Below are 110,655 nucleotides of genomic sequence, written 5' to 3'. Positions count from 1 at the left end.
CAGATGGTTTGTTACACAGAGCCGTCTGGGAATTTGTCCATGGACGCTGTTTGGAAAAGAGGAGGCACTTTGAAAAGATACTTGGCAGGTGATTCGACGAACCATCTGTCTGTCACAGTCTATCACAGGCTAACGTCAACCAGTCAGATCAACAGATCATACGATGTAGTAAGAGAGCAAAAGTCTTGCCAAAGCCAGTTGGGAGAACAGTGAAAACAACTTTTCCTTCGGTCGGGGCTGGTACTTGTTCTTCTTTCAATGAATAACTGCCCTTCAGTGTCATATAAGTGATGCAACTGCAGCATATATGCTGAGATCTTTAGGAGCCGCCATTGTTGTTTTCAAAGAACAGTCCCTTCTCTTGCTGTTGCCACATCTACTCTATGGCCGTAGCTGCCAGTAGCTCCTCACAGGACGCTGATTAGTCCAAAACAGCTGTGGTCTGGCCACAAACACTTAACTTCAAGCCTGGCCAGATGGACTGTCGGCCAACGCCATCTTGTGTGTGCTGCCTCGCAAGATAAGATGTTCTGCTTAAAACCACGAGAAGCATTCCAAAAGAACAAAAAAGTCTCTGGACAGAAGCCCGATGCGAAAGGCCAGAAGCCAGTGACGGGATAATAAAGCCAGTCCAGCCGGGAGAAAGACTGTCTGCCAGTTCAGAACGGCAACGTCATCAAACCTCTACTCTACTCTGTCCTGGACTGCCCTCTGGACACCACTGAGGATGTAGGTGAGAGGAGGATGTTAGCCAAGCTGACATCGATGGACAACCCCTCCCACCCCCTGCATGACACAGTGGGGGCCCTCAGCAGCTCCTTTAGTAACAGACTGCTGCATCCAGTGTGTAAGAAGGAACGCTGGTCCTTCATGACATCAGAATATTCAACTCCAGCATCACTTAACATAAGACTGTGTTGATGTTGTTTGACAAATTGCGCTCATATCCAAACATTTTGTGCAATATTACATATCATTTACTGTTTTGTATATTTTATTCCTCTGTGCAATAGTAGTAACACTATTTATTCTTATTTTTAATCTGAAGGCATCTTACATTGTTCTTTCCCACATCTATTGGGGCAATACACACTTTTTTTACATATTTATTATATGTTTTTTTCTCCATATTTTATTTTTCTTTTATATAGTCAAATTTCATTTTGCTTGTATAATATGTACATATATATAGTCTACTTCTTATTTTTATTTATTTTTTTTGAATGTTCTCTACCTCTGCTGCTATTTTTCTTGCCACTGCTATCATATGCTGTAATGCCCAAATATCCCTGGCTGGGGATAAATAAAGTTTTTATCTTATCTTATCTTGTCTTATCTTAACTTATCTTATCTTATCTTATGTTATCTTATCTTATCTTATCTCAAGATCATGGATGTCTGTGAAAAGAATCCTTTGCTTCAAGCCGCACAATATTCAGTATCAATAATTTTATATTAATGATGGCCCAAAGTACTGTGCTATGTACAGAATTATCCCCTCTGCTGTTCCCCTCAGCTCTGCAACGCATTTTTATCGTCTTTCAGCTAATTTTGTAGTTGGAAATCCACTGTCTGGGGTCAGTTAAGTGTTCCCAGCTACAGCAGGAAGTGTTTTCAGGCCACGGAAGATGGAGTTAGCAATTAGCTGATGAGCGTAGTGGAACATTTAGCAGCTAAAGCGTCACATAGTTCGTAGGTGGAGACCAACAAAGTACAAGCAGAGTGAACATTGGTATTTCATCACATGGCCAATAAAACATCATATGGTCCTTTAGCTTTAGTAATTAGTATTAGTAATTTTAAAAATGTAATATCCACTTCAATGTTGCTGTTCATTGTCACTTTAGCTTATCCTATAACTTTGAGCATTGCAGGTCCATTTATTGACATTTGTATCATACCCGACTTCACAGAATCCAATCACACACTTTGTTCATTTAAGTTACTTCGCTTTGGACAAATGATACGAAGCTGTACATATTGATTTATCAAATTTCTAACACATACTGAATACATTGAAGGCCTGCTTCATCTAATCCCACCCTGCCTTGCCTTGGCCCAAGAGATTCAGCAACGTTCAGTTAAATATAAATGAAGATTAGAATTTTGTCATTAATCATCATTAATCAGTAGTCTGAGGACAAACCAAGAAACCCAATGGCTTTCGGGATTTTGGAGGCAAATGAATACAAAGAGCTTTGTCATGTGTTGGGGATTTGGTGAATTGACATCCCTGCAGAGCACTTCACCGAAAGCCGACTTTAAACTTCCATCTAAAAGTCACAGCTTCCAGGATTAAAACTAATTTAACGCTATCCAGCAGACTGATATTGAACATGTTGCACTAAAAAGCAAATTCTGTTCCATAGAAATGCCTTGGGAAGCCTTGCAGTGACTCATTGATGAAGCTGAGGGAAGATTATTGGAGCTGGAGTTGATTTCTCAGCTGCAGCGAGCTGTGGCTGCTGCTCTGTATCATCGCAGCCCCTGAGCCTGGAACAGAAAACCAGAGCAGGAGCGTAAAGGAGGGGGAAGTCGCTGGAATCAGCGAGGCTTATTACCATTCATTAAGCACCTCGGCATTACTGCTTATGAAAATCGTTCCTTCGTGTCTTTTCCAGGGTGCTCGTGAGAGGGAGCTGCTCCGAAGATAAGCCACCAGGCTTTAGTGTGGAGACAGCAGATGGCAGTGTTGCTATCTGGATCCATGCAGTCAGAAGGCAGCGTCTGGGAGAGGGTATTGTTTTGACAGTAGCTCTGGGTATATGTGCCTCTGATCCGTGAGTGTGAAATTCGTGTGAACGCCTTCCTTTCCTCACTTTGGCTGCAAGATAGGGCTGCGACATGAGAACGTGCACATGGCATAATCCCAGTGTGAGGTTTTCATCAACATAGCGACACATGATAAGCGGGTATAGGAAATAGATGAATGGACAGTGAGAAAGCACTATAGGTATATGTGATGAGTCTAAATCATTTCAACTTTGGCTCTGAAAAATCCTCCTTTTTCCTCCGTTTCTTGAATCTTAAACTTGGTTTCTTGCTCTTTCTTACCAAAATGGTCCTTGGGAGTTATAGTTACCCCCCGCTCTCTATGTGGTGTATTGGTGTCCTCTGTAAGCCCATTATTTCCTACTGAAGATGGAAATCTGTTAAAAAGGGTTAGACATACAAAGATATCGTGTCATGCTTAAAGAAAAGCTTGGTATACCTACACGCCTTACTTTTCTTTCCCAGAACACCTGGGCGCTGTACTTATTTGCTAAACTACAGCACTCGAACAAGAGTGACTAGCGTATTTGCTGGAGACTATTTTCATCTTGAGAATATAACAAGAATGTGTATTTGTTGCACTGGTGAGCAGCCGGTTGGTGTATGTTAGATTGACTAAAACATAAATTGCATTGCCCATGTTCATGGTTACGAAGGACCGTGTCACCCAATGTAACAGTGTGACTTATTGATGTATTTTTAATAGTTTTTGGACAACAATGGGGTCTGTGACACAGAGGAATAAGCTCTCTCAGGCCGGTTTGGATGCACACACTGTAGTCGTCGCAGGCACTCGGTGTCCACAGGCTTGTGCCTTTGACTTGTTATCGCACAAGAAGTTTTCTAACATTGTCTCTCTATCTTTTGTATCGATGAGTTTAATTTTCATCCAAGCCTTGGGAGTGCCCTGATGGTCAGGCACCTATCATTGTCTCTCCAGATGTTGCCCAAAATAATTCCCCCCATCCTCTTTGTTTGGGCTCTATTTTTATGTGAATGTAGTGAAGACACCTGCACCTTGTTAAGACTTTTACACCTCACCTTCATTGCAGAAAGCACAGCTAATTTTAAATGTTTACACAGGCAGCTAACACATATGTGTGAATATAACAGCATTATCCACCTGTTTGGCAGGGTTGTCTGTCATATGCCCTGACAAGTCATATAACACGGTTATTGATAATCTGCCACCTCTGGTACTTTATGTGTTGCTGTGGTTCAAGTATGATATTTGAGTGAAAGAGCCTCCAGTACTAATGGATGTTTCCACCGGCATTCTACTGTAGTCTTCACTGATGCCACGCACCGTTGATCTGACCTGTTATTTTCATCCTGTCTGATTCCCAAAAGTGTTGCCAGTATTTTTCTCCAGAATTTATGAGCCTGGAGAGATGTGTGGGCTTACTACTGATATGTAAAAACAGGGCCAGCTACTGGGTCAGGCAACATAAACAAAATGTTGAATAGGAGCAAAGAGCAACCTTAACCTTAACCAGATATGGATTGCCTATAGGAAGATGAGCTGAAGCCAGCAGCCTTGAGATTCAAGCAACTTTCTTAGCTTTTCAATTTGACTACAAAAAAAAAGGTTGCGTTCCATATTCTGGCTTTTATTATCTCCGTGTCAAAACTTGCAACATCTATTTTCGCCAAATGATTTTTTTTTTCCCTTCTGAGCATCTGCTGCCAGTCCCTGGGTAAAAACATTTAAACCAAGGCCATAAATTAATTAGTGTTACAACACTTTTCTTTCTGTACTCGTCACTGTTGTTGACTCCCTGCCTGCTGTATAACAGCGAACATGTAGAGGCAAGAAAGGAACATGGTGCCCAAGTGGCTCTGCAGGATGTACAGTACATAGGAAGACTGGGCTAAACGTCGCTGGTTCTTTGTGCAGAACACCACCGCGTGTGCCATTTTCAAGCTGTAATTGTCCTCCAGCCTTCTGTGCCGTCTGTCACTGAGCTGCTTCAGTCAGTGCATTGCCACGCTTCTTTTGACACATGATAAAAGGTTCTCTGCACATCCTCCAGCAAAGTACGACTGAATCAGGTGCTTCTCAGCTGGAGGACGGCAGACGTCCAAGGGAAAAAAGGCACTGGAGCACACTGACTGATGTGCAGTTTTTAATTGTACAAACACACCAACTACTGTGTCGCAACATAACACAATGTGTCAGCTGGGTGTGTTCAAAGAAGACTGGGCTCAAGTGAAGACTTAATTCTTTCTTCTTCCACTTTTTCTCATGATTTTTCACAAGCGTTGACAGTTGAAGCAGAGAAAATGCGACCACATTAGTTGCACAGCAACAAATGATGCTTTACACGTACTCCATGTCCTGGATTCTTCTGCTAATTAATGTGCGTGATATAGGCTTGCAGGATAAATTTGCAATTGGTTCATGATAAGTCCGCAGAGGACGATAATGTGAATAGAAATTTCCTTCGTTATCTTGTGACTGGTACAAATGGTTGTATAGAAAATGGTGCTTCCACGCCATTTCCTTATCTTTGCCGTGCTTTCCCTTATTAAAGCATTGCGTCTCATACTTGTGGAGCATTAAGATCATGAGATGAATGACAACTATCCTTTTGTTTCGTCTTACAATTGTGCTGGTGTTTTTTTCATTCTTAATTCTTTTTCTTGGAGCACTTCAGCAAAGATATTCTGAGGGAGTCGCAAGTGACTGAAATGAGTAGGTACCCTTTGCATCAGCTCAAAGAACAAAGCAGTGAAAAGGAGTAGTGAGCCTCCTGATTGACAAGCAACAGCCGAGCCTTCCTTGGGGTTGTTAATGTTCCCCGGTGAGTGCTGGAATTATCTTGCTGGACCTACTGCCCTTTCACTAAGAATGAGAAGTCAAGTTTGGGAATTAGACAGCACAAGGACGTGCTTCATCTTGTTTAAGCTGCACGAGGGAAGAATTTTAGGTGAAATCTCATCCATCTGAATAACCAAGTTAGGCTGAATTTACTTAAAGTTTCATTCAATCTCGATTTAAACCAAAATGTAACAATAAAGTTTGGTAAAGGGGAAGGGATGACAGCTTCCCGGGGTAGGTTGGGGTGGAAAGTAGAGGCCTTCAAGCAGATGTGAAACCTGAAACTGGTGGCTGTGCAAAAGGAGTGAAAAAGAGGCTGATAACACACGGCATCTTGAGCCAGCAAACCCAGACACAATAAATAACCTGAATTCTACCTGAAGTCAGTCAACATTGTGACACTGTAAATAGACTTTTTTTGTTTGGAATTTTTCAAATTGTTACACGAGAGTACTGATACCACTGTGATGTCTGCACAGTATGAAGCTACATCCAGGAGACGATTATTGAGCTTAAGTTACCAAATGAGCTGTTTCGATCATCTTATCTAACTCTCAGAATAACCGGAAAATTTGAACGCCTCGAAAATTCTAAAAAACATCCTCAACACCCTCAAAGTGTTAACGCGAGATGGGAGATGGAAACACCTTTGGTGAATAAGTTCTGATGTAGTGAACATATAGCTCACATGGCTGGTCAGCTATTTCTGCTACAAAACCAGAAGAAGAAGAAGAAGAAGAAGAAGAAGAAGACGCTGCATCCGCTGTTGTCATCTTCCTGAATATATATATGATATAATCATCAGCTGTGTGCACGTGACATTTTGCTTGACGTGACTTCCGTGTTCCTCAGTTCAGTTCAGCCCAGTTGACTGTTGCGTTGTTTGTTTTTCCTTTCAGCTTTGGTTCATGTGTACTTTGGTTGTTGCGTGTGTCACTGTTCGTGTCTCCGAGCCTGCCAGCTGCCTTCCCCGCAAGTGATTGTCAAACTGGTCTCTTAAATGTGCTTTAATGGTCCGTCATGCTTTCATTTTCTGAAATAAGACACTTCCAGCAAAGTTAACAGTAATGCCTCTGTTTGTCCTTCATACCCACTTGATTATTATTCATTTGCATGACTGTTCGAAGGTGTTACTTTTTTTAAAAAGTCTTTTATTTTTTATTCTAATCTATCCAGGCTCCAGTTCATTTTTGTGTCTTGTGTCCACTTGCTGTGTCATGATCACAGGAAAAAAAAAATGCTGTTACTTTGAGTTAACAAAGTGATGATTTCCTGATCAGGAGAAACTGCTGGACGGCATGCTGTGTTGGTCACGGAATAATTATTCTCTTATCGCAAGCCAGAGACAATATTGCAAAAACAAAATGACTTTCTTGTGGATATACTTCAACATCCCACATAAAAGAACAGCTGCTCTACCAACACGTCTGCAGCGTTGCAGTTGCTGGGATTAAGAAACCTGCTGCTAATGATGGATACTAATTCATCATAAAAGCAAACAGGAAACCAAAGCAACAAATAATTAAATGAGAATATCCTGAATTAACCAAAATAGAATATTCAGCTGACCTGGATCCAGAATGTACATGTTAAATATATATCACAGAAATGAAAAACAGATGTCAGATAGCGCTAATGGATAAAAAGGCTTTTCATTTGATTTGTAAGGGGCTGAATGACGCCACATCACACATGTGTTAGGACAAGGGGTAAAAATCTGGTGTGTCATAATAAACTGAATGATGGCTGAATTCCATTCAGCTGCCTCAGCTTCAAGGCCTTGTTGCCTGTTGTCGTGATGGCACGCTGTCACACTGTCATGGTTTATTGACTTGAATGGAATGGAGCCATCGGTAACATTTCTAGGAATCCCTGAGCCTTTCCTGCTGTGACAAGTCATCAATGCAACAGCGTTCTGTTCAAATGAAGAAATGAGCTCTACAAACATGAGCTGTGTCTGGAAAAAAACCCGGCTCACTCATTCACGACTGCCGATATAATGGCAGTCGTGGACTGAGGTTTGGTTTCCTCAGTTGTGAGCAGTAAATTTAGATTTCAGACATTTACCTATCTTCATTTTCCATCACCAAAAGCTGTTGAGTCGCACGGTCTTAAATTTCACATCTGTAAAATGCAACAGGTTGCATAATGCATGCATTGTGGCACAAAGTAGGCTACAGTTCATGCCATGGAGTTAGTTTCTCTGTTGTATTGTGGATTTTTTTAAGACACTATATGGTGGATACATTTTGACATCAGATATTCAAATAAAATGGTGGTTTGGTGAGTGTGGACACAGCCATAAAGAGCTGAAGTGAAACTGAAACTACAGAAGTAAGACATCCTTCGTTATCATAATGACAAATCCAGCGTTAGAGCCGAGCTGTAGGCTCCTCAGCGTGGTTTACTATATGTGTTTGGATAATGACAGTCATTTAAGAAAAAATGCAGGCTAATATTGCTGTTTATTTAATATATCTGTTTATTTTTAGCAACCTTTAAATGTCAGTGCTCAACAGAAGGGCCGAGTCCATGAAATCGTCAAGGGGCTGCAGCTAGCTGGGACTTGACAGCAGGAAAGAGAGGAGCGAATGGCACTGAGGTTTACAGGCGGCACTGAATTACTCCAGAGGAGAGTGTGGGTGAGTTGTCACGATATGGACGAAACCAAGTTACAATGACGTCTGCCCTGCCGTGCTTGGACATTTTCAGAGGGGCTGTAGGTTTTTTGTAAGCTCACAATTGACCCTTGGCTAAGCCCCGCCCTCCTTAGCTACTGCTGCTATGACTTTCAAGATTTCCATCCTCAGACTGTAAACATGGAGTTTACAGTCAATACAATACAGTGATTAGATTTAGACAGAATGATTTGAGGATATGAGTTTGGCATATGCCACGGTTTCTAACACATGTTGCAGCTGTCTTTACTCTAAACTACAGTTGAGTTACTGAGCTCTGATTGGATGGTTGCTGTTCAGAGGAGGGGTCATTTGGGTGCCAGAGTCTCTGACCTAAGGTGTGCCAACCCCAGCCTGATTACACCCCTCTGCTAAGAAGGTTGTTGTTCACGTTGCCAGAAATGACAGTGGTTGGCAACAATCTGAGCTGATGGAAAGTATTTTATTGGACTTTTTGATCTTTTAAAAGGCTCTGGTGAGAACACTGTTATTCCAGGCCCCATTCCAGCACTGGGTTGGGAGGCTGGGTGTTTGAGCAGGCTGTTAGCTCTATGTGAGAGGCTTCAGGCTCAATGTAGAGCTCAAAACTTTGGTTTTATTGGCAGTTTTATTCTGCTCTGAGAGTCGTCTGCCTTGTTCAGAAGACATGGTTCTACGCAGCCTTCTGAAGGTATTGCCTCTGGTACTGCTCCCTTGGTCACAGTAGTCTTCATCGTCTTGGGTGATCTCACTCTTGACTACTTATCATCTGTATCAAATAAGTTTGAAAATATTGGTAATGGTCTGAATTTGACACAGTCACACACAGTCTGAGAATTCTAATGATTAAGCTTTCCTACATGACAAGTATCACAGCACCATCTCTGAGGTTTCCCCTGATGCAGCACTTTCTTTAAATCCCTTTTATTACTGTTTTTGATAATCCTGCTCTTTTTCAGAAGTTTCTGATACAAGCTAGGACTTTCCATGGTTTTCCGGTGGATTAGCTGACCTTTTTAATTCTAAAAACAGAGCACGGCCTCAGACTGGATGGTCAAAAACCCCCCGCCATTGTCTTGTGCTCAGTCAACTTGGGAACTGCTGCACTCAGAAAAGCTAACTCTGACGACGACCTTCACTCTTTCACCGGCTCCTTTCATGATCTGAGTACATTTTGGAAGGTTGTTAAATCATTTTGATATCAATAGCGCCTTTCCAACTCACATTAGCTATGGGCACAGTCTATTAACAGACCGTAAAGAAATTTGCTCTGCTTGTAACAGTCATTTTGCTGCCTCTGGGCATCTTTTTGAAAACACTATGAATGAAGTGAATCATATCCTCAAACCACAGGCTGCACCACATGGCAATACGTCTCCACCAAGCCTCAGCATGTCCTCCTTTAGTCTTAGGGAAGTTTTTGATGCTGTTCTTATGACTGCTACGAGGAAATCAAGTGGTGTTGATCATTTCGATGCCCTTTTTTAAAACTCTCACTGACACTGATTGCAGAAAGCATTACTCATATCTTCAGCTTGACATCTTCCACTGGAATAATCCCCACCGCCTGAAAAACAGCGTATGTCCTTGGTGGTGACAAAACCAATTTCCATAATTATCAGCCTCCATCTCCAAATGGCATCGCCTGGCTAAAATCTTGGAATCCTTGGTAAATAATCAGCTCAGGTCCTATCTCTCCGGTCTGGATTCAGGCCTATGCAAAGGGCCGTTTCTGCAGTGGTTTTAAATGAAGTTGCACTGGCCCTGTCTTGTGCTGCTCTGTTTATAGACTTGTCTAAAGCATTTGTTGACTTCCCTGTTTTTTTCCCCTCACTCAGCCGATCCCTTCAGCACCCACCACTGCCATCTTTGCCAAAAGACCAGCTGGCCGTCTTTGGCCGTGAGCCGGGACCAGCTCTGGTTTTTAATTCATCTATAAAGCTTTAATACAGATGCTTATACATGGAATAATCTGCAAAAGGCCTGAAACTCTGCCGCGACTCCAGCTGTTCAACTGCCTTATTCCACATCCTGTTTTGATTGTAAATGCTTTGAACTATACTGTAATTTTATCTTTATATTATTATTCTTTTTAGTTGTTAATTCTACTTTATACTATTTTATTACTTAGCTCATGTTTATTATCCTGTGTTCGTATCATTGATTGTTGTTTTTATTGATGACTATTTTGTTTGCGGGGGTTGTTTTACATTTGAACGCCACCGTTAACGAGGGTCCCTCCTCAATGGTGCTTCGAGGTAAAATAAAAGTTGGTGAGTATACTGACTGATCATTATGCACATGCAACCAGCCATTGTGAGTGGAGCTGAGGATATTTTTAGCTTGTCCTGGGTAAACAGTGTTAGTTGTTAAAAGAAATGTGATGTAGCTGCTATGGGTCCTTTCAGTGATCTGTATTGTTATTCCAGTCTGTTCTGTGCCCGTGTCTTTGTCTGAGTTTCTCAATCTCTCACTTCCACTCGATAGTAAGCTGTTGGTTAATTGGAATTTTTTTTCCTTGGCCAGAAAAGGAGACACGCAGGCTTATGACAGGGGCAGGGCAGACACACACACACACACACACACACACACACACACACACACACACACACTGCGTACTAGAGTCATTAGCATTTGCCTTTGAGGATATGCTAATTATTGTTGTGAACTCTGTGCTTGTAATCACTATCATTATGGCGATGGAGTTGATGAGGGGTTGATGTGAATGGCGGGTTAGAGAGGCAGAACCATTAAAATCATTCACAGGCTGAATTGTATATATGATCAGCGGATGTGTTAGTCTTCTCGTGCGTTTATAGTGCTGCACATGCATGTGCAAATTAACATTCAAACCTGCAACACAATGCACTGTGTGTGAAATCCTTGTAGCTCCATTTTGTGACTGGCGTGTTCTGGATGTGCACGAGCAGCCCACTCCCACCCTGAACTCAAGAGCAAATGACAGTCAAGAGAAGACTTTTGCTTTAATTTGAATTCAGTTCCCAAATTTTTGAAGAAACATGTTGAGGTTGCATAAAAGGCTTTCATGTAATAAGAGCAATAAATAAAAAATGTTTTAAATTCACCCCACTCTTACTTGGCACATGCACACTGATGGAGAATGAATAAAATCTTGATTTCAACTTCCTTTCTTTTCTGGCATACAGTAATTCTTACTTTTAAACATTTTGGCATGATTCATTTGTAGTACAGCCGACACATTTGAACAGAATTTAGAAACAGTCCAAGGGGCCTCATACAAAGGGGTGCATATTTTTTTAATCAAGTGCTCAGCTGACTACCAGCTGATGGTGTTTGGTCCTCACCTCATACAAAGTGTGGTCTTAATAAACACAATCTCCCTCACTGTCCTCCACTTCAGTTTCCTTCATGGTAGATGATGAAGATTCACCTCCAGGCCCTGGTTGAGTCCATCCACAGGTCAGCAGCTGGCTTTGGGTCAGATGTCTCTGTGGTCGTCTTTGACAGGTGAAGGTGAATCAGGGCTGAGAGACGAGTCCGGGACAGATGAGATCTGGAACTGGTTTTTATTATGTTGTTGCTATTTGAACCAGCTCATACTCAGAGGATGCTGCCAAGTGTTTTCCTGCTTGCTTTAATCGCATATATTCTCTCACATTGGAGTCTCTGTTAAGCTCAAGGTGGCCCCATGCTTCTGGAAAATGACACATGACTTTAGGAAGTCATATCTGATTTCAAACATTTCAATTAAATCCCTGAGTAAATGTGTCTTGCCCCTGTCAGCATCAGCCTCAGCGACAGTGTGTGTCCTGAGGCCCTAACATCAAACAAAGTGTGACCTCTCCAATGGCCACCATGAGTTCATCTGTACGTTCTCCGATGGTCAGCTTTGTTATGTTCTGAAGGTACTTGGGAAAAAGTTAACAAACATGAGTGACTGCATCAGTGTGCGACGTGGTCAGCATCGTACAGCTTGAATGTGATGCCATGATTTTGGTGATCTAAAATTCACCCACCCCTAGTGGTGATATTTTGTTTCTCCTTGGCATGTGGGATAATACATGTAATTTGAGAGTTAGTATATTTCTTTGAAAATCCACTTGTCTTGTTTATGTTCTAATTCAATTTTACAATATTGTTTGTCTAACTCTTGTTGGTTTCCCATCTTTTGCACCTACGCACATAATGAGGGCAAAAGGTTCTCATATATAGTACTTTAGTTTAAATAAATGTAATTTGCAGCTTAGCATTCTACTCCTGACAGAAATCCAATCAGATGCAGCTCCTTCATTAATCTGTTTTCACCGGGAGCTGAGGAAAACAACAGTGGAGGTAGCGGTGAACTGCATTCGGATTGACAGCTCGATGGCTCTGCCCACAGGCAGCCAAGTGTGGGAGTTGTCAGACATTCGTGGTGGCCTTGCAGCGTTCTGTGTGTTTCCACTGTGTGTGTGGAGCATCCAGAGGAAGCATTTCATCAGTGGATGTCTGCAGGCAGCCTCTGTTGAAAAGCACTGAAGTCCCACCCTGTCACCAGGCGAGACTCAGCTCCACCAGCATCGTTGTACAGAGGGTTTCTCTTCTCATTCTTCCTGAAAAGCTGAAATACATTCATCTGGATTTCTACCTCTCTGCGTCCACTATTTGATGTTTTAGAAGCCGAGATGCACCAGAATTAGCTCTTCATGCTTTTAATGTACTCTAATTAGTTGCAAACGTCTGCCCTACTCTCAACTCTGCTGGCTCAGTGTCTGCAGGCTGTCATTAGACACACAATACGTTTCTGAAATAATTGTTGAACAGCAGCAATCTCAGGGTTGCTTGGCTCTTGCACATATAGCACTGCTGCATTTATGTGTGTTGGTTCATGGAGAGGTTCGCACTGTGAAAATATCGCAGTATTGCTGTCATTATACACATATTTACATTGAATCTCATAATATTTCAGTCTGCAAACTCAGTCAAGCAGCTCTCGTACAGAGAGTTAAAAGTATGCTTAAAAGAGAGTCTCATACACCACAGCTCATTAACTCAGAAGTTTGATGGAAAGAAACTCTGTCTCCAACATTTGTTAATGCTAAAAACAGTACCTGTGCTCCCAGGAGTTTGTGTAGGTGGTCCTGAAGTCAAAACAGAAAGCAGGCCTACAGAAACTAATGAATAAGCAGTGGAGGTGATTCGAACCACTTCATCTCATTTCTCTGGTTGTATAACAAGGGTGTGTGTGTGTGCGTGTGTGTGTGTGTGTGTGTGTGTGTGTGTGCTAGCATCTTGGGGACAAAGGAGGGAGAAATTCAAATACGTTGAGGGCAACAGGTGGTGAATGGGATACATGTAAATCCATCTGGGGTGATTTAAAATGAGCACCAGCTGTGAGGCTGTTACCAACATGGAGGCATTACTTTACTTCTATCATTCCATTGCATCAAACTGATCGAGGTTCACTTATCACAACTTGTGTCTGGTACTATATATTTTCTGCCCAATTTAGCATGATTGGTATGGATAATTATGGTAATCTCTATAAACACAGATGGAGCCATCTCATAGACCGATATGTGACTGAGAAATTACATGTGACTTTATTAGATTGTTAATACGGATGCATCTGTGCACAAGGAGCTTTCCACTGCTGGTGGTGATGTGACAAATTTTTGCAGCACAGTTCTGTTTTCATTTTCTGGACTTTCCTCTAATCTTTACTTTCTTGTGAAATGTTGGAGAGTTTGAACTCTTTGGGCCCTCTTATGAAAGCATCTGAGAAGTTTAGAGGGGAAATGTGTCTCTGTGGTATAACTGCTGGAACATCTGAAAAATCAGAAGAGGCCCTGACCAGAGACTGGCTGTTTGCAACGAGCTGCAAGCCAAAAATACTGAAAACCACTGGTTTAGTCTTCAACAATGCACCGTATTTCATAAATATGTGTTTTTATGTAATATCTTAATCTGAATAATAGCTAAAGCTGTTAAATACATGTCCTATATAAAGTTTAAACCTTACTTCCACCACTGCATTATTTAGTGGGGTTAGGTTGTGTCAGACAGCAGCCTTGTTCAGGACTGAAACATTCACTGTGTGCCTGTCGCACACACTTCCATATCACAGTTCAGTGTGACATTAACGACTTTGTCCTGGTGTTTGTTGGATTTGAAGACTGAAGACTGATAAGTCCTCATTAAGCCTTGCAGCAATAGAGCATCTAAACCTAAACACGATGCGTAACACGAGGCATCCAAACAAAGCGCTGCTAAAAAGATGTAACAGTAAATGTGGTGTCACATTTTTTTCTGCTGCTGTGTTTCCATGCTTCTATGGATCATTCTTTTTCTCCAGCGTAGCATGGTGCTGAACACCATAATATCATGTTATTATGCTTGTAGCCATCAATTACATGTTTCCAGGGTTCTCAGTTTAATACAGGTCAACCAAAAACATGAAAAAATGAACAAAGAGTTTTAACTAGCATACAGAGTTAATGTTAAGTAGCCCGACTTCCCACTTGGAAGCTGTTTGTTTTGCCATGTTTCATGTTGTTTTACTGTTGATTTTGTTGGTTGGCCTGTTAAACTTGATGTTAGCATGTTGTGCGGCTAATGTAGCTGCTCCCACAGACTGGGAGTGATGTTGCACTGATGCTGTAATATTGAGGGACATGAGACACTTTAGAAGTCAACTACATAACGAGAGAGCTAGGTTTGATGCCGGTAAATGTTGTTTCATGTTGCTTTTTGTGTGCTATCTCAGCTAGCGTCGGCTTTGTTGTTATGTGAAGCCCGTTCCGCCCCTGGAGCCTCGTCGGCAGGTGTGTGTGTTTTGCTGCTGTATGTAAATTTACTTGATAGACTGACGGGGATCTCCTACTGCCTCGCCAAGGACCAGATACTGACTGGATCAGGGTCAAAAATAATTCTTTGCCTAATTCTTAACTCTTAATATTATCACTTATAATCTTAAAAATTCTAAGTCTTAGGAGAGATCAGCTTTTCTTCAAAAAATGCACAGAGTCTGGAAAAAGAGTCGGAGTCCAGAAGAGTTGAGTCCAGGGAGCTTTATTCTCTTCACAGATCAAAAAGCCCAGGCAAGTCCTGCCAAAAATGCCCAAATTCTGTTCTGCACATCACCTTTTATACATTTGTCAGGGGGCTTGGCCATACAGTTTGGCCACATCCTTTTTATCAAGTTACATCTTTACACTGATTTTATTGGTGTTTACATAGAGGGGGGTCTTCCCCTTTAATGCATAATTAATAATCTCTTACCTAATTTCTACTGGTAATTTTCCACTGTAGCCTTTAGGGATTTTCCACTGAGATCCCTCTGGCCTCAGTATCTATTGGGATCTTAGGAACTTTCCAGATTACTGCTTTGTTCTAAGTTTAGCAAGTTATCTCTATTCTAGCGTTTTTATTGGTGTCTAGCCAACTCTTTTTTAAAAAGATTTATATAACAAAACATAGGCCAAGCAAAACAGAAATAATACTAACTAAACAGACATACAACTCACTAAGTAAACAGAGATTTCACTAAATAAACATAGATGTGATTTCTTAAGTATACAGAGTTAAGAGTAAAGATAACATGTTCAGAAATCCTCTTCATGTGCCTGTCTCCCCCATGCCCCTGAGCACAGAGTGAGCACAGAGTGAGCACAGAGTGGACAGAGAGGAGTGGCACAATCTTGTCTTGTAACTCTCAGATTTGACACTACAAGACGTGCACTGAAGGTAACGATATTGCTACATGTAAAAAAGAAGTTGCCAAACTGCAGGAATTCATTCCCTTGCTAACATTGTGGCGCTCTGATTAGCACCAAGCAGCTAACTTGCTCAGACCATACAAAGACCGTCACAAAGCTGCAACATTAGTGGCCCCCTGGGCAGTGAGGCCGCGGCTAACACGGTTCAGATTCCTGCTCAGATTATGTTTTCAGTTTAGAAGCAGTGATTTTGCTGACATTCATAGTAGTGGTTCAGCTAGCTAGAAGCTACAAACACAGTGAGTGCTGCCTGCTCAAGCCTGTGTGAGCTGACCAATCAGAGCAGGCTGGGCTTTTCAGGAGGCGGGCTGAGTAGCTGCCCGATCGTGCGCATAGGTCAGATTCTGATGCCTGACCAATGGGTAATCCTAACCCTAACTGATCCCAAATAACTGTCATGCGCTGGTCAGATTGGGCCGATGACAGCCTCAAGTAGGACTGGAGCTAAAACAAGCAATGGACAGGGTGATGTTTTTTTAACATTAAAGCATGTAAACCTATTTACAGGTTTTCAATCAGAAATAATTTTTTTTTCGAGAAGTACCAAAAAGTGCATGGCACATCTGCCATCATCATCACTGTAGACTGCATAGATGCCGTGCTAGAATTCAAAGCTGCAAAGGTGTAGCAACAGTAATCAGGGGGCTCAGTCATAGCCAGTGGTCAACTGGCTGTTCTTACACATAGCTGATATGAAGGAAATGCTTAAACCTCTTGGTCAAGGTCAGGGAAAGACGAGGGTCATGGATAATGACAATGCTGTCCGCTAATGAGTCTTTGTGATTGGATGTTAAGCCGCTGCAGCAGTGCTGGACACAAACACTTAGTGACCCATTCCTCACTTAGACTTTCACACACCGCCAGATGTTACCACATTTAATATAATTGCTAATGCACACTGTGACCTACTATGCTATGCATAATAGCTGCATACAAGTGCAATTCGCAGGGCACAGGGTGCACACAGCATTTCAATAGGCACAATCAGACTGTAACCTGACAGTACAGCCATGGCATCAACACTTGTGTAGTGCAGCAGCTCAGAAGCACATTAGAGGTTTAGATCAAAACCACACAGCAAATCACACCTGCAGTGTACCAGCCTGTTATAGAAAAAAAGCTGTTATAGAGAAGAAGTATAAGACTTGAAATGTATAATTGCATGTCATATAGTGACACACAATGTCTCCATTTTTTTGTCGCCAGAGCAACTTAATAATATCTACTGCATGCTGCTGACAGGACTGACTGTGGCATACAGAAGTGTAGTATCACATTTGCAGAACAAAGCTCACTTTAAGTGTTACCATGTGAGTCTAAGTATGTATGTATATGTACATTTTTATGTCAGCCTATATGCACACACTTGTATGCAGGTTCACAGATGTTAGTACTGGTCTGAGGTCACTATATATGTTTATTCAAAAACATTTACCTTTTATTACTGTGATGCAGAGCTGTAGACTTGAGAGTTGTGGATATTAGGACTTACAACTTGACTGAGACTCTTCTGCCTTGAGACTTGGAGAATTAACTTGTGTGGAGGGCAAAAAGCTGAGGAGACTTGACCTCGGATCAATGAATAGTATTGAAAGATTCTGCGATGAGCGTAGTTTTGCCTTTTGCAGCCTGAATAATTCATAATGTGGCAGGAATGCGCCTGCAATGTTTCCATAATATTTTATGTAATACATTTGAGAGTTTTGTCATGCTAGACAATGCAGCACACTTAATCCAGTGAACCCACATCTTACTGTTAACCATTGTTTGTTCCAGGAGCACAAAAATTCTGCAACAATCAACCAACAGGACTGCTTTTCAACATCCCTCCTTACTTTACACCTCAAAAACTATTGTGAGAGCTGATTTCAAAAGGCCGTTTAAGTATTTGTCTGCCATTCATGTACACTTAGACATTTATGGTATAAGCCAGTGAATTATGTGTGAGCGTATTTGTAGCTAGAATTAGCCCTGCTGTGCAATAATGGATTACTATTAGCAGCAACAGAAAGGAATACCAGTGCACCACCACTGAATACTTGAACAATAGAAAAGTTAAGGATGTCAGTTTCGGTTAATTTTGCTTAAGGCCCGTCCCAGTCAGTGTGTTCTGGAAGATTTCATTGGGAGAAATTACTGTCAAATATTATCTGTGTTTACGGACCCTATTTTCCCGTTGTTGTGTCTAAGTGACTTATAGGGACAACAATTTTTGAAATTGGTCCAGTATTGAGTGAGAGCGCTTCAGCTGGCGGTCAGACACCGAACAGACTGCAATGTAATCCCTCTGCGTGTTTAAACACCATCAATGTACAGCGCATCCGCTAAAAGTGTTTGTTTTTGCCACTGACAGGCTCAAAATGTTATGTCTGGCAACATTATGGAAAGGATCCTTACAGGGACAGACCTTTGTGTTACAGAGTAAGATTCCTGGTGTTTAACCAGAAACAGCCACAGCATCATTCTCGCCAAAGCGACCAGACTCCATCTACAGAAAGAGCTATTTTCTCATTGCAAAACAGTAGTTGTGATGTAGCCTTCATTTGTGAGAGCTGTCCAGCGGCTAGTGGTCAGAGCTAGTTTGTCTGCCCTGACAGTCGCTCTTGATGGCTTGGTACTCGGGTTACTGAACTAGCTCTTTGAATCCCTCGCCCTCGACTACCACTCATTGGCAGCATACAGGTCCCAATTATTCAGCACACCAACTGGGTGATGTCTTGGATCAGAGATCCTTACACCGTGTGTGGGTACGCAAATAAATCGGACATCTGACATGCACAGATTAACCGTTAACCATTGACATCCCGAAACATAACTCGTGTCAAGAGTTTTCAGGAAAATAATGTGTGAAACTGCAGTCATATACATAAAAAAGTGCACATGCAACAACATACAACAATAAATAAATAAATCTGTACTTGTGACTTGAACTCTCCTCAGCTCTTTCTCCTCTGCCTTCCACAGTTCTCAGTGATCAGAATAAGTATGTCATCCAAGTGGAGACATTACCTTTAAATAAGTAATTTGACTAATAATCACCATGATTCTCTAATTTATATTCAGTTTTTGGATTGAGTTGCTTAATGACATTCTAACGCTCATAATCATAGTACACGCCCACCAACAGTGGGAGCAGTTCCCTACAGCCAGCCATTCACATCTAAATACACAATACATCTACATGGGCCAAAATATAGCAGGTGCTCTTCACTGCCGGCACAGTCTGGGGATAGAACATGATAAAGTGCCCCCTAGAGTGAAAAACTACAACAGATAATTCACCAGGGTGGCTTTCCAGTGGAGAAAATATGCACCTTAGAAGGCACTTTGCCCTTCCAGTGAGGAAAACGTGATGAAGTGCCCTTCCAGTGGAGAAAATGTGATGAGGTGCCCTCTGAGGTGCCCTTTTTATTTGTTTACCCCCGCCCCTCAGACAGGCTGAGTCCGCCACTGATCCTGTCACTCTTTTCATGAACTGTAGAAAGTCATTCTGCATGTGATGCCCCTAACATCCGGTGTCAGAGGAGATGTGCAGTATGCAAGAAATAGTTGTGAGAGCTGCTTTCAAAAAGGCCATTAGCTTAGTCGCCAGTTCCTCATGTGCACTCAGAGGGAACGGGTGGGTTCGACAGTATAATTGCCCTTTGCGCTAATGGTATAAAATGGAAAATCAGGATTTGTAGTTGCTTTTACCCCCGCTGAGAAAGAAAGTGTCCTTCTATCGAATGCAATTTTGCAGTTCATTCGTTGTGATTATGGTGCACCACCAAAGTATATACTGATACTTACATGTACTATAGGGACAGGGCAGCAAGGTAGAGAATAAAGGAGTAACAATGTGGTAATTTAAAATAATAAAAATAAATGAATCATGCTGCACATATTCTGTAATTACCTTCCCAATACTGTAGGTTGATTATTGAAAGTGCTAAACCTATGCTAAACGGTAATGACAGTTTTGCAAATTCTATGTTGTACAGAATATCACACCAGTGACGATGATGAAACCAGTAGACCACTCACCCCTATCACAGATTATTTCTACACTGCGGTATTGTTACTTTTACCTAAGTAAAACATCTGAGTACTTCTACCACCACTGATTTTTAGTATGTATACATTAATATTTATATGCTTCTACGTTCATAATAACTCACATAAACATACACAACACATGAATATCAATGAATGGCAGCGACTGCTCAGTTTAAACTAAGAAAGAAGTTTGGTCAAAATAAACAAGTCAACTGACTGCATTCAACAAAACGTTTTATCATATAATATATGCAGGAAGAGAATGGATTCGACCTACAGGCAGACAAAGATGGCAGAAAGCAGGCCAGGAAAGGCAGACGAGTGTTCTTCTTCAGCAGCAGGAAGTAAAGGAGATAATCGATAAACTTCACTGATCACTGCTCAGAATATCTCCAGACACATATGAGAATCACAGAGTCGGCCACTGATCCATGCAGTGATAGCAAAACACATCCTAGCTGCACTCAGCGAGGAATGCTGCAGGAACCTGAATGGTTTGGATGAGAGAAGTCCACTGTGAGAAGCAGACCAGGTCACAGACCCAGAGGAGACCGGATCCTGAGTCCAGTCCAGCCTGTCGCTGCCGGAGAGAGCCGGGAGAGGTAAAGAAAGATGAAACAGTGTTCAGGTTAATATGCCGAAGGACATAAATACACATCGAGAGCCAGAGTTTCTCAAACGTTTTCATGAGGGTGAGAATACAGAAGTGAGAGCGCTCGGTTGCAGTATATGTGTTTGGCCTGATTCGGGTTATTTTGACTCTGTGCTCCAAAACCTGAAATGAAATAATAACTATCAACTTCATGTTTCAGCACAGAGGTCATAGCTGGTGATATTGAGCTGCATTATATTCAGAGGTGTTTCTAATATTCTGCCCCTTCACCAATGAAACTGTGAAAGTGATGCAGTTCAGTACAACACCACAATTAACTATGAACTGAGTAATAAACACATGATTGAATTTTCAGCTTCATAAATATACAATTCATTGCAGGGCTGTTAAACACTTAAACACTCTGTCACCTCCAAAGAGAGAGAGAGAGAGAGAAAAGTATTCTCTTGAGATGATGTAAAATTAAATGTCATCCAAAAAAACACTTCAGAGATGTTGGTTCAACAAGCACTCAACAAAATCTTTATATACACATATAACTGTTTCATCACTGTTTTCATCAGTCTAATCAAAGTGGAGCCACGATTCAGACTCAGCAGCCCGGTTGCCCTAGTTACCGAGAGATATTCTGGTTTCGGGTGTCTACATTTCTTTACACACAAGGGACTGATGGCTGAGAGAGAGATCTCATGCTGGAGATTCAAACTTGGGGATACTCTGAATGTTCAAAGTGTCTCCTAAGCAGCTTGAATCACCAGCATGAGATCTTTCTCTCCTTTCTGTGGCATTCACATGTCTGCGAGCCATGTTTTCTGGGGAAGAAGGCAACATTTTCTCCTTCATTAGTCACTGGGAGCCGTAAACATGTTCCAGCAGCTGGACTATGAGACTGTTCTGAGTGTAGAAGAGAGTGAATACCATTCCACCTGCCTTGTCTTCTCTCCTTAGACACAAGGCTGTGCAGGCTCGGGACTGGAATCTATCTCTTCCAATGTCCACACACACACACACATGCACACACACACACACACACACACACACACACACACACACACACACACACACGCACACACACACACAGTGAAGCCAGTAGCTGAAAGGAAGGATGTGTAAATGTCTCTGTTTTTCAAATTATTCCAATTAATTATATGTTCCTTGTACACTTCTTTAGAGCCGCATTGTATATAATACAATAATAATAGCCTCTCTGGGTTACTGTTGGTGGGATGTGGCATCTGCACTCCGCTACTCTTTAAATACACAACGTTTGCATTTTTGGATGAAGCCTATAAGCACATATACAGTTACCAGTTTATTAGATACCCTGAGCTAAAACTAATGCAGTCTAACAGTCCTGCAGTAAATCCTCTCGTCACGAAGGTCATGATGTTCAGTTTCTGTTGTTCAGAGCCGCTGATTCAGCTCTGTGATTACTTTGGTGGATACAGAGAGCTGTTTCTCACACTTACACACCTTGTTGCTTTTTGGATCCTTTGTAGATAACTGGCTTGCGAACTCATCAACATCAGCCTCCCACAGTTTGGCACGTCAGCTCTAAAACATAACAACACATGAAGTAATTAGCTATCTGCAGTTATATTTTCTTTTAACCGTGATTGTCTACATTCATGATGCTGATCTTGTTCAGTCTGTGGGAGTGTCGCAACTCTCTTATTCAACAAGGCAGGTCAGAACCAACAAAAACACGGCCTGCAGCCTACAAACTTAGGACTGCGGTCTGAAACCCCCGGACAGCTTTAAAGCAGCAGCCCACATTGTAAGAAGAGCAGCGAAGGAGGCAAACGGGGACAACAAGAAGAAAGTAGAACTGCAATTCCAGGAGGGCGACCCCAGAAGCACGTGGCAAGGTCTAAGAACTCTGACAGATTATAAGGTCAACCCCCCTCCTTGTCAAGTGCTGATGTCTCTAGCAAGTGAGCTAAACAACTTTTCTGCTCGTTTCACTGCCTGCATCTTCCCCTGCACAGAGTGGTTCATTCGGCTGAACGTACAATAGGCAGCGCTCTACCCTGCCTGAAGGATATTTACACAAACGCAGCAAAAATAAGGCTGAGAGAATCATTAAGGATCCCAGCCACCCAGATAACGGCCCTTTCTCCGTGCTGCGGTTTGAAGATGGTACCGGATACGCCAGGCCAGCACTGTGAGGCTCCGGAAGAGCTCCGACCCTCGGGCCGCTAAGCTCCTAAATGAGGTCGCTGCCTAAGAGCAACATGTTTTTTTTCTGCTTTGTGTGATAGTGATAGTAGACAGACAGGAAAGGCAGGGTGGAGAGTATAGGGATGACAAGCAGCGATGGTCCCAGGCTGGATTTTAACCTATGCTGCTGCAGTAAGGACTCGATACACACACACTCTACCAGGTGAGCTACCTGCACGCTTCTTTGAAAATACCTATACAGCCAGTTTTGAATGCATTTATTTAAGATAGAAATGGTACCTGGTTTAGACTGTCACATGTCTTTCCAAGTCTCTGTCACTCCTAATATCCTGTTAGCAGGAGATACAGTATCTGTGCACAAACGTTTATGATAGCTGCTTTTAAAAGGTCACTAGATTATTTGCCAGTCCCTCATGTGTGCTTCGAGGATACTGGTTGGTTCTGTAGTATAATTGCAGATGACTACAATATTCTGAGATACTGAATGTGTGTGAGCTGTTTTTACTATGTATAAAGCACGCCTCACTATTGGAGGCACCAAATACTTTATGTAATCATCCTAACTTGTTTCAAAAAGAATAAACAGAAAAAATCTGAAGTTTGTGAGGTTGGACGGTGTGGCTAGTTGCTGCAGGACACAACAGACTCCTGTCATGGCAAGTTGAGCTTCTGTTTTGCTTCCTGTAACCAAATCAATCTCAAGCATGATGTTGAGACTGATGCATTACTTTCCATTAAAACAGATCCAAATATAATAAACTTTATTATAACTTTATTAATTATTATCTAATGAGGGTGTATGAACAACAGACTTCAGTTTTATTGATATGTTCAAAACTACATTTTCCTATTAGCTACATTGTCATTTGGAGAAAAGTCAGGCCATGAGTCAAGGAGTGAGCGAGTCATGCAACCACGTGACCATACAGCACCATGTTTTTGTCTTGAGTTATGAGATCCTTAATTTTTTCACCACTCTTCTTGAAAAAATAAATGCAGTATTTATCCAAGTTAGCACAGGACATATTTGTGGACATATATTTACTCTAACTACTTCATTTGTCCTGTAGTATTGCGGACTGTTTTCCATGGAATTGCCAAATTAGCAGCTATGGCAAATTATTTGACATAAACTGGCAGAACTTGTGACCATATTGTGCAGTTACAAACAAGTATTCCAGGCCATCCATCAAACTTTAAAGTCATTTCACTTCTCCCAATGTGATGTTGTTTGATTCATCTTTATCGAATCCCCTTCTGTTTCCGGACAGGATTTAGGTCAGTTAGCTATTTAGCCAAATCATCTACCAGTTTGAGAATTTCATGCAAATCTTTGGTTCAATGGCAACATGTGACATTCTGAACAGTCTACTCCTCAATATGAGTGATTGCTGCAATGTAGAAACTTTTAAGCAACGTTTGGCAAAACATTTCAGCCCCTTCAGCAGCCTTCACTGGTTGGATACCACATGGCAGGTTCATGCGCTCCCTCTCCAGACCCCCACCCACCTATCTAATGAGATGAGATGTAATCCCCCACTGGCATCCCCACCCCGGACCTTTGATTGAAACTACGGCTGAGCTGCCACAGGAAAAAAAAAGACACAAAGGTCAAAATGACAGAGCCTTTAAACATCTAAATAACAACACAAGACCCTGTTTAAAGTTGTTTCAGTCAAGCCAACAGAGGATTAACAATATATTTACTTTTATTATTAAATTATACATCTATGCAATAGATCCTTAATAAAACTGCAGCTATACAAATCATTAAGAAGAAGGAACCACGTGATATTACCCATTGCAATATAACCAAAACACTCTGAGAGGTATGTATTCATTCACTGATACTAGAGATCACATCTTGAGACATAACAAGGACATGCACAGATGGGGCCCAGCGGATCAAGACCCTATCTCTTGACCATGCCGCTCTCACTTTCAGTCCTGTAATCTTCAGCCGTGGTAGTGGTGGGGTTCCAGGAGGGGCGGTATCGTTTGTCAGTCTTTCATCCATCAATCGTCCATTGGTCCAAAACATTGGAGTCAGGGTGAGATATCTTCACAATTGTTCAATTGCTTTCTGCACAGACATTTAGGATCCCAAGAGGATGAATTAGAATGACTTTTCCAGCACATAGAAAAAAAACAAACAAACAATAACCGCATTTCTGTCAGCCTCAGATTCAACTTTTTTTAGGGCTTATCCATTATGTTGAGCATGTTGAGCTCAAAGTACAACTGACAAATACAGCTAGCCTGCCTTAGAGCAGCTGACAACAACGGATAGTGAATCTGATAATGTGGGGCCGGACAAGCTGATTTTTAAATTTAGGTAGCATTGGTTTTCCTCTGCCACCACCTTCAGTCAAACTTTTTTTTTTTTACCCTACGGCTGTGGTAAGGCGTAGAAGTCTTCACGGGTAGACCCAACCCTGAAGACCCGTACAGGTGTGGATTCACATTTAATATGATGAGTTGGGTCTGGATCGGGTCCCATTTCTGTGGGTTTTGGGTCTGTTCAACATTATTTGTGAATCCACATACCCACAGTGGATCTGATCTCATCATCAGTCATGATGCAAGTGCTGTGTGTGTGTGATGAGGATGAGGAGGTACAGGCCAGGAAAAAAGGTGAAAAACCCACCCAAGAGCCACAAGTCTGAAACAACGAGCGGATGATCATGCTGTTTCAATCAACAGGAGCGAATAACAGAAAACCAAGATGTATTTTACTGACTTTCTTGGCCAGATGGATGGATTAGGCATTACGTTCAGGGCCAGAGGAGAAGACGTTAACGTTAGCAACTTGCAAATTACATGTTAAAGCAATGAGCTGTGAGCTTGTGATGTTGATCAGGCCTGTGTCTTCCTTACAGGTTTGGGGCTGGCATTTCCTGGTTCTGCATGGATCCGGGTCCCAGCTTTAAAATAGTCGACAGGTCTGGTTCGGTTCCCGGTAATACATTTCTGGGTCTTTTTGGATTCTGACACGACTTTTTGGACCCGTGAAGAACTCTAGTAAGGATCTAAAATAAAGCAAAGTTGCTTTGGGTTTCCATTCGTGCTGTGCTGGAACTTAAATGTGTGTGCAGACTCAGAGGACCACTAGGTCTGCTGCAGACTTCTTGTCTTGTTTGTGTGTGTATGGATTTTTTTTCGAATCAATCAGTGTGAGATGTATATAAAATGTTCTGATTGAAATAGAAGACAGTAGAAGACACCACTTATCCCTGTAATCCAAATAATAAATAAACAAGGTAACATCGTGTTTTTTTTTTTTCTTGGTTGCAAAAAGCTCGAAGCACTGCTGAATAGCGCTGCCTTTGTACCAGTGCTTTTTGAGTTTGGTACGCACCAGGTCTACACTGCTTCTAAGCAATATCACAGCCTCATCGTCCCTACCCGACGCTGACAAAAAGGCCTACCTTCGCCCTCCTGCTTGGCTTTTGCATATCACCAAGCTAGGAATCTAGATACAAGCATTACAACTTTAAACAGTGGTGCAAACTCACTCAAGTACTGTGACAAAGTGTAGTAAAGTAGGTTGTGGCTGACACATCTAACCCCAGAGCTCACTGTCGCTGTACAAGCCCCAATAAACCTGCTGCTGTGATTGTTTCATACTACTGCAAACTTGACTCCACTCACATGCTGGCTAAACCAGCTTCGCACTACCTGTACACACCAAACTGCTGCCTGTATGCTGAAGGACACCAAAGATACCGAGCGGGAGCTTTGTGGTTTGCCAGATTTGCATACTGTACCAGAATCTGTACTTTATATGCAGTGATTTTTAGCCTGTGGATACTATTATTGGCTTCCCTATTATTGGCAATTGATAATTACACTCCGCACTGTACATGTTGGTGTAGATGACAGCTTTGTATTTATCTAAATGCTGTAATCCTCTCCATTAATGTCTTATTTCTGCTACTCTCATGATACAATAAACACACATGTTTTTGGATTTTTGTGTTATTGAAAAATAATACACAAGTAGAATTTGCACATTTAAACATGGAAAAATCCATGGTTTCATAAACCATCAGCTAAGTCTTGTCTACAATGACATATATGCAGTTTGAATGGTGTACAGTGCTTTCCGAGGGACAAAACTTGGAAAAACTGAAGCGTTTGAGGGTTTTGAGAGTTAGTATGTGTCCAGTTAAAGAAAGAATTTAACTTCCTGGATTTAATGGACTTTTTAGGTTTGCTGGTTTCCACAAGACTTCAAACAGTGCCGTGGAAAACAACTCAGTGAAAGAAACATTACTGACAGTCACCCGATAATAATGGTCGAACGGGCAGATGTTGTGCATGACTGGGAAATTCAAATTTCCCTTTATTCTATGTGGTGTGGGTTACAGAACTGAATGACAATAAGCTCATCTCTATGTAAATGTGACTGCTTTTGTGCAAATGATATCACATGAATAACTTCTAAAATGTTAAAATAAAAACTTGTATGCAAATTAGGCACTCATACAGTATAGGCAGTATAGTCCCTTTTTCTTCTTCTACAACATTCACCACCACTGACAAAACAAAGACAGCAGCGAATGCGCGCATATCTTACAGGCCTGGCCTACATTTCCTGACTTGCAAGTACAATTTAGTGAGTCCCACTGAAATGTGGAAATATTCATCATTTGAGGGTTTCAAACAAAATGTTGTAAATTGTGCGCACTCAGGATGGACAGCAGCGTTCGCCCACTGCACTCGAGGTGTCCCTCCGTCCACCACTGCAGAACATTCATCTTTTGCTTTACACAATTTGCAACGACAGAAACCACAGCAGCTTGAGTCTGACAGTTTCACCAACATCAAATACACTAACAGCTGGAAAGATTCAGCCACTTGCTTGTACTGGAGCATTACGAGAGTGGACTACAGGCTGCAGGCCTTCGCAGTGTTCCTGAGAGACTTCCAGGGCACAGAGATATTTTGTTGTAGGAAATCCTGCAGCAGCACGTCCACCTGTTAGTCCTTTATAAGAGAGAGGTAAGTTTGTGTCTTAGGTCCTCAGAGTGCACCCTGTAGTCAGATGTAGTACTCCTTCATGTTGTCCCTGACTGAGTTGTGGAGGTGCAGCTCTGTCCTGTAGTCTGTGTACATGCTGTGTCTGTTCTCCTCTTTGATGCTGCTGCTCCTCTGGGCCCGCCGCTGCTGGTAGAGGAGACGGCTTATCACAGCCAGAGCGCACACAGCGATGAAGACCACCGCTGTGACCACACCTGAGAACACAGCAGGGAAGACGCGTTAGCAGGTACCGGGGGGACAATGCTGTCAACCAGGACTGTCCCCATCAGGGTTCTGTTATTGACCTGTGATCCTCATCTAAACTGGATACAGGAACGTCCACTTGCTTTGACTCGGTTGTCACAAAGTTTAGTTGTGCGAGAGTTCGTACCTTTAAACACAAAGAGAGCCTACACAGTTTCTTATTGGACTGTCAAGTACTGTTACTTGGACACTGACCGGCTGAGAGGCATTACTGGTGTTCTGTTACATTATGGTTTATTTTTTATGCTCACAATGTAATTGCAGCGTCCTTGATTGTTTCACGTTTGCTGGCGTTAGAGTGTTTATGCGTTCTCTTGAAGATGATGATTATGATGATTAAAAATGTCTTTGTCCCTTTCCCTTGTTGAGGGTTAGATTAGAAGACGTATACCGCTCTCATGTCTCTATGGTAAACAGGGGGACTGGTCCTGCTAGCTGTTTGACCCCGTTTCTAGCCTTTATGCTAAGCTAACTATCTCCTGGCTCGATCGTGTTATCGACTGTCCAATCCAACTCTCAGCAGGGAAGTGAATAAGCGTGTTAACCAAAACGGCAAACTTTTGCTTCTATGTAACAGTTCGGTGCTTTATCAGGCCGCAGTATCACAGCACGGATTTAGTGACAGAAGATACAGCCTCTTTTGGGCTCAAAACAAGATCCTGTGCAGACACCTGGTCATTCGTTAGCTTGAAGACCTCTATTTTCCAGAGACTGCCCACTGTTCCGATGGCCCATTAGTCTGAAGCCCCGATAGTCTGAAAAATCTCCCATTGGACCGAAAGCCCATTTGTCCGACAGCCTGTTATCCCAGAGCCATTTCTCTGAAGGCTCGTTGCTCTGACAGCACACACTGTCTTGATTTTTTTCACACCTACATGCCGCGCTCGTTTGTTTGTTTCTCGGCTCCTCTTTCGTTGCTTGGTTAGGGTTATGGTTGGCGATGGTTGGGGTTAGGAAAAAGTGTCAGGGTCAGAGCCAATCAGGGGCAGAGTAGGGGCAAGTCTTAGCAGAACATGGATGGAAAAAAAAATATTTTCAGAGCAGTGAACCTTCAGATCAAGCGGCGTTTCTTTTCAGGATAACGGGCTGTCGAACCAATGGGACATTTTTCAGAATATTGGGGTTTTGGAATAGTGGGCCATTGGGACAATATCATGGCACCTATTTTCCACTCTATTATCCCTTTGCCCTATAGCTAACTGTCTTGCTACATCATCAAACTATTCCCTCAAATTAAGTCATTTACTTCCTCATACTAATGTTGGCGATCATCTTGGGGCATCTCTATTGTCAGTTCGAGTGTTAAGGAGACGTAAAATGCAATGCAAAGGTTCCCTATTTAGAAAGCGCACACAAATCCTGGAACATTATCATCATCAACTTAAATTTAATCTCAAACAAAACTGTCTAAGTGGAAGTAATGAAAATTAGCCTGAGCTCAGGCTGAGTCACCCCGAGACCGGAAAATAACAATTAGGATGGAGGCAAATGGAGGGAATCACAAATAAACAGCTGGGACTCATTTTCAATTAAGCGAAGAAAAATAAAGCAGCACAGAAGAGAGAAAAGCAGACCTGCTATTACAGCCAAATCCTTCTGGGTGCCGTTGCCAAGCTCCTCCTTATCTTTATTTGCTGTTACAGTTTGATCTGGAGAAGCAGAGACAAGAAACAGACAAATTCATTAATCCTCATCATACCTGAGACTAACCTCTGCTGAGAACTGTCACCTTTACCTGTGAAGTTTCTGTTCGTTATGTTTGACTGCTGAATGGACCACAACCTTCTCTCTGTATATCTGTTTTTCTTTCCGTGCATCTCTCTGGTTGGTTAAACGACTTCTGAACGTCGACATCATCTCATCTCAATATCGCTTCAGTTCCCGTCCCCTCAGTGACTCGAGGGCGGGCAGAGTCTGACCTGCGTTAAAGCCTGGTCAGAAGGAGCGTGGCGATGAGGCGATGATGTGTGTTGACCCGTGTAACCCGTGTCAAAGCGTCACCCTGAATGGAGCGTGATAGTGAATGAGCCTTGAAGCAAGTGGCTGGTGGTTCCGTCGCATGTTTTAGCTCCACGCAGTGAGCTGTTTCATGCAGCTGCCAAAACAGCGATTAACAAAAATTCCCATTATGCTCTGGATGAGAGTTGCATCAACAAACTCAAATTGGTGCTTGAAATTAATTTGTCCTCTATTGTTTTACATTAATTTTCTAGGGCATTTTCCATCATGGTCTCTATGATGTTTGATGATTTCTATTTACGTATGTTGCGGCGACACGGCATTGAACGGATGCACGCGACGCTCAGAAGCTGTCCACTGGCGCTGCCTCGGCTTACTCCGATGAAGACTTCATGCTTTGAGCTGAAACATTAACATTAGATAATTACTGCACTTTGTGTGCTCCATTTAAGTGCAGCCGTTCACAAAAAAACAAACGTGAAAAAGTGTAAAAAGACATTTGTGGCAGAGCAGGGGTGGGGGAGACAGCTCCACTGGTAGAAGTGCCTCTGTTCTGTGAGCCATCAGAAGAACAGACTGCAACATACTGTAATTATCTAAACTCACGAGTCAGTAATTACAAGTCAGTTTTGAAGACAGTAACAGACGAACAGGATAAAAGTTAGACTGATGACATGCTTTGAGTTGATATATTAGAAAAGTCAGTGGGTTAGCAGCTGTTCTTGAGGCCTAATGCTGGTTTTCTGGTCTCGCAGAACTAGATCACATTTAACCAGGACAGATCAGGATAACGCCTGAAGCTGAGGATTGGATCAAAATGTGTACACTTTTCATGAAGTAATTTGGTCAATGCTGCAGGATCCTCAAGCAAACAAGTGGCTCCAGAAGCAGCAGCTCCTCCATCGGCCACTAGATGCTGTCTCCGAGGAAATTACTCGCTCGTCAATCCACCCACACCTTTTGTTTTCTTGATTTCTGTCTGCGCGGTGTGTCCGACGTGTGCTCCAGGCATCTGGAAACGACGTGACACTAAGTGATGCAGTGAGCGGAGCTTCAATGCAGCCGTTCCCATGAGACGACGCGAGTGATCCAGGAAGAGAACGTGACAAGAAAGAGCGCCGAAGCGACAACACGCGCTGGAGATGCTGGTGCAGGCAAGAGCAATTCATTAAGGCTGCAGTGTGTTGATTAAGATGTCAGTTAGTTTTTGATTTATTGGTGAGTTCATGAAATGTCAGCAAATAATGAAAATCACCCTCCGCACTTTTTCTGGGTTCATGGTGGCATCTTCAAACACTTTGTGTTGTCAGTCATTCATTCAGTTTAGAGATATTGCATGAGCAAACATATGAAGAAAAGCAGCACATTTTTGCACATTTTTGCTGCACAATCAGGAAAGGATCAGGATTCCTCGATTATCAAAATTGTAGAACTAAGATGTTAGTCGACGGTTACATCCTGTATGCAGCTCAACCTGGAAATGACTGTTTACTGTGGCAGTGTGTGTGTGAACAGTGTGAAGAGGTTTTACCTTGCAGTGTGTGCGAGGTGGACTCTGCCAGCGCACCGCAATTCGATTGGACCAGCGGACCGCGGATGGTGACCAGTGAGCTTCCTCGATTCGTCAGCGCCGCCTTCAGTGGCGCCACATGGTTGAACTGGACCGAGGAGAGGCAGCCGCTGAAACCTTTCGCAGCCGCCTGCATCACTTTCTCACTGAAGTTCTCCTTCCCTACAGAGATACGGTTGATAGGTGAAAATGCATGTTGTTACTGATGGCGACATGATGGATTTGGTGAATTACAGTCATTTCTGAGTAACCGAGTCAGGCGTGACAAAAGAACGGCGACAGGTGAGAATAAACGTACAACAGAGGGATGATGGGGGAGTTTTTCAGCAATTTTCTGAACATCACGGGAGGACTTACTGGTGACTTTGCCCAATGTCAGGGATCTGATTAAGATCAGCTCTGCATCGGATGACAGCGTGTACTTGGTGTGGATGTCCTGGTCGATCTGGTTGAGTGGAGAGAAATCAGATAACAAGCCGATTACAAGAAATCTAAACCAAGGTAACAGCAACACCCGCAGCAGCAGCAGCAGCAGCACATTTCAATACATTATAGATTGAGAATTGTGTTCTCTACAGCTTCACACAAAACCATATCCGCCCACAGCTGGCTTTGAAGTGATGTCGACCTTTCACTTCTGCCCCACCGCGCTGACTCAGTTGCATCACTTAACTTGATGATCTGCAATAAAACACTGCAGGATTTGGAGGACGTCCACTGACGTTTCTGCAGTGCCCACAGTGGTACATGTATAGACCAGCTAATGAACAGATTTCACTGCAGTGAAACACTTTAACATCATCGCTCTGTTGTGTTTGGGCAGCAAGTACAAAATTCAACTCTACTTCCTGCTAATATAAGCTTATACATATAGGATAATATAAGATAAGCGACATAGAGCATTAGATGAATCAACAGTCTGTATGTGTAGTACATTGATGGTGTTGGTTAGTCTACTATCCCAGCACAGAGCAGGCCTTTCTATCATTTTACAGCAGTCATGTCAGTTACGTTGTGGTAATGTTGACACAGGTCATCATAGCTGTCAAACAGAAGTCAAATGTAGCTGTGATCTGGCTTTAAGACTGAAAAAATAATAAACACTTAAGGTCCACTTCCTGGCCTTTTAGGGAGCTTTCAGTCTCACAGTCTACATGAGCAGAGGGAGCTCAGTTGACAGCACATGTAGCGAGCGTGGCACTTCACACATGCAATAACAGCCCGCCTTACAGAAGGGGGAGATTGCAATGCACGCCAACATGAAATACTGTTTTTCAGTGCAGAGCTGATTCCATCTGCTAATGAAGACGGTCAGATGAGACTGAAAGCGCTGCAAAAACCCAGTAAGTGGGCCCTGGTTTGAGATTATATTGTCAAAAACTATGTATAACTTTTTCTCCAGTGGTTTTGAGATGTGTGGCTGCACAGGAAGCAGGGATTGTGGTGATTTTTATGTCAAAAGATGTGTAAATGTTTCGCTCGGTGGGTTTTACAGTATCCATTTTTTTAATACCATACTGAAGCTGGCAATATTTCAAATACTGCTGACATATGAACAAATGTAGCATAGACATCGAGCCTAGCTAAACTAACTTTTCAACCAAAGTTAGACTGTTCTTTCGACCTCACACCATCACTGCTGGGTGTGGTTACAGGGGCAACAGAGCACGGCCTTCAGAGATGCTGGGTGTGGTCGACGGTGACATGACTTGAAAGGGCAGCGAAGTGCTCTCAAGCCCAGTGTTACGTTACTCTATAAACAGTAGAAATGTTGACGCAGACAATTGGCTAGAAACAGATCGTGAGGGGCCAATGTTGGAGACAAACACGCCTCTCCATCTTTATTTTACCGTGCATATAAGTGTACACTGCTTCCTGCACTGGCGCTGAATGTTGCTGCTAGATGAACTGACTTCTGCAGGACTGTTGCGGATCAGCATAATTCGAGACAGGGGCGGCATCCTGCACTTCCACACGGCAGACTTCACGTGTTCACTGATCTACGGAGCAGGATCACAGCGGGATTTCTTTTCCTGCAGTACTTTCGTGTTCCCTCGCAATACGTTCTTTTGTTCCCTCACGGTATGTTTGAAATTCTATCAGGTATCACAGATGCCTTGCAAATGCACCGCAGGAGTTCAGGAACAGAGAAGCTTAAATACAACACACATACAATCCCTGCATGTAGTTAGTGTTACACCCCTCATAAAGCAAAGCACAGCCATGGCTACAGTCATAACCACAGCTACAGTCTGTCTCAATCAGCCTGGGCAACGCTCGGTGAGTCAGTTACATTAACTAGCTCCTCTAGTTATCGTCTAGCTGCAATGAGGCCGACTTTCACCTGAACCAGCCACAGCTGAGGGCGCACTGTGGTCCCAACCCGTGGCGGTCTACTACATGCCACCATAATGCAGCTCTGCTTTTCTGTATGGATCCTGCAAAGTAATGCAAAACAGAAAACAACGTTCCTCCTTGACATTTGAGGGTTTGTGCTGCTCACCTGTACATAGAGGTTTTTTCCCACTCTGTGGATTCTGATCCGATGGAGTCGTCCATCTGCCAGGTTGCCGAGGGCGGGGCTGAACACATCTGGACTCCTGTCTGTTTGAAGGTGATACCAGATCTGCAGACTCCCTGGACACGAGGCAGGGAAAGACATGCAACACACTCCTTTAAACAGGCCTCCGTAGAAATCCCCACCTGAGCACTTTATGGTAATTGATTTGCTATGGCGCTCGCTGCTCAATGCAAATTTAAGAGCCAAAGACATCCACTGAGATGAACACCGCATCTTAGATTAAACACATTCTCCTTTGGCTTGAGTATGTGTACACTGCATTATAATGCCAGATAGGAGAAGAGAATACACGGGTTTGCTGAAATGATGTGGCTGCCTGTTTATAAATAGAGTGCTACATCTAAACTTCTTCAATTGCCTTTCGAGATCTCTATCTCATAGCTCTTTGCTCCCACAGTCAATATGTGCTCAGTGTTCCTCCCACACACACAATCACTGCCAGATCATAGAGTCAGAGAGATATGCATTGTCAAGTGGAGCTGGGTCAATATTACAATTCCCGGTCTGTAGGTGAAGGGCTTTGTGTTGTGATTCATTTCAAATCCTGAGAGTGCTCCTATAGATGGAGGTCGCGGTGGATGAAGTGTCTCCTCTGCCCTTCAGTGTTTACACAGACCTGAGGAACATGGGCGGACTGATTTAATACAAAAGAGTTTATTAGGACACCGACTCTGACTAACAACTGCGCACAGGTGTCACTCAATATAACACTCAAGTTTGGATTCAGCTTAAGGCCTGCAGCTTAAGGCACTGAGGCCGTTCTTGTGTCAGGAGCTGAAAACGATGAGACACTTCATTGACAGGGGGAAATAAGCTGGAGCAAGTCCGACAAATGCGAGGACCTTTTTCTGAAATGTTCTCCAGACTTGAAGTGAAACAGCTCAGGTCTTTTGGATTTTATTCTTTTATTGTTTTGTTTGGTAAAGACTGTCTAATGTATTGCTAATGTTTTCCTTTAGCCAAATGTGGACTTTTATCTTGCATATGGGCTGAATTAAGTTTATTGGACATCAAGACTCCCTGTGAAGAAAGAGGCTTTCCAAACATGCAGAGGAGGAATACACACCCGCAGAGGTTAAATCTATTCATTAGCCTATAGTCATTTTGCACAAAGTTGCGGGGGCGGTATTATATTCATGCTGGCAGCTGTGGCACCAGTATGATACACATTAGCTGCCTGTACTGTCAGCCTCATTTTCTGCTCTGCCCAACACCTTTCAACATGCAAATAAACTTAAGGTTTCCTGAAAATTGGATCTTGAGGTGTAACTACCCCCTCCCTATTAAATTAGTCAATACCTGACAGGCATATTTGGACGTCTTGCAGTTGGTTCTTGCTGTAGTTTAAAAATAACCTGCTATGGTTACTGGACAGCAATGGGAATCACTTTTACTTTCAAGTGGATTCCATTTTTTTCTGCCTACACAGGACAATGTCTGTCTGTTTTCCAAGTGAACTCCAGTGTGCCTCATCTGTGGTGTGAACGTACAGCGGACTGTCATTTGGTAACCACGGTAACACATTTGTGTCAGCCTGTGTGTGCGAGGACTTTCCACGATGGTCAGAAACTGACAAGGGGTTCGTCATAGTTTGCGACACATGAGCTCCAGCCTGAAGCTGAAGGTTTGACGAGTAACGCTCGTCACCACCTGTTTGCTGTCCAGCGTGTCGTGCTGATGATGCACGATGACGGTTCAAAGCCGTCCAACAAATCTGAGTGAGTTACCTGCCAGTGACTCAGCATTCACAGCTCTGTGTTGGTTTGTAATGCGTCAGGTTGAACGTGGTGAAATAGAATTAAAAATTAAAAGAATTAAAAATCCATGCATCTTTGCTAAATCTTTGGTTCTGGTTCTTGGTAACATAGACACGACCGTAAGAAAAGAAACAGATGCACTGATTTATTTCACCCCTCGAGAGAATCCACTAATTGTGATAAGTCTGCTGGAGTTTTGTTTTTGCTTGTTGTCAGGACCAGGCCTTTGTTTGTAGTTTTAACAGGATTTACACTTTTACACCTCCACCTGCACCTGCACCTTCTGTGTACTTAACATTTAAGTACACACACACACTTAACTAAATGATATGCATTTTAGTATATTGGCACATTTCATTTCATTAGTATTTTTTATTGTTTACTGTTTATCTACATTTTAGTATATTTCAGTTGCTGTCGATCATTTCACTGTGTATATTTTATTCTTTTGGTACATTTCACTGTGTATATTTTATTCTGTTTGTATATTTTATTCTGTTTGCACATTTCACTGGTATATTTTATTGTTTATTGTTTAGTATATTTTATTTGCCTTAGTATATTTTCATTCTGGTATATTTTTAATTGCATTTTTTATTGCGTGTTGGTTTATTTTATTGTAGTTATCTTAATTTTATTCTTTCTAATCTTTCTTATCTTTCTTATTATCTTGTATCTTGTATCTTGCAATGAAAATTTCATTGACATGTCATGCTCAATGACAATAAAGAAGCTTGAATCTTGAATCTTGATTTAAGGCCTAATGGGTTCCAAAAATTCTAAATAATTAAGCTAAGAGCGTAACACCTGGTTTAGTCACTGAGCCACTATTGCTTTTGCTTCCATGATGTGACCCCATGCGCCTTCAAAATAAAAGTCTTGACCTCACAGTCATCATGCTAAATCACATCACTGTCATTTCAGCTGAGAGCTGGAGACACTGAGTGCTTCATGTATCAAACAGTACGTTTCCAGCCACATTGCCGCTGCAGTGATGATGTACACGATGCAGCATTAAATCTGACAGGATCTGAAATGGTTTCAAATGGCCGTGGACAGACAACAGCATGATGCAGATGTAGATATGATGTTTTCATATAAACAGAACAGAATATAAATACATGAACAGGCAGTTCATAATGCAACGTTTTGCAGGATTGCCTTGATGTGTGTAACTAGGTGGAGGATGTAAATTTATTGAGCTGGGTGTGTAGGCTGTGTTACTGTTTCCTCCATGTGTGTGATCACATTCAAATAAGTATGGAATCATTATATATACGTGCATCTCTCTCTCTCTAAGTTATACTGTGTAGCAGGTATTTTTTTTCTTTCTTTGATGCGTGTGTATTAGCTGTATGTACCGTTCTTGGCCAGGATGACAGCGATGTATTGCTGGCTGAAGGTGCTGACAGTCAGCAGCATGGCCGGCCGCTGGGCGGTGACGAAGCTGAAGGCTACGTCCTCTCTGGCCCTGCTGCTGCTCTCTGTGGAAACACTGGAGGCCTGCGAGCTTCTGTTCTGCATGACTGAGAAGGGCTCCTGGAACGTGTAGGTCACTGAGGACTCCATGTCGAAGGACACCGACACCTCTGCACACACGGGGACACACATAAAGAAAAAAAAAGGTTTCAGCGGAGAGAGAGCTCCGTTACAGCTCTTTTTGAAACAAGATGAAAAGACTAAAAGATGGCTCACAGCCTCCAGAGGCTGCGGCGTTCATTATGTCTCATAATATGAAAGCGTTAGCAGGAAAAATCAACACACCCTTATTAAAAGCGGGGTAAAAACGTAGTTTGCCCAGTGGGTACAGCTAGAGGGAAGTCACTGTTTTGAATGAAAATCTAAACGTATTATCTCTCTTCAGAGGTATAGCAGTGTGTGTTTATGCAGAACCCCATAAGCATCCACATGCTTATGGGGTTAATGCACACCTACTTAAAAATAGTCGGAGAGCGTCCAGCTTGCAGAGCCATGCTGCGGCAAATCATGTTCCAACACTTCATGCACTCTGTGGTGTTTTCTGCACTTTCATCCCCTCACTGTACCAACGGCTGTACCATCATAAATGGCTCCGAGCCTCAGAAAAAGTGTTTTCTTAAAGATAAACTCGAGGAACAAAAGCTCCCTCGCTCTCTGTCTTTCTGCTAACCAACAAATGAATGAGTAGCTGGTTAATCAGCATAGCTGACGCTACACATCAAATCATCTTCGCGAGGAGATGATGGTTGACAACAAAAAAGAGGATGCAACAGCACCGCAGGAAGCGCTGTCGATCAATGCAATTCAGAGCACTTACCTCAACAGGTGCTAAGACTTACAGGGCAGGGAAGGGTGGAAGGGATGGAAGCCACAGCATGCCGACATACCAAAACACCACAACATCACTGTCTGGTTTCACACTGCCGCAACAACACATTTACAACGAGAGCACCTCAGAAGCACTCGCAGCACATCCACTGAAGCAGGTGATCTCTCAGCCAAAAGCACCCACTTTCACAAAAGTGCTAATATATTCACAGAAATTACTGAAAATAAAACTGACAAGTTTGCTTTGCGAGGTGGCAACGCTCATTGTTTAATCATACCTTTGATTTTAATGTGGAGCACTTCCATTATGTCAAAACTTCAACACACAGCTTTGAAAACCTGCCATCATGCGATCATTTATGTAAGAACTGCGTTTCACTCCCGGGACTTCGTGAAGTTTAACTCCAAGAGAGATGTGGATCAAAGGGAGCGTCTGTAACCTACAGGTGACATATCTGATAGGCCCCCCATCGCAATAACACAACTAACTGTGTGGAGAGATCCGAGTTGTAATGAGCAAGAAGTGCTTTTGAACAGCAGTTGGATTAGCTGTATCCTGGCATGGGTGCCACTTTCATATTTAACGCACTGAGCAAGATGAAACTGTGTAAATAGTGCAGAGTGGTTAGCTCCAGCTGCAGCCAGAATTTTAATCTCTTTAACTCTCCACCATGTCTTCATGGCTGTTTGCTCAGCCTCCTGCTCGTCTATCTGCGCTGGGTGTTTGTGGGTTTCAGATGCGTCGGTGTCTGTGCTCTGTTCTGTGCTCACATATTGCAGGAGATAATTTGGTCTAATGCATTTTAAATGTTCTTGGAGTCTGGAGTCAGGACAAGTATTAATTGCCTCTTGCATTACTCGCATTTTTATTGATGCGCCGTAATGGAACAACCTTGACTTGATTGATTATTTGTTTGTCGTAATCAACGTTAATCTATTAAAAGAATTGCATTAAGTGGTTGGTTGTTGATCAGCGCTCACCTTGGTTGCAGGTGGTTCCCCCGTAGGCGGACTGGGAGCAGTCGCACACGTAGCCGTTGCTCTTCTCGATACACCTCCCTCTGTTGTGGCAGAGGCTGCTGGAGCCGCTGCAGTAGCCGGGACAACCGGAGCTCACGCCTGGCGTCATCTTGGCCCTCTCCTCCAGGTCAAAGCTCACGCCGTTGATGATCAGGGTCCTGATGCAGCCCAGGAAGCCCCTCTGCTGGGACGCGGTCCCCCCTGAGGCGAGGGCGGCCATAAGTCACATCTAATGCTCGCAAGCTGTGCTAGAAAGCTTCTTTGATGACTTTATAATCATGATTCCCTTTAAGGCTGATGAGGATTTACGACAAACATTTACTTAATTCCAGTGTGCATCTAGGGCAACTCTGTATACACATCAGCATCTGAAACCTTACTAAATATGCGAAGTAATGGACCAGACAAATTTCCAAGAGACATCACTGTGAGATGAATACAGGAAACATTTAGAAGTCTTGACTTAGTGCCTTGCCAACCAGTCAAATTGCATTTACATCCAAGTCTGTCTAGGTTATATATAAAGTGAAGTCTTTAGACGAATTAAAAAATATATATTAACTGGCCCTTTGACCTTTTGGACATAAAATGGCATCACTTCCTTTTATCCTTTGCGACATTTGTGTGAAATTTGGTCAGATTTCATGTATGAATTCTTGAGTTATGGCCAAAAACGTGTTGTCTGTGGTGACAGTGACCTTTGACGTTTGACGGGCAGAGACCAATCAGTTCATCCTCGTGTCCAAGTGAATGTTTGTGCCGAATTTGAAGAAATTCGCTCACGGTGTTCCTGAGACATCGCGTTCGCAAACCCGCAAACTAACGCCTCTGGCCTCAGCCGTCGCCGGCACGGAAGTGTAATAAACGTATGTGGCATGTTGACAGCTGCTAATTTAGGCTTCACAGAGGTGGGAGACTGATGGCTTCGGATGGAAATGTATCACATTCTTCCTGTTATAATTTATCAGAGGGGAAAAAAAGCTTGCTTTGTTCGTAGTGTTCATGCTAAAATGGCTACATATAAGCTAAATGTGCTTTCTGCCTGCATTTATTATAAACATTTGCACAGTAATAAGCCGACTTGGATTGGCAAGAATTCAACATTCAGTTCAGTGTAGTCCACTGCAACAGAAGTGGATTTTTATTTTTTTGTTATATTCACACATCTATAATTAAAACAACTTTTTATTATCTCCTGTTCCAAACTAGTGATCAGTTTTAACATGTCAGGGAAGGCTCTTTATATAACCAACATAATCACACATTCATATTAACTTGTTTCTTTCATTAAAACTTTAAGACATTTAAACTTTCATTAAATGACACCTTTTCACCCTCTTATGAAACAATTAAATCTTCAGCTAATGACAAGTTCTTCTGAGGTCCAGAGAGGATTATTGCTTCCATTTGTCATTTTCTGACAAATTATTATTTTAAATTATTTTTTTTTAAAGTAAATGATCCATTAAGTGCATGAACTGAGGCCTAAAATTGAGAACACATGAAAAAAACACACTTTTTTAATGATGTGTCTTTCACCTCCAGAGGGATGGTGTATTATTAAGGAGACATTAAAATGTCAGAGGGGAAAGAGGAGGAAGAGAGCAGCCAAGCTCCTGAGCCACAGCAATAATGAAAAAATAATAAAATACATTAGTTCTTCACAGTAGCTTACAGGACAGGTTTGTATTTTTTAAGTCTGTATTAGTAAAATACTCAGAGGGCAAATGTGCGTTTTAAAGTGTTATTGTAATCACTTCTCCCTCCATTCTGGCTTTGAAGGGAAACCTTTGTAGTGCGACTTCTTTGTAAGCGATACGGGACAAAATCCACAGTCCTCGCTCTGTGCAAAAATGCACTTTAAAGTTCAAGCAAAGCTAATATGAGACTTCTGTCGTCTGAGTAAGCCAAATCAAGTATCTTTGTCCTGGTGGTTGTGCACACACGAGAGAAAAACACAAAGAGGCACATTTGTACTAAAAGAACTGCAGTGTCAGAGGATACCCTTGATTTGACTAACGCAGACTGCTGTAGCTTCAGCTGTTCCTCACAACACACCCTGGCAGAAAATGAGCACTCCCATTTCTCGCTACCAAAGGATGACTTCAAGGCCGGCTGCGAGAGGATCAGTGATTACAGCGGCCGATAACTCCTTCAAAATCAAAGCACATATGTGTTGTGTTAAGACACGCTCTGAAGTTTCCCTTCAAAGCTGCACTAATCAATATTTTTATATTAACAAAGGAAAAAAATAACTGTGTGTAATGTGAAATGTGTGGCTCCTAGTGATAAACCCACAGAGTCTGCACTTCCCCTCAGCCCTGTGGAGCGTTTCACTGTCTTATTGTTTTGCTTTAATTGCCCGTAGATTTACTGTTTTGGTTCACTGTCGCTGCCCTCAACCTTACATCCATCAGCAGGCAGCGGTTTTCAGGAAAGAAAAAAAGCTCTCTACTGTAAACAACCTGCATATCAAGCAGAACAGACAAAGTTAGCAACTAGCTGGTGAACAAAGTGGAGCAGAGAATGAATATAGGACTTGCATTAACCAGGCGACCAGAAACACATGTTTCAACTACTACCAATGTTCCTCTGGGTCTATTAGATGTGTAAAAAGGCAACCGTTTGATATTAACTATACAACTTAATAAGGTGATAATATGACAGCATTGTAACAACTGTGTTTGCAGCTTGCTGCTGAAAAAAAGCAGTTACAGGTTTGAATAAATCCCCCTCTCAGGTGGAGGTATATTTAGTCTGATGGCAAGCCTACCTACAAACAGCTGGCTGCTGAGCCGTAAGCGGGGGTGTCCGTCAGCCGGAGCCTCCAGGAAGCGGAGGGGAAGCTGGTCGACCTGCAGGGAGGCCTCCTTCACGTTGCGCTCTGCCCTCACGTAGTGCCACTGTCGATCATTCAGGGGAAGGTGGGACTTCGCGGACAGGACCACCGGACCGTTTCCCACATCAAAGGAGAAAGTCACCACAGAGGGGGCTGGGAGGTCATTGGGGAATGGTACACAAACACGCACACACACACACACACGACAGCCAGGTCAGACTGAATGTGATATTTGGTGTTTTATGTCTTCTCTGTCCTCTCTTTCTGATGCAATGTGATACAATGCTACTGGGAAAACCTGATGACCTGAATAGATTTATGAAGGAGCTCAGCTGACAGCTCGTCAATATTTCACAACGTCTCTGATGCTGCCGTAATACATAATGGCTCCAAGTATCCTGAGAACTCCTCCCTCAGATTTGTGAACACAACACAGTGCAATCAAGAGATTCACACCTTTTTCAACACTTACAATAAAGAAAGCAATCCTCTGCTGCTTGATAAATACATGCTCATTTCAATCCCAAATACCTGATGACTACAGTGGATTTCTTTATCGCGGCTCATGTAAACGCAACAGTCTTTTTGTGGAAATACATGATGTGCAGCATTTTATCTTATTTTTCCCCATCCTTGCTTTAAATGTTAAAGGTAATTTGACGAACCCTTGCTTCCTTATCTATCAAGTGTGTGTTCAATAAGGATTTCGGTGTCAACAGTAGTAAGGAAATGATTTTAATGTCTCCTATGACAGCATGCCATTGCTGTTGACTGTGTCATTAGGATTACATCATGCTGTGCAGCCCTGACAGCCTGCTTCTCGGGGAAATTAAACTGTCAACCACGGTGCAGCTAGCACTTCCATCTGAGAAAACCCAAACATATATATATATATATATATATTTATATCACTGACAGCTTTTGTGGGTTTTCGTATGTACGGGTGTTCAATGTTCATGTCCTTGTCATGTACTTTGTGCATGCTGCTCTTATTCTGGCCCGAGCATTGACTCACAGCTGAGCTCCACTCTGATGAAGTCCTTGAGGCCCAGGTTCTCCAGAAACACTCCTGAAGGAGCACTAGTCTTGAAGTAGAAGGAGATATCAGAGGTGAGCTCAGCCTGTAGGGTTGGGAAGTAGAGGTAGGAGGACTCCTGGTAGAAAGATGCTGCATTCCATATAGACTCTGAAAGCAAGGGAAAGCAAAGAGGGGAGGAGAAAAAGGAAAGAAGAAAATAAAGTGGAGGTAGGATGATTCCTCACTGAACCAGGCTGTGGGCAAAATAAGTCTCATTTGTCTTAATAGTCTCTGTATTTCCCTCGCTTGCATCTATTCCTCACATTTGCAACCCTGAAATACAAAGAAAGGAGGATAATGAAACTTGACATCTGATCTGTTGCCAGTGTTTCCAACGTTGACTTCTGGTAGGAAACAGGAAGCAAACTGTGGTATCTGGTGTCAAAATTCCCACACTTTGTATGCCCGACCATCTGTCTCCACCGCCTCCCTGAGAGGTTTCACGACTGTGTAACAACACCACCCTGCTTCCTTCCCCACTCAAAGAGCACAGACATTATTTACAGAACTGCAAGAGGTCCATCGTGAGGAAAACATCGAAATACAATCCCGTTTTATAGTTTTAAGAATTTTTAAAACTTGAACCAACAGTCAGTGCTGATGTTTTTGTGGTGGTGAGACGGCCTTTCCACCAGGTGTGAGCGGTCCAGTGAGCTGCTAAGACAGCTCACTGCCGTCTGGTGCCAGGGTTTAATAAACACCATAAAAAGTAGATCACTTTATTTTATAAAAATGACTGTCTGAGAAGTTTGCATTACAGGAACAGAATATTATAATAATACTGTCTTCAGCTTTGTTGAGTTATTATAAATTAAATGCAAATTACCTCAGCCATTCCTACTGTCTATTTCTATTTTCTACTGTCAGCAAAGTAATTGCCTTACAATTATTTGCACTCGCTTTTATTAGTTTTGTTGCATCACATGCTCATACCCTCATTATATAACAGTCCAGGCCATGATAAGAATATCCAGAATGTCTTGTACTGTCTAGAGATTGTTAACGGGTCACATCATATTGTTTTTGGGAATATTATAGATGTTTGTGTGTATAATTTTAAATACACTTCAGTCCGACACACTGGATGTCTTTAGGAAATGTTGGATTCTCCACTTGAATATAAAATAAAATTGGGGGTTTGAACTACATTTGACTGCAGATGAGCTGCTAAAGAGTCCCTGCTCTGCGTCCGCAGCTCAGTCAGGGACATGAAGCGGTAAATATCTACAGTCTCTTTCATGTTCCACTGCTGCTGTCCAGCTCTGCCCCCCCACTGAGTTTGCCCCCATTCTGACCCCTCTGCCTGGCTGTACAACATGAGTTGGCGAGGACAGACTCGCTGGTAGGTCCAGCAGATTTGAAGAGGTTACAGTCCACACAGCCAGTTGCCAGACTTGAAACAGAACAGATGAAGTTTAGCTCTCTATCCCCGGATAAACACATGAGGAGTGAAGGCATCATCTGAGAATAGTCTGCGTCTGATCAACACTAAGCCCGGGAATCAAGCACTCCATCTGCAACCAAATCTGGCACAGCTTCAACACATAGGTGATCACCTACTGTCTCCATAACAACGCAGAGGGCCGACGTGGTAGATGGCCTGCGAGCCCGTTCTGTTGGTGTCTCCAATCACTATCTGGCTCACTGGTAGGTGGTCTTTATAGAAGAGGACTCCTGTGTCATTAGCCCTATGGCAGACAAAAAGGAAATAAATAAATAAATGGTAACACAGAGCCCTCGGGGCTGGATGCCTTTATGGGGGTCCAGATAAAGGCATCCATTCTTCTGCATTAGCACAGAACGCAGAGTAAACACATTAAAAAGGGAGCAATCTATCACAATGCAGACAACTGCCGCTGGATAATATGCAAACTGAGCTGAATCGAGAGGAGCTTTGGAGTGGATTAACATACCCGAAATAAACACACTCAGAACGTCTAATACACCGAAACTATAATACAGCCTTTGTTTCTTCATTCAGATGATTTGTACCATCATAACTGTAATGTTATGTATGGGTTGTAATTAATCATTTTAGAGGAAACGCTGGTATATGAAATTATTCAACATAGATGCAGAAGAAAAACACTAAGCTGAGTCTGGACTCTCTGTGCTTGGTACGCGGGTTAAAGGATTCAGGAATATGCTCAATGAAAGCAATGAACTGACTAATTTATTATAACTTCTATCTCTGTATTCTTCTATCTCTGTTCGTCAATCTCAGGGTGGTAGTTTATGGATATACCACGGAGCAACTATGATGTCATTATGATTTTTTCTTTAGCGCTCCGCTCGATTCATATTTGAACCTTATATTTAGATCATGATGGGGACAATATAGGTGTGGGTTGGACACACTCCATTAAGGTACATCTAACTAAAACTAATGCACTCTAATACAGAAGTCCTGCTATAAATCCTGTCTTCATGAAGGTTCTTCTTTTCAGTTTTTTTCTAAAGTGTTTTAAAGAGGTGTTGATTTAACTTAATGATCATTGTGGAGGATGTAGTTTTAGGTGCTGTTGAACTGAATTACATTATACAGAGAGGTGTAATTGTTATTTAACCTGCCCTCAATTATATAAAAAAGGTAGGAAAAATATTAACATCTCTTTCAATAAAACATCTTGCAAAAAAATGAAAGAAAAGACCCTTTTTGGGACGGAAATGGCAAAATGTATGCGCCTGCATTATGTACCATGCATCTGCATCAGCATCACAGTTGCAGAAGTAGTTCATGTCCATGCAGTTCTCCTCCAGGCTGCAGGAGCACTGCTGAACTCCAGGCAGGAATCCTCCCCAGTAGCTCCGTCTCTCCCCTTCCCGGTCCAGCCACCAGGACATCGGACTGCCATCTGCAACAACACACCAGACAGTCAGGGGCCACTGCAACGGCCTGATGCCTGCCACAGCCACAGCCACAGCCAGAGCTCAGGCTCAAGTAGGTCGAGGTCAGGGGTTATATTTGGAGGATTGCGATGTTTTGCTTCACTGGCTTTATATTAAAATGCAAAAAACAAAACAAAACCAGTATAAATGGAAGCACATTGAAAAAAAAGATAAAAAAAGGAAAGACTTATAGATAAGCACGTTACAGAAATCCTGTTCTGTCAGAGGCAGCTGTGCAGAGAGGATTACAAAAGATGAGACATAATAATGAGAATAAAATCAAGCAAAAAAAAACAGGATGAAGGTAAGTAACAAAACCTCACAAAATAAAAGCATGCATTCAGATATTTAGAACATTCTGGTCATGAGCCCACAGATCAAGTATTCAAACACAGGCAAAGAGAAAATTCAATTCAATTGTCTATTTGATGGCACTTATTAAAGCAATATACAAGATAATATACTAGATACATGAATATATTCACATACACAAACACAGCTATACAGTACGTACAGGCATACATAAAAGCATGTTTACATACCGTATTCATGCTTCACACACACACTCTCACACCTTGTTGTCAATGTGACACCTGCATGTAGAGGTATACACATAATCATCAATCCTGATCTTGTATTAACTCATTTGTTTGACTCTTTCAGCTTTGATTTAAAAGCCTAACCTGGGAGAGGTGCTGCATGTTAGCTTTTGCTAGACGGCCTATAGACATCACATCTGTTGCACTGCCTGTTAGCACATAATGCTGTTTATCTGTATGGTTTCTGTAAAATAAACGAGCAAATGAATAGAAAACCTGAGCTGGAAGCAGGGTGCTTACACAGAGACCTCCACAACACTCAAACCGAGATAAATATAAATGTAGTAAGTATAGTAAGGAATAGAAAGTCGATCACAGGGCAAACAGAGTGAAGGAAATGGAGAGAGAAAAGAAAGAAGAAGAAAAAGAGAAATCACAAAAAAGTCTGACCAGTTTACATTTCCCATTATTCTCTTAAACGGCCAGATTTCTCATGAATTGTGCACTTTGTTCTTTAATGAAAATCGTTATTTTCTTCGTTGCATAAATTCATTTGTTTTGATTCTCTGCTGGCATTTCATGACACATTGCCTGTGACTGTCAATGAGGCTACGGCGAAGCCATAAAGGCACAAGTCATTACCTCCACTACGGGGTTAAGTGGTCCGGCTTCAATCATCTGTCACACAACGTGACCCTGCATTGGAGATGAGGCCAGCGAGCAAGGAAAAGCCCATTAAGCTACATGTCACAATACATAATCAAGTGTCACATGCTATGGCATTTTCTTCTTAGCCAGAATACATTAAAGCTGCATTAGACAAGGTTTCTGACATGTATAGATATGCATGTCATATTGGTCTAAGTCACCAAGTGGGTCTTCACTCTGTTTGCCCCCTCGTGTAGATAATGCCCCTAGAAATCCAGAACTTCAAACAGGAGCTGATGGCCTGCGATGAACAGTGTAACACCACAGTGTGACTAGGATTGAACAGAAGTTGCTTGTAGTCAGTGGTGAAACACTGGCATGAAATGAAATAATGTGGGCTTGAGCTAACACAGGCATTTGCATTACAAAGGTTGAAAATAATACATGCTTTATTGTCTTTTACCTCTATCCTTGTCCTTGCGCTCATTGGAGACACACCACGTCCCTTTTCCCCTATTCTGCTGCTTGTTTTAAACACTATTCAGACACTGAACAGGTACACAATAAGAAAAGGCAACAATCAATACTTCCTGAAGGAGAGGTGAGTCTCACTCTCGGCCCCAAATTGGCTCGATATTGACAGGACCTTTTTCACAGCAAGAAAGCAAATGCATCTCACTCTCTCCTTTACTGAAACGAATGGGAGCCAAAATTTTGGCAACTGCTTCATAAAGCCTCACAAGCAGCTGCCGTGTTCATTATATCTACAGTCAGAGCATCCATAGACTGTATCAAACATGGAAGTAGTCAGGTTTCTGAAGAGCCATTGTGAAGCTCTGTCACACCTTCACTATCCTGACAAACTCCTGGCTAATCCAAATATGAGCAAAGAGGTGGAGCGTGGGCGGAGCTGAGGTGGGTTGGAGCAGTCACTCAAAGCAGCCATGCCCATAATTATGGATAACTTTAAGTATTACTGCAATTTAAACGACCGAGGTATAGAAAAATTCACACCCATACAGCTGTCATGAACGGGGAAATTCGCTATAGAGACAAAGAAGGTGTTCTGTACCAGGCTGTCGAAATGTTTATTTCTGCTGTAAAGTTGGCCAGTTTCATATGGTGGTCTATGGGGATTGACTCACTTTTGGAGCCAGCCTTAAGTGGCCATTTGAGGAACAGCAGGTTTTGACACTTCCATATGGCTTCATTTTTCAGCTAAAGGCAAAATTCTGGGAGAGCACGATTAGAGCTCCCCTCCAGACATAATCAGTCAAGTGTAGGATTTTCATACCTACCTTTAAGTCTGTCTGCAAGACCCCAAAATGAGTCCCTGAACTATCTGTATATCTAGCTGGGGAGCCAGACGGCTAAACAACCAGATTGATGGATGGCTACTTCAGCTGGTACAGGCCAACTATCACACAAACTATGCCTATATTTCTCAAATCAACTCAGTCTGTATAACTGCATTTCATTCAATTAAAAAAAAGACTGATGCTCTGCTAACTACATCAGAAACACAACATGAAGCTGTGGCCTAGATCTCCTCCTGCACTGATGTACTGATGTGATCCTGCAACTTTTGGACCAATGGAACCAATATCTTAGGAAAAAGGGGGTGTGTGACTTTGAGCCATGACATTGTTAGAAGATCATAATATAAAACGATCACAAATACATGTCGTAAAAAATAGTGGTAATAAAACCTAAAATAAAAAATCAGAAATTTCAGATATCAAAAACCTGGTAGAGGTGAGAACAAACAGCAAATGGTGCCAGAGGAACACTCTGACAGCCAGAAATGAAATGGTAATAATAACTAAATTATTTTCAGTTCACATGTCTGGTGCTTTGAAACTCCATGCTGGTTGTCATCAAAAATTGGTATTTCATCAATCTCAAACAGGGAGGAGTGTGTTCAGAGCCCTAAAGTACAAGTGCTTTAATAAAAAAAAAAAAATAATAAGAATAACAAAAATAAAAAAAGATCATAGCAGCTACTGGCTTGATAGGCCAACATCATCATTCTGGGACCCCATCTGGTGGACAGAGATGAGTGTGGTGCAAGCTTTAATGAAGGTTTTCGAAATGCCAAGCCGCCTCATACACGACACACTACCTGAACAAATGCATCAACACTGACATAATATAAATATAGTAAGACTGAGGCACAGGACACTAAGAGGAGCATTAAGTTGCTGTTGTGAATGTTTGTCACTGCACTGCTAAAAAAAGCCACAGAGTTCTCAGTTCTCCTCTCAGCAAACTTCAGTATTGGCGTGAAATCAGGAAAAAAAATGAGCCTTTAATAATGCAAATTAGAGCACAGTTGAACACCATTACAAGCAGAGTAAATGACTGAACATCTGTGTCTTAAGTGACAGTAACAGCAGAGAGTGACGGGGGAGACGACAGAGAGGGGACACGCTACACAACTCGACAACTGGAGGTGAACTTCACAAGTTCTTGGCACATGCGTGCATCTGTGATCCCAGTAGGCTTCAAACAGCTGTGCTTGTTGTTCTTATCCCCGCAAATTAGCATGGTAAGCGCAATTTTGTCAAATAATTAATCTGAATATGCTGCAAAGTGTGTTTGTTGTCAAAAGTCATATTATTTGTATCCACGCACTCAGGAAAGTGAGAGACATTTACCTTCTTCCACAGGAGCTCAAACAACAAAGGCCACCATCAGAACATTCAGACTGTGTTCATGCAGCTATAAAATTGCCTGTTTACTGCCTCTCTTTGATGTCTGGTGTGATAATGAACTTGTTTGTTTTCACATGCATGCCACCCAGGGAATAGTGGAATCTGGGACTTCATGAATGTTTCATGATTTTAAGAGCAAATGTTGTTTGGGCCACCGTAGGTGCCAGAGCAGTTCAAGATGAGTGCACACAAAAGGATTGCAGACCGCCCTTCTAGGTATTGTGAAAACACGACAAGAAGAGAGAAGCAGAAGGCAGGGTGTCGAAGGGGCAGCAGCTCCCAATGTGACAGAGCACAGACTGCCCGACTTTCCATTCACAATGCGACAGCAAACACTCCCCTGATGCTGCAAAGCACCGAACATTCAACACGCACGACGTCCACGCCGAGGCCATGACTTCGACTTGAGCGCTGCGTGAAAAACAAAGGCCTTTCATTCATTTGAATGAGGCCAGTCCTGCAACACAGTGGGGGTGCCAATGCAGAAGGCTCTGCCAAAAAAACAACAAAAAAACAAACAAACACAGGGTTGCCCAGCTAAAAAAAAAAAAATGAACAAGGACACAGTGCAGCCTCATCTGGCAAGGCGCTGCACTGGCCAATCAAATACAGGCAAGCCTTCATTCCTGGTCGAACACTTTTCAATATTACAAACCGTTGTGCAGTGCTGGCTCCGTGCCCCACCACAGCGGATTTGAAACGCAACAATCGAGATGCTACTGAAGTGCAGACCCTCAGCTTTGATTCGAGGGGGTGAACAAAAATATCACCTGACATGTTTCATACACTGTGCCTTATTTTCAGGGGCTGAATGATAAATAATGATCATTTTTAATAAAAAATGAGATTCAGGAAGCATTGCCTAATATTAAATGGTCAAGACAAGCAAAAAACAAGGCAAGTCTCCTAGAGTCAATATTAATTTGTCTGTTTGTCTGCCTATATGCTCATGAGGCATAATAAATTCATTGTGCCTTGCCAGGTTAAAAGTAGGTAAGACTTCCTGGATCTTGTTCTTCGTACTTCTAGCTGCACCTCCAATGAGCACCTGTGGGATCAGCCATCAGAGCCGATGCATTGCTGTTTGTTCGTGGGTCCTCCTGCCTTTAGTTTTATCTTCCGCAATGACATGCACGCCCCGTTGTGCTGATATCAGGCGACTGACTCGGCCACTGCAGAATATTCCACTTCTCCTGGTCGCTTTCACGGTCTGTTTTGGGTCACCGTCAGTCTCAGTGTGAGGCACCGTACAATCGACCTTGCCGGATTTGGCTGAACCCGAGCAGACAAAATAAATGTCGCTGCTTCTGTCTTCTGTCACATCATCAATAGCGGCCAGTGACGCAGTGCCGCTGGAAGCCATGCGTGCAGATGCCATCGCACTGCCTCCACTGTGTTTCACAGCTGATGAGGTATGCTTCAGATGGTGAGCCCTTCCAAGCCTTCTCCATACGTTTTCCTTCCCATCATTCTGGTACAGGTTGATCTGAATTTCATCTATCCAGTTTTAATGCTGGCATTTTCAGATGTTTTTTTTTTTGGTAAAGTCGAACCTTTCTATTCTTGAGGGTAATGCCAATGCAACACTTTGACTCTTTCTTTAGGTTGCAGGGAAAACAGAGGGCTACGAATTAAAGCTAAGAGCAGGCACTTTAAGCCCATATTCATTGTCTAACTGTATGCTTTGGTACACAGCTAAAATAACCAAAAATGTGTCAATATCCAAAAATATAGCAGCAGCTAACCCCGTCCACCATATAAACCCTGAATGAATCGACTGTTAGCTTGTGACTGCAGCAGCTTGCAGAGCAACAGCTTCATTAAAGAAGATACAGACGTTGTAATTTCTGTTTCACTGTGGCTTTCAACCTTTGATCACTCCCCTCCTCCCCCCCCCCCTCTGAGACCATCTGGACACCTACTCCCTCTATTCGGGGGAAAATAAGGCTCACCTTTTGTATTAAAGAGACGGGACTTCTTGCAGTTATAAACCACTTCCTGCTGGCACTGCTCCGACCCTGAGACGATGGCGTGGAGCTGCTCAGGCGAGGCGCTGTAGTTGAACTTCATGATGTGAGGTTTGTGAAGAGAGGAGCCCTGGACTGCAACCGGAGCCGTGCTGTTGTGTGACAGCACCGTCCACACCTTCTCCTCTGAAAGAAAAGACTCCACCTGTTAGCATGAACTCACTGCAAACGCATCATCATCAAATTTTCCTGCACAAACAAAAAACGTGTAAGTTAGAGGTTAGTCTGTCAGCAAACACCTTCTCTAAATACATCAGGGATGTTCACTTTTCTGTTTGGCTTGCAGTGAAGTCAGTGCACTGTATGAGCAGGCCTGCTGTGACATTAGGGCGACATTAGAAAATGTGACTTTCAAGAGAATCCGGATACAAATAGTTTCATCTGCAAACAGTAAATCTGCATGAAAAATTAAATGAAGGAGAAAAACACACAGTGTAAAGATTATAATGTCATTTTTGTTGACATTGTCACAGAGAGTTTAATTCAATTGTATGTTTATTAATGAGGCCATAGTTAGCCGTGGTGCTGTGCTGGAATTTAAACATCTCTCAATATAATACAGTCCACTACAACACCACTCCATACAATCCATGCTTTGGAAAAACTCAGAGGCTGGTTAGCCTGATCAATCCAACCTAACCTGTCTTTGTTTTGTTTAAAAGCTGTATCTTCTATGAACGTTTCAATATGTCACAGATGTGAAACTGAAGAGCAAAGTGAGGCAACTCTACTGAGCCGACATGAAAGGTGTTTTTTGATTTTGGAGCGGTGTGTGTGTCACAGGAACAGTGTACTCTGGGCTCTGGAGAAAAAGCCTGATATTCAGACTTTATCCTCTGTCAGAAAAAGCAGGAGGAGTCGTTTTGAGGCTTCTTCTTATTCGGTGTGAGATTTGTTCAGGCAGCATTGTTGGCAACCCTACTGTTCACCAAAAGAGCCAAATTATGTTGTCTAATTACATTCCTGATTTTGTATCAGCACGCTAACCTAACGAGAATAACCGCCTTGTGGATGAAGCTGCATCTGTTCCATCCACGTCTTTCCAGACTCACAAAACATATGCAGTCAAGACTTTAATGAGTTTAATAGGCGAGATGGAAGTTATAACATCTAATCAGTCCATCCTTGACTTGAAGTGAACGTTTGTACCAAAGTCGACAAAATTTCCTCAATGCATTCCTGAGATGTTTCACGTTCACGAGAACGGGGTAGATGGATGGAAAACCTGAAAACGGCATGATTAGCTTTTCTACATTCAGGTAATAGGGAATGGGAATCGCCACGAAAACCTGAAATAGCTCTCATTACCAGTCGTTTTTACCTGTCATCCTCGTCTGAAACATATAAAGTGCTCATAAAACACAAATGCACGGGCATCTGTTCTCGAGAAACTTGAAGAGACTGAACTGCTGCAGAAAGCACTGAGACTTCAATCTGAACTTTGAACCGGGTGGCTGCTTCTCTGTGTTTGCCAAGCCTGAGATTAATGCTGGTAAAAACTCCCTGTGTTCTGGTGAGACTGCGTTTGGGTCCTAAACCAACCTGTCACAGATGGCGCTCTTACTGCTGTAGGTAACAGTCACAGCTATGAAAAGATCCTGAGTAATTATCATTCCATGTAGCCTCTCACTGTGGAACACATAACACATTGTGTTAAAATGTCTAATTTAAACTACCTCTAATGTACCTCCCCAAAGTGAGAAAATGCTAAGCGTGTGGTCACACATTTACTCTGTCTTTAACTCCTGCACTGCCGTTACAGCTCACGATGCGACAGTGCTTACCGGCCATGTTGAAGCTGAAGCTGAGCTGAGGTTGAACAGGTTGAGACTACCGAGATGGACGGTGACGGTGTACAGCTGACCGCTCGTATCATCGTAGAGCTACCATCACAGAAACTGGTCCATCGGTTTGGATGAGCTAGGTGCTAGGTTTGAGCTTTAATTAAGGTTAAAATACAACACATGCAAAAAGCTCAGAGCTGTTTTAAAGTCTACAAACCGTAGACTAATGAGCTGATATATATAAAAATGATATTACAGTAGCTGTTTTGATTCATCGTGCTGCTATGACCCAGTTGCGTGTCATATTTTACTGTACATCTCAGCATCGTGGCCGAGTTCATTAGCGAGTCAGTGAGACATTCTGTGTTGTTGGCTGAAACATCAGTGTTGTTGGTGACATTTCACAAATCTTTGCAGTTTTGCATGCCTGAAAGCCTAATGCGTGCACTTGTTTCCAAGCAACAGTTCTCTATCATCCTGAAACAAGCCTCTCAGTTCCATAAGACGCTATCTCATCACAGCGGTGGAACTAGCAGTTCTGCGCGCGTCGCTTATAGCATGACACACTCGAGTTTGACTGATTTCATATACATTTGCATACAAAAGGTAGTCAAGAGGTTATACAATAAAATGAGATGAGGAGTCCCTCCTATTTCCATCCCCGCTCCATTTTCAATATGTAGAGTTCCTGTTTACTCTGCGTCGGAGAAAATCCCTCTCTACTTTCTGATTATTCACATCAGGTTGTCAGGCTTAGAGTTATTTACATTTCTAATAGACTCCTTAATTGAGGTCAAGTTGAGGTATATCTGCTGCTGAATGATTCAGATTTGCGTGGGGAAGACTGAAAACAGAAAATGTCAGCCGCAGACAGCAGGAGGTGACAGCGCTCGCCTCTGTCGCGTCACCGCTGTGTTAACCTTGCAGAGGACAAAGTAAGTGAGGAAGTTGTGACAGCTCAGTCATGAATGCTGCCTCCACAGTGACAAAACTCCTCTGAATATGTTTTGTCCTGCATGTCAGGAGGGCTGTGGATCAGGCTGTGTCCCTCTCCCTGTCTGTCAAATGTCATATCTCAGGCGACAGGTCGGGGGACACAGAGCATGTGTTCTTGCCATCAGCAGATCACAGTGATACAACAGGTGTGATGGGGCGATAGCATGAAAGGCCTGACTTCTAAAAGACCATCCCTTTCACATTATCAAAATAAAACTAGTTGCCCAAACCCAACCGCCAAGTCGTAATTGCACACTGTAAATAATTAAAGGTCAAACGGGAATGTAAGTCCTATCATCTCCAAAACTCCACATCTTGCTATGAAGTTCAGTATGGCTATTTGTGCTGCTCAGAGCATGTTCTGTAATGATTTTATCGACTCCTCACCCTCAACTCTCCTTCAAAATGAGGTCAATCGTTTCTCCTTGAGCTACACATAAACACCACACTGCGCTGTTTCAAAAAGGGGGAAAATTTCTGAAATCTGATGCGGATATTCATGGTCCCCAGCTGCTGCCACCCTGACTTCTGCATGACAATCAGGTCAAAATCACATGTCGCACACAAGAAAATACAAATGTAATATGCAGACTGCTCCAGTTTGGACACTTTTCATCCGCACGTCAAAATGTCGTCCTAGCACACAAAATATCTCATAATTCAATGGCAGACCAGCATGAAATTTACTGAGCATATTAGTGCTACCAAAGGGATTAAACCTTTTGGCTTTAATGACCCTGTGCTCTAATGGAAATTGCCGCCTCTAGAGGCCACTAGTGGGGCTTTAGACTTGTAAGCTTGTTAAATTGTAATCTTGTCATGATACTTTTTAATTTGAGAGAGCCACGGCTTCTAATGATTTCAGCGAAATGTGAAAAGCACATTGCTTCTTGTGGCTACTCTTTGATGAGGGCACTATGATAACTTTCCCTTTTAATCAAAGCTTCTAAGACAGGAGAGTTTAGAGCCCAGTCGTAGATTAAACGAGTATCTAAGGGTGCTTTCACAGCTGTAGTTTGCTTCATTTGGTCTTCACCAAAGGAAAAACTGATACACTGTTGCATTTTATTTGTGATCGAGGTCTGGTCTGTCTTTTTACAAACAAACCAGGTGGAGTAAACATAAGGTTAAAGACACTGATATGGACCACATAGAGTGTTGGTGATTGTCATCCTGCACCATCAGCTCATCATCAGGACTCATGTGGGGTAATCAAATTCCAGAGCCTGACAGCACCTGAGTGCTTCTGCCGGTATATTTACCGTATGTTCTCTGGTGTCACAAAGGAATAACTTTGATTTTAAGGGTTAGTGGTATTATTTGCATACCTGTTGCCATGGTTACTACAAGATTCACGTAAATATATACATTGCTTATACAGATTGATTATAGGATCGCTTCCTGATCCTATAATCAATCTGATCGCTTAAACTTAGGAACAGAAATACCGTGGTTGGTCCATTTGTGTTCACGCCACAAACAAACTCTCCAAAAACGGACTGAGATCCTGCTTTTCAAGCGTTGTCTGCACCGCAGCAAGGCTCGACGGAACTGAACGGTCAGATGGGAAAACACCCTGAGATACTGCATTGTTGCAGTAACCACACGGACATTTACGAAAGACAGTGACTTCTCACAGATATGTCCTAAACTCTCAGGAACTGCCCTGAGTGGCCTTAGCGATTTATTACTGGATGGTTAACTGTCAGATAGCCGGCTACGGATCGATGCAGTGCGATCTCTACGTGAGTGGACTCTTTACGCTGAGCTTTCTGCCAGATCTCAGTGGAAGTAAAAAAGAGTAAAGGTGACAGCATGTGAACTACAATGATCTCACCTGTCATGTTGCAGTATACCTGTGTGGGCCCCAGGGGACCACTCCCATCTGGATCAATGGAGTAGAAGCCCGAGGAGCTGCCAATCAGCTTGTAGGCCTCACAGGATGACTCGTAGATGGCTGGAATAAGCAGAGTGGGGACAGAAATCAGCTATTCCTCCAAGAATCAGCCCACGCTCTAGCAGCTTTCCACCGGCTGAGTCATCTGACTGCAAAAAATCTATCTTTATTTATGAACTGTTTACAAGTTTACTGTTTTCATCCTAAAAAAAAAGTGAAGTGGTGGCTGCTGGTGGCATATGTTTCTGTCCTGTCTGTATCCAGTTTCCAGTAACGGGTCCCAGTCAAAAAGTCAGCCTGCAGTGGAGCCAGTATCATAAGTATGATGTGGAAAATCTGATGAAGTCTGACATATTCAAGTCTCTCTGGTCATAATGTCCAATGAAAATAATTCCAAAGTTCTCCGCTGTCCCCCTATCAATTAATGTTCTGCACATGCCCATGTCAGGAACCCCGCTGTGCTCTGACACTAGCCTCACTTTGACAGACACGCTAACGATGTCATCCAGTCGTGCTACTGCCATCTGAGGATATAGAATATGGTCAATGCTGAGTTTTAATGAAACTCAAACTACCATTCATGCTTTTATTTCCTCACAGTTGGATTTCTGTAATGGTCTTCAATGGGTCTACATCAGAAATCAATGAATGGAGTCCAGACCCCTAACAAAAACCAAGAAAAGTTAGTTAAAGTAAGTTAAATCTCTTCATGGCCTAGCCTCAGGCTATCTGAGCTGCTGTGTCTTCACCAACCAGCATGCAGCCCGAGGTCCTCGGACATCAACCTGCTGACTGGTCCTCACACTTGAAGACTAAAGGGGACCACGGCTGTTGGGGCTCCTCGGCTGTCGAGCAACCTGCCCGACGATCTGGAGCTTCAGGTGCGACATCACTTTCTTCTAAATCACTTTTGAAGCCTTCTTTTTATTTGAAGGCTCCCAGATCATCTTTTCTTTACATTGTTAGCTTTATTCTTTATTCTAACCTCTTCAATTACCCTGTACTTTATTCTTGGTGTTGCAGAGCACTCGCGCTGCTCTATTTTAAGTTTTAATCCACCCATTCTTTTTACATTCTATCCTTGATGTTTTATTTATGGTTTTTATTCATCCACTGTTTTGAAGTTTTAGTCCTCTTTTATTCCTTACGCCTGCCTGTTTATTCATACATTACTGTGTATTTTATTGTTGTGTTTTATCTGAAGAACACTTTGTAATGCTGATTTCATAAGTGCTATACAAATGAACTGTATTATCATTTTTATTATTATTACATTGCCTTGTGATATAGCAGCACCCAGCGCAGGCTTCACAGCTGTGGGGAAATACTGTGCAGAGGATGTGCAATTGCATTTTATTGATTCATCTATTTATTTATTATTTTATTTACACAACCTCATAAAATAATGTAGAATAAAATCCTACTTTAGAAGTAATGCAGGGTTAGATTAAACTATAGGTCGAAAGCAAGTTAGTTCTTTGCATCTCACAGCAGAGCAGAAACACACAAACACACACACACAAACACACACACCACACACACACACACACACACAGAGTTGGATCCACTTCTGACATGTTTCTTGTTCTTGTATTTTTTTGTAGTTTTGGAAAGGGTAAATAAGACACCACCCTCCACACTTATTACAGCCAACACTCTCCGTGATGGCTTTCAAATGCTCCAGTTTCAAGTCTAAACTGTAGCTGGAAAAAGCAGATTTTCTGCGTGTAAGGAAGTAAAATTAAAATATGTTTTAATTCGGCAGATGCTCTTATCTGTCATGCACCCTCCAACATGCAAAGAAAACTGCGTTCGTCTGTATATAAACAAGAAATCAGTATTCTGGAGCAGAAGAATTTCACACAGTTTCCGAAAGCCGTCTCCGCAACAAATATCAAGGCAATGTTGGAGGATGTCAAAAAATGACACCCACAAGGAACACAGCTACATGTGGAGTCAGTCTAAAGACAGCAAGTCTCAAGTTATTTAGGGATGTAGCAAAAAAAAGCACAGATCCTCTGAAATGTGGAGGCGAGAGTAGCAGCGATGATTGTAAGGTCATGTCAGGTTGAGGCAGGGCAAGTTTTTTTGCTTTGCCTCTCAGTTGTACAAAGTGAAGAAAGGTAGGTGCAAGACAGGTGTGTGCGCTGAATCAAATGACACAGCTCAGTAGAGCCCGAATATACGGGGAGGAGCAGAGGGTGTGATGGCAGGTTTGAGGCGAGGTGAAGAAATGAAAGTGAGATGAACTGCTCACAGTTGTGACAGGTGGCTCCAGAGTATCCCGTCCCCGAGCAGTCGCAGGAGAAGGAGCTCCAGCTCTGAGAGCAGCGGCCTCCATGTTCGCACAGGTTGGGAAGGCATCTGAAAAACAAAATCTGGTTACTATCAGGAGATTGTTTTCATTATTGATTGACCTAGTCATCACTTTCTCAATTAATCAAATGATTGTTTTGTCAGTGGAACATCAGAGCTTAGAAAAAAAATACAAATGCTTCCAGGAAGCAATCTGAAACGGGAACATGCTTTTTATTTCCGACGATATAAAACTGAAGAGAGAGGCAAAACAATCACATTTCAAAAGCTGGAACCTGAACATTGATTATAAAAATAGCTGCAAATAATGCTTATTGTGTTGACTAATTGAAATATTCTTCCAGCTCTAGTTTACTCCAAATACACTTCTTCAGAGTGGCGCAAAGCAATCCCAATTCCTTGGCAGCAAGACAAAACATCATACAAACCTTTTTGCATTTGCATTAGGTACCAATAGAGATACTTCTTTTGTTCGTGTTTGCGAACCTGATCTTTTATTTATCAGGCAAGCAAGACCCCTGCTCACTGTTCTCTTTATTCTTTTGTATGCAATTATGAACAGCCGCTTTGGAACTCACCCAATAGACTAATTTGCTGTTTATTCATGTTTCATTAAAAATCCCGAACAACTGTGAAATGATAGTGTCTCATACTGTGCCCTTGTCTGAATTTAAAAAGGCTGACACGTCGAGGTGTTTCTCTAAAAATAAAAGCTTTACTGTCACCTTCAGACTAGAATGCCTGTTAATGGGATTTTGACACAATGAGCGCTTCACAGAAATTTCAAACCACACTCTTCTGATTAATAGTCCCTTCCTCAAGCCTCCTTCAGTTTCACATAATTGCCAGCCTTTCGAGCATGCATCTATAATTTCATACACTTTCATCTCCCACCTATTAACTGCAGCGGAGCGGGCCAGCCGCAACAAGGATAAGGTTGCAGCCGCTGGTTTAATTACCATCAAGCCATTTTCTGTTGTGTTGGGTGCCCTTACAGGTCATAGATTTACAGTAGCCAGCACACCAAACTGCACACTGACCATAAACTGAGTCACAAGGTTTAATTACGCACAGAGAAAAAGAGATTAAAAAGTTAATTTTCTCTTACTCGGGGGTCATTAACTGGGCCACAGTAAGTGAACTTAAAGTTAACATCAATGCAATAAACATTTGCAAAGCTGAGTAGCAGCAGCCTCACGTGTCAAGTCGTCACAACGGATTACAGCACAGGATGCTACAAAGACATCAGCGAGCCACCAAGAAGAAGGAAGTGAGGACGTCACCCACTCACAAATTTACCTTCAGCTCTGCAGACGGTTCTTTGTTGCTGTGTGTGTTCACTGCATAATGTAAGTAGATGCTGGTCTCATTTGTTGGCTATATCATAAACTTTGTTTGCCTCTTTTTTATGAAATACATTATACAGAGACTATCAACACTTATCAATTATTAAGATCAAAAATACATTGAAATGTTTTGGCAACATTTCACAATGCGTTTCGTGTTAACAGTTAACTTTAAAGTCATTTTTAAGTCGGAGCTTTTTAACCCGAGATTGCTTGGTTTGGTGTTATGAATAATTTACTGTTTCCAGCAGCAGCAGCAGACAGCTGTTTTCAGCTTTGATGAGCCCACTGTACACTACCTGCCCATCACCTTACCGACTTAGGAGCCAGATATTTGCCTCAGGAGTTGGTGGAGGCCAAACCAGAGCAAAAAAGGTGAGCAGATATTCAACTTCATGATTATATTGGTCTATATTTACTTGATGTAGAAATGGGTACAGGGGCAACAAAAGACTGGGAGAGTTGTGATTGGTCATTGGTAACAGGTGATAGTATCATGATTGGGTATGAAACGGGCATCTTCGACAGGCTCTGTCGTTCACAAGCAAGTATGGAGGGAGGTTCACCACCTGAACATATACCACATGATTGTATAGAGGACGTTGCTACATGTGCTCAGGAACAGTTTGTAAAACCGTTGTCAGTAAACACAGCCTGTTTGGAAATGACTGCATTATGTTTTCATTTACATTTCACACAGCGTCCCAACTTTTTTGGAATCAGAGTTTTGCATATACTGCATAATTCATGCAGATGGGTTGTTTCATTTGTAGGATAGCTTTTTTTCCTCCAGAGCTACAAGGTGAGTAAATATTGGACTTAATTAATATGTTGTTCTTGGTTTGCGTGAATTGGTAACTTTTTGCTAACATGTTAGCGATTTCAACTTTGTAAAATGATGTGTTCAGAGCGCTACAGCCTCAAAAATGGCCAAAAAATCAGTTAATGCAGGTTAAACCTGCCTCTGCTGTAAGTATGCTTAACTAGGCAACTACTTAAGTGTTTGCTGACACGTAGGCCATGACAATTCTGTACGCAATAATACTTCAGAACTGTCAGTTTGTTGGGTTTGTCTGCTCCCTAGTGGCCAAAAAGTGATCAGCGTAGCTTAAAGGATTTTTCTTTATATGATTAGATTGTTTAGATATGTTTTTTAAACAATCAGAAACGTTCACCATGTGCGATTCATACTGTAAAAATTATCTTCACCCCAACCGCCACACGACTTCTGCACCCATCCATCAGTTTTTGACAGAAAAAGAAAAAAATTAATGTTATATATGTAAAAGATGCATTCATTCAGTTCAGGAGCAGGAAACGTCTCATTTCATTGTTCTATCACATCCTACAGTGCTTCCCTTCACCCACTGACACAACAGACTGGCAGCACTGTTGTGTTTGCATATCCTCTGACAGCGGACAATCTGGGCTAGAAAGCAGATAGTTTGAAATCTGACAAAGGAGAAATACTCCTCAGGGCAAATAGAAGGTAAAAAAAAAAAACACAAAACCTGCAGTTTGCATGTTTGTCTTGTTCTCTTTAAATGTTCCGAGCCACATGCAGACATTCATCGAGCTCATAGGTCTGCCAATCCTGTTCACAGGGCCCACAGCTGTGCAGGGTAATGAGGGATAGGGATAGGGAGGGATGCCACACAGGCCAGTAGGGAGCAGCTTGTTAGCATAGTCCTCTGCCAGAAAAGGTGTTGCTGAGTTTCTGTTGCAATTTAATTGGATGAATCTGTCAGCGTGTTTGCTTCTATAGGACAAGATGTCAGTGACTTTCAGGCAGCTCTGCAGACAACACACTGCCATCTACAAATTAACAATGTGGGCATGAATAACTCTCGGCTGCCAGCTTGGATAATGTTATACAGACTTTCACATTTGAAACATTTGACTGTTGACTGTCAAAGTTTCTGTAAGATCTCTGTGAGAACTGTCCTCTAATTAATAAAAGTGTAAATCAGAATTTCAGACTACTTTACCTGTCTCTTATATTGCAGGTGTCAAACTGGAGCTCATTATAATTGCCCAGCAACCCTTGCCGTATATGATTGAGATTCATCGGCTGCCTGTTGATGAATATGAGCCGCATGCACCCCTGGAAGGCCAGAGTCAGGTACTGACAGTCCATGGTGGGACAGCCTGGATGGAAACACATGGTGCCACATTTAGTTTTAAAGGACAAACACGTTCTGTTACAGTGTGAGTTAAAGAGAAAGAATTCATGTATCTCATCTACTAACCTCCAAAATAAAAGTTGCCTCTTGATTCCAGCTGCTCCCACAGTTCAATTGTGGAGGACGGCTCGCTATCCACGGTCAAAGTGATCTGTAGACTCCTGCTGTCGAGACTCACAGAGTGCCACAGTCCATCGTTGACTCTGTGACCTAAAGAATGACATTTCACATGAAGCCTTGAAGAGAAATGACAGTTTAGTGGTCTGCAGCACAGAAAGGGACGTTTGCTGTGTCCACTTTCCTGCAGGCCCGGAGGCCGTGAAGAAGTTCTGCTTCTGCATTCTGGTTCGTCTGAGTGTGATGTAGTCATAGCCGGTTTTCTCAGCAGCCAGAAACACAACAATGGCCACAGAAGAGCACGATCATTTATTATTCATTTCAGATGGGTTTGGGATTAGTTAAAGACACACTTTTAATTTTGGAATAGCTGCCAATACTGGCGTCAAACCCCCGAGTTTCCTCTCAGCGCCGCGCAGGCACATGAGGCAAGAGACGAGATGAGTCAGAGCTGCACAGTTTATCATTATGATGAAATTAATGTGAAAAAGAGGAGGAATGACTCGAACGTCAGCCTCCTCATATTTGTTAATAAGTGTCTTAAAAAAATAGAATGCAAAATGTTTACTTTTAAAGGAGTATGCTTTATGTTACAGTATTACTGCTTTTATAATACTTTTTGAAGGATCCGAATACTTCCTCCACCACTAATGACAGCCAGACCCTGGACTGTGTGGAAGCTATGTTGGGAGAAGTGTCCATTAAGAGTAGGATGTAGTAAGTGTACTGTGAAGTGAGACACACTTACAGTACAGACATTAGACACATTTCCTGTCTGGTTTCTGAATAAAAGGCATGACAGTGGCTCAGATGTTCTCATTATAAATTGTGTCATAACTTCCCTTCTGCTAAAAGAGCAGAATTTGGTCAAGCCATTTGCTTAACATTTTCATACCTGGGAACAAAAATACGTCTGAAAATCAGTTTAAAGCCATTCAGTTTGATTAAAACCCCAAAAGATGAGTAACTCAGCTTTATCTGCACATCATTTCTGTTAAATCACAGCGACAGCTCAGCGCAGAGAGCTGTAGCCTTCCAGAGGACAATGCCACAATGGAAGCTGCGCGTGGAAATGACTGCGTTTGGACTAAATTAGCATCCAGACTGTGCTGCGCTGTGGTGAGGGCTCTCAGAGGGGACGGGGCGGTCACGCAGGGTGCACACGGGGAGTTGTTTTAGTTAGTCTAAAATCAAGTCTGTCCAGCCTCTTGGGAGAAGAGAAAATTTCACTTGCAATCCAATGATGCCTTTCGCTTACAGCACAACCTTTTATCCCAGAAGACTGTGAGCGCCATTGGCATTTTTTCTCCACCCCATTGACTGTTTCATGGAATAAGCAGCGTAGCCACAAGGGACTGTTGCCGAGCATCAGCGGGAGTTTCCCTCCCCCCGTTCAGCTCGTGCTGTATATATCTCACCGCCTCCTTGCTGTCCTGCTGCTGGCCAAGCTTGAAGTGTCAGACTCCTATCTAGGACACAGATATAATGCTTTTTGTCTCACATCTGTGACCTGCGTGACAGTTGCTCAGCTGTTAAGAAAAATAAAACATTTGCCTATTCTACCTCTGTCGGAGACTCCATCTCTGAGCCCCGGTGCTGCCTCCAGGAAATACACAGTCTCATGTGACAATGTCATGTCATTACTGCACCACACTGCGGTGGCAGCTGCCTCGAGTCCTCGACAACCCCAACTGGCAGCAGAGGCAGAGTGAGGTGAATGAAACAAAGGTTCATTTTGGGTGTCGCCCATCGCAGACACTTGTGCATCTCCTGCTGCTGCGATAATCAAGCTGGTGCAGATGTTAGTGCAGGTCAGTTCTGGGCCGAACACAGAAGGATGCAGATCAATATTCTTTCCACATTAACTCTCTTGTGAAATTCACTCAAGTACGGCACTTAATCAAACGGGGACAACGGCATTTCTCCTTAAGCTATTGTGTTGTCTAACTCTCAAACTGAAATATAAACTGTTTTAAACAATGGAGTGATGTTTCTAAGACAAAAAAGAGAAGTGAGACGAACAGGAAGTTCGAAGAGAGATTTGCAAAAACTTTGACGAGCTCTGCAGCTCAGTTTAACGAGCTTTGCTGCACTGCGTTTGATACTGAGGTATGTGACACCAGAGAAGTAAAGTGGTGAGAAAGGTGATAATACTCTTTAATCTATGAACTTGCCTGGCTTTTAATTAGGTGTGAAATTGACAACTTCACACAATGCATACAGAAGAACACCAATTTTCACGAGTGGTGCGGCAATTTCATGTTTCTAATGGCTCTGATGATTCTGCAGCTGAAAAGGGGGCTGTTGCACACTATAGTGGCTGCAAATGGCAGCAACATGTAAGTGTTTTAACGTAAGCCAGCCCATCTTCACGCACCACAGGACGATAATGATTTATCAGCAGTCAAGTTTTCTCTGCTTGGACGTCAGCGTTCGATGACGATCCGGCACATTCATCAAAGAGAAGATTTCCGCTGTTTCCAGTATCATGCACCCTTTTCACACAAGACTAGTATTAGTTTGGGATCCTAATGAAATTAAGAGATTTACCCCCCCATGTCTCTATTTGATGCAGCACATTTGCACAGGATAAATCTGCATTTTACAGACGAGATCCCAGGGATTATCTCCCAGTGCATTTAAAGCGGTCTCTGTGCTAAGGAGCTCGATGAGCCCCCTGGACCAAGATGCTATCAGAGCTCTTGCTCAATAATAACTTCAGCTGTGACCTCCAAAAATGCACCCGAGGAGGAAGGAGTAGAAATCCTAATGAAACTAAGTGGGTAAATAAGCAGATAAATACTGTAAAGTGCTGAGGAGTCAATTCATATCAAACTATCAGACTACATCTTTGTTCTGCAAAATTAATTTGCAGTGAAACTTCCACTTATTCTAATTGTTTGTTATTGCAAACAACAAGACGACTCCAGGTCACACTCCTCATGTGCTGCAGCTCTACGGCTGACAGTCCCTGGTGCAGATAGGTAATTTAATGCAGCTTGAGGTAAATTATATAAAAGGGAATATTGTCCCTTAGCTGTGGTTGTCTTCTCCATCTATATTTCCCTGCAGCCCACCATCTGCTCAAAGTCTGGCTTCCCCAAACAATCACGGTTATCTCCATTATCTTTGCTAAGCAATCCCATACAGAGGATTGAATGATATTTTTCTCAAAGTAATTCCAAGAAAATAAACGTTTCTGAGTTTAGTGAGGACAAAATAAAAGTAAGTTGGATGACAAGACTTTGTCTAGGCAGAGTGAAGCACACAGACAAGCAGCCAGATGGAGCTGGCACAGTCCATACTGCCAAGAGGGCACTTTGGGGTCAGAGTGGATGTGTGTGTCTCGAGTTCCCCACAAGTACGAGGAAAACAAACGCCCCAGTGTACACATCTGTAAGGTCAAGGTTAAGTTTAGATTTAGGATTAGGACTACATTACAGAGCTGTGCTTCTATTGCTGGATTACTTTTCTGTCTCTTCCTCATAAGGATTGTTAATTAATGCAGAGAATAAAGTCTGCGGTTCACTTCAAGTGGCCCTGCGGAGTTTTCTTGTAAACAAACAAAAGTTATGTTTACAGTCTGTGCTACTCTCTGAAATATGCAGTGTGAGTCCTTGAGCTTTAAGAAATGCGTTGAATGCATTTCCTTCCTAATAAAACATTTTCAAAGCCGATTTGCTTTAGAAGCAGCATCGCTGACATGCATGCTGCCTTCTCCCCTGCCTTTGCTGGCGCACTGCTGAATATCTCGGCACGTTACCGCCACCTATAGATCAGTGGAACAGTGCGATGTCATTGTTAGGACTGCGTGTTGCATCGCACATGTGCGTACATGTGTGTGTGTCATAAAGTACACTGTAATATTTCAAATGTAAAACTTTGAAGTCATCACTGTTTATATGTAAATGAATTGCTTGTGTGGTTTAAATTTGATCTGTGGAGATGATCAAATCCACTCACTGTGTACATAATATCTACAAATGTTTGATCATCATAATTATTTATTCACAATATAGCTTTTATTTTTTCAGACAAAAACACAAGGCAAAAACTACATTGGAATTCAAATACAGTGTAGACATAAAGCAGGGAGGGCTGATGTTTGTGAGAGTGAATGAAGTCAGGGACGGTCCTCACTAACACAGTCACTGTTTTTATATTACGTTGTGTTATGTGTTTATTAAATGTGTGTTAGCGGCCTGTGGACTCACCAGCAGAGACCTCTGATTTCTGTCGTCCTGAGCTGTGGAGGGTCAGGTACAGCCGGCTGTTGCTGATCTGCAGCTCCAGTCCCTGGGGCTCCGGGTTCAGCTGCACAGAGAGCAGCAGCCCGTCTGGGTTCCACGTCCTGAACTGGAAGCGAACAGAGAACCCCCCTGCGGCAGATGCTGCTGACGGAAGCGACAGAAAGCTGCTGCTGGAGCTCAGAAAGGTGCAAGCCACCAGCTGGGGCTGCGAACACGAGAAGGTCACGTTGCCCTGCGGGACGACAAACCCAAGGACGGAGATTTACATGCGTCCTCAGCTACATGTTCGAGTAAGCTGGTGTCATGGGAAATTCATTGTCTGGAAATAAATGTTGATGTGCACAGAATATGCAAAGAACCATGAGCAAAGCTTTGACTTTAAGTAACCTTTAACCAGCTAAACTGAGCCAGTTGTCAATTAACCATCAGCAGGAGCTTCCATTACTTAAATGAAAAGATCAGTTCATAATGATGATACAAGTGGGCTGCCACATTTTTGCATAGTGTGAAAATGTAACCAATTTCAATTAAAACAATTTGACACTATGCTTTTCTGCCGAGAGCTAGATGAGAATATCAAGAGCAATCTCACATCTGTCACATGTCATAAGTGTTATCCAGGATTGTTCTCTTAGCTTAGCATAAAAACTGGCAACAAGGGGAACAGATTGGTCTAACCCCAAGGTAACAGAATCAGCCTTCCAGCACCTCTGAAGCTCAGTAATTAACATCATTTATATGTATATATCACCCCACGTCTGGCATGTTAGTGAGCTTTTGAACCGCTGGTAGACAGAGCCAGGTTAGCTTTCCCCGTTTCCAGTCTTTGTGCTAAGCTAAGAGAACCTGTTGTTGGGTTTAATTTCATATTCAACATCCAGATGTGAGAGTGGGATTGAGCTTCTCATCTAACTTTTGGCAAGAAAGAGAATAAGCATATTTTCCAAAATGTCCCAAAAGTAAAATATTGACAAAATAATTCAAAGCTATTTTCCATTTCTTGTGATTTAGCACTTCTCTGTAAACTTAGGACCAATTTTCTCTGCAAGAGTGATGAAGGCCACCCGATTCAGAGGCTGTCGAAACTCCAGAGTCAGCAGAAACGCTCGATCCGAGAAAAATGCATGAAATTCTTTCGCTCCAAACCACCAGGGCAGAGCGGGCAAATAAAAAACATTTAAGTTTACATTTCAGTTTAATTCTGCACCGCGCTGAGGTTTGCGTTAGGTACATCTAAACACACACTGGTCGTGTCTGCTAAGGTCAGAGTCCCATCAGCCCCGGTGCCTGCAGGGCAGCACAGAGCAATCACAGCTCTTTGACTCTCGATGCGATTCCCTCCCATCAACCTCAGGGAGATAGCCCCATTGAAATTCCATTACAGCTTCCATCATGACAGTCTCTCTCCACCTCCCTGCTTCTGTTGTCAGTAAAGGCCTTTTAACGCAGCAATCAGACCTTAAAGGCAGAGGATGTCTCAGATGAGAAGTGGCTTGTGGCTGTTTGGCCGACCAATCTGATTTGTGTGGGAGGCTGGCTCTCCAAATGAATCCATTCGCGCACTCGGACTTAATGATATAGTTGTTAGGATCACAATGGGAGTCATGATTGTTTTCACATTATTCTCTCCTTCCAATGTCTGACCAGAATGCCTTAAATCTGACTGATCAAATATTGTCACAAATCAGCCGAGAGAAAAATGTGAAACCTCAGAGCGAGGAGGAGTTAAAGTAAAGCATCAGTCTTAACTGCACAAGCAGCATGGCTGTGGGAACAGAAATGAAATCTATTGGTTGTCAGTCTGCCATTTTAATCCAGACACAAACATCTCAATAACTATTAGATGGATTGTCAGGACATCTGGCACTCACATTCATTTCCCACCTGGCACCTTTCAGTGATCTAGCGCCATCATGAGGTCAAAACTTGAACACTGATTTACTGTATGACATGAGCCAAAGCTGCACTTTGTGCTCGGTGCTAATTAGCCGATGATAACATGTTTTTTTTTTTTTTTTTTTTATCATGCTAGCATGCTGATATTAGCATTTAGCTCGAAGCATGGCTGAGCCTGCGTACAGCCTCATGGAGCTGCTGGCATGGAACACTTGTCAGCATTAATGTTTTTGTGCTGAGTCATGAAAGAAAATTCCCTGAATGTCTCTACAACCTGTTTTATTTTTGCTTTGTTTTGGCCAGTGTTCATATAATTCACTTTAGTTTAACCAAAACATGTTCAAATTGAAATCAAACACGTAACATTGCAGACTGTATTGTGAAAATCTACGCAGTATAGGACAAAGCTGCACCAGGAAAAGGTTCTGCAATCATCTAAAGGTCATTCACAGACAACCCACAGCTTGCAAACTGCATTTGGACACTTGCCTGTATATAAAGGGCTCTTTTATTCATATACTGCTGGCTTTTCACTTCATTCTAAATCACTTTATTCACATGATATATGTACTTGAAATAATTGCCTGAAAAGAGCTGGCTTCTTGAGTCATTTACTGTAAAAAAAAAAGCTTAAGATGGAAAGAGGATGGCTCATGGGTCATGATCCTAAACACGCCACAAAAAACCTCAACTGGCACAAGCTGAAAGTTTTCATGTGGCCCTCCCCGTCCCCCATCAACAGTCAGTGGACAGACCTCCAAAGAGCAGTGCAGCCAAGATGGCCAAGAGTCTTACAGAGCTAGAAGCTTTTGCAGGACGAATGCGCAAAAATCCCTCAAATAAGAACTGAAAGACTGTTTGCATGCCACTGTATGCTGTGTGTGTGTGTGTGTGTGTGTACACTGTATTTATGCAATATATATACACACTGTTTCACTTGTCTCCTTTTAGTGTGCTCTCCCACTTTCTCTCTTTAAATATCATTAAATCCATTTCCAGGATCTCTGCTGTGTAAGATGGCTTTCAAATGGCAAAGTGCTTTCTCACATCTCTGCGCTTTTAAAAGCAGTAAATCTATTCTTGGAGGAGAAGCACAAGGACTGTACCGAGCTCCAGGAAGTCATTTGGACAGACTCAACCTGGATCTGTGGGGGAAGTTGAAGGTTTTTCCTGAACTGGCACAAAGAATATTCATCTTTGTTAGCAACAGAGCGAGCCAACAGGCCGATCCGTTGGCTGGCACTGGCTCAGCACACATATATCTGTGTATATGTCGCTGTAAAGTGAACAGAAATTGTCACAGAGAAATGCGTCACTATTGGTTTTCATCAGAGAAGTTTATTTTCACTTGTTAAACATCTATCTCACTACATTTCTTGGTGATTAGTATTCACATGTAATATTATCCTTTAAGTTAAACTGAATATAAGCTGATATATTGTTATCAGATTTTAAAAAAACCTCAACTATTGATCTATATTTGGCTGAGAAATCTAATATCAGTCTGATTCGTTCTAACTGAAGCTCTCCAGGAAGATCTGCCGCATGCACAGCACATGTGCACTGAAAGCGCGTGCCGCACTGCCTAAAAATGGGAAAACTCTCCACTCACCACGCTGTGTATCTGGGGCTTGCGTCTCTTGGCCAGGTCAATGATATTGATTCCGTTGTAGTAGAGGTTTTCCATGCAGCCGTGGAAGTTCTTCCTCAGAAAGGTGCCAGGTTTGCCAGGCAGTGGGATGCCTCCAAAACTCAGCTTTGACGAAAGGAAAACGGAAGAGGCAGACTGCTTAGCACTGGATGCAGAGATTGACCCAATACAGTCACATAATAAATGATATATAATAGTGAAAAATGAATGGTGTTTTCATTAGAAACATATAAAATGAAATTCACATTCTGTTCTGTATTTTACTGTACGATTTTACTGTACCACCAACACTTTATAATCTATCAGCAGTTACTGCATGAACAGCTGAGCCCGTGATTCAGCATGTGGCAAAACAACACCCACTCACTCGATCCACTCTGTGCAGAGACTGCATGGATGCAGCATGTGTACCGCAGGTCTGGAGCTGTGTTTCATGGTTTGGTGCACGTCCTTTACTTCCAGCAAAGGGAAGTCTTAACGCGACAGCAGTTTGGGGAAGACATTTTTTCCTTTTTCAGCGTGACAAAGCCTCCATTCACAAAGAGCGGCCCTTAAAGAGACAGTTTTCTGATCTATGTGTGAGGGAACTTGGCCGGCCCGAGCAGAGCCCTGTCCTCAACCCTATCGAGCACCTTTGGGATGAACTGGAACTCAGACTGTGAGCCAGGCCTTATCAGCCAACATCAGTGTTGTTGCTCTGGTGTCTGAATGGGAGCAAGTGCCTGCAGCCGGGTTCCAAAATCTTTTTGAAAGCCTTCCCAGAGGAGTGGAGGCAGTTACTGCGGCAGATTAATGTCCGCTTTGGGATAATAGTCGGTGCATCTTGCTGTAATGTCTGGGTGTCCACATACATCTGGTCGTCCAGGAGTAATTTCAACATTGGCTGCAATTGTGCAAATTGAAACTGCACCTTCGAGGGTGATATTTTTTAAGAGCTGACCTTTAGCTAAGCCCCGCCCCCTTAGTTACCGCTGCTACGCCTGTCAACCTTTGCATGCACACATGGCATAATTCTGGAAATCGTTTAAACTCTTCACACGCAGAGAACCGCTCTGAGCGCCCCATGCATACCACTCCTGTTGAGAAATCTAAAGCATGACAGGCCTGCTGTGCCTCATTAAGGCTGCAAACAACTGTGATTGGATAATTGCTGCCTGAGGGAGGGGTTTAGTGCACAATCAATGGGTCTCCAAAATGACTGCGAGAGGGCACATCTCATACCCTCTCCTGCAAGAATATGTTTTGGAAGCGGAATAAAAAGAAGTATACAATGTTTTTAGAGACTGACGATCCTCTCGGCAGTCTGCTATTCCTTTGAGAAACAAAAATAACTCATCGCTGCTACTTTTCTGGTTCTTTTTCCGCTGTCATTCATTACAGAGATGTAATTTCAAAACATTCGCCTTCCCCAGGGCTTCCATACGCTAGACTCTGTTTAACATGGTGCTCCAAGGCTTATTACGAACTCCTCATTTCATCACTGCGTTAGTAATGACAGGTTGTCTGGCCCTCACTGGATAAATTATAGACACGCTCACATTTACAAGGCTGCTCTTGCTATATCACCTCCCATTTATGTAATTCAATCATCGCATGAACTCACCTCGTAGTCCACCTCCAGTGAGTGTCCTTCTCCTTTGGTTTGGAAGTGCTGTGTGTGGGAGTCCACCGTGAGGTTGACCTGCTTGTTGAAGCGCTCTATATGAACAGAGTGCCAGTGCTGGTCATCCAGCAGACTGCCCACAGTGACGGCGACGCGACCGCTGCTGAACCTCAGCCTGCTGTCATCTGGAGAGACACAAAGGAAACAGCACGCTGAGCAGTTTTCCACCTTCCACAGCGAGCCTGGAAATGTGTGAGGGCGGATAGGCAGCGCTCGAAAACACCAACACACACGATTAGCGTGTCCAGTCCATGCCCCCAGGTGACGGGTGCTGGCATGTACTGTTTAAATGGTTGTACAGTTAATGACCCTGTCCACAGAAAAATAAACTATTCTCATTCTTATAAACACGTAACTGTTGAAGTCATTAATCAGGAAAAAAATGTCAAAATGATTACCCTCTTTATCTGATCTCTTTTTAATAGTGTTGTGCCTCTGCTTGGAAAACAGCAGTCTTACTTGAAGATGCTCGATTTTAAGACCTTTGGTATGTTGTGGAAAAACTCATTTCTTGGTGGAAATGAGGTGATATCGTCCCCTATCATCCCAATCATGAAAACACCCACCTCAAAGTGCACCTCCTCCCAAGTCTTCATGCCTTCTCAATCTGGCAAAGATTCTCAAAATCACCACGAAGACACACTTTTTCTGCGAGACACAATTCTTGTAGACATAAAAAATTGATTTTGGAGGGAGAGTTCTGGAAAGTACCTAAGTTAAGGTAGAGGTCCAGTCTTCCTCGGTGAAGCTCCAGGGTGATGTAGTCTCCTCTCTGCCCCTCTCCGTGCAGTAAAACACCCTCGGCCTGATGGCTCTTGAACCGCAGAGAGATCACGTCCTTCACTGTTGACATGGACTTCTGGTTGAACCGATACAGCAACGAGCTTCTGCCGTCAAAGTCTGCCACATACGACTCTGAAAGAAGACCAGAATAACTCCAGAATCAGTCCTGCACACTGGACTTCCAACGAGTTCCAAGAAAACGGGCTGCATGCTGGCACTATTTTTAAAAAGTATTTACTATAGTGTCATGTTTTATAGGACTGCTTCCACAATTTAGCCCACATCAGTTTGGATTCATATAAAAGCTTCCATCAGAATGCACTGAAAATATTACATATAGAATTGTTAAGAACTTTGCTTTGTACAAGATTTTTCAGCAGTGTCCTGTTTTTAAATTAATATGTTGAAATGAAGTATTAACAAATCAGCTTTGCATGTTAGAGACTCATTTTGGATTTATTTTAAAATTAAATACGAAAACACAAACGATGTTTGCTGCTGAAAATACTCTTTACTTTTGTGAAAACTAATCTCAAATCTCCGTCAAATATGTGGGATTATATATGAAATGGAAGAAAGATTAGAGAAACAAAATAGAAGAGAATAGATCAAATATAAGTCTTTCTGTGCAATTGTACTAATAAGAAGGAGAAGAAGAAGAAGGAGAGCAACAGGGCACTAAACAGAGGAGTTATGTGAAATGATAAAGCAGATGACTGCAGCCGTTTCAGCAGCTTCCTGTTGTGATAAGTCGGGGTGGGTGATACCACAAAATTGGTTTGGACATGCCATTTGATTTAAAGCACAACACAGCCTCTGGCTGCAGTAATTAATTTCAGTGTAGTACCAATAATTCATTAAGCACCACTATCAAAACAATCAAACAATTACAAATGGAATTAAGTAACAGTGGGCACAGCGTTTGCACAGTGGGGTCAACAGCAAATAACGGCACGGGTCAATCAGTCTTTGCACAGTGTGTCGTGAGACATGCAGCTCGCTGTTTGACTCTGTGCTGCCACACTGCAGCAGTGCAGCCCACGTGGGGGGGTGGGGGGGGCATACTCTGTCAAACTGCTCCGATCATGGCATAAAAACCAGCCACCTGCCCAAATGGAGGGAATCTCAGTCTGTATTACAATCTCCCTGTTTCACTCTCGTTCATACGCAGCAGGTGAAGAAATCATCTGAGATCAGTGAAAAGTACGGAGGCATCATCCTGCTTCAGAGGGACCCCCCTCTATAGATTACAGTCTGTAATGCAGCAGAATGAGCTGCGTGGCATGTTACCTGCCTCTGTCTCCTTCTCCGTCTGACTTGGCAGGTTAGCGCTTCCCCTGTAACCAACGTCATTCATCAGTAATTCATCCTTTCAGGTTACATACGTAGGCAGACGCATGATATCAAAAATAGACCGACCAAAGCGGGAAGACGGAGGCGGTATTAGTTTTATACCTGCTTATCCAACATTAATACACTCCACTCCTGCGTGGTGGTTGGACATCATAAAACTGACCACTGTGGGATATTCTGACTGTTTCACAGTGCATTAATTCACTGGCTCATCTAGTTAGTGCTGCTTCACAATGCGTGGGAGAGTTGTGTCAGTGAATCCCCATTATATGGATTTTATAGAGGATTGCTCAGGACGTAAATGTTCCTGTGTGTGTGAGCAGCATTTCTTTTATCAGCTGTGCAGTCGCAAAGGTCTCGCCGTTTAGCTACAGAAATGCGAAATAATGGAATCTTTAGTGATTCAATCTTTTAAGATCATTATTCCTAAATAACAACTGAATTGTGTTATTTTGAGGATTTAAAAAAATGAATGAAAAAATCATTTCATTATCTTAAGTTAATTCACTCAGCGTTACTTAGCGTTAAGGGGAACACGCACTGGTGTCATGTGATGCGCTCAAAAACACCTGCACAGATCCAAATATTCCTGCACAAACCCCACATGAATTATTAATCAATTAATCCCACATCCACAAAATAATTCTACAGCTACACAAACTTAATTACACATTTAAAACCTTTTTTTTTTGTTTGTTTACACATTTACACATTCAGATACGTGCATACATGAATTCGTATTAATTGGCCCACTTGTGTTATAATAGTGTCAGCTCTAAAGGCAGCAGGATTACTATCAGCAATGTGCAGACCAAAGCTGCAGATGACATGTTTTTACATTATCTGTCTCCACTTTGTGTGTTTGTGGTCGGTGCAGTCGTTACTAATCATTCTGTACTTTGCAGCAACATCTATTAAGAAAATCCTCTCAACGCTGTGTCTTATTTGTAGCTGCTAAAGAAAGTTAGGAGATAACACACGTTGCGTGTTATCTAAACCGGCACAGACCTGTCAGAAGAAGAACACAAAGAGCCTCAAAGATCTCAAACCTGCAGTCACATTCCCTCTCACTGTGAAAGGATGGTGCCCATGTTAATTGTACGAACAACAACAGAAACCCGCAGCATCACCAGATGTTGCAACATTTGTCTTAATCTGCCGTCTTAGAGGATCTAATCTTCAAGTTTTATTCTGGAAGTGCTGAATGTGAGATCACTGCAAATATACGTTTCACACCCTGGCTGTCGTGTTTGTGATTCATCATTTGGCTGCCGTCTGGGGCATCAAACAGCGTGTTAAAACCGAGTCAGGAGAAAATAGTCCTCATTACTCTCCATCAAGAGCGTAGCAGCAAAGCCGGATGTACAAATGAACAAATCCTTCTAGGTGGTGTAACTACAGAGGCTTGATGTGGAGACTGAGTGCTTTCAGAGTGTGTATTAAGTCCGACGTGTGTTACTCACTGTAGGAGCAGCCGTACACCTCGACTCTGAGGCCCATCCAGCCACTGGGGTTCCAGTCGCGAGGGACAAAACGCAGGAAACGTGTTCTCACCGGGTGGGACAACTTGTTCTGGACGACGGCCTCCGAATTCACATTCCCGACAAATCTCTGCAGGAGCACAGGGGGACAAAGACTGCGGTTATGGCGGCAGCATAACAGTGATGTAAAGCCAGTGAGCAAGGCGCCACTGGGAAACAACAAATGACCTGATAGTAAGCCAGTAGTAAGATTTTTTTTTCACCAGGGAGTAGGAAAATCATTTTTTTTTAGCTGAACACTTGAAATATAAGCAGAATAAAAATCAAAATCCTCAAATAGCACAGACAACAGCAAAGTGCTGACAAAGCAAAGCCAAGGGCAACGTCTTCTTCCTATCCTTGAACATACTACTTGACGTGAAGTGATAAGAATCATTGTGTGGTGTAGAAATATGAGAATATCCGTTCAAACAGGTCCATGTGAGGCAGCCGGGGGCAGAACAATTCACCCTGCAGAGCTCAAAACAAAGACCTCGGAGGACAGCGGTGAGATGGCTTTCCTCTTTCTCTTTTCCAGCCCTCTTCTACTTTCAGTTTGCACCAGACAAAGCCAGGGGACATAAACAGAGAGAGGGAGAGGGAGATGGAGACAGAAACAGAGACAACCTCTCCTCTTAAATGACTGATTACCAGCTGCTTCACAACAGACTCTGGGCAGGTGACGTAACAAATCAATAAGTAATCGTACTATAAGGAACTGAAAATATAGATCAGTGACAGTGGGGCTCCAGGGTTTTGTGAATAGTCCAACGCAGACAGACAAGGCCAATAATTCAGCTTTCCACGGCAACACAATGACCACCGGCACCAGCGACCGTCCGCCGCAAAGCAGACGCGGCGCTGAATGCATCAGGATGCTGCCTCTCGGTAGATAATCAAGGCAACTGCGCGACCGGTGAGGCTGTTATTGTGATTTATGCCGCCGCTTTCCCATTTTCAGCCATTTCCTGAGCGGAGCCTTGTGGCTGAATCTTAACTCACGTACGAGCCAGGCTTATTTACACATGCAGAGTAATTCACGTCTGCACAAGAGGGATTAACAAATGGCACTGGGGCTTAAACATTTGGTCAAAGCAAATGTATTACTTTGGCGCTGCAAACAGCCTTCGGACCAAATGAAATAAGAAAAACACACGGGCCTAGACACGCGTGTTCCACAACACTCGAGTGTTCTGAACGCTTTCAGCCCAAAAATCTGATGTAGCTGCTCGCCTTTTATTGGAAATCAGGCTGATGAAAACTTGCCGCTGTGCTTGTCATACAGGGCTCTCGCCATGACCTTGTTATTTTCAGGCTTTTTGTGAGACACACTGCGATAGAAGACTGTTTGATTGCTCTGCATTAAAAAGCTGTAAATCCCCTGAAATGTGATTTCAAATGCTCGGCATTATTTAATAACATATCCATATAAAACGCTCCTGACTGGAGTGGCAACGATCAAAATTAATATTCAACATAAAGATAAGCTTAGTCATTATTTGCTGGTGACAAACTTGGCTGATCTTCTCCATCAGGACTGTGTGGGTGTGGTTTGTGGTTTGTCAGTCTGATTCCCATGTTGCTGAACTCTGATTGGCTAGTGGAAATGCATGACATCAGCTTTTTCCACGATGACAAGAACAGGAACACAAAAATGTCTCAGGTGAAACAACCGAAGCGTGCTGCTCAGAGTAAGAAAGCGCTCGGTTTACAGGGAAAACACAACTCACCATCAGAATCAAGCGACATGTTCAGTGGATATGCTTGTTGTACAGCTTGTGAAACCTTGCATCTTATTTTTTTTCCTAATTATTAACCCCGTCTTTCCACTTGACTCTGAGCTGAACGTCTGGAAAATCTAATGAACCCAATTAACTCTGACACAGGCTGCAGTGCAGCCATCCTAACTATCCATTAGCTAACAAAACCCAGACGCATCATGATGAGTCATTAGTATTCAAGAGCAATACCAACGTCGCCGAGGCTGTCCTGAGCGATGACGTTTGTTTTTTTTCCACTTTGGAAAAACTTGCTACAGAACATCCTGTGCGTTCAAGCTGGGAGATGAAGTTAAGTCTCGGAATAAATGCCTGAGGGTGCTGAAGATTTTCCAGAGGTCCAGAGGACTGAGTTCAGTCCTTATCCACATAAACAGCCCTAACCCCACAGTGACTTCATTATTTCTATTTATGTTTCTGTCACTGTGTAACAGCCTCTCTCCTCATTCATTAAGACTCTTTACTCTTCCTCTCCAGTGATGAGCTCCCTTGAGTCAGTTTTCCTTTCTGTTGCATACAGCTCAGGCACATAGGTTTATTTTAATCAGTTCACTGGGGGATAAATCCTGCTGCCAGCGATGAAGACGATAGAGTATGTCCAAAAAGGTCACTGGCCGGTTAAACGGCCTAAGGGAACTCACGGTGAGGAGACAGCTACGGGGGCATGACCTTGCCATGAGAGAAAGTACTTCAGCAATCCCCGATCACCAGTCAGTCAGCGAGACGTCTGTCTTCTCTAACAGAGGGCCTTAAACATATCTGCTCAACTTTACCTAATGAGTTCAGCTTTGGGTTCGGCTAGACGAAGGTGTTGTTATATCAACACGCTCCAATGTAAAACAGGAGTGTGCCGCCACGCTCGCAGCCCTGTGAGGCTGCATGGTGATGCTTGGAGCTACATGTTAACATCGACGTGGCAGCTGTCACCACCGCTGTCCAGGGTGTTGATTCTGAGCTGTGCTGGGTATTCCACCGCGCTCGCACCACTGGCTCAGCCCTGTTAGCTGGGAGGAATGGGCCGCGGCCCGCCCGATCACCTGTTCATCCTGCAACATGTACAGTCATTCAGCTCCATTTTCCTGGCATACTCTGCCTTTCCTCTGTAGAGATTTTCTTACGTCTGACATTACACACGGCATGTTTTCTGGACTTTGGTCCTGTTACGTTGACAGGCAACATTTTCACAACAGCGTGCACAACGCTGACCATATCCACCATCTTAGATTAAGATGTTGGCATGCTAACATTTGCTTTTTAGCGAATGGCAGTAGTTTCACAATATTTGGTCATAAACAAAAGTATTGGAAAGACTTCAGTGTTGATGTGATGGTAGTTCTATGTAAAAGTCAGACCATTACACAAGTTTTTATAATTCAACCTGTGGAAACCTTGAATATCTGCACAACATGTCCAGGCAATCCATCCTATAGTTGTTGAGATATTTCACTCGAGAACCTCATGGTCAAAGTCATGGGATTGACACTTTTTTAGTAATTTGGATATTTCAGTCTGGACTGACACCACCATCCCTTGAATGAAAACGATAACGGGAGGAGAAAATTACTCGGATGAAGCACGAATTATCACTCGAGCAAACATATTAGAATCCTTGTTATATCCCCATCTACCTGAGGAGTTTACAACCACGCAAATCACTGTTTAAATTTCCCCTTAAGGATCGATTCACAGCTGAATTAAAAAAAAGGAGATTTTCAAATAAGGCTTACCCCTCAAGGATAATGACAGTAATGTAGACCCAACGCATTCTTTCCACAGACACAAGTCGTTTTCATCATAATTAGCTTATTATGAGCTTGTAGAGTAGCGCCTTCCTGTTGTTTCACATGCTCCTCTTGTGAAACAGCAGGCTTTGCTCAGAGCAGACTGTTTGCAGGTACAGCGATGTCAATACCTTTGTTACTGAGGTAAGAAAAAACACAAACAAGGGAATCACTGCAGGATTTAGAGAGTAGTAGGGAGTAGTTAAACAAAGTGTTTGCACAGGAAAAAAGGTTAGACGGATTTAGGTTTTACTAAATGTCAAAGCCTATATGTGATTCAATTTACATTTTCTGTGTTTGTACTTGTTTTTGAGTGTCTTAATACCCAGCAGTGGAGCTTACGCATGAGGACGTCGATGGGTCAGTAATTCTTACCAAAACATGGATGTGGAGCACGATTTGTCCTAATACTTCTCTGGAATCATCATCAGGTAGAATTAAACAGCATTTCTACAATTGCACAATGTACGCCCAGCTTCATTGATCATGTGTGTGCGTATGTATATATATAAACATATAGTATATATATATATTTACTACTGGGCGGATTTTCAATGCCATGCCCTGGAGATGCCAGAGGGACGGTCGATCTTTAGCTCAGTTTGTTACAGAGCTAATTCTTCTATGGATCCAATTTGGCTCGGCATTTGCTCAGAGTGGCTGAGCTATAGCTAGCAGCTATATCAACAGCTGCTGCTCTCTCATTAGTCCCCCTGAGTTCAGTTTCTGGCAGTGAGCCGTTACCTTTGAGCTTCACTTGTTAAAATGCCAGACGGATGTGAGTTACTATCAGCAAGGTCTTGGTGAAAGCGTTAGTCAGTCAGCTTGGGTGTGAGTTTCATTAGAGGTTGCAGACTAATTGGCTGCCATTCTTCCTGCAATATCTTTAAGTCTAAGTTCCCATGAACACCAAACAAGAGTGGGGAGGCACATGGTTTGTATGCATTTAATACACATGAGTAAATATAAAGCCCAGTTCTAATGCACGCCGAGTTTCAGAGGATGATGCCTGTCTTGACTCCTGTGATACATCACTGCGTGTAATTTTATGATTTGAAATATGACAATTTACTCTCTTTTCCCGATCTCATGGGTACACGTGTTGACTCGTCTTCTCACTGCACAGCAGCATCACTTATGCAGACATAACCACTGCATGAGGACTGACACTGCGTGGAAGAAGCTGCAGCTGTTCATCAGGATATTTCAACACGTCCATGACTAGATAACACATAAAGGATCTCAGTGGACATCACTCGAAATATTTCATAGTATTTGTGGGGAACGGGACACTTTTTTTTGGCACTACTTAAAGTTATGTTCCTTGTTTACATAAATAAATGCAAAACTTTTGCCAGATGGTGCATTAAATCCTCTTCGGCGGCTGGTCTGAGCCACCAGCAGACTTAAGGCCCCACGCTCATGAGGGGCGCCACAATGGCCAATTTACACTCATGAAAACCTCTGCTCATAATGCTGAGTGTTTAAGTGCTGCTTGTTGTTATATTTCAACCTTCCATTAAAAAGAAGGAAATATTTGCACATTTGAAAGTTGAGTAATTGTTTTTGAGAGTAAAGACATTCCTTATAGGCTTTTTAGTTAAAAAAGAAAAGAAAAGCTGGGCACAGTGGCCTTCAGTAAACATTACTCAAACAGAGGTGTGAATAGAGGATTGTTGGGGGCTAATTTCAGTCTTGGATGAATCCACATTAAGTCTTTTAGTGACAGGAACATATAAGTGAACACAGTGTGAGTGAAATGTTTACATTCCAGTTCCTCAGAGTTAGAAGATTCAACGTCATGATGTTTTATTCCATCTTTGATTCCTACATTCTAGTAGGTAATGCATTTTTAAAAAGATGGAGGAAGGTAAATAATTAAAAGCAACACTACACATAATGTTCATGCCCACATTTCTGTGGATTTCAACACAATGAAAAAAACAAAAAAAGACCACTTTGCAGCGGTGGGCAGCTACACTCTGTGTTAATTGGACTGCCAGGCAGAAAAAGTCCCAGAAAAACAATTTAACATCTTGGAGCAGCCCTTGACATAACTGGGGCGAACACAATAAAGAATTAATGACATGTGCCAACATAAGGCTATTTTCTTAGACCTTGAGTCCTTGTACAGGCTGACATAACAAGTTGTGACATTACATGGAGGACCAAAAAAACAGTCTAATGATTGCCTTGACACCGGACGCTTCCCACACCTTGAAATGTGTCGGAAAAAGTGAGAGGATGTGTTATCTCGCCCTGACCTGCAACGTCATCAATAGATTGGTCCAGGGAGAACGGGGCATGAAAAATGGATGATATCTCATGTCATCACGGAGAGGCTAAATTTAAATGTTAATGATCCGAGCGTGAACACAAAAATCCTGCAGAGAAGCGCATGAGTGCACCGGCGTCGCAGCTTTATGCAACAGCCAAATCATTTCCATTCTTTTTGGATTCGCTTGTCAACAGCACACAGTAATTCACTGACTGATTCAAATTCATCCAGAAAGCTGATCAAATGAAACATCCGTGAGACTCACCCCTACACCGTCCTCGTGCCTGTACTGTTTCCAGGCCCGGCCCGTGTCGCTGTAGAGCAGCAGGTAGCTGCTGACCCAGTCCCAGCTGTCATACCGTCCCTGTGTGGCCACAGCCGTCACCTCCATCTGCTCCCGGAGGTCCACCTGGAGCCAGGGCTCTTGATCAGTCACCATGGGAGACCAGCCCCCCGCTCCTGAAGGAGGGCAGAGGCATGCAGTCAGAGGGGTTCCACTGACCGGCGATATTGTCGATTAACAGTGGATTGCTGTGGTTTCTGTCGCCACTGGGCTGTGATTGCAGAGACGCGTAGAGTCCTGATGTGTACACAGGGAGTGTTTGTGTATGAAAGGCTTCAAGGTGAGGGGGCGCTGCCGGCGCCGCAGTGGAGGGCCTCGGTTATTGACAAATAGCTGATTCATTTTGAAATGTGTACAGCTTTGCCCGAGAACTTATAGAGAGCAGAATCCTTGTAGCTCAACAAGCCAGCCTGCCTTCCACATTGTACTTCTGTCATTCCCTGAAAACTAAAACCTGAAACTTTCTTTTCTTTCCATATTATAAGTTACCTGCTAGTGATATTTCAGTAACTTTTCTACAATCAAAACTAGAAAAAAAAGATACTGTTGTTTGCGTTCATTCTTCGTAGCTCTAATTAGGTTTTGATGGCACACATGACGTATGTTAAAGCTCATGGGAGCATTTAAATGCTATTTATTCAATAGCAGCTTCCTTTTACCCAAGAGGCTCTAAGTATCAGAGGAGTAACTGAGACTAAGGAGGCAAAAGATGATGACAAAACAAGCGTCCCCGTGCATTTACAATCGAATCAAAGCAATCAGTCTCTACTCTTTTCTTTATTACTGATTTGATATTTGAAACACAGCACAGCTACCTATGTGCAGCCATTCAGTTCAATTTGCTAATGCCCAGATAACCCCTGGCTGTTCTGGAATGGGTACAAGAGGAGCCAGTGCCCCTGTGACAACAGCCCCCTTGAGGCCCTGCTATAATGCAGTGATTCAGTGGAAGCCAGGACTTCCTTATTATCAGGACTTGTTGTCATTTTAACTAAAATGCTAAGTGGCTTTCTTTGCCGTGTACCAGTCACTGTAATTGTATAACAATATTTTGAAATTTAGATTGAAACATAATTTATTTTACTCCACCAGTTAATTACACCTCTTTCTCATCTCATTTGTCATTTGTTTCAAAATCAACCCATATGATCATTAGAAAAATGGTTACTATGAGCGTTTTGTGGTCTACTACCTCTACAGCTTGGGCTAACTGGTAACTGCTGGTGCAGCAGGTGGATGGTGCATATCTGAAGCGTGTAGAAACACTGAACCCGTGCAGGAACATCCGCTCTTGTACTCACCATCCCTTCTGTTGAGCTTGGCGTTGTAAGCAGCATAGCTGACGGAGGACTGAGAGGAGCTCTGGAAGGATGACTGGGGTAACGTGGACACCAGAGGACCATTGCAATTATCTGTAAAAGAAAACAAAGACAAAACATAGATAACCCAGAGGCAATTAAAAGTGAAAAGGCATGTCTGTGTTTTTAAATGTATTTGCATATGTTCATGTTTGTATTTCGCAGGCACATCTGACAGGTTTCACTGAATGCCACGCTCAGATTTATTCAGCCGACATAAATAATAGAAAACGCATCCCTGAGTAGTAAAACATGTTGGTTCAAAGTGCATCTTTACCTGTCGGTGGTTGAGTTTTAAAGCAAGGAGTGGAAAAAATAACAGGGCTGCCTCACTTATCCAGTTCTCCGATACCTCAAACAGTCTATTAACCCATGCAGTGACCCTTGAAAATAGCAGAGAAAATTCTATGCCTCCCTTTGTGTGCATGTGTGTGTTCTGTCTAATCCCACAGTGTGAGATTACATCACGTCCAACAGGCGGGAACAGATTAAGAGTCCAGTGATCTAAGCCTGTCAGTCTCATCTTCCTCTGATCCGCCCCGCCCGCCACAATAAGAGCAGCGAGTCACACAACAACAGAACCTCTCCGCCGCTTCACTTGACTGCAGAGCTGCATTAAGGCTCGTATCTGGGAACGTAATGAAAACTGGCACCAGCCTGATTACAATTATCCCTGTACTCTCTCCATCAGCATGCAGTTCACCCCTCTGAGTGCGAGAGGCTTTTTGTTTTTGGATGCCATTCTACTTCAAGTTCAGATGGATTCTGAGCACATCTGGAGTGGCAATTGGCCATCCATCTGCTAGACAAGAGCACAGCAGAACTGACAGCGTGATCTCGTTCTCCTTTTAGGCGTCCCACCGAATTCTGACTGACCTGATTTGACTGCTCTCTGATCGCTTGCCAAGAGATTTCTCTAATCCTGATTTCAAGTGTGACTAAAGTGGATCAAGCTGTTTTGTCCAAGACTCAAATTATGGCTGAGCTGCAATGCAGCTGCAGATGTTCATCGGGGAAATGAGAACAGTGGCATGCCATCTCTGCACTCCACTACAAGAACTGGGGTTATTATGCAAGCACAGCACTCCTAATCTATCACAAGTCTTCAAGATCCTACTTTAGATTCCTAAAGGATAAACTTCATGCTCCCAATCTCCCCTTCAATCTGTATCCATCCGTCCTTTCCCGCACGATGCATCTCTGACTGAAACCTCACTGATACTGGGTTTCAACTCAAAAGCCTGGACAAGCACTTTGCTCCTTCATTCAGTCCAGCTTCTGCATGAGCATATGCAGCCATATGAGCCCAGGTGAGACCATCACAGCTTAGAAGAGCTGAAACCAACCAACAACGTATTGATGGTCCAGCACATAAAGCAACATGTTCTCAAATGGACAGGTGATGTACGGTGCCAAGTGAGTGCAGAGAAATGTGCAAAATGTGTGTCTTATAGACCCTGCTGTTGTTTACAGATTTGGTCTTGAGCCAAATGCCTGGCTGTCAGTCAGGAAGACTTATGGATGGAAGATTTGTCTGCAAAGCTGCTCCTTGGCCTGTGGGATAACTGAAAATCCTCTGAAGCTGACTCACGATCTCTATACAAGGCTCAGGGGCTTGAATCTCCCAGCCAAACGAACCCAGATGTGCATCTGAACGCGTGGACATAAACACATGCACGCGACTGCCAGCCGAGAGGGAACACTTAATCTCTCTCGGAATCATAAGTGCACACTGCTATAGAGCAAGAGCTTTCAGCTTCAGTCACACGAGTGCGAGGATGACCAACAGCGGGCTGGCCCAGAAGTGTCGTGTTGACACTCTGGGGTTGTCAGCGCGGCAGAGGTTATCACTGGCTGTGTTCGCGATAAAAATAATGGATGGAAAAGAGCCGCGGCTGCACACTCACTGCAAGCTGCACATTTAGATTCGTCAAACTTAACCTCAAGTAGTTTTGACTGAACTCAAAATGCTGTCAATTCAAATGCATTTGTGGTTCAGAGTCAGTGCGTGGTAGGATAAGGCAGGTGTTAGGCCACAGTTTCTGCATGCAGACCCAAATCGACAGTGCTTATGTTGATTGGTTCCTATCGACGACATAAACCTCTGAATGTGGCTAACATCCAAATCGCTCTGTGTCTAAAAGGTGCAGCACCCTCCTGAAACAGCTGGGCGCTGTAGTTTATGGCAAAAGTTACTCAAACAAGTATGTATTTCTTTGGGACTATTTTCAGCTGTGGATTAATACACATTTGGCGCTATAGTGAGTATGTACAGCGCTGACTATTGGATTTGGGATCAACTAAAATTAACCACAGTGCCTTCATTTACCATAATGTAGGAACACGTCCTGGTGCAGCTCAGTGATGTGTGGTTTTTTAGACAACAATAGAGCTCTATGGCACGGAGGAGTATGTTGCAGTGCATCAAGCTTGGTTACTGTCAGGGACCCAGCGAAAAGGCAAGAGGACAAAGGTGTAAAAAAAAGGAACTTTTCTTTAATAAACTGATAAACCAGAAACAAAGTAATTCACATAACTTAACTAGAAAAGTGAGCAACCAAAACACAGGGCCCAAACTCAGAAGGGAGGTCAACTAAACAGTACAAAAACTAAAACTTCAACTTAACATAATCAACAAGTCCTGCCACAAATGACACACCAGGGGATTATATAGATAGGGACTAGTCCAAGACAGACACACAGGGGACCACACCAACATTAAATCTAAGACCTCCAACTACTTAAAGATACTCAAACTGATAAACAACAACAAAGCAAAATAAATGATGAACAAAGAAATAATCAGCTCACAGTAACTAACACAAGAAACAACAAAGAGATTTTAAACCAATTAACCAAAACCAGCCCCTCCTCCTTCCTTCTCCCTCGTGGTTCCTTCCACTTCCTGTTGAACGCCCTTAAAAAGCCAACTTCTTCTGTTTTTCCAGCCTTTAGCCCGAGCAGCTCAGGAAACAAAAAGGTAAGTATTACTTTGCAAATAAAAATCTATTTTAACTAAATTGTGTGCAACCAAATAGAAACTGACAGGAAAAATAAAGTGTACTGTATGAACTCAAAATACTATGTGTGGTGTCATTACTTGAAACGTTTGTGTAAAATGTGATAAATAAAGAAATACTACCACTGATGGGCAGCAGCTGATGCGGCCGACACAGTTCACAGGCAATAATTATTAGCAGCATCAATACTATCTTGGCTTGACGTCTTTTCACCAGATTTGTTGACAAGATGAAAAACATACAATATTGCCATTACTATCCTTTCATTTAGTAAATAAAAGATATCCTCCTCTTAACCATTCACTGCCGCAAACGCAATTCGATTCAGCGTGAGCGTTCACTCTGCTCGTTGGTCTGCTAGATGCTCATCAGTCACTCATCACAATCAAAATGTATCTCACATGGAATGAAAAATCTGACTTTGAGAGAAAGAGTCTTTGAGTTGAGGGAAGACCGTCAGGCATCAACGGGTGAAAGAGAAAAGCCGTTTGTCTACAGGTTTCACGTTGAGTCAGGAGAACATCAGATCCTTGATACCACCCACACATCATTCTCTTCAATGCAGCTACACATTAGCAATCTCAGTTTGATTTGCATTGACCGAAGCCATATGCCTTTTTCCAATGCTCTCCTCTCCTCATTAGCAAGCCCGTCTTAACCTGAGTGCACAGCAGATGCTGCTCCACAAAGAAATCAAACTCAATTATCACAACAAAGTGCCATTTGTAGCACACATGGGATGGATATTTTAAGCTCGAGCTGCAGCGGCATAATCGCACCTGAAGATGACTGCACGCCCCGACCAAATAAGCGTGGCTCACCAGATACGAGGAAGCCTGAGTTTCCTTGGATATCAAGTCTCAGGAAATGTACAAACAGTTGAATATGAAAAAAATGCCAAAGGGATTTCCTAAAAATAGAACATGCAATAGAGACAGGGTAGAGCAGGCTTCTCAGCCTGACCTGATCCTCCTCGCTGGGTGGATCAAACCCACGTGATTAAAGTTACAGCGGCAAAACGTGAACGCAGCTCACGTCTCACATATAGGGCCGAGGCATTCAGCATTCTGATTAGTTACAGACCTTTGAGTCCTGTATCTCTCCACCTCTTTCACATGAAACAGAGTATACTTGTTGTTGTTGTATTTTGACTTTTACTAAGGTAAAGTATTAGTATGCGTCTTGAATAAAAGCAGCTGATCCACAGCACACAGGCGTTTATGTCGGTCATGGCCATGAAACATGGATCTATGTGCAGTATGAAAGTGCTTGTTTAATGCTGCATCCCCTGTGGAAGAACGCTACCGCAGGTCCTTTATTCCATCGGCATCCTCACTGTTTAACTCAGCAACATTTAATTTAACGCAGCACTGTGCTGATGCTGCTTCACATCACAACATCACACGTCTCTTTTCTGCATCCACTCCATCTGTGAAACGTGTGCAATGTTACATGTTTTACTGTGATTACATATTTTTATGGTGCAAAAGTGCAGCAGACATTGTATTTTATTATTCATTTCTTACTCATGTGCAATTCAAAATTTCCCACTGTGAAATTGAGCCATTCTTCAGAAGGCAATATTTTATATTCGCTTTAGGATATAATGCACATAGCCTGTGTAGCTGATTTTATTTGTTATTGTCCATTAGTTTCTTTTATCTATTCTCCTTTTTTTTCTTGCTTTCTTGATCTTTTCTTAAATGAAAACAGATGTTACAGTTTTTCTCAGTAGCTTCGGCTCATTTCTCAGCTCATCCTTCACAATCGCAGATCGCTGAGCGCACTTCTAACAGCAGCGCACAGCTGATCACCTGCAGTAAATCATCTCTCAAAGGTAAACATCTATGTTATTAAGATTTATTCATTTACACGTCAGTGCCATCACAGTGACAAGTCCATTTTACACACGAGGTAGTCAAGATGCTGCCATGTTGTCAATTTAACAGCGTGCTCTGTCGAGTATTTCCCCAGGTAAACTATGGCTAAGGTCTCGATGACAATGATTGAAAATGCGCATGGCTGCACTTCTTCTGTGTGGTATATATCCATTTCAACAGCACAAAGTTACATGTTGCTGTATGTGGGAGACTGTAAGAGATTTGACAGGATTCATATTTACGTCTTTATGGTTTGTACTGGAGTTTGTTGTCAGACTATGACCCTGCAGTAAAGCAAGTGCAGCAAAGAACCAGGGAAAAAATGAATAAACACCCCCTAGCCAGAAGGGCACATGCAGCGCTGTAGGGGAATCACAGTGCAGGATTTTTGCACCTCCTGACGCTCCTGTCAGGCCACAGCGATGCAAGTGTGAGTCATTTTAGAGAACTGGTTGATCATTGGTAGATGTGACGCTTCACACATTCCCCGTCATTAGCAAAAGTCAGGATTCACCTGCAAGCAATTCATCAATTCAGGACACATAAAAAGTCTAATAGAAATGTACAGACAATATGCTTGACAGATTAGCACAACTCCTTTAACCATTTTGCATGTAATGAGTTCTGCTACATGTTGTGGGGGTACGACTCTTCAGGGAGGATTCAGTATAATGCGTTTTGATCAACGTGACATAAGCTATTGATAATGCTGCAAACAGCAGACAATTGCACATAATCATTACAATAGTACCAAAGGGTTTGCAATTTGTTCAAAAGAGTGAGAAATTGCTTTTATGAGGTGCACAAGTAACTGGGTAATGTGGAGCTCGAAGAGGGAGCTTTGAGAATTTCAATTCTGATCTGAGAAATGCACCAAACTGAGTACTTTTGTTTTATATTCTTACAAGATGTAAATAATTTGGTTACTTCTTCTTCCAAATATTCCATAAAGTACAGAGAAGCCAAGGAAAATGAAATAGAAATTGTAAATAACTCAAATGGCTTTCTCAAAGCCTCCGTGTGTCTGTCCTTGCACATAAAGTCCTCCATTACCGAATAGCTGAGGAGCTGACTGTAAGAGGCAGGCAGTTTAACGTTCCACAGCTGAGGCTGCAACTATTTTTCTCTTAAGCAGCTAATAATTTCTTTTAATTTATAATAATCGTTCAGTTATACAGCAGATCTCAAGCTGGGGGGCAGGTCCCCCCTGTGGAGGGGGGCATAGAGCCACTGCAGGGGGGTGTGGATGACCAGGGGAAAAATATGGAGTGAAACTAAACTGAATTAACATGATTTATGTAAACAAACAAGAGGTTGCTGGTGCTTTCGTGCTGATGTTTATTCCACTAAAACTCAACTTGCATCCCGTTCTATTAGTTGCTTCCCCTGTCATTCCTAATGATGGGGGGGGGGGGGGGGGGGGGGGGGGACAATAAAAGCTAAAGCAAACATTTACACAAGCTCAGAATAAAGGATCGTGATAGAAATTGAGAAAACGAGCATTAAACAGAACGTGGAACACAGCAATACGAGAGACTTCTGTATGGAGCTAGCACTGCCGATGCTTTCCAACAGCATCATTTTTCTGGCCAACAGTCCATAAAAACCTTTATTCACAAAGCTATGAAAGGAGAGACTGTTTGTATTTTTTATTTTTTGGCTTGATAAATGAATTAAGCGATTAATCAGAGTTGTCATCTATTAACGTTCTGTGAGGGATTATTGTGACTAATGCGTCAGCAAGTCTACAGGCCACAAAGAGATTATTAAAAGCAAGAAATGAGTAACTCCGCCATTCTTCACCTGTGGAGTGGTTTCAACCATTGCTTCACTGATACGCACAAGACGGTGCTCGACATGCTAATGGCTTGCTTTTGTTCTGTCATAACACAAAAAAACGATGTCAAAATATATGTAATGTTCTGTTATGGGTCAATAAAACACTTCAAAACCATATGCATGGCACCTTTATAGCGGCGATAAACCCCACAAGCACAAAGGCAGCCTGTTGGAGGGTGCGTAAGTTCAGTCAACACAGACCACAGAGTCAATAATATCAAAGGGTACAGCGATAGTATCTGGTAACAGAGCAGCCTCAGACCTCTGTGTGGTATCGATAAAGCTTCATATGATACCTCGCATGGACTCACAGGCCGGGGGGGGGGGGGGGGGGGGGCTCGGTGACCTCTGCTCTGCGATAGCCTGAACAGAGCCGAGGTATCGGTTGACAATTAGTCCCAAACGCTGGCTGAATTCAAGGAAGCACACATCAATACGAATGATTGAGAAACGCAGCCTGGTTTACTGTAGCACTTCATTTCTCTGAACACTGCATATACTCTAAAGGGACCTATAAGCATTTACAGGCAGCCTGTGAGATGCTTTACTGGGCGATCGACAGCTTTAGTGATTATACACATCTCATCTACCAAACATTAATTATTCAACCCTCATTCAGGAATGTAGTGAAACAGGATTTGTGTTGATTTTCTGTAGGATCGCTGGGAGCAGTGTGCAAAACAGCTTGGCAAAGACATGGTAATAATGGGATAATATCTTGCTAACAGAGGGATAATAATACCCTGTAGTAATTAGAAAGGTGGCAGCCATTAACAGCTAATTTCTTGGTAATAACATGATGATATTATGGTTGAATTTAAGTAATAGGGGAATATGAGTGGTTGCATCTGTGTTTGCAATTTTACTGCGTTTATTAAATGATTTGATTGTTCATGCTTCTGTCCAAAAAGTAGGCAGTTTGCTTTAAAATGCTCCAAAATGAAAAAGAAGCTTAATTATATCACATCTATGGGGCATCATCTGCTTAAGAAGATGTATACAAAAGCATCGTTTAGCTTCAAGTAAAAAAGAAGCTATATGGATTTCGTGGGCTTGATTCAGCTGAGACAAGAGGAAAACATGTTTGTAGAGAGCGGTTCACGTGGAGTGGTATGCTTTCGTAAGCAGCAGTTTTGCCTTGAGTAAATGGTTCACGGGGGTTCAGGGAGTGTCACACCAGTGCCAGAAGTTGATTGATTTTCGGTCTTTACATTGCATTGTGTATGTGAGCGTGGTGGTGCACGGGCAGTCACTCAAGACAGGATACATTTCTCGATATGATGCTGTGTCACTGTGCTGCTCTCAGTCTGATTCGAGATATTTACTGGCTGAAAGCGGCTGGAATAGGATGAATAAGGGTGGAACACACCACAACACCATGCAGGACAACCATGTTTACGCACGGTAACAATATCGACTGCAGCTTACCGACAAATGGCTCCAAGCCAAATCAGCCGTTTTTGCATTGTGGTTGTGTAAGAGCGGCTTCCTGTTCTTTAGCGCGGCTCGTTGCTGTGTAGCAGGCCCTTCAGATAATTCCCCCCCCGAAAGCATCATAATCAATATCAAATCACAAGAAGGCCTGTGTCTAATTCACAGGTAATCATACAGTGCAATTACATAAAATAATAAACTGTGCTAAGAATGTGAAATGTGTTCAGGCAAGTGCGAGCAGGCCTCGGCTTGAATTTAACACCTTTTTTTTTCATCCTGGAGTCTGAATGCTCAAAAAATAATCTTTTTTTGTCTCATTTTTCGTCACTGTAAGCGTCTCTTGCTGATTATTGCATCAATCTTATTGGTACAGTCGATACAGAGTGGGCGTTGATAATCCTTTCAAACCATCTGCCAGTAACACTGAAAATAAATAGAGGATGAAAGTTACAGACTCCACATCTATCTGAAGCGTATTCATTGCACTCTGTAGACTGGGAGTTGCTGCAGCATCACTGTATGACCAACACAGCTGCAAATGGAAAGGCCTCCACTGGCGCCACATTCATCACAATAGATTTTTTCTGCTCCCCAGGGACCGGGCAGAAATTATTTCTCTAAATAGTCTCATATCATGTGTCTGTTGTATTTTCTTCTTTCTCATTACAATCAAAAAACATTTTGTCCTGTAGACTGAATCTGCGGGGCACTGCAGGGCGGAACAGCGTCTTTGTACCATTAGCTTCCTGAGGACTGAATTCTGACAGCAGAAACACACATACAGCACGCCACTTCACCTCCTTCTGCATCCAATAATGGTGGCTGACATAATGGTGAATATTGTGACATGATATAAATATGTCTCCTGTCATATCACAGTATAGTGCTGTAGATAATTGTAAACAATGGTGTCAATAAATGAGTGCTAATTGATTTTGCAACATTATTGCATTAAAGTAAATAATAATAATTACTTTCATTTTTCAGCTATTTAATTAATTTACATGATTTGCTAAAAAGACATTCACGCCTGGTTATTTTCTTTATTAAAATATTTCAAATAAATACTGTGTCACAGAAGCACTCTCACACCACACTTTCTGTAGTGTGAAGGTAAAATACTTTACCAACATTTCAAGCATTCAAATAATGAGTAGAAGACCTGAAACAACAGTGTGAAGACAGCAGCATCTGCACAGCCGAATAATTCAATAGAAATGCGTCAGAAGAGGCAAAATGCTTTGAATGGATAAAATAAAAACAGTTAAAGTCTCTTCATTTCATGTCTCTGCAGGGCTGCGTCAGGCACAGATCATGCAGAGAGCTTTGAAATGCTGTATTTACTCAGTTGAACTGAATAAACACAGCCCTCTGTAGCAGCGCTCTTTATCCCATATGAATCCATTCTGATGACTGAGACTAATTGGGGTGAAAATGTAATCTTGTTGGTTTTTCCACAAGTTTTCACAAGTATTCTGTCCAGAACGGAACACAACATCTGACAGCAGTTCCATCCAAAATTAAAATGTACAGGAAGGTAGCAACTGCGCGTGTGTGCAGAGTATTTGTGAGACAGCTGCGTTTCAGTCATTTCTGAAAGTGATTCTGTCTCATGATGCGTTTTCATTAGACTTTTTTTTTAGCTTCAGACCAGATTCAGTTTTCTTCTAGTTAAAATGAAAATTCTGCCACTAATTATTTTTAATCCAGTTTTTAAAAGATGACATAAAACAAATTGATAATAATGAGACACACAAATAAATTACAATAAATAAAAAAATGAATTAATAAAAAACTGTCAAAATGACACCCAAATTCAGTCTACATGCCATGAATATCAAACAAAACTTTGGTATGTTTTGTAGGAACGGTTCACCCTCGTGTTCAGATCAGAATGACATAGAGAGCAGCCTCGTCATATATTCACACTGTGCTATTTCTGTATCTATTGTCATTGCATTGCATCATTACAGCGTAATCAGTAATATCACGTTGTGAGGCCAGCCCGGCTGTTTACACTGCACACTCCTTCCAGTTGGTTTTGTCTGAGAAGAAATGTAATGTATGTTTAAACGTGAGGAAAAGTGCCTGCGTTGTGGCATTGCAGCGTTCTGCCTCATTTACCTTTTGATAAATTCATCAGGCCTTGAATATGTACGGCAGTAGGTGTTCCTTGAGCGCCTGCATCACATTCATTAGCCGAGTGAATCTCCAGGTGCATCTTCTCCATCACACACACACACACACACACCAGCCGTCATCTCTGCCAGCCCTGCACCAGCACGTTCTAGGTGCTTCAGATGGGAAATAATTAGTTGTGAAGTATGTACTCGCTGAGCTAACTTGAAGCATGAAATTTTAAGTTAATATATGTGTGAGGCTCTTCGCCACATCGGAAACCGATTCTAGCTTATTAAAGATGGATGCATGGTGCAGCGGTCTCCACCTGCTGCGAGGGAATCACGGAGAGCGTAGCAATATTCCTCCCACGGACCTGTGGTGAAGAGTGTCATATCATCTGGTAATGAAAGCCCCGGCTTTTTCAGGCCAAAAGCAAACTTTAAAACACTCGCGCTTCCACTCGTAGCAGGAAACGTTCCCTTAAAAGACGCGTCACACTGGCCGACAGCGAGTGCATACAGCTGATGTGCCGGGTGAAGGAGGCTGTCTGATTACTCTTATCGGCAATGCCAAAGAGGATGTGCAAATCAGTCCTGTGTCTGTACGTGCTGAGAATACTAATATGAAGCTACTATTTAAACCATTAATAGATGTTTGTTGTTCAACAGAAAATCAATCCTAAACTCTTTTGGTGATCGATTTTTTTTTTTTTATCAATTTAAAGATTTTCAATAAAAAATGCCATCTGCAGGTTCCAGCTCCTCCATTTGACATTTATTTCTATATTTGAATAAACCAAATGATTAATTGATTAATCTAAGCAAACTCAAAGTGCAGGCCTACCGTTGGCAAGTGCAAAAGACATGTGAGACTTTGGAGTTACTATAAGAGGGCCTGTTCCTCCTCTTCTCTGGGAGGCAGCCTCTGGCCCCAGCACCATGCTATACTAAGCCAAGTCCCTGACTAATCTGAACACTGAATGCACCATGACTGCATGATGGAAACTGATCGCCACCCTCCTTAACTAACTAACCTGCGCATGGCTTTAGTGTTAGCCGGAATATCCAGTGTTTTGTTTGCAGGGCACTAACAGAAAGTGTGCTAACATACAATTCAGCGTCCTGACATGGCCGTCTTAGTTGTTCATACGAACCCTCTCTAGCTAGAGAGGTCAACACGGCCGCTAAAGTCAGTAACAAACTTCAGAGCTTTCAGTGGTGGAAGTGTGCGTAGAACTGCATACAAAGATCAATGTACGTTTGAAGACATCACACAACCCCTGTGTCACCTCATCACTGTTCACACATTTAGTGCTAGTGAGCTCCACACAAATTTCCACTCGTGGCCGATAAAGTTCAATTGCACTGTGTTAATAAAAAAGACTGACAAAGGAAAAAAATGTAATTTCAATACATTTGTGAATAGCTCCTCTGCTGCCAGTCATTTGGCCATTAGCCTGTAAAGGTCGTGCCAATACAGTATCAATTAACTTCTGCTGCAAAAGGACAGGCTGAATGCATCCAGTGACGTAGTTGCCATTGTGTCTTTGAAAAGCCTACAGAAAGTGCAGAGGGACTTCTGAGAGGAAGCGGCCGCCACCTGACAAAGGCCACACAAAGCGGCCATGACACACGTCTGGTCGCCCCCTCCACCTGCAGGAGTATTTCACCATCTCATCTCAGCACAGCATGTCAGAGCTGATCATAAAAGAGTAGAAACCTTTACAAAAACCACAACACAACCCAAACACTCACCCTCAGAGAGAATACGCACATTCATTCATTGTTAGGAATCACTTCTTGCATTTTTGACATGACAAATTTTCTACATTCCACATAAATAGCGTGTGACATGGGCACTAAACTGATAACTTTGTCATTCTTATTTGCAGGGCCGGAAATGAAAGCTTTGTCCTGAGGGAGCAGCTACAGGGAGAGATTATGGAGCCATTAAAAGCATGCAACAATGTGCTCACCAAAAAGCACTGAAGTATGACCAAAAGACTCGAAATTTAAATAATACATGATTTATTTTTTATAAATTGTGTGCATCCAAAATGGAAAGGTTCATCCCCTGGGAGCAGGAATGTCCGTAGTAAATTTAAGTCAGAAAATTTTGACAATCCTCAAATTAGATTTTGTGTAAAAGTGGAGATACAAGCAAGACTGTCCACAGGAAACCTCTTGGAAATCTGTCCCCTTAGTAACCCATTAAATATAGAGTTGAGCTGGGTGGGATTTCTCTTTGTTCAGCCGTGGTGACTTGTGGTGGCGCCAAGTACGGTGGAAAACAAGGGCATTACGAAAAACATTTCCATTACGATATATGTGTTGCAGCTTCAGGAACAATGCCAATTCAAATCCACATACAAGAATCCAAAATAATTATATAACAACAGGAATGTGCTGCAGAAAGCCAAAACAAACACATTAACAGCAACCACGCTGCTGATACAGATATAAATGCATCAGAAAAAGTCAACACAACTGACGCACTCCAGGCCTCTAGGGGGAGCGCTGGGTGGAACAACTTGATTTCGACGTTTGTTTTTGATGCAGGCAGAAACGTGTAAAGAGTAAAGAGGCGACGTAAAAGAAAATGGCACGTAATCTTTAAAATTTGGCTGTAGTCTTTTTCTTCCAACATCGAAAGCACTGTCTCATCTTAAACTGTTAGTTAGCGCTCCCCCTAGAGGCCTGGAAGAAGACTTCTCTGTTGCATTCTTTTTCAGAGTTTGCATCATTTCTGTATTTGCAGCATTTTTGCTGTTAATGCATTTGCTTTGGCTTTCTGCAGCACCTTTGCGTTGTTGTATTTGGTGTAGATTTTTGTTTGTGTTTCTGAATTGGCGTCGTGTCTGAAGCTGCAGTACATTCCTCCAAATGGAAATGTTTTGGGCCGTCGTAGCGTGTTTGCCCTTGTTGGCCATCGCACCTGAGGGTCAAAACGCAGCGTTTCAGAAAGCACAACATGTCAGAAAGCACAACATTTCACCAAATACATTTCACAAAACAACAGAGCGGCTGTCCACTTATCAGAAGGTCGGCGCTTCGATCCCTGGCCCCCGCTGTCTACACGTCCAAGCATCCTTCGCCAAGATGCTGAACCCCAAATTGCTCCTGATGCTGTGTCATCAGTGTGCGAGCGTGCGTGTGAATGGTTTCTGCTCGCCACCAGTGAATAAATGTGTGCGTGAATGGGTAAATGCTGACTCGTGTTGTAAAAGCACTGTGAGTGGTCTTAAGACAAGAAAAGCTCTATATAAATACAGCCCATTTACCATTTACAACATTTCACAAAACATGCCATTCATTTGAGCAAACACGACATTTCAGATTACAGAGAAGGAAGAACAATGCTTGTTGTTTTTGATTGGACAGAATCCAGGCCCCTGGTGACACTTCAATGACATTTCATTGTTCTATTGTGTCCTACTCTCAGCAGTGTCATTTCTTGAAAGGATGTAAGAGGAGATTGAAATCAAAATGGAACATTATAACCGTTCGTATGACGTAATTCTTGATATGCTTTCAACATATCATGCCTTTAAAAAATCCTGTGGAGCCCTGAAAGCATGCAGACAGAATCAGGACTGAGGAGACAGTTACTCTTCTACAAGTGACATCAGAAGGGCTCGTCAGAGCTGGATGAGCTGGCATGCTAGCACATGCTAACACATGGCCAGGGCGTCATCAGTTGTCCAACAGCAAAACAACCAATCACAGCAGAGTAGAGTTTAGAGCATCTCTCCAGCTGAGCCATTCTACCACTGTTCTTTCTAAACAGATATCTGCGTATGAATGCACGATCTGGAGTCAAGGGACAAGATGTCGGATCATTAGAGTTCTGGTTTCCATTTGTAGGCCGAGGATTATTGACCAATTGCATTTGTGGGGACCTCGGCTGCATGCAGGTAAACTGAGGAGCACAAAAGACGAGGAGGAGGAGGAGGAACTGCGATCTGGGATCCCAATGGCTAACTTCTGATGACAATTTAGCTTTTATTATCTTATTATTCGTATTTATCTGCACTCCCACATGCAGATATCTGTTTATAGGCAATTGTCATTGTCGTCAGAACGCATCTCAAGTTGCTAATCGCACTGTAAACAATGAACGGCCCACGGAAGAGGAAGTCTTGGTACAGATATCTGCTATCCGGATATCCGCTGGCTACACCGTGGGCTAAATCGTCTTCAGACAATAGCCGATGGCTTCCAAGATCTAGCACCAACCCACCTTCACACGCTGAGTAATCCCTGAATTGACTTGGGTTCCCTCCAAATCACAAACAAGAAGTGCTGTCCCACCCTTCTCATAATCTGAAATGTCCTTGGGTGCTGTGAAATGTTGTTTGACCCTCAAGGCCACCATAGAAACTCAAGCCATTTAACTCTTTCCTTTATAAAAAAAAATAAAACACACACACACACATTTTATGCTAAAACACAAAATAACTTCCTGTTATGTGCCTAAATATCAGGAACGCCTCAGCTAAGTGCAGTATGTATACCAGAAACTTAACACACTGTTAACAGTGGCCTGAATATCTGTAGGATTTCTCTTTAATATGGGTACAAGGAGTTTAAACCTGATGTTATCTGTGCTTACTGTTCCCACTGCACATTTCTAAAGGACTTTCTGCAACATGGGTTAAAAATGAAAAAAAAAAAAAACCCTTCGACAGCTATTAAAAGCAACCATGTGGATGATATGGACAGATTTTCTTCAACAAGACAACAGGGTTAGCACCAGGGTCAATTCATCTGATGATTGTTTTCCTGATTAATTAAATTATCATTTGATGTATAAATATAAAGAAATTGCAGAAAAGAACACTTGCTTTCTCTGTCACATCAGCTATATTCAACCCCGGCAAATATTCACTTTCCTTCACATTTGAGAGGCTGAAAGCCTTTTTTTGTCATTTATGCTTGAAACGACTATAAGGATGGTTTATCAAAACTGTTCGATTCTCCATGAAACAACACACACACACACACACACACACACACACACACACACACACACACACCACTGGAAGCACTCACGCTATTAAACACAAAGCTCGAGCTGCCCAGCTTCAATATGAATCGGCAGCCTTTGGGGAGAAGCAGCAATCTGCGTTTCGCGGACGCGTCGGCAGGCTGTGGCAGCGGGTGGGATTTTCACGGCCGTCTGTACAGTACAGCTGTGGCCAGTCAGCACTTTCTCTCCCCCGACACACATCAGCAAAACATGCCCAAAGAGCGACTCTTGAAAATACCACGGCGAGCGCGCGTGGAAGTGAGCTGAGGCTGCGGGCAGAGCGCGCGGGCTCCTCGCGCCGCCGCTCACTTCTCAGTGGAGACAGATGAACCTGTTTGCTTGACCTTCATCGCACGCCCCAGAGTCCACCCCGCACGCCAGAAACACGGGCGAGGACGCGCCAACAACTTGTTTATCCGCATCACGCAGGCACAGAGCGGGCGTCCGGGTCTCCGGGCAGGCCCGCTCCTCAAAGTGCACTTCAAATGACCAACAAACACGCAAGATGCGCCTCGACAGTCACGATGCCCTGATAGGCAGGCAAACTTGGCCGCTTTGAGCAGCTTCTGTCTGACAGGCTGCGGAGCAGAGGCGCTTACAGGTGAGCTGAAGGTAAAATACTCACAGTGAGTGGCGGCGGACGCGCCGCTGAACACGCTCAGGGTATACAGGGTAACCATACGCAGCGGAAAAACCATCTTCCCAGCGGTGGTGCGGTATTATCCGTGTCCGCAGAGAGGGGAAAAAACAGAGGACAGGTGCCTCCTCGCTCCTCCAGCACGGAGGGTAAGAAGGAGTCTGCTGTGGAAGAGCAAACCGCTCCCACGACGCCGCTCTCTCTCTCTCTCTCTCTCTCTCTCTCTCTCTCTCTCTCTCTCTTTCTCTCTCTCTCTCTCTGCGAGGCACGGCCCACCTCTCTCTCCCCCCTCCCTCCCTCCCTCTGTTTCAGTCTACTGGCAGAAGAGGAGCATCGCGATGCCCGAGCGCGGCTGGAAAAATGCAGAACAATAGCGAAGATCCGCGGAGAGGAGCCGTGCGCGCAGCGGCAGTTCCTCCCGTATGTGCGTCTGTGAATTCAGATAACTTTCTCGTAAAATAACGAGGAGGCTTTGAGCTTGGAGTGATGTGGCAGGCTGCTAATGAATTCATCCTCCCTGAGACTACGGGTGGCTTTTGTATGTGAATTATTGAGAAGCATCTGATTGGGGTGATTTCCATCTTGTCATGTTTTGTGCAAAGAGCAGCAAATCTCTGTCTGAAATTCAAATTTGTTTAATTGGCAAGGCCATAATTATGTACCAAACTGCCAATGTGGCACAAGGTTTATAATATACAGCATGTATGAACAAGACTTCCAGTAGACAGCCCACCCAGGGCCCACAATCACCAAGGGACCCTATTAAGGAGCCCATAAGTCAGGGGTGGGGGAGCCGCAGGGCCGTTTGATCCAGCCTATGAAGCAATTCATAAATACAACAAAAGCAACCCAGAACAACAAGTAATTACTTTTTTCTGCCATAAAAGGAAACAACATAAAATAGTAACCTAACACGTCCTCCAGGGTGGCCCCTGAGTGCAACACGCACCTAGCATCACCGCGTTGTCACATTTATATCTGTCTGCCTGATCTGGCCTTCATGGTGGACGTTACCGAGAACCTCTCAGAGCTGAACCTCGAGCTCCAGCAGCTTCTCAGCTCTCTGCTTTCTATGTGAAATCACCTGAAGTGAAATTAAAGCTGCGACAGCTGCAAAGAGGAAACACTGCATTTTGCTGCTCCGCGAGAACAAAAGCTGCTCTGACACCTGAACCTGTCAGTGAGTGTGAAAACTCCTTCAGGCGATCGGTGAGAGGTTTGAGGATGGGGACAGTAAAGAAAAGGGATTGAACATATTTGCAGGTTAATGTGGAACCGGCTGACTGTCTGACGACCTCCAACGTGAAACCACTGAGCTGTAAATCAATGACGAGCTCAAAGCTGCAACATCTCAACAACAAGTTTGCATCTCTGTCTGGGACGACCTGCTACTGAGAGCAGCTCTGTCCAAACCCGACTCTTACAAAGACCTGTCAAGACCGACTGACCCAAACCTGGAAAACCAGCTGTAAGTAGCATCATCGTCATCATCATCATCATCATCACTACCATCCGGCATCAGACACCTCGTCAGAGAGAAGCGGTTCCAGCCATCAGATTAGAGGTTAGTGTGATATATGTGTTCAGTACTTCAGTATGACCCTCGAAAGATGTCGTAAAAATTGAAATGGCTCTTGACAGGAAACAGGTTTCCCTCTCCGGCACTAAAGGTTACCCTGTGCGTCTGTGTGAGCCGCAGAGGGGCGTGACAAAGCGTTGCTGGTTGATGAGCTGGGAATGAGAGCGGGCCCTGTGTTCCCACAGTGTTATCTGTCTGATTGTCTTTGAAGCAGCCCTCTGACCTTCATTTGTCATTTCTGTTCCGGTTGACTTTGCAGCCTTTTGGAATCGTTTTCTAAAATACAGAGTTTAAAAAAATTAAAAAATGCTTCATGTCATAATTCATTGAGTTTGCCACAGATCTTTGTCCTGTTTTGAAGTAGCGGCAGTTGTATTTTTGTCAGGGAGACGTGCAACTTGTTCCCCAGTGCTGCGATCTAAAAGGGTTAATCTACTGCAAAAATGGAGAGGAAACAAGAATCTGATGCACAGACCGGCAGAGAAGCTTTGAATTTTGGTGCATATACTGCCAATTTTTTTTTTTCTCATTTGTAGCTGCAGACTAGTTGACAGTTTCCAGCTAGTTTCCAGTGTTTTAACCTGATATCTGTGGGGAATGTGCTGCTGCAGGGCCAAATGACCTCAGCAATGTGGACGTACACTGCGCTGTTACACTACAGAATAACAAAACAACAAACCGGTGCAACAAATCATTAAATGGAATAAGAAATATGATCCAGTTTACCTAAATGGTAACAGTGAGAACCATTGAAGAACAGCAATAATAAAAATCACAAGAGGAAGCAGATTTGGAAGGAGCTCATTACAGCTTAATGTGTTATTCTGCTGCTTTTCTCTCTGGCTGCCTCGCTGCATGGATGGCGTGGTCAGCTTTTACCCCCAAGTAAGTGCTTAATTGTCTTTTGGCCTGACAGAGTGTCATATTCTTGGTGTCTGGGTCTTATTCTGCTAAGAAGCTTGATTCTTGTGTCTTCATACAGGCTGCAGTCTATCAGGAAGTGCTGCTCTGTCTCTGCATCTTCTCCTTGGCAGAACTGACTCAGTCTGTTTTCTCTGGGTTGCCAGGTTTTTTTTTTTTTTCTGTGACAGCCAGTCTCTGGCCAATTTGTGGTCACTTGTGTGGTCACTCAGTCCCACTTGATTAATGTCTTGCTCAGTTTGTGATTGCTCACGCTGGCCAGATAATCTGCTGCTCCACATTGTCTGTTCAGTGTTAGATAGCGTTAAAGTTTACTGGGAGTTTTGTTGTAGCTGTCCAGAGGCTGGTGCACTTTTCTCTTCCCGTAGGCCGTCCACTGTCAGTTGGGCTGAGCTTCATCACCAGCTGGTTGAGGGAACTTCTCTCCATCTTCTTCGTTGGCGAAGCAGAGCTTGGTGAGGGTACAGCATCCGCTGTTGTATTTTTGTGGTTGACTAATGTGTCTCTATATTGATTAAAAGAGATTTCATGTTGACTTGATTTCATCTATTCATGTCATGCACACAATAGCAGACAATCGAACTATTTACCCCCTTAATTCAATACCAATTTGCTTTATTAGTGTCACCATCATTACAATATTGCCAAAGCACAATGTACAAAGATTACGCTGAAGCAATATTCAGAATGTTTTAAAATGAATTAGTATCCAAGACACACCACTCAACACCACGTACACCACCCAACATACACTGCACTGCACCACACGGCTGTGTTACCATATTCCAGCGGAAAAACACACTCTTGAAGATAAATCCATAGAGATAATATATACGATAAGAAATGTAGTTTAACAGTGGTTCTTATACGGTGAGAGCCACAGAGATAAAAAAAAAAGAAGAATTAAAAAAAATAGTAGAGAGGGTAGATTGTGAAGAAGCTCAGCAGAGTTTTTATGTGTTGTTCTACTGGTTTTCCCTCAGGCTCTGACACATATTGCTGCTTCCCTGGCAATGTCAGTTTATTCCCCAAGTAAATGCTGAATTTTGTTTTGGTCTGAGAGTGTATCAAATTTGTGGCTCTTCCTGTGTACAACCACATCAATATGCTACAATAGCATACAATAATGAAAGAAAGATATATGACTTCCAACATATCCTTAAAGAGATATTACAAGATGGCATACACAGCCGTTTATTTGAATTTGAATATATGGTAAGAAACCCAGAAGAAAGAGACATCATGAAAAAATCTTTTGGATGCTGATCCATTGATAAATCAAATCAGTCAATAGAGAGGGTCCTGGAAAGTGTAGTTGGTGCACTTCAGGAGATCAGTTCCAATGAACTCCAGTGTAGCCCAGAAAGTTGTTATTCAGTGCAGGTCAGGTCAGGTCAGCGTGGGAAGAGCACACAAAATCAGCATAAGTAGAGAGTAACATGTCCATGTTTTAGAGAGACATTACTCTGGAAATCTAGTACACACCTCTGGATCCTTTACAAACACTGTGTTACCCCTAATTACTATGTCTGCAGTATATCGTTAGGACTGCATTAATGTTAAAAGCATGGGGCTTGTACCTGTAATAGAGCATTTATTTCTATACATTTATTATATATTTTATGTATTTATATGGTAATATTTTTCCTTTTGATTCAGCCTACATTATTGGTGCCACTTGGAGCAGCTCAATAGACTACATAACATGATCATATTATCACCTAAACAGTGGATATGACCAGACCCAGCAAGAAGACGCAGACGCTAAAAAATGTTAAAAGATGCTAAATGGTCACAGAAAAAAACAACGTAGAGGAGAGAACTGAGGGGGTCAGGTGATGATTCTACGTGGATACGAATGAAACGCTTCACATCAAGTGTTGTCATTTGATCGACTGTTAACACAAAAAGTTTTGTTCAAACCAGGTTGAAATCAACATCTCACACCTCTGGCACAGCAGGCTGCTGCACCTTTCCTTCCTTCTTTCACCCGCTCTTGAATGCAGTTTGATTGCAACGTCTTGGCCCGTTAATTAGCATCAGAGAAAGCTGCCGATGAGTCGGTGGAGCGGGGAAACTGCAGAACATCCCTCTGCATAGCTCTCCCTGCTCCCGAGGAACGCCGTGGATTTGCATTTTTTTGTGCAGTATTTCTATCTGCTGCCAACACTGTTTGTTACCACGCTGCAGTGATAGCAAACTCCACCTGCCTCCAGTCACATAGTCACGTGAAGCTAACATTAGCAGCTTTACCAGTGATTCCAGGGGATGCAACAAAAAAAGGTGGTAAGAGGCGACCTTTGCAATGAATGCTTTAAAGCTACGCTATGTTACTTATATTAGTCATATTAGTCCTTTTACTAGGAACTCATTTGCAATAAAAACTTTAATCTCATGGGTTTTATTGCTGCTGCCTTTCTTGGTCTGGTATGACCAGCAGCTTGTAGCGGCTAATGTTCGCAAACCTTAGATCTGCTCTGCTCGTGCTGTAAAGCCACCTTTTAGCAAATCCAATTATCCTGTGACAGCCTATCCTGGGAGACTTTTGACCAAGTGTTTGGCGCTGAGCTAAGGTTTAGGTCTTACTTTCATTTGCCTCTTGTTTTTCTTCTGGAATGCCCGCTGAAATGAATTCATTTCATCACTCGTTTCAGTGGTGGACAATGTGTGGAGTGGTTTGTTAGCTGCCTTAGCAACAAGTGTGTTGGGGTATAATTTCTATGTGTGTGTCTAAACATCAGAGTGTGTATATAGCTGTTATGGGTCCTTGTACTTGGCGGGGCAGCTGGAAGCCGTCTACCTTGCCTAGTAGTAAAGTTTGTCCTTGAACTCAGGAAGAGGTTTTCATCAAGTGTAATTGTAATTTGCTTTCACCTGTTTCTTGGTCAGTTGGACACTGATTGTGAAGGAGAACACTTCCCTCAAGGACACGATCAAGAGAAGTGCTCGGGCCCAAATGTGAAAGTTCTTTGCATCTGAAAACTCTTGCTCATCCATCATCTGTAAGAGTGAAACTCGCTGCAGTGTCTGTGTTTCCCAAATTAAATTCTCCACAGTGGCTGCATCAGAGGACGATTCACTCAGTAGTTTTGTGCCAGATAGAGGATCCTGACAAAGCTGCAATCAGAAAGGTGTCACAGATTCAGGTGATCTGTGAGCCCCAAGAAGGGAAGCCTATACTTTGCTCCCTTAGATAGCCTTGGCAACACCATTTCACAGCTGCCAAGTGGACAAAAGCCCTGCAATTGCAGCGTCACAATGGCAATTAGACTCAGCCTGAACGATACTTGTGTTTTCCTGCATCTTTATGTGGGCTTTTGTGTCCACGTAATGCAAACATACTTCTCATATTCAAACAGCCTACAGCTGTAGCCATTGAAATAAATGTCCCTAAATGTTCCCCTCCTGAACCGAGCTCCAGTCATGAAAGGATCAAAGGAACATGTTGCTGCAAGGAGCCGAACACGAGCAACGCCACAAAAGAAGAAGGAAATGGCCGACTGGCATGGTCAGCCACTTCATTTTAATTGCATGGATTATGGAGCTCGTTTCCAAAGCTAATGTTTCTTGCTTCATTGCCTTTCACTTCCCTCCCTGCTTTATTGCTCTCTCATAGCTTTTCTTTCCACTGAAAAGCCAATTAAGTCCCTTCATGCTTTCTTTTGAATCACATGGGGTTTTTTTTGTTCACCCCAAGAAAGATGCCCACATGGTAAATGTGGAAACGGTTGTCATTACTGAGTAGAATCCACTGACCAGAGGTTTGCAGAACAGTCTCTCTTCCTCACAAACCCCTGGATTAAACAATTACAGAAAATCTAGTTTAACCCTGAACAATAGCTACTGCTTTGTCCCACTGATCACATGGTTTCCTGGTTTCAGCATTGACAAAAGTTTCTCCTTCCTCTGTTAGAACCTGACAAAACTCCTTGGTTTTGTTCCCCAGTGGAGACGATATCAATTGTCAAAGCAGGGACGGAAGAAAATAGCCTCTGGAAGTGTTTGAAAAACAAACCAAGTCAATACTTGCTCTGCAGTCACAAAAGCAACTTCGGAGAAAGCCAGCTAATCAAACGATCACACACACACAGACAAAAGATGCAATGCAGTGTGCAACATAATAACACCAAAGGAGGAAGAAAAAAAAACATAAGACACAAGACAGAACACTGGAAAGACATGAGAGAGCCGATCTCTAAGAAGACAGAGTCCCAGTTTCAGCTGTGTGGAAACGCAGATCCTCCACCAATCAGCTGAGCGTGCATTAGATCTGTGTATCAGGATATCAAAGCGATGTCGACACCTTGTCACAGGCTGCATGTGTTAAATCAAAGACTGACTTTTTTACTTCTCCTTTGCTTCTCCTTCAGCTTTATTTGTAGAGCACATTTCGTACACCAGGGCAATCCTGTGTGCTTCACAGAGCACTTCATACAGCAGGGCACCTGAACGCCTGCAGGGTCCAGGGTACAGTTACAGGGCACAGGGTTTGAATACTGCTTGAGGCCTGCAATGCTACAACTACCATCCAATTAACTGAAAAGGAAAAGCACAGATCAGAGAAAAGAAAGCAACAACCATTTTCTGATGACATGTTGTTCTTCCCCATCCATTTAATCATGTCATGTCTCCTGGCAGCCCCTAGCAGCCCCTTGCGGGTGGTCCTGATCAACTACATTTAGTGCAAGGTCAACAATACACAAACATGAACATAAAGTCATTCAGAATTATAAATACAAAATAGCTTTACTCAATCAAGATGACAGTAACAAGTAAGGCAGCATCTTCCTTCACTGCCACACTCATGGCATATTTTGGTAAAATGCCTGAAATAAGGACTGTAGCTATAAGAAGTGTAGTTTACACTCAGGCTAGCAGGACTCTAACCTTTCACACCTGCTTTGTTGCTCCACTACATTCCTTCATGCCACATTGTAGTAAACAATATGCTGCTGCCTGGCAGAAGAATCCGATTGTTCTGGGTTTTTGCTGAAGAACTAACTGGGGTTGAGTTTTTTTGCATTGAGGGCTTACAGTTTGTAAAAAATCTGAGAATTCGATTCTTTGTGCTTCTGTACTTCTCTCTGTTAATTTCTCATTTTCCCCTTCCTCTTGTCACCAGCAGGAAGTTAGAGTTATTGTCTTATTAAAATAAAAGTTTAAACTTTGAACCACAGATCTATTTAGAATGCATAAAGCACCTATCTGACATTAACAAATGGGCGATTAATCCATAACTAGTGTTTCACAGGTGTATTTTTTAGGTTTTACAACACTCGTTTTTTGGAGAAAAAACATCTACTATCACACAATATCATGTCCAATCTATTTGACCTAAGACGTGAAAAACATAGCAGCTCTAATGATTTGAATATATTCATGAAAACTGGAAATAGGAAGAACATTTTGGGGACTGTGGGGTTTATTATATAAGTATTTATGACATTACAAACACCAAACACTGTCCTCACTGCTACATCATAATAAAATCCTCATGTACTATCTAATTCTAACTATCAACCATTAATTCAACATGAACTTACGTTTCACATTTCACAAACAATACAAAAAAAGCATTCGGGAATTGCAAACTGGTCTTTGCATTCAAAGCAGTGGTGGGAAAACATGAAAATGTGGTGGGAACGCGGGTGGACCCAGGACATATTTTTCAATATTTCGTTTTTTGTGATTTTTGGGTCACGTTAGGAAAAGTCGTCACATCTCAGGCCAGAAGAATGACATTTAGGGTGTGTTTACTGCTGTCAAAGGCAGAAGAGAGAGAACACTGTGTCAGGGTTCAGTGGGCCCACAGTACACCTGGCTCTCATTTTGATGGAACAGACATTCTTCACTGTTGTGATAATTTTTCATCTCTTCTTCACTTGTAAGTGCCTCCCAAGTACATCTCATTAAAAGCTCAGTGTCACTCATCGCTGGCTCTCTCTGTCTTCAGGAAAATTTCCTCACAGGGCTTCACCTCATCATGGTGCAAGCTCCTGTTTTGTGACTGCTTGGATTGACAATTAGCATGTTACTTGTTTTTATGCTATTTGGCATTTACAGAAAAATCCAGGACTTGACAAAGGAGTCACAAGTGTTAAATCTGGTTAATATAGAAAAAAAAAAACCCTGTCATTTAAAGGAATATTTTCTGGTTCTTTGGCCTGGAATTGTAGCAGTTTCAGATACATGCATCGCTTCCATCTCATCATCCCGTATCTCATAAGCAGCAGTGAACGGCTCTAATAGGCTGTGTGATAAGATCAGTTATTTTGCAGACTAAAAAGCTGAATAAATCCTATCACACTAGAATAAATACCTCCTCTAAGTTTCTAATTTTAGCTGGGAAAGAAAAACCTTGATGCTGAGTAAATGGGGAAAAAAAACTTCAGACAAGGTTTAATTTACTCTTCCATAAAATGATGTAAATTACAGCGCTCCCATCCCAATCTACCAACACTGATTACAAAACATAAGACAAAAATACCCATTAAATGAAACCAGAGGAAAAAACAAGATAGCAGAACAGTTTTTCACCCTTACAAACTTCTTGCTTCACTGCTGGATCCCCTGTGCCAGCTGTCTGTTTGCTAAATGGAGGTTTACACTTTACCAGATTAAAACAAACCAGCTGTAATGTAGCAACGACTTGTTGCTTTACCCCCAGTAAGCGGCGGGTTAACTGGTTTGAGCTGAGCAAACCATCTGACAGACCCAGCCTGTTAATATACCTGTTTACAGTGAAGCAGACAACAGGCACTTTCTGACCTGAACTTTAAATTCTGCATTTCACAAAAATATATTAACCCCTTGACGCCTGAATTTAGGTATGATGCAAATTAGTGACAACAGGCGTTGATGCTAGCATTTAAGCATTAACGCCTGTTGTCGCTAATTTGCATAAAAATACTTTTTTTTCCAAAATTCATAAATGTGCATCATAAAAGCCACAAAATTGGCTTACAACTATTTCATTGTAACAACAATTAGAACAGGGGTTTTTTCACTTTGACCGGTCCGACAAGAAACCAGTGCTTGCAAAAGGTTCCTAGTAGTGTGTTGTATATGCACAAACCGACATTAGAGGAATGCATGCACGATTCAGCTGCACTGTGGATTAAAGCGGTGTGATGCGAATTTGCGACAGTCAGCGTTGAGGGGTTAATATACCTAAAACAAACTTTGCAAAACTTTATACAATAATAAGTACGGTTCAGATGTTTCAGACTCATTTTAAATGGCATGATTAGATGCATGACTTCTCACACACACATTTCTCAGTGTATGGATAGAAAACAAAAGCCGAGTGAGTTACAAAGGATCATCAGTTAGGTTTCATACGATGCTTGGGCTGTAAAACTTATTTTTATATTAGTTATGTTACAGCTTGTGTTGTTTCAGCTGATTGCGTTTGACTGCATGCTGAACAGATATTTCCTAACAACACACTGACACATGACTAAGATCTTGTTTGCGTGCATAGACATCCTGTAATCTCGAACTTAATCACTAAATTAAAATTAACTAACTAATTTGACACGCAAACTAAGTCATGGGATTATAAATGGCTGGTGGAAGGCAGTCCTGAGTGATGAATTACTTCTCAGTGTGTTTGCAGTGGATGTTCCTCATCATCCATAATCTTACAGAGCAGTTCAGACACCATCACAGATTACAGAAAATAATGGAGACAAAAAGCGTCACCCTCAGCATTTCTGCTTTAACGTGCGTGAACTTTCTCGTGCAGCCTGAACATAGATGGACACACGATGAGACTCTCCTCCCCAGAAAATAAAACAAAAAAACAGCATCAGCCGTTTCAGCAAATGCCCCCAAACAAGGTATGTTTACATCCAAGTGACGAGGCCCTCAAGTGGCCCGTAGGAATTATGACTCTTGTTCGCCTGGAGCAAAGGAGGAAGCAGTGTCACATTGTTAAAGAGCTGCAAAGCAAAATGTGGCACTGTGCCCGCTTTCTACTGACAGCCATGCTGGTTTCTTTTAAAAATGACCAAGATCGCTCCCAAGCCTTGACCGAGAGGTTTCTGTTGTAAGCAGGATGACGATGGTCCCATAACCTCAGGGAAGCAGCCAAAACCAAAATGAGCAAACCAAAGTGACGATGTTTTCTAACCTTATTTTAACCTAAACCATGCCTGTTAACCCCTTGACGCCTGAATTTATTTAGAATTATATTAAAAAAATAATTCTTTGTATTTTTGCTTTCAAATTGATCCTAAATTAAGAGGAGTTTGTTAATTTTTCTGTAGCACATACAATAGATATAAATTTAGGTATGATGCAAATTAGTGACACCAGGTGTTAATGTTTGCATTTAAGCATTACAGCCTGTTGTCGCTAATTTGCATAAAAATACTTTTTTTTTTTCAAAATTCATAAATGTGCATCATAAAAGCCATAAAATTGGCTTACAACCATTACATTGTAACAACAACACAACTCTAATGCACAAACAGGCATTAGAGGAATGCATGAGCGATTCGGCTGCAATGTGGATTAAAGCGGGATGATGCGAATTTGCGACAATCGGCGTTAAGGGGTTAACCAACCTTTAGCCATAACACTATGAGATCATTAAACAGATGAATGTTTCCCACATTTGGAATGGTTTTTGAAGGCACAAACAACTGACGCCATCCTGTCGATAGGAGCGGCAGGCATGACTTAGTTTGAGGACTTGTTGCTCATGATCATGGATCATCCCACGTCACTCCATGAGGCCTGTCACTGAAGACCTCTCCTTACTGCGATCCATTATCAACAGAATAATCAGCCATCTCTCTGGCCTTGCCAAAATTCAGCTCTCTCCATCTCTCAGGGGGAGAATTTCTAACAAGGTGGTTCCTGTTT

At 42.6% G+C, this 110,655-nt stretch overlaps 1 protein-coding gene across 1 annotated transcript; it reads right to left on the bottom strand.

Annotated features, from left to right (window-relative positions):
* Window positions 1-27,700: 27,700 nt before the first annotated feature.
* Window positions 27,701-99,407, bottom strand: LOC121615845 (contactin-associated protein-like 5). The gene is made up of 24 exons (XM_041950315.1): window positions 99,273-99,407; window positions 83,269-83,379; window positions 81,890-82,083; window positions 75,731-75,878; window positions 72,843-73,046; window positions 72,072-72,256; window positions 70,430-70,573; window positions 66,886-67,153; window positions 62,621-62,764; window positions 62,360-62,519; window positions 58,967-59,073; window positions 56,650-56,769; window positions 51,958-52,158; window positions 45,914-46,070; window positions 44,776-44,903; window positions 43,153-43,323; window positions 42,072-42,290; window positions 39,260-39,499; window positions 37,333-37,560; window positions 34,137-34,270; window positions 31,991-32,078; window positions 31,595-31,795; window positions 29,679-29,753; window positions 27,701-28,055 (listed from the first exon to the last, which is right to left on the bottom strand). Exons 1-24 carry the CDS (start codon window positions 99,343-99,345, stop codon window positions 27,862-27,864), a joined length of 3,894 nt encoding a protein of 1,297 aa, XP_041806249.1. The 5' UTR covers window positions 99,346-99,407; the 3' UTR covers window positions 27,701-27,861.
* Between the last annotated feature and the right edge of the window lie 11,248 nt (window positions 99,408-110,655).

The sequence above is a fragment of the Chelmon rostratus genome, chromosome 13 (assembly GCF_017976325.1).
Source record: "Chelmon rostratus isolate fCheRos1 chromosome 13, fCheRos1.pri, whole genome shotgun sequence".
In the NCBI taxonomy this organism is placed as follows: domain Eukaryota; kingdom Metazoa; phylum Chordata; class Actinopteri; order Chaetodontiformes; family Chaetodontidae; genus Chelmon; species Chelmon rostratus.
This window is presented reverse-complemented; position numbering and strand designations above follow the sequence as displayed.

Excerpts from the sequence above, each read along its gene's own strand:
- LOC121615845 (XM_041950315.1), bottom strand. The coding sequence starts at position 99,345 with ATGGTTTTTCCGCTGCGTATGGTTACCCTGTATACCCTGAGCGTGTTC. Across the intron at positions 83,380-99,272 it reads CGCGTCCGCCGCCACTCACT|ATAATTGCAATGGTCCTCTG; the intron begins GTGAGTATTTTA and ends TTTCTTTTACAG. Across the intron at positions 75,879-81,889 it reads GGCACGAGGACGGTGTAGGG|AGATTTGTCGGGAATGTGAA; the intron begins GTGAGTCTCACG and ends GTGCTCCTGCAG.